Here is a 144179-nt window from a genome sequence, read left to right on the forward strand (position 1 = left end):
ATGAATCAAGGCAAATTGGAAGTGGTCAAACAGGAGATAGTGAGAGTGAACATCGATATTTTAGGAATCAGTGAACTAAAATGGACTGGCATGGGTGAATTTAACTCAGATGAACATTTTATCTACTACTGTGGTCAGAAATCCCTTAGAAGAAATGGAATAGCCATCATAGTCAACAAAAGAGTCTGAAATGCAGTACTTGGATACAATCTCAAAAATGACAGAATGATCTATGTTCGTTTCCAAGGCAAACCATTCAATACCACAGTAATCCAAGTTTATGCCCCAACCAGTAATGCTGAAGAAGCTGAAGTTGAATGGTTCTATGAAGACCTACAAGACCTTCTAGAACTTGCACCAAAAAAGATGTACTTTTCATTATAGGGGACTGGAATGCAAAAGTAGGAAGTCAAGAAATACCTGGAGTATCAGGCACGTTTGACCTTGGAGTAGAAAATGAAGCAGGTCAAAAGCTAACAGAATTTTGCCAAGAGAATGCACTGGTCATAACAAACACCCTCTTCCAACAAGACAAGAGAAGACTCTACACATGGATATCACCAGATGGTCAACACCGAAATCAGATTGATTATATTCTTTGCAACCAAAGATGGAGAAGCTCTATACAGTCAGCAAAAACAAGACTGGGAGCTGACTGTGGCACAGGCCATGAACTCCTTACTGCCAAATTCAGACTTAAATTGAAGAGAGTAGGGCAAACCACTAGACCATTCAGGTATGACCTAAATCAAATACCTTACAATTATAAAGTAGAAGTGACAAATAGATTCCAGGGATTAGATCTGATAGACAGAGTGCCTGAAGAACTATGAACAGAGGTTCGTTACATTGTACAGGAGGCAGGGATCAAGACCATCCCCAAGAAAAAGAAATGCAAAAAGGCAAAATGGTTGTCTGGGGAGGCCTTACAAATAGCTGTGAATAGAAGAGAAGCAAAAGGCAAAGGAGAAAAGGAAAGATATACCCATTTGAATGCAGAGTTCCATAGAATAGCAGGGAGAGATAAGAAAGCCTTCCTCAGCAATCAATGCAAAGAAATAGAGGAAAACAATATAATGGGAAAGTCTAGAGATCTCTTCAAGAAAATTAGATATACCAAGGGAAGATTTCACGCAACGATGGGCACAATAAAGGACAGAAATGGTATGAACCTAACAGAAGCAGAAGATATTAAGAAAAGGCGGCAAGAATGCACAGAAAAACTATACAAAAAAGATCTTCAAGACCCAGATAATCACAATGGTATAATCACTCACCTAGACCCAGACATCCTGAAATGCAAAGTCAAGTGGGCCTTAGGAAGCATCACTATGAACAAAGCTAGTGGAGGTGATGGAATTCCAGTTGAGCTATTTCAAATCCTAAAAGATGATGCTGTGAAAGTGCTACATTTAATATGCCAGCAAATTTGGACAACTCAGCAGTGGCCACAGGACTGGAAAAGGTCAGTTTTCCTTCCAATCCCAAAGAAAGGCAATGCCAAAGAATGCTCAAACTACTGCACAATTGCACTCTTCTCACACGCTAGTAAAGTAATGCTCAAAATTCTCCAAGCCAGACTTCAACAGTACATGAACTGTGAACTTCCAGATGTCCAAGTTGGATTTAGAAAAGGCAGAGGAACCAGAGATCAAATTGCCAACATCTGCTGGATCATCGAAAATGCAAGAGAGTTCCAGAAAAACATCTACTTCTACTTTATTGACTAGGCCAAAGCCTTTGACTATGTGGACCACAACAAACTGAAAAATACTGAAAGCGATGAGAATGTCAGACCACCTGACCTGCTGCCTTCTGAGAAATCTGTATGCGGGTCAGGAAGCAACAGTTAGAACTGGACATGGAACAACTGACTTGTTCCGAATAAGGAAAGTAGTACATCAAGGCTGTATATTGTCACCCTGCTTATTTAACTTATATGCAGAGTACATCATGAGAAACTCTGGGCTGGAGGAAGCACAAGCTGGAATCAAGATTGCTGGGAGAAATATCAATAACCTCAGATACACAGATGACACCACTCTTATGGGAGAAAGCAAACAAGAACTAAAGAGCCTCTTGATGGAAGTGAAAGAGGAGAGTGAAAAAGTTGGCTTAAAACTCAATATTCAGAAAACGAAGATCATGGCATCTGGTCCCATCACTTCATGGCAAATAGATGGGGAAACAATGGAAACAGTGACAGACTTTATTTTTTGGGGTTTCAAAATCACTGCAGATGATGACTGCGGCCATGAAATTAAAAGACGCTTGCTCCTTAGAAGAAAAGTTATGACCAACCTAGACAGCATATTAAAAAGCAGAGATATTACTTTGCCAACAAAAGTTCGTCTAGTTAAAGCTATGGTTCTTCCAGTAGTCATGTATGGAAGTGAGAGTTGGAATATAAAGAAAGCTGAGCACCGAAGAATTGATGCTTTTGAACTGTGATGTTGAAGAAGACTCTTGAGAGTCCCTTGGACTGCAAGGAGATCCAACCAGTCCATCTTAAAGGAAATCAGTCCTGAATATTCATTGGAAGGACTGATGCTGAAGCTGATTCTCCAATAATTTGGCCACCTGATGTGGAGAACTGACTCATTGGATAAGAGCCTGATGCTGGGAAAAATTGAAGGCGGGAGGATAAGGGGACGACAGAGGATGAGATGGCTGGATGGCATCACGGACTCAATGCACATGAGTTTGAGTAAACTACGGGAGTTGGCGATGGACAGGGAGGAGTGGCATGCTGCAGTCCATGGGGTTGCAAAGAGTTGGACATGACTGTGCAACTGAACTGAACTGAACTGAACTGAAAGCAAGATCCCCATTATGATTTTCAAAATTGGTCACTTGGTACAAGGATAAAAATATGCAGAAGTAAGTAGTGATGGGATCAAAATCTAAGAAGTACTGATATTTTTGAATGATTCATACATACCATATGAGATGGCTTACTCAATTTAAATGAAGTTTAAATTAATGTTGATTTTTGATGTTTTGGTATTTCAGATTATTCCTGTGATTTTCATTATGGCTTTCCACTTGAAGTTACGTGCAGTTGAGAGAGACTCTACATGGCCATCACCTTCCTTGTGCCTTCTCTCTTTTCTTTTCATTTCTTTAGAAATGACCTTTTCTTCAGGCTTTCCTCAAAACCTTCCAGATAAGTTATTTCAGGTACCACTGACATCTCACTTTATAACTTCCATTTCACTTCCTTATTCCGTTCACCTGCTTTAAGCATCATCATTGCTAATTAGGACAGATAAGCAAAATTGAACGGTGATTCAGTTCAGATACTTCCCAAAGGTAAGAAAGACAAATCTATGAGCCCCTGCCCTATACTTGGAGGTCTAAGCTGAGCTGGGGGCAGAGGAACAGGAGCCTCTTTTCATAAATCCTGAGAGGAAGAAGTCCTGCCTGTGTCCTGTTTTGCTTCTCATCATGGCAGCTGGCTGACCTGGTTTTAGTTTTGTTTGCTTATTTATTTACTTTGCAGCATTTATTCCCTGCCAAGTAAATGCTGGCTGACACAAGTTCTCCAAGGTCATAATTGTTCTTCCAGCCATCACTACTCCATTCTATCAAGTATTGTAGAATCCATCCCCTACACTGGCCTGCCTTTCCCCTCATAGAAACAATGTTATAAATCTTTGGGTCTCCAGGAACATAAACTAGACCAGTTTGTATACAGGAAGCTGATCAGCAAATGTTTGTTGAAAAAGTTTTGAATGATTTTCCAGCCAGTGATCTTTAAGGCAAAGTATATCCTCAGGCTTTGTGTTTACCATTTTTTGCTGTTAATTTTAATTTGGTTTTACTGATTAAAATTTTTTTTTTTTTTTTTAGAAAAGTGAGACACTCTAGGCCCTACAAGGATTTACAGAATCTGGTGGATAATCCCTCCAAAAAACTAGAATTTAGAGCCACATTTGTCTCTTTACTTGCCCTTTGTGTTCTGTCTCCTTTTTCCTGTTCCTGCCTATAGGTCAATAAACTAGCTGTTCTTCCTGCCCCATTCCCTCTGCATATCTTTCTCGCATCACTTCCTTGTCTTCTGCTCAGATTTATTAAAAACCATCTAGTTAGAATGTCTTTTTCCTGTTGCAACACAGTTCACCATCTTTCCTTCTCCTTTCTCCCTTTTAAGGATTCATACATCAAAGGTAATCACATCTGGCCTACAAGATCCCTGTTCCACTTTGCGTTGCTCCAGTTCAGGAAGTTCCCAAGTTACAACATAATGAGTTGCCAAAATCCCTTTGCTAATAAGTTGGTTGGAACTTGGAACAAATTTCCCAGCAAAAAGAAGGCTCTAAGTGGTGTTTACAGTTCCCAGTCCAGCCTACAAGTTACTCACTCAACATACTACAGATTTATTGAGTCAAGCATTTGGTAAGTGCTGGTGGTTGAGAATTTTTGTGTTTACCACATTGCCCTTCAGCACTGTTATTTGAGTTGAGCTGTTCCCTCCCCTGGCCTCATACTCATATATATCGTCTGCAAGAGTTTTGCTTGTTCCGGTAAACATGATCTTTAGCACTAACTACAAGTTGTATCTCTCTATATACAATTCATCTGTAAGACAGCACAGTCGTTTTCTGCACACCCAGAAGAAGCAACAATATTTTGGGCACATGTTGATGAACGTATAACCCAATCTCTATGAAAGTTTGAAGCACACTAGGCTGTCATGGCCTACAGGATGAGATCCATTGCATAAAGAATAAAACATTATTATTTTCAGAGGAAGCAGAATTTCTTTAATGGTAAGAGGGAAGTTATCATTCAGATTGTTTCCTGGGATATGGTTCCTAGTTAGCATACAAAAGGGCCCGATATCAGCATCGAATGATGAGTGAAAGAATGGATGAATGAATGGCAAAGGGTTACAGGAAGACATCTCCGCTTCTGTCTGGGTTTCCCAAGGTTTTGAAGTATGAGGAGGAAGGACCTCACTTCACCGTATTTCCCTCCTGTGTGGTCACTGGGAAAACGCGACTCTGCACGTCTGTGCCCTTTTTGCTTTGCAGACTTTAGAGAGAACAAAGTCTTCATGACAAACATTGTTTTACTTTGCACCTTCCTTCTTTACCAAAGGTGGGTCAATGGAGGCTTTATATTTCAGCTTTGAGAAACAGTATCCAAGACTCTTGACCCCAAGAGGCCCAGAATTCTCTTACAAGAAATTTAAATATTTTTTGTTCCCTGTTGCAATAAACAGGTGCCTAGGAAAAGGCCCCGAATCAAATGTCTGTAAACACCCTTAGCTTCTGGGACTGCCTGCTCCCTTAAAGGGCTTTGGGATTCGAGTTTTAGAGCAAGCGGCCAGCTGCCTCCCACGTGGTCTGTACTTTCCTGAAGCCACTTCAAAGGAATCTCTCCCCGCAGAATGAGGAGAGGTACAGGGGGACAGTGCTTTAATACAGGGCTCCAAGCTATGGCTCTGTAGGGCCTGTGGGTGCTAGGGGTCCTTCAATGAGTGCCATCTCCTGGAGGCCGGTCGCACTCCTGAGGACCAGTCCCAGGCAGAAGGGCATCTGCAGAAGAGCCCCGAGCGCCGATCCGTGCCTCGCCGGTGGGGGGCGCTCTCCCGTGGGAACAGTCGGGCCGGGCGGAGCGGGAGAGGCGGAGCTGGGCGGGACGCGGACCCTCCGCCCCCTGGGCGCCGCCCCTCGCTCTGCCAAACTTTGGGTTCCCAGCGGGTCTAAGCGGCCACTGGAGAGGAGGCGCGCCGCCGCCCGCCCGCCCGCCCGCCGCGTCCTCCGCCGCTGCTAGCGCTCGGCCCCCGGTCGCCCGTCGCGCTCGGCCCCGAGGGCATGCGGCAGCAGCAGCGGTCCCGGTTCCCGGGCTCGGCGGCGCGGGCGAGCGTGAGCGGTGAGTGGGGCGCGGAGCTCGGGGAGGGTTCCCGGAGCTGCAGCCGGCCGGGCCGCGTGGGGAGGTCGGGGCGCATCTCTGCCGGGCCCAGCCCGCGGCTTTTTTGGGTTGCCTGACGTCTAGCCCGGACCCCAAACCTATTCCATGTACCTTGGACAGACCTCTTTGGGCGACGTGGAGCACATCTTGCCCTTTCCGCCTTCCTTTTTTCCCTGCTAGGAGTAAAAAGCCGTCGGGATGCAGAATCCGCGCTGCGTCCTTGCCTGCTGTGAGCTGGTGGGCTGGGCTCAGAGGAGCGGAGAGCCGGGCGCAGGTTCCGCTGGCTTTGCACAGGTGCTTCTTTTCCAAACTCGATCTTGCAGCCGTCGATGGTGAACTTAGGTTCTCCCGTAGAGCCCACAGATAGAACCTTTTCCAGCCATCAACTCCTCCCGGGAGTGGCGGTGTGTTAGTTAGGGAACAGTTCGAACCATGCGAGGTATCCAAAGATTTGGGAAATGGTTATTATGAATTCACTAGTAACTCTGTCAGGGGCAGTGCTTTGAGAGTAAGTGAAGGTCCTGACGGTCCCCCTCACCACCTGCAGACAAAAGTGCTTTGTTCTGTAGCAGTGTTACTTTATTGCTTTCCTTCAACAAGTTACAACTACCTAAAATTGCTTAGAAATTTCTCAAGCAAATACTTTGAGGAGTGACTGTGCTATTGGAAACAGTTTAGTTTTATTAAGGGAATCATTAAAACTGCCCCCAAAATATGTGGGTCATTTTTAAACGGCATTTTCCATGAAATGTTACTTGTTACTGTCACTGCGGTGCGTTTCACCCCCCCTACTTCTTTGCTGCCCTGGGTATTACCTGGCTTTGGGATATTATTTTAGAAGTTAAGAGCTTCTTTCAGCTTCTCACGGCTCCTACTTTTGTAAGTCAGAGAATAAAGTAAATGCCAGTCACAGGTGATCCCTCTTCACCAGTCGGTTATTATTTCATGCACTGCACAGCATGTCATCAATGCATGACCTTTTGTATTGCTAAGGAGAGTTACTGGGTTTTCCAGTGAGCTACTTAATCAGGGGTTGCTAACCTTGCTTCCGATGAGGAATTTCATCCAATTTTGTGTGTTCTGATCCAGTGAATAGAATTTTCCTTTTTTTGAACAGAAGTGATAGTTAGAAACACACCACTTCTGCTCTACTAACACCATGCTTGTCCAAACAAAGTGGGCTGTTCTAAAATACACCGCAAGCAACCCCTGCCAGTGAGGTTTCTATACTTGAGATAAGCTTCTGGAGGTGTCTCTTGTACCATGCGACTGTATATATCATATAGTGATATCCAGTCATCTGGACATAACATATTCATTGTTATGTCAATATAAGTACCAAGTGCGTGCGTGTGTGGTATGCGTGCTTAGGCATATCCGACTCTTTGCAGCTCCATTGACTGTTGCCTGCCAGGTTCCTCTGTCCGTCCATGGGATTCTCCAGGCAAGAATACTGGAGTGGGTTGCCATTCCCTTTACCAGGGGTTCCTCCCAACCCAGGGATCGAGCCCATGTCTCTTATGTCTCCTGCATTGGCAGATAGGTTCTTTACCACCAGCGCTACCTGGGAAGTCCATATAAGTACCAAGTACCTAGAAAAACAGATTATTTGAACACATTTTTCAAGTTTTATATTTTTGTCTTTAGAATTCAAAACTTTGTAGCTTTAACTCTAAGTAACACATTTCTTTTCTGAATCTTACAGATGCATGAATAGTAGTTACCAGTCTCTTTATATTATTAGGTCAGGTCTAGTTAAATATCTAGGTTTCCCTGGTGGCTCAGTGGTAGAGTCTGTCTGCCAACACAGGAGACTTGGGTTTGATCCCTGCCTCAGGAAGAATCCCTGGAGAAGGAAATGGCAACCCACTGGGAAATCCTATGGACAGAGGAGCCTGGTGGGCTACAGTCCATGGGGTCACAAAGAGTTGAATAGGACTTAGTGACTAAAGAACAATTTACATATCTGGATGATTTACAAGGTGTTTAATTGAGCAGATCTACGTATGTTTTCTACAAATGAAGACTAAAATGAAAACATTTCAAAATGGGATAATTTTCCATTTATGTTCATCAGAACCTATTTGAAAATCTACATGCTAATCCTCTCTCATTTTTCCAAAACATATAGACACAGAGGAACCCCTGCACACATAGCACCATAGCCACTTAGCGGTCAAGGCACACACCCTCAAAGTGGTGCACCCATGCCCGAGGCTGGCTGCCTCTCCGCCAGGTTTTTCATCTTGGAGCAAAAATCCACCATAATCTAAGCCTAGCGTCTGATTTCTTTGGGCTGTGGCTGGGGGAATCATTGTAACTCGAATGGGAATTGCTATAACTCAAATTACCCATTAGCCATTCTCTGTGGAGTATACATTAATTCAAGATGCTTTCTGGACTGTGATTATACCCAACAGAGTGGTTAAGTCTGATTGCAAGGTTCTAAATGGCAGAGCCCAGGCCCAGGGCATTATTACTGTGGTGTAAAGAGAAGAGCTGGGCTTTGCAGTCAGACCAGCCTTTGTTCCAGGCCAGGCTTTGCGACTATGAATACTTTGCTTCACCTCTCTAATTTCCTTGTCTGTAAAAATGAAGATTATATCCACCTCCCAAGATGAAAAGAGAAAGCACTTAGTGGGGTCTTGATGTATAGAAGTACTCCTTAAATGTTGGCTGCCCCCTTTCCCTCCTGCTGCTAAGTCGCTTCAGTCGTGTCCAACTCTGCGCGACACCATAGACGGCAGCCCACCAGGCTCTGCCATCGCTGGGATTTTCCAGGCAAGAACACTAAAGTATTGACATTTCTATAAACATGCTGCTAATGTACATTGTACTGGTTAGAGTGCAAAGAGAGATTCCCAAGTCCTGAGTGACTTAGAGATGTTCTTCTCACTTCTCTTACTCATTTTCCTGCTTCCTCGCCATGGCCCTTTTATTCTTCTGTCCATTGTTTCTCCTGAAGATACTGAGCTGCCCCCTCTCTGACCTTTGTCCCTCATCCGGGATTCTTTGTGTATGTGGAGGAATCCCCTGGAACTTAGTCCTGCCGTGGCTGGGAAAGGTGGAGGTGAGGGGCGCAGAGCTGAGTGAAAGCCCCAAGAGCTTGTGCCCTTACAGTGCTGGGTTAGAGAGGCAGTTTGGTGTACAGGGGTCTGAGTTCTAACCCCAGCCACACTTGAGTGAACTCTTGTGACCTTGAATAAATTGTGTATCATCTTTGAATCAGTTTTCTCATTTGCACAATGGGGATAATGATTCTTTTTCTAGCTACCTGCATTGGTTGTGTTGGGTCCCATTAAATCAGGTATGCAGAAGAGCTTTGTGCCCGGCCAGGGTCACATAACGGAGAAGGCAATGGCAACCCACTCCAGTACTCTTGCCTGGAAAATCCCGTGGACGGAGGAGCCTGGAAGGCTGCAGTCCCTGGGGTCGCTGAGGGTCGGACACGACTGAGTGACTTCACTTTAACGCATTGGAGAAGGAAATGGCAACCCACTCCAGTGTTCTTGCCTGGAGAATCCCAGGGACGGGGGAGCCTGGTGCGCTGCCGTCTACGGGGTTGCACAGGATCTGACACGACTGAAGTGACTTAGCAATAGCAGGGTCACATAACTATTGGAATTAAAGAGGCAGGGCCTCCAGATATGGGGCAGACAGGCTGTAGGGGTGGGAGGATCTCCACATGGGTGTTGGACATGCTGAGTGAACTTGCTGCCTCCTCAAGGAAGAAATCCTGCCAAAGGCTGCAAGATTGCTCCATGGGAAATATGAGAGGAAGAGAAATTTCAGGACCAAGATTACCTAACATTGTGTGATCGAAGGTGCAGGGCAAAGGTCCAAAGAAGTTTTCATTCCATCTTAGAATTACCTGTGCTGTCTGCTCATCTCAGTTCTTAGTAGACAGAAACATAGAGTTAACTAACCAGCCAGTGAGTCAGAGCAGAGTGGTACTGGCGATCATCAGACATTAAATTGGGGTGCCCTATCCTGTCCCTGGGCTTCCCAGGTAGCACCGGTGGTGAAGGACCAGCCGGCCAATGAAGGAGACAGAAGAGATGTGGGTTGATCCCTGGGTCAGGAAGATTGTCTGGAGGAGGGCATGGCAACCCACTCCAGTGTTCTCGCCTGGAGAATCCCATGGACACAGGAACCTGGTGGGCTACAGTCCATGGGGTCGCAGAGAGTTGGACACTACTGAAGCAACCTAGCAGGATGCACAAGCCATCCTCCCTGGCCTATGCCTACTTGGTAACTTGAGTCTCCAAGGCTTACTCTGCAAAGCACTAAACCACTCAAGGCATTCCCCGTCCTACCCCAAACAATTAAGCTTATCATTTAATTCAGTCTGAAAGGTGTGTGTTGCTCTCTGTCTGGCTTGCCTGGTGAGCCAGGAGAACAGAGCCCAGTGAAAGGAAAGTCTCACTTCCTGGCTTGTACCCCCTCTTCCCTCTCCAGGCTGATGTCTTCATCCTTATTGCTCTTCATCTCCTGGCCTGGCCTCTGTGGCCCCAACCCCTAGCCTCTTGTCCCATCAGCCTACTGCCTTGAACTCCTCGCTTGCCTGTTCCCCTCCCTGCTCCCGTGGACCTTGCCTCCCATCCTCAGATGTGAATTATTCATACAGCCAGGTCTGGGCCAGACTGAGAGTCACTCTGAAAAACAGCCTGCCGCACCCCTTCCTAACGATGTTAGTCAGCCCCTGAAATTACTCATCAGCTCTCCTGTGTCTTTATTGCTCCCTGGATGTTTGGCTGGAGGACCTACTAGCCCTGGTTGATTCAGCCTTGTGCAGCCTGATATGGCATCATCAGGGTGGCTTGGCAGGTGGCAGGGATGGGTTGAAGGGCATTTTATCTCCTCCATAAGTGCCACTAGTTTGCCCAAAGGCTCTCCAAACAAATATGCAATCTGAATAAAAGCAGTGTGCTTGCTTTGTAAATGCACCTTTAAGGCCATTCCCCTGGTCTCCCCTTTTAGTCTTGCTGCCTCCAGACCCCTCTTTTTCAGAAAGGCTTGAGCTGTCCCCAGATGGACTCAGAGCATGTAAATCAAAGGTGGGCAGTAGAGTCCATCACAGACGTTCACTTCCCAAAGGGAGCTAGAATCCAATGTTAAGGCTCAGAGCCCTTGAAAGTAACTAGTTGTTGAAGATCAAAGCAAGGCACTGGGTATAGAACATCCCTGAATAATTCGCCTCCTGCCCTGGTTGATTTCTAATAGGTCAATCCTTTGAATAGGAACCCTCTCCCTGAACTAAACTGTCATATGGATCTGGCAAGGAGAAAATAAGTATAATCTTTTTCTATATCCCCATGGCATTAGGCGGAGAAGGCAATGGCACCCCACTCCAGTATTCTTCCCTGGAAAATCCCAGGGACAGAGGACCCTGGTGGGCTGCCGTCTGTGGGGTCACACAGAGTCGGATACGACTGAAGCAACTTGGCAGCAGCAGCAGCATGGCATTAGGATTAGTCAGGGTTCTCCAAAGAATGGAACCAATGGGATAGCTATTTATAAGAGGGTGTTTGTTTCAAGAATTGACGTAGGGTCATGGAGGCTGAGAAGTCACACAGTCTTGCCATCTGCAAACTAAAGAACCAGCAAAGCAGGTAGTGTAATTCAGTCTGAGTCTGAAGGCCTGGGAATAGAAGCGCTGATGTCTGAGGACAGGAGGAGATGTTATCCCAGCTCAGACAACAGGGAATATTGGCTCTTCTGCCTCCTTTTTGCTCTATTCAGTCTCTCAGCAGACTGGATGATACTCAGCCACTTTGCTTGAGGATCATCTTCTTTACTCAGTCTACAGATCCAAATGCTAATCTCTTCTAGAACCACCCTCATGGCACACTTACTTACCAGCTACGTGGGCATCCCTTAACCCAGTCAAGTTGCACATAACAATAATCCTTGCATCACCAAACCAGGAAGTTGCCATTGTTACAACAGTACCATCCAATCCACAAAGCCCACGCATATTTCATCAAGAGTCCCCCAGATGTCTCTTTTTTTCCTGCCTGATTTGGGATTCATGTTAAATTTGTCATATTGTTTTCTAGAATAGTTACTCAGACTTTCCCTTTCCTAAAGCCCTTGCAGTTATACAGGTCTTGCATACAGTAGATGACTCTCAGACTGGGTCTGGCCAGCATTTCTTCCCAACCAGACTTGAGCATATGTTCTTGGCAGGATGCTCTGCTCTTCTCAGCACATCACATTAGAAGATACACAATATCAGCCTATCCACCACTGGAATTTTGGCCCTAATCACCTGATTATGTTGGTGTCTGCCACATCTCCCCACCTTCAATTCACCATTTTTCCCTTTGAAATATATTGGTGTTTGTGGAGAGGCATTCTGAGATTATTCTAATAGCCTGTTCCTCATTAAACCTCTACCTAAAGCCTTATTGGGATTCCCTGATAGCTCAGTTGGTAAGAATCCGCCTGCAATGCAGGAGACCCCGGTTTGATCCCTGGATCGGGAAGATCCACTGGAGAAGGGATAGGCTACCCACTCCAGTATTCTTGGGCTTCCCTTGTGGCTCAGCTTGTAAAGAATCTACCTGCAATGCGGGAGACCTGGGTTCAATCCCTGGATTTGGAAGATCCCCTGGAGAAGGGAAAGACTACCCACTCCAGTATTCTGGCTTGGAGAATTCCATGGACTGTAAAGTCCATGGGGTTGACGAACAGTCAGACATGACTTTTTATTCTTCCCTGCTGACTTCTGCCAGAATCAGCTACCTCTCTGAAGGTTGCCAAATGGTGATTCTTTAGTTCCATTACTCCTTTCACATTTGTTAGTTGGCATTCAATTATAAGGAAGAACTTTCTTTCTCCTTCATGCATTTATTCATTATATTAGGACGTATTTGTGGATTCTTTTTGAATACAATATGTTGAGATCTCATACTATCATTAGTTATTTTGATGCTCAAATTGTTCTCAGTTTGACCAGTTGAGAGTCCCTCTGAACTTGCTCCTTTGTCCTTTTGGCATCTTTATCATTCACTGAGCATTTTAAAGTTTTCTGTCATCACGAGCTATCTCAGGCTTATCTTGTACTTTCCCTGACCTGGTTAGTCATCCCTTTTGGTAGAGAATGGTATTTAGAAAACAAGATATGGAAGGTTGGTGTGCCATTGTTACTGGGGTATTGTTGCTTTAGATCTCTCAGAGGACAAACTAGGAAATATATGTATATATATATATACATTTATATATTGTCTACATAAGGCCATATATTATAAAATCATGAGTTCATACTAAGACCTCCAATTCCAATCCAACACCCAAGGATCTTTCTAGTCTTACCTGTTTATATATTTCTACATATCATCTCTGGCAGTTAGAAACTTGACTCCCATTGCCTTCAGTATTTTTACTTATTTGTTCAAAGTAGCTCATCTCTCAGCCACAAAGGCCATCCTGCTTCCCCTGTGTCCACCTCTCTTCCCACTGCTGCCTGTCTTTGACTGCCAGGCCTGTTAGCTCAGGCATGTGTGCAGCTTTATTATCAGCCTCCAATCCCTCCAGCTCCCTATGGTTCCCCAACTATAGCCCATTCTTCCTTGCAACTCCCCAGACTCCCTTTCATCATAACTGCATTCTCAGCCACCTGCTGGCCCCTCAGTTCTGGGGAGGGAAGAAAAGAGAAGGTAGAGAAAGAGAGAAGATAGGAATGATAGAAAGCAAAAAGAGAAATAGTATATACATTTTAAAAAGTTTCCATGGGTTGATATTAGGTCAACACTAGCCTTTCTTAGTTAAGTTCTAATCTAACTTCGGTAGTCAGATAATTGATGTCTGTGGCCTAGTTCAGCTGGTAAACTCTGTTGAGATGATGGGGAAGGTAAAATTCGTTAGGAGAAACTATTTCTTAAATTATATGATTCAACATGTTAGAAGTAAACTGAGTTGCTTGCTCTTCTGAGTTTTCTCTGAAGGAGGCAAACTAATTAATTGTTGCTATTTTCTATCTGTACTTAGAGTTTTAGCCATTTTCATTTGATAATAGATTTTCCCCATAAACTCTTGTCAAAAATTCCAAGTAGAGATACATTTACAAATTTTATTGACATTTACCACAATCATATTATATTACTTCTAGAATCACTAAATGCTTGCAAAAGGCATTAATGTCATTACAAAAACCAAATCTGCATATTTTATTTCTCATGGGGTTAGAGGATTAACTACTGAAAAAAAAGAGGCTGCAGTGGTCAGAGTGGTGAAAAGAGCCCTGGGCTCAAAGGATGAGAGCTGGTCAGAGTGAATCAGTGTCTCCTGGTTTTACTTTTCTCCTCTGTGAGAAGGAGAAAGCTATCCTGCCCATCTCACCATGGGCTCAATGGGAAGAGACATGAACTCACCTCGAAAACTGCTCATTGGTCTTTTAATGAATATATTTGGATGGGTTACTCCAAGATCCAAAGTGGTAGAGGAAGTGTAGTGAAATTATTAGAAGATTAAACATGGGGTTTAATTTCATCGGGTGAAGATTAAACACCCAGCTGGCTAAACTCCATTTATACTTTTTCTCTGGGGCTGCATGTTTCCAACTGGTAGTGAGAAACACCAGTTAGTGACCCTGGACAGGGTGGTAGAGGGGAGACGTCTTGAGGTTGTAACGCCAGTGACCCACCCAGCCTGAGGGAGGGATTTCCTCCTTTGATCTTCCCTCCCTGGTCTCTCTTGGGATCCCCGCCCCCACCTGTCGGGAACAGACTTGCCCTGTTGCTTTACTGGACTTGTCTGACGCCTCTGGACCTGGAAGTGGGCTGAGAACTTTACACTGGCTGTTCGTTCACTTTGTCCCAATAACCCAATAACCTGACAAGTTAGTCTTGTCTCAGTTTCATAACAGAGAAAATTGAGGCTCAAAGAGGATAAGTAACTGTCCTCGTGTGTGCATGCTCAGTTGTGTCCAACTCTCTGTGACCCCGTGGAATGCAGCCCGCCAGGCTCCTCTGTCCATGGGATTTCCCAGGCAAGAATACTGGGGTGGGTTGCCATTCCTTCTGCAGGGGATCTTCCTGACCCAGGGATGGAAACCCAGGTCTAGTGCCACCTGGGAAGCCCAACTGTCCTCAGGCCCCACTGACAATAACAATACAGCCTCTATGTCAGAGACTACTCTGAATGCCTCATTAAATCTCACAGTAGTCTTAGGAAGAGGGTACTGTTGTTACCTCCATTTTATAGATGACACAATTAGGTACAGAGAGGTTAAACCTGGTAAGCAAGGCTTTAGGTTTACCTGTTGGCTCAGTGGTAAAGAATCTGCCCACCAGTGCAGGAGACATAGGTTGGATCCCTGGGTCAGAAAGATCCCCTGGAAGAAATGGCAACCCACACCAGTATTCCTGCCTGGAAAATCCCATGGACAGAGGAGCCTGTCAGGCTACAGTCCATGGGGTCACAAAGGGTCTGATACAGCTGAGTGACTAAACAACAGCAACAAAAGCAAGGCTTTACACTCAGGCCAGTTATCACCAGAGGCCATATTCTTTTTGGTCTTTTGATATCCAGTTTCCCCAACACCATTTGTTGAAGACACTGTCTTTTCTCCATTGCATATTCTTGACACCCTTGCCAAAGATCAGTTGATCATATACACATGAATTTATTCCTGGGCTGTCTATTCTGTTCCATTTGTCTATGTGTGTCAGTCACTCAGTCGTGTCCGACTTTGTGACCCCATGGGCTGTAGCATACCAGGGTCCTCTGTGCATGGAGTTCTCCAGGCAAGAATACTGCAGCAGATAGCCATTGCTTTCTCTAGGGGATCTTCCTGACCCAGGGATCAAACCCAGGTCTCCCACATTGCAGGCAAATTTTTTACCATCTGAGCCACCAGTGAAGCCTCCATTTGTCTATTCAGTTCAGTTCAGTCGCTTAGTCGTGTCCGATTCTTTGCAACACCACGAATTGCAGCATGCCAGGCCTCCCTGTCCATCACCAACTCCCAGAGTTCACTCAAACTCATGTCCATCGAGTCAGTGATGCCATCCAGCCATCTCATCCTCTGTCGTCCCCTTCTCCTCCTGCCCCCAATCCCTCCCAGCATCAGAGTCTTTTCCAATGCATCAACTCTTTTCATGAGGTGGCCAAAGTACTGGAGTTTCAGCTTTAGCATCATTCCTTCCAAAGAACACCCAGGGCTGATCTCTTTTAGAATGGACTGGTTGGATCTCATTGCAGTCTGAGGGACTCTCAAGAGTCTTCTCCAACACCACAGTTCAAAAGCATCAATTCTTCGGCACTCAGCTTTCTTCACAGTCCAACTCTCACATCCATACATAACCACTGGAAAAACCATAGCCTTGACTAGATGGACCTTTGTTGGCAAAGTAATATGTCTGTCTTTATGTCATACTTTTTCTGATCACTGTAACTTTATATTGGTTTGAAGTATGTTTTGAAACCAGGAAATATAAGGCCTCCAGATTTGTTCTTTCTCAAGATTGTATTGGCTATTTGGAATCCTTTGTGTTTTCACATGAATTGTAAGATTTTTTTTTCTATTTCTGTAAAAAAAATAAAGTGCCACTGAGATTGTGATAGCAATTGCTCTGAATTTGTTGTGTAGGCATCTTAACAATCAATTCATTTAAGTTCAGTTCAGTTGCTCAGTTGTGTCCAATTCTTTCTGATCCTGTGGACCTTAGCACACCACACCTCCCTGTCCATCACCAACTCCTGGAGTTTACTCAAACTCATGTCCACTGAATCGGTGATGCCATCCAACCATCTCATCCTCTGTCGTCCCCTTCTCCTCCTGCCTTCAATCTTTCCCAGCATCAGTCTTTTCCAATGAGTCGGCTCTTCACATCAGGTGGCCAAAGTATTGGAGCTTCAGCTTCAGCATCAGTCCTTCCAATGAATATTCAGGACTGATCTCCTTTAGGATGGACTGGTTGGATCTCCTTGCAGTTCAAGGGACTCTCAAGAGTCTTCTCCAACACCACAGTTCAAAAGCATCAATTCTTCGGAGGTCAGGTTTCTTTATATTCCAACTCTCACATCCATACATGACTGCTGGAAAAACCATAGTTTTGACTAGACGGACTTTTGTTGGCAAAGTAATGTCTCTGTTTTTTAATATGCGTCTAGGTTGGTCATAGCTTTTCTTCCAAGGAGCAAGCGTCTTTTAATTTCATGGCTGTAGTCACCATCTACAGTGATTTTGGAGCCCAAGAAAATAAAATCTCTCACTGTTTCCATCTTTTTCCCATCTATTTGCCATGAAATGATGGGACCAGATGCCATGATCTTAGTTTTCTGAATGTTGAGTTTTAAGCCAGCTTTTTCACTCTCCTCTTTCACTTTCATCAAGAGACTCTTTAGTTCTTCACTTTGTGCCATAATATCTTAACAATATTAGGTTCTAATCCATGAGCACAGCATGTCTTTCCATTTACTTATGTCTTCTTCAATTTCTTCCACCATTGTTTTATGGTTTTGAATATACAAATATTTTGCTTCCTTGGTTATATTAATTCTTAAGTATTGTATTCATTATAGTGCTATTGTGAATCAGTTTGTTTTCTTAATTTCCTTTTCAGTTTGTTTATTGTTGGTGTTTAGAAATGCAACTGATTTTTGTATGTTGATTTTGTGTCCTACAACTTTACTGAATTCGTCCATTAGTTCTAACAGTTTTTTTTTTTTAACGTATGTGGGATCTTTAGGGTTTTCTACATATGAGATCATGTCATCTGCAGACATATAAGTTTACGCCTTCCTTTCTGATGTGAATACCTTTTATGTCATCATCTTGTCTGATTCTCGCAAGAACTGAGATACTGTATTGAACAGAAGGGGCCAGAGTGGGTATCCTTGCCTTGTCCCTCCTGATCTTACAGGAAGAACTTTCAGTTTTTCACTGTTGAGTATGATGTTCATTGCCGGGGCCTTGCTCTTTAACCACTCTGCTCACCTGCTTTACTAGTAGTACTTGAACCCAGAACCCAAAACCCGTGTTCTTCCACCACACCACGTCGCCTCTCCTCTGCTTCCTCACGCCCTTCTACCTGCCCCTTCCTGCTTCCCTGCTTTGTTTCAAGCAGCAGAAGAGGGAAGCGGCAGTGCCCGAGGCCTCATCACGGCAGTGCTGGGCCCATACTTTCAGGCAGGGGACGGGGCTTTCCTGGATGTAGGTAGTGTCGTGCGGGTATAGGATGCCTTTGGTACTGGTCCTTGTTAAATTGAAGTGTTAGAGCGTGAACAGCGATTCCAGAATGCCAGCTGCATATTGCACTGAATTTGGGGGAAATTTTGAGTTAACTGACTTTCTTGAGAAGTATTATCTACCATTTATTGAGTACACCCTATGTGCTAAGCATCTTGCTAGGCGCTTTATAAACAGTGCTTTCATTATCCTTTCAACTATCTATAATGTTGTTGTAGTTATTGTGCTGTAGTTACCTTTAGAGAGGAAGGAAAAGGCTCTGGCCAGATCAGTGATGTGCCAGGTTAGAGGTGTTGCTGACAGTGAAGAGCCTACATCTGACCCAGGGCCAGCTGTCGCCAAAGCTCCTGCTGCTTTCTCCCTGCTCCCCAGCCCCCCCTGTGTCACAGCCTGCCATACTGTCCTTGAAAGGATTTAGATGACCAGAACTCCACAGGTCTGGCCTTCCCTTCTCTAAACCTTGTTTTAAATACTCATGATAAAATGTCCATTTCATTGCTTATTCTGACCGACAAACATTCATTATACAATGGAGGGATAGAAGCAAGCAGACCACAACAAAATAAAACTCCCACCCTTCTGAAAAGTGGAAGACACCTAGCAGCCACAGGTGTGTAAAAATGATGAACCACTGCTGGGAAGGAATTATTAAGATTTCCCTGCCTCAATCCCTGCTACTGCTCTCTGAGAGAGTCTTCCTAGTGGCCTTGACTTTGACTCTGTTGCCTGGGAAGTTCTTCCTTATCCATTACCCTCTATGGCCATATCTGAAATGGATGTTGGAAAGTATGAGCTCCATGCCTCGCTATAGCTTCCATGGCAGTGTGGTTCCTTAAAAAGTTTACAGTCTTCTGATCTGTTTGCTTCTGGTCAATTCCATACACCAGTTACCATATCCAAGTTCTATTCTGGACCAAGTTCTTTAGCATTCCTTATTTCCCAGTGTCTGTCTGGGTCCATCTCTCTCTTCCTCTCCTTAGTTGTTTCTACTCTGACTTCCTCTAAAACATGGACTTGGGCAGGAGGGTGCACGCTTACTCTGATCTTTCCTATCAGCCTGACTTCTTTGTTCCAATGCCATGTTTTACTGAGAGGCCTTTGAGAAAGGCTGTGAGCAACGATATTATTTTCTAGTCTTTGCAGTTGTAGAAGCAGTTAACTTTTCTGATCCTCCAAGGCCTCCAGCTTCTAGGTACTGCCCATTTTTCTCCACTTTTGCTTACAAATGATCCTTGCCTGAGCTCATCTCTTTCTGGGAATGCCTTTCTAAAAGCTAGGGCTTCCCAGGTGACTCAGGGGTGAATAATCTGCCTGCCAATGCAGGAGACACAGGAGATGCTGGTTCGATCCCTGGGTCAGGAAGATCCCCTGGAGAAGGGCATGTCAATCCACTCCAGTATTCTTGCCAGGATAATCCCATGGACAGAGGATGCTGATGGTCTGCAGTCCATAGGGTCATAAAGAGTCAGACGCGACTGAGTGAGCATGCACACACACACACACACACACACACACACACACACTAAAAACTGTGAGGAGCAGCCATTGCTTGCTCACAGTATGTTTCCTTCCAACACTTGCACCTAGAGCTGCAGGCTTCTTTGGCAGAGAAGCCCCCAAATACAGTGATTTGAAGATGACAGAAGTTTGTTTTTTGTTTTTTTTTTTCTCTCTCTTGTTAATAATCCTGAGGTTTGGATTTGAAGGGCTCTTTTTATTTTGTTTCTCCACCATCTACCAGGGTAACGTTTCACAAACTCCCTTTGTTTAAAGATAGATTTCTTTACATCCAGTATGCTGAAGACCAGTATTTTGGTTTGGACTCCACAGATCATGCATTTGTATTTCATAACAATGTCAAATTGTGACAGACATTTCTAGGTGTTTATTCATAATTTCTGTAGTTTTATCTGTTTATTAATGGAAAGTTGTCCCCGGATGACTTTGAGTTGTGCTTCTAGGGCTCTGCCTTGGTCTGAATGTTGAGTGCTGGATCACAGGCCTCTCTGAGCTCTAGTATGCAGGAAGGTGAAAGAGCATGAAGTTGTCGGGCTGCTCCAGGGCTAACCCGGGAGCTGTGCTCTTCATTAACGCTCACAGTCCATTAGCAAGGAGTTAGCCACACAACCACCCTGGCTGTAAGCAGGCTGGGAAATGGAGTGTATTACTCTGTAAGAAAAGGAAGACATGATCTAACAGTCTGTGCCATAGACCATAAAGCCAAGAATGACGAAAGAAATAATTATGAGAGAAGTCACAGGGCAGCAGATAGTCATGGGCAAGTGAGTTGGAAGAACTGTCCTGAGCTCAGTGTCCTGTCACTCAGAACAGGACCTCTTGGATGTGGAGTCTGGGGTTCTGCTGGTCCTTTTATGCAGCCTGAGGGCCACAGGCTGGTAGTGTGGTGAGGTTAACAAGGGGGAAGTTCGCTCAAGAAGGGGCCAAGAACCATTCTCAGGAGGAAATCCAGAAATGAGATACACAGATTTGGCGTTAGAATCCACAAGGCTGTGTTCAAAGTGCTGGGGCAGAGGTGGATCTGATTGCCTGAGATGCTGCAGTAATCAGGATCGGTGGAGCACCGGGAAAGGAGTTATACTAGTCTGTCCTGAATCCAAGCAAAGCCCTGGAAGAGGGAAAACAAAAGATCCTGGCCAATGTGAGCTGGGAGAAGTCTCTCCAATCCCAAACCTCTCTGCCAGCTTGCAAATGCTATGCTACAAACAACCAGTAAAACCCAAGACCACCCTTGCTTTAGCCCCTGCGTTAAAACCTGGTGCTTAAGCCTCAAACTTTGTTCCTATTCCAGCAGCTGAACTGAAGGAAGTTTCATCCCATCCTGCACAGATGCTACCCTCGTGGTGACTTTCTTGTTTATCTTGGAGGCAGTTTGGGAGCTTAGCATGAGAGAGAGAGGACATGAGCAGTGTCAGGGCTTGAGCTAGTTCTAGAGTCACCATATAGAGGAAATAACTTAAGCAATCATAGCTCTGGTGCAAGAAAGTTTAAAGGGAAAAGAAGAGAGACCTGAGGGCCGAGTCTAGGAATATGTACACTCCAAGGCTGATGGAAGAAAGCATGACAGAAATATTGAGGACAGTGGAATAAGAACCAGGAAAGAGTAGAGTCAGAGAGGCTTGGGAGGGGAGTTTCAAAAAGAGAGTAACTCTCTGTCCATATCCACAGTGAAACCAAAGAAAGAGAGAGACTGGAAATAAAGGATTTGTAATTGAATTATTCAGGAAAATTGAGCATATTTTTATTATGTGCTGATTACAGGCAAGTTTCTGTGTCTGTGCTTCAGAGAACAGGGAGACAGAAGGATACCAGCTCTGCCCAACAGGTTTGGAAGTGAGGTGAAGACAAATAAATATTTAATATGGTGTGTTGAATGCCATAGGAGAGGTACCAAGTATTTCATAGTCGAATTTCTTGAAAGAATAGCCTATACTTTCTTTCTACTTCTGTATCACCCAGGCATCATTCAATAAAGTGTGATCAAGTTCTTGCCTCCTCTACTCCCAACCAGCAAACTAAAACTAACCAACACATGAACTAGACACGTGTTGTCCATGCCCATGGGCATGCCCATGATGCCCATGTCCATTGGGCATCAGGTGCACAAATTTAAGTAAGAAACTGGTGGCCTTTCAGAAGCTTGCAGTCTGGTGGTCAAGGCTGACACTGAGACAGAGGCTGCTTCTACAGTGCAGTAACAGGGGAGTTCCCTCCAGTGGCTAAAAGAATCCGAATTTAGTAAAGAGTCACCTTAGGAGAATGAATGTATATATGTCTGAAAGTTCCAGGGGTATACATGTGTATAGGTTCCAGAGTTAAGGACTGCCTCTGGCCTCCCCCAAGTGTGTTTGTATTCATTTTGGAGGAGTAAAGGTGATGAATGCTGGAATAAGACGAGACTGTTGATGGAATGGAGATGAGCTGATTCCCTCCCTCTCCCTCAGTGGCTTAAGCCCCCATGCTCTTTGTCTACTTAGGGACTAAGTCTGGTTCATGTCCGCAGGGCCTAAAAATCATCTGCCATCATAGCATCACCACCATTATAGTATCTCCACCATTTTAGCATCTTCACCAGCCTGCAGAGCTTCTGGGAGAACAGCACTCGTCCAGCAGCCCCCGTGGCTGGCCCTGCCACTGGAAATGCCACTGTGGAGGGTGGATCAGTGGTGCCACCAAAAGGCAGCCCTTGTGGCAATGTCTGCCTGGCCTCAAATCAGGTGGCAGTGCCCCTTGGTTCAGGTTGTCTTTATGCTGCCCCTCTCCACCCCGCCCTCTTCACAGGACCTTAAGGAAAAGTCTGCTGCTTCTTTCTCTCCACTTCTAGTTTCAGACCTGGCTAACCTGAGGCCCAAATGAACACTTCAACCCATGTCATTTATTTCCATGGTATATAAGACCAGGAACTCAGAGCTGGGACTGATGCTGGAGTACACTGCAGGACATCCATGAGGTAGACTCCAGCATGCAGGGATCTGTTGTGCAGTCATCTTTCTTGTATAGAACCCCTGAGGCAGGTGCATGTGTGCTCAGTCGTGTCTGACTGTTCCCAACCCCATGGACTGTAGTCTGCCAGGCTCTTCTGTCCATGGGATTTCCCACGCAAGAATACTAGAGTGGGTTGCCATTTCCTACTGCAAGGGATCTTCCTGACTCTGGGATTGAACCCGTGTCTCCTGCACCTCCTGCATTGGCAGGCAGATTCTTTACCACTGAACCACTAGCAAAGCCTGCATATAACCCCTAACTATGGGCAAATCACTCATTGAACGAATCACTTAGTGTGTGTAAGGAAATTTGCTAGGGTTCTGGCATGACTAAGGGGACATAGGGAACATCTAAAGAATTGTAATACTGGCCCATGCCTTTGAGAATACTGTTTATTCCTCTTTCCTTCTCTGAGAGTTGCTACATTTATAGCTGGAAATATTATGTGTGCTTGATCATACTAAAAGATTTAAGAAAATCTATAGCATATTAACACCTTTAAAATAACACTGTTGTATTATAATGTACTTGAAGATGATATCTGTTTCACTACGTGAGAGTTAATTTGGTATCTGGAGGAGGGGGTTGATCACCTGGTAACTGGGGGAGGGCAGAGTTCATGAAAATCAAGAGATGGTGCAATGACCCAGAGCTGGAAACAGCAAGGAGCTGTTAACACCCCTCAAGCTGAAAGCCAAGGAGAGGGGGAAGGGGAGGCTGCCAGTAACAAGAGGCTGCCTGCCAGGTACTAACCCGGCCAACTCAGAGCAATATGCCAGGGAGTGAGCAGGGGAAGTCAGTGTTTCAGCTCTGCCCCACCTCCTCCTCTTCATCTTTCACTGTACCTCTCAGGGTAGGAGCTGCAGGGCAAGGAAGCCAGGTGATGTGTTCCCAGCAGGGAAAAGAGCAAGTGGAGAGGGTCGGAGAGGGAGCTGGATGGGCGGATGGTTGAAATCAGACACAGCTTTCTCTTGTCTTTTACATGCACTTCTGTGACCTGATTACCTTCATACAGGTGTGCTGTTTTACTTCTTGACGCGCATAGGATGGTAGAGGGGGATGGAATGGGGATGGCTGTGAGACTCCTGCTTTAGTGACCAAACAGTGGTGCTCTCCTTTAGAGTCTCTGAAGCTTTCATTAAAACAACAATTTCCCTCTATAGTCACATGATTTGAAAGTGTGATTTTCCTTTCTGTATCAAATTTCAGGATTCAAACAGGCACTAACCTGGGCAGGCATGCTTTCTAGAAGCAAGGAGCGGTCACTGCAGGTCACTATTCACCTGTTACTGGGAACAGGAGGGGACTATTTGGAACACACCATGTCAGTGAACTCCGGGAGTTGGTGATGGACAGGGAGGCCTGGCGTGCTGCGATTCCTGGGGTCGCAAAGAGTTGGACACGACAGAGCGACTGATCTGATCTGATCTGATCTGATATAGAGCTGGAGATTCTTGAACATCCTTCTCAGTACCAGAGGCAGATTTAGTCACGAAATGGATTGAGCCAGGGAATGAATGCAGTATGTGGTTACGTTAAGACAAGCAGTTTGGGCCAAAATTTTCTCTTGTGAATTTTATAAGGAAAAGAAATCTGATTTTCTTCTTCTGAGAAGTCATTGGCTGTAAGTAGGAACTTTGAAATTTCTCAAAATATATCTTCACAGAGTGACAAAGTTCTTTGTACAAAAAATATCTCTTTCAGGGATGAATGTCCACATTTTAAATTTGGGCATTCTCTCCTCGTTCAAACATGTGATTACATGATGATCTAAGGATCATTTGCTACATAATAGAACATATGGAGTTATATGTAAATATTATTCATTTTAAGCATTCTGATTAGCATCTTTACTTTTAAGACTGCCAAAATGTATGTCATCTGTCCAGCCTAATGAATTAGAGGAGATTAAAATTGTATACAATTGACAGAGTAAACACAGTTAAAGATTTATATTACATGTGGATAAGCTGAGTCAGAGAATTTGCTGATCACGTAAAATCCATGTCTCACCTCTTTTATTTGGTTTAGTTCGGTATGTTTTCAAGTTTGCTTCCTGTTTAACCAAGAGGTTTAAGACAGTCCTCAGTCAGTCATCAGTGACATCTGGGGAACAATACGTTTATTAAACAAGTTCTTGGGTAAAAGCTGTGTGTTTACAGCCTGCGCTTTCATAAATCCACCCACCTGATGGAGAGAGAAAGCAGTGATCGATCAGCTGACATGCAACAGGCGGTCCTCCCTACCTACAGGGCTTAGAAATGAGCCCTGACACAGTCATCTGTTTATTCTGCTGAGCTCTCGGTGCCGTTTCCCCTGTGTGTCACCACTCGAAGCTGAAGATGGCTCGAGGCACGGAAGTTTCTCATTTCCCAGGCGCACCCGGTTGTGCCTGCTCCTCCCGTGTGTCTGCTGCTTGGGGAACACCACTACCAGTAGCGTCTCTCGGTGTACAGCGGGACCTGGGTGCTATGCGGAGAACAGGGGTCAAGATCAGAACAACTTTATGTGCCTGAGTTTACCATTTGCTCTTAAACAGAGTAATGAAACTTTTTAACAGAATTGAGTTTAACTTGCTTAAGAGAAATGGTCTAGTGTATTCAGAGAGGGTAGCAGATTTGTAGTAGCCGTGCGCTTGGCAGGTAGCCCTAATATAAATGTATGAGCTTTACCTGAGAATATCGAGGATCCCAGTCTTCTGTCATGGACGGTATCTGTTTAAGTTGAATCTCCAATAGATGGCTGCTCCTATGTGTTATTTTGCTACAGCAAAGAGTAAAATTACTGCTTATGAAACCTACAGGCTTTATTTATTTTGAAATTGCTGCAGTATAGCAGAGATGACATCCTCTCCCCTCTCTTTTTAAAATCTATTTTAAATATTATTTGCTTATAGGACAATTTCATATTTACAGAAAAATTGACCAGAAGGTTTAGAGTTCCCATGTTATACCCCTACTCCTATTACTAACATCTCCCATTGATATGGTGCATTTGTTACACTTAATGAACTGATATGGAAACATTATTAACTAAATATTTATTTAGTTATTCTCAGATATTAATAATATATAATTATAATAATTGCATATAATTATTATATAATCACATATAATTATGTACTTAATATATTTAAATTTATAAATTATTATTTATAAATATATAAATATACTGTTTATATTATAATTGTATATATTCTATAATAATAAATATAATAATATTCATTCAAATAGTCTCACTTTTTACATAATATTCCTTTTCTGTTCAAGGATCTGAGATACACATTATATTTAGATGTCATGTCTCCTTAGGTTCCTCTTAGCTGGAACAGTTTCTCAGATTTTCTTTGTTTTTGATGACTTTGATGATTTTTGAGAATGTCCTCCTGTTGGGATTTATCTGAGGTTTTTCTCAGATCAGGCTGGTATTATGGGTTTTGTGGGGGTTCCTTGGTAGCTCAGCTGGTAAACAATCTGCCTGCAAGGCAGGAGTCCCTGGTTCAATTCCTGGGTCGGGAAGATCCCCCGGAGAAGGGGTAGGCTACCCACTCCAGTATTCTTGGGCTTGGGCTTCCCTGGTGGCTTAGATGGTAAAGAATCTGCCTGCAATGCGGGAGACCTGGGTTCAATCCCTGGGTTGGAAAAATCCCTTGGAGAAAGGCATGGCAACCCATTCCAGTATTCTGGCCTGGAGAATCCCCATAGACAGAGGAGCCTGGCAGGCTACAGTCCATGGGGTCATAGAGTGGACATGACTGAGTAAGCAGCAGCAGCATGGTTTTGAGAAAGAAGATTACCGAGTAAAGTATCATTCTTAATGTATCTGATCAAGGTTACAGGCTAGCAGTGTGACTGGTCACTGTTGATGCTGACCTTGATTACCTGGCCGAAGTCATGTTTGTCAAGTTTCTGCACTGAAAAGCGGCCCAAACCCTGTCATGCTCTCTTTGGGAAGAAGCTACCATGCACAGTCCACATGTAAGGACTGGGAGAGATGTTCCCCTCCCGGGCAACATCTACATAATTTATTTGGATTTCTTCTGCATGGGAGAGTCATCTCTTCTTTTTCGTTTATTATATTTTTCAGTCTTTTATTTCCATCAGTATGACTAATAGATTTTTTTGGAATACTTTGGGTGATAGTCCAATCCTACTTTACTTTGTTGCTCAATTGGCCTAGCTTTGGCCATTGAGTCCCCCTTTTCTTTGGAAGTTGTGTTCAAAGAGGAGTCATAATTTCTGATGTCCATACAGACCGGGGAGGGGTCTCTACCATGGGACTACCCTTCAGACCACCCTGATTTGCCTGCTCTTGTGAAGTTTCTGTTCCAAGGTGGCAAACACCACTCCTCACACCTCTCATCTAGCAGGGCTGGGAGCCAAGTCTACAGAGGAAAGTGAAAGAGTTCTGAGACCCTAATTAGAGAGTATGCAGCAGCAGAAGCAGCAGCGGAAAGTAATAATGCTCAGTTTGGGTAAACAGGCAAGGTGCATGTGGGCACATGTGTGCTTCATTTAATTCTGCGTTGGACTAGTATCTACTGAGTGCCTACTATGTGCTGGGCATTGTCCCACGTGCTGGGGACATGCCACAATAGCACAAAGGCCCCAGCTTCCTAAGCACATGGGGAGACAGACCATAAGCCCAAGTAGACAGTGTCAGGTGGTGAGAAATGCTGTAAAGAATAATAAAGCAAGGGACAGGGTGACAGTGCAGTTGGCAAGGGGTCGGGTGGGGGTTTGGAGACGTGCTCTTTTACAAAGTGGCAGGGAAGGGACTCTCTGATGAGGTGATGTTTGGACAGGAATGAGGTGGCAGAGTGAGCCCTGGGAATATCTAGGGGAAGAGGCTTCTGAGCAGAGGAGCAGCAGTTTAAGGGCCTTGAAATTCATGGCTGAAATGAACCTCGGGGATCACATGTGGAGTTAAAATATCCCATGCTATCCCAATTTTGCCATTAACATGAATTAATAAGAAGAATTTAGTGCATAAATGTGGTTGATTGGCAGGAGTGGTCTCTTTTCTGGTTGTTAGTGTACCAACTAACCTGATCTCCAGCTCCCATCTGGCTGGGGTTTCCAGAGAGGAGAGGAGAGTTCTACACTTGTGGACCACAGGAAACGAAAATGTGCACAGCACCAACAGATCTTGTTTTGGAGGTACCCTGTTTCATCCCAAGGGGAAAAAGAAAGTGTTGTTGAAAGCCAACTAAAAGGCCAGCAGCAACTTGTCTCCCAAGATGTAGTTTGAAATAAGCAGCTTGAGTGGTTTTCACATGTTTTAATTTTCATAATTGTTTCCACATTATGGGCTGGCTGGACAGTGTTTTAGAGAATCAAGTTTGGGAGAGTCTAAATGAAAGCTTTGCTCCTGAGGTTTTCATTTGGATTCTACATATAGACTTTCTAAACCATCATTTTCTGAAGTCTTAAATTACTGAAGTTTAAAGTTGTGGTAATACCTCCAGAGTTTAACATCTTTTGTTTCTGGGTCAAAACTATTCAAACTTGGAAGGAATGATGCTAAAGCTGAAACTCCAGTACTTTGGCCACCTCATGCAAAGAGTTGACTCATTGGAAAAGACTCTGATGCTGGGAGGGATTGGGGGCAGGAGGAGAAGAGGACGACAGAGGATGAGATGGCTGGATGGCATCACTGACTCGATGGACGTGAGTCTGAGTGAACTCCGGGAGTTGGTGATGGACAGGGAGGCCTGGCGTGCTGCGATTCATGGGGTCACAGAGAGTCAGACATGACTGAGCAGCTAAACTGAACTGAACTGAAAGTTGTGGTAATACCTCCAGAGTTTAACATCTTTTGTTTCTGGGTCAAAACTATTCAAACCCTCTAAACCTTTAGTATAGAAAAAAAGAAGAAGAAGAAGAAAGGAAGAAAAAGAAAAAAAAGCCAAGCTTGAGATTTGGCAGAATTCAAGTTGAACAACATTAGTCTTAAAATTGTATTGTGTGGCCTGCTTACTATGAAATTTGAAAGCGTATTTTCAGAAAACATGCCTTTTCCTATATTTCTCAGGGCTTTAAAAACAAAATAAAAAACCTAAAGGGTATTTAGGCTGTCCCAATTTTTTTTTAATATGCGTATAACACAAGACAGTCTTTGAACGTGATTTGATGGGATCATTCTATTTTGGTAATTCTGTGGTTATTGTAAGTATGACTATAGTTCTCGGTCTGTCTGGTATTTCATTGTCTGTGGAGAGAAAATGTAGTGTTGTAGAGAAGCTTGTGAGCCTGGGAGCACAGCTGCCTCAAGAGAAGCCGAGGTCTTCCACTTACTAGCTGTGTGACCTTAGGCGAGGATACTTCAGTTTCCTCACCCGCACAATAGATCATATAATAGTATCTGCATGACTGTGGGTAGGATTAAATAAGAAGACCTACATAAAATGCTTAGTCCAGCATCAGGCACAGAGTAATCATTCAAATATTAGCAATTAAAAATAGTAAAGTCAAGATACTAAGTAACTAACCCAAGAACACGAAGTTAATCAGTGAAATTCTCCAATTGGCATAGTTAGTGGGTGATGTGTAAGTCATCAAAGGCATTTAACTGAACCTCTTCCTTTTAGTGGGGAAGAGATAATGTTAAATGGAGATTCATTTGCCCCCTCCACACATGCTGATGCTATAGATGTGAGCATAAAAGGCGAGGTCCCTGGTCTCATGGAGCAGAGAGGTCTAGCAGAGGGGGATGGATAATAAAGACAAAACACACACAAAAATATGTCATAACTGGTAGAGAAAGCAAGGCTCTCTGATAGCGGGAACTGAGGGTTACTTTGGATTTGTTTAGTATCTCTGAGGAGGGGATGTTTAGAATTTATAATAGAATCATATTTTGAAGTTTGAGAGAGGTCAAGAAATGGTAAGTCGATCATTTGTTATAAGCTCACTAAGTTTTTGGTAATTTCCAGCTACGAGAATATGGTGATCTGTTGTTAATATGTACTGGGGACTGTCAACAAGCTGGACAGCTTATGGCAGAGAAAAAAAAAATCAGAAGTACTAGTTCACAAACTTCCATTATTCATTTTTGGGACTCTGGGGTGATTGTGTTGGGAATGTTTTATAAGAGAGTTAGAGAACCTCTTGATTTGGCCTCTTGATGGGACCTCTTGATTTGGCCAGTTGTCAGCATTATAAGGTTTTGTTGTTTCATGAAATTTTAAGTAGAAAACCATTTTATTTTCATTATCACTGGAAAACTCTAAAGTGTGCTGTGCTGATAAGAGTAATAATAATGAACGTAAGTGAATCCTTGAGGTTTTTCCTTTGAGGATTAATTTTGATTTTTCAGTGTCATAGTTTTCAAAGAAAGGTATACTAAGTAGAATGTGTTCTCCTAAAACAGAATTTGCAAACCAGCATTTAAGAGTCTATTTATTTATTACAAAAAATGTAGACTGTAGAAAAAACTGGAAAGAATTAAAAAATAAAACCCCACAATTCTACCATTCTTTGTTCTTTGTTAACTATTTACACTTTGAGTTTTTTCCCTCTTCTTTTTTTTGTCTTTTAAAAGTAGTCCAGACACACACACACACACACACACATATTTGTGTGTGTTTATATGTTTATATTGTTTTAATTAAAGTATATGTATGTATACATATTTATGTAAGTACACATATATTTATATATATATACACACACATATGTGTGTGTGTTTATATGTGTGTGTGTATATATATATAAATATATGTGTACTTATATATATATGTATACATACATATACTTTATTTTAATTAAAACAATGGCATATGCTTTTCTTCATATTAATACAGCTTCACAGTAAACATGATTTTCAATGGGTACATAATATTCCATCTTGTGGAATCTTTTTCACTAATTCCCTATATTAATTTTTTAATATTCTCATTGTCTACTTCTCCCGAAAGTAGAATTAGAGCCTGGGAGGTAGGAAACTGTGGTGGGAGTTCTGGTTAATCATGGTTTTCCTGTGGTTTTCAACTTTGTAAGACAAAACTACTTCGCATTCCCTGGACAAATTTTGCTAAAATGTGTCAAAGAATGTGCCATTTTGGTTTTGATGAGGGAAAGTTGAATTTGAAGATTTTTAAAGTTTTTAATAATCATTGTAGTTTTAGGGCATGATGTAATTACAAATTCAACCAAGTTTATGACCACAATAAATGTTAAAAACCTCTTTTAAATGAAATTAGGAAAATTTAGCTTTCTGCTAGTATGTTAATTCCTACATCTTTCTGACATTAATCTTGATAAACTGATGAGTTAAAGATAAGATAATTTTAGGACTTCCCAAGAGGTTCAGTGGTACAGAATCCACTTGCCAATGCAAGAGACTCAGTTTTGATCCCTGAGTTGGGAAGATCCCCTGGAGAAGGAAATGGCAACCCGCTCCAGTATTCTTGCCTGGGAAATCCGATGGACAAGAGGAACCTGGTGGGCTACAATCCATGGGGTCACAAAAAAGTCAGACATGACTTAGCAAGTAAACAGCAATAAATATAATTTTTAAATCAGAACTGTATTTCTCTTAGCTATCTAGAACATATAGCAAAATAAAATACATGAAATATTTTTCATTAGTAGAAGGACACATAGCAATTGCCTACTAAAAAGACACATAATCATTAAAATTTCTCATGTGGTTTTTGGATTTTTTGTCCTGAATTTCAGTATATTTTCAGTACTGTTGAAAGCTACATTTTCTCTTTGGATATTAAAATTGAATTTTACTAGATTAGTGTCTTCCATTCAACTCTCATCTGCTGCTGGTGGGATTAGAAATATCTGTCTTGAGGGCAGTTCGACAACATATACAAGAAACCTTTAAATAAGTTTATATTTGCTACTTCATCAACTAAAATCTATGGATTAATCCTAAGGAAATAATTGGCCAAGTGTGTAAAGATTAATGCATAAGAATGTAGTCTTTCTTGTCAAAGTAAAATATTAGAAACAACTTAAATATCCAACAGTTAGGGATTAGTTAAGTAAATTATGGTATAGTCATACTGGAATATTGTGAAAATTATCATATAGATGCGTAGTTTAAATTTGGGGAAATTATCATGATATAATGTAGATATATTGACCTGTTTTATGAAGTTGTCTGATATTGGCAGTTAGTGGTTGTTCAATATCTTCCAAAGAGAATAGTTTTTGTTTTGTCATTAGTAAAAGGCACTTAGACCCATTTGTATCTTGAGATCATTCCCATTTGTTTATCTGAAGCATATAACATGATATTTTACCTTTCATTATTTATGGCAGAGACACATATATCTAATTCAGTAAAAATATCATTATATCATTATACATTAAAATAAAGACTGTCTACAATAAATGTCTATTTTGTACTACTTTAGACTGATATTTGATCCCCTTATCCTGATTCTGGATGTGATATTGAGCTTTACAAGAGCCTTTAGAATTTATAAGAGCCTTAAAAGCTGGGGATTTCCATTAAGTTTTCACCTTTAGAGCCACTTCATTCCCACCAGTGGACTGCTCAGTGCATGTGTCTACCAGGTATCCAGTTTTCCAGAAGAAATATTGCAGCCTTGTTTCTTGAGAGAGAGCCCTGGTCATTCTCTCCAGAAGGTAGATTTCCTGGTCTTCGACTCCATTCTCCGTTGATTGGACCCTTCACAGCAATGGCCGGATCACTCTGAGGCAAAACACCTGGTCTTCCCAACAAGCACAGATGCGTGGGCATTGTTTGAGCCCCTGCCCAGCCCCTCCTTGGTCAGAACCCCTCACTTTCGGACTGCAAGAGACCTCATCCTGAGATTAGTACCTAACTTGTCTGCCTGGTACCCCAGTGTGGGGTCTACTTTCAGACGTGTGTCTGGACAACTCGTCCTTACTTGGCAAGTGCATTATCATACCCTCGGACTCCAGATTCTAGTCTTACCCATGAAGGACTGGTCTTCTGCTACTGGCCGTTACACAGAGCCCAGGGAAGGAAACTGACTTGAAGTGATTCAGGTGGATAATCAAATATGCAAATTCACATTGGTGCAGTTTGGCTTAGGAGAGTATGAAAGAAGTGAACAAGAAGGTAAAAAAGGAGGGCTGAGGACAAAGTTGCCAGCCCTGTACCACGTGCTTAACCATGTCATCGTAGCTTGAAACTAAAACGTGGCAAAGGTGGATCAGAAGTCTTGGGAAAGGTGTGTGGTCATGTGAAGAGTAACTCAACACCTGATATATTGGCAAGAATGTGCCTGGCATTACCAACTTGCCCTTGATTAATAAACAGAACCTATAAATAAGAAATGAGCTGAAAACCACCGAGAAGTGTTAACATGCTATGCTGTAATTGTTACCAGTATAGAGTGGATTATTGCAAGGTTCAGAATATTTGACTTAGTTTTGCCTCCTGATCATTCATTCTTTCAGCCAGCTAGCCAACCATTCAGTAAATATTGGTCTTGAGACAGCCAGGGCAGATGGGTCCTGGGCTTATCATGATGAACAAAATGGATACAGACCCTCCCTCACTGAGCTTGCACCTAACCTGAGAAACAGACAACAGTGACTGATGTGAGATAAAGGTTGTAATAGGAGGTCGAGGGCCAGGGTCCTGGAGCAAGGGACATTTATACTGGGATCTGAAGGATTAACAGGAGTTGACTAGAATAAGGGGCTTAGCAATGGCAACTGGTGGTTTAGTGATTGATTTTTGCAAAGAGTGACATTTGTTTCTTCTTTAAATTTCTTTCTAGGATGTTCAGTTCTTCTCCACAATGAATGAGTGTTACTATGATAAGCGGATGGACTTTTTTTATAATAGGAGCAACACTGACACTGCTGATGAGTGGACAGGAACGAAGCTTTTAATTGTTTTGTGTTTTGGAACGTTTTTCTGCCTGTTTATCTTTTTTTCTAATTCTCTAGTCATCGCAGCAGTGATCAAAAACAGAAAGTTTCACTTCCCCTTCTACTACCTGCTGGCTAACCTAGCTGCTGCAGACTTCTTTGCTGGAATTGCCTATGTGTACCTGATGTTTAACACTGGCCCGGTTTCAAAAACTCTGACTGTCAACCGGTGGTTTCTCCGCCAGGGACTTCTGGACGCTAGCTTAACAGCCTCCCTGACCAATTTGTTGGTTATTGCCGTGGAAAGGCACATGTCGATCATGAGGATGCGGGTCCACAGCAACCTGACCAAAAAGAGGGTGACGCTGCTCATCTTGTTCATCTGGGCCATCGCCATCTTTATGGGGGCTGTCCCCACGCTGGGCTGGAATTGCCTCTGTGACATCTCTGCCTGCTCTTCCCTGGCCCCCATTTATAGCAGGAGTTACCTCATTTTCTGGACTGTGTCCAACCTCATGGCCTTCTTCATTATGGTCGTGGTGTACCTGCGGATCTACATGTATGTAAAGAGGAAAACCAACGTCTTGTCTCCACATACGAGTGGGTCCATCAGCCGCCGGAGGACACCCATGAAGCTAATGAAGACGGTGATGACTGTCTTAGGTAAGAGGAACCAAGTCAGACATTATTCCCCTTCATTCGGCAAATATTTATTGAGTACCTGCTGTAAAACAAGGCACTTACTAGGTAGTAGGAATGCAGGAGTTAACATAAACAGACACAAACCCCCACCTGCCTGGAGCTTATACTCTAATAGGGGAAGGCAACGTAAGTACTCTGATGGGACAAACAAAATAATTTTATAGTAAATTTTATTATAAATTTGGTAAAATAAGATGTTGAGTCTAATGGGAAAAAATAGAGCAGCGAAGATAAGGAGTGCGCTAAACAGGTACAGTTCGCGATTTAAAAAAAATGTTGTGAGGTACAGCTTCACCTAGAAGATGACCTTGTAGCCAAGATAGGAAAGTGGTGAGGGAGTGAATCGTGTGGGTATGGGGGGATGGGTGTTCCAGGCAAAAGATGGAATGAGATTTGGAGGCTGAACAGCAAGGAGGCCAGTATGGCTGGAGTGGAGTGAGTGAGGGGGGCAATGAGGTCAGAGAGCTAAGGGGGTGGGGGTGGGGAGACTCAGATTCAATGGGGCCGTGCAGTTACTGTAAAGGCTTTGGCTTTTCTGAATGAGAGAAGAAGCCATTGGAAGGTTTTGAATGAGGGAGTGACATGATCTCACATTTTAGTGGCATCTCTCTGACTGCTGCTTGGAGGAAATACTGTAGTGGGGCAAAAGCAGAGGCTTAAGAGGGCGTTTCAGTGCCCAAGAGAGATGGTCCAGAGAGCAGGACCAGAGAACAGTCTAGACATGGCTGGTTTCTGAATTTTTTTAGATGATAACCTCGATAGGATTTGCTGATGGGTAAGGTACAAAGGAAGATGGGAGGGCTAGGGGAAGGTGAAGATGGGGAAGACAGAAGAGGAGATTTGGGGAGAAGGTGGGGAGTTTGGCTTTGGTCTAGCTAAGTTTAGGGGTTTTTTTTAGACATCTCATGGAGTTATTGAATGAAGCTTTCAGGATTTAGGGGTGGACTGGAGATCTGGGGGGAAAAGTGGTATTTTAAACCAAAAAACTGGATGAGCCCACTGTGAAAGGGAGTGTGGATGGAAGAAAGAAGAGGACCAAGGAATGAGACCCAGGACATTCCAATGTAGGGAAGGTGGAAAGGCAGGAGCAACCGGCATAAAACCAAGAAAAGGGATAGCCAGAAAACCCAGGGGAATACAGTGGCCTGGAAACTGTGAAAAAGAAAGAGTGTATCAGCAATGTTCATACTCCTGAGAGGTAGAGTCAGACAAGGTCCTGGGTTTAGCAGAGTGGTAGTTGTTTGGTGACCTTGGAAAGGTCAAAACTCAGGAGTTTTGACCAGCTCTCAGGAGTTTTGCTTTCCACTGTGATTCTTGGACCAACAAGACTCATTTGGGTGAAGAATTTTACCTTTGTTTTGTATTCCCTCTGGCAGGTAGCCAATTGTGCACCAATTCCAGTCCTGTTCCAGGTGACAGGTAGACTTTGTGATGGGTGGACAAACAAAGACTTATGGTTTTGCAGGCCTTGACTTCTACATGAGAGAGGCCATTTCTCACCCTGTGTGGTGGCTGCAGCTGTGGGGACCATTGTTGAGAGAGATTCTGGAGTATAGTCCTTTTAATTCCCAATGTGAAGGAACTATAAAGTGAATTCCTGGGGAGCAATTCATAATGGAAGATGCAGGGGATATGTGGTCTTGAATGGGAACCATCAAGATATCTATAGGTCCTGAAACTGCTAGTGTGGTTTGGAGGTCATCAGACATGTAGTATGATTGTTAAAATAATTTCAAACTGAGGATTTATTTTAGATAACAAATATTTATATAGGGTTTAATATGTGTTAAGCACCGTCCTAAGGGTTTTATAGATATTAGCTTATTTAATCCCCTTGGCAACCCTGTGAGGTCAGCTACTGTTACCCCTATATCAGATGAGGAAACTGAGTGGAGAGTTTAAGTACTGTGGCCAAGGTCATTCGTTGTTAATGGTGGAACCAACACTGACCAGTTGGCCGTTGAAGTCCACATGTTTATTACCACATTCTGTAACTAGTTTTGCTTTATTTGGACTTTTTACTGGCTTCTTTGTTCTGTCTTCAAGTTTGAATACCTCATTCTCCTTGTAGTGCCTTGACAAGAATGTAGACAACAATAAGAAAAGGTGGGGTCATATTGATCCATGTTTCTACTCTTGAGCTAGAGCTATTGATGTTTTTGGTCTTTATTCTTAGTCTCAATAAACTCTACTTTTCCTACTTGCAAGCATAACCATTTGCTTTGTTGTTGTTGTTCAGCTGCTTAGTCATGTCTGACTTTTTGCAACCCCATGGAGTGCAGCACGCCAGGCTTCCCTGTCCTTTACCATCTCCTGGAGCTTGCTCAAACTCATGTCCATGGAGTCGGTGATACCATCCAAAAATATCATCATCTGTCATCCCCTTCTCTTGCCAACAATCTTTCCCAGCCTCGGGGTCTTTTTCCAATGAGTTGGCTCTTTGCATTAGGTGGCCAAAGTATTAGAGCTTCAGCTTCAGCATCAGTCCTTCCAATGAATACTCAGGGTTGATTTCCTTTAGGATTGACTGGTTTGATCTCCCTGCTATCCAAAGGACTCTCAAGAGTCTTCTCCAACACGACAGTTAGAAAGAGTTAATTCTTTGATGCTCAGCCTTCTTTATGGTCCAACACTCACATCCCTACATACAAGAAAAATCATTGCTTTGACTATACAAACCTTTGTCATTTTTAAATACACTATCTAAATTTATCATAGCCTTACTTCCAAGGAGTAAGCATCTTTTAATTTCATGGCTGCAGTCACTGTCTGCAGTGATTTTGGAGGCCAAGAAAATCAAGTCTGTCACAGTTTCCATTGTTTCCCCATCTGTTTGCCATGAAGTGATGAGACTGGATGCTATGGTCTTAGTTTTTTGAATGTTGAGTTTTAAGCCAGCTTTTTCGCTCTCCTCTTTCATCAAGAGGCTCTTTCCTCTTCACTTTCTGCCATGAGGGTGGTGTCATCTGCATATATGTGGTTATTGTTATTTCTCCTGGCCATCTTGATTCCAGCTTGTGCGTCATCCAGCGTGGCATTTCACATGATGTACTCTGCATATAAGTTAAATAAGCAGGGTGACAAGATACAGCCTTGATGTACTCCTTTCCCAGTTTGGAACCAGTCCATTTTTCCATGTCCATTTCTAACTGTTGCTTCTTCAACTGTGTACAGTTTTCTCAGAAGGCATGTAAGGTGGTCTGGTATTCCCATCTCTTTAAGAATTTTCCAGAGTTTGTTGTGATCCACACAGTCAAAGGCTTTAGCTTAGTCAATGAAGCAGAAGTAGATGTTTTTCTGGAATTCTCTTGCTTTTTCTGTGATCCAGTGGATGTTGGCAGTTTGATCTCTGATTCCCCTGCTTTTCTAAATTCAGCTTGTACATCTGAAAGTTTTCAGTTCATATACTGTTGAAGCTTAGCTTGGAGAATTTTGAGCATGACCTTGCTAACATGCAAAATGAGTGCAATTGGATGGTAGGTCAAACATTCTTTGGCATTGCCTTTCTTTGGGATTGGAATGAAAAATGACCTTTTCCAGTCCTGTGGCCACTGCTGAGTTTCCCAAATTTTCTGGCTTATTGAGTGCAGCATTTTTACAGCATCATCTTTTAGGATTTGAATTAGCTCAGCTGGAATTCCATCACCTCCACTAGCTTTGTTTGTAGTGATGCCTCCTGAGGCCCACTTGACTTCACACTCCAGGATGTCTGGCTCTAGGTGAGTGATCACACCTTCGTGATTATCTGGGTCATGAAGATCTCTTTCGTATAGTTCTTTTGTGTATTCTTGCCACCTCTTCTTAATATCTTCTGCTTCTGTTAGGTCCATACCATTCCTGTCCTTTATTGTGCCCATCTTTGCATGAAACATTCCCTTGATATCTCTAATTTTCTTGAAGAGATCTCTAGTCTTTCCCATTCTATTGTTTTCCTGTTTCTTGCATTGTTCACTGAGAAAGTCTTTCTCATCTGTCCCTGCTGTTCCTTGGAACTCTGCATTCAAGTGGGTTTATCTTTCCTTTTCTCCTTTGTTTTTCACTTCTTTTATCTCAGCTATTTGTAAGGTTTCCTCAGACAACCATTTTCCCTTTTTATGTCTTTTTGCGGGGGATGGTTTTGATCACTGCCTTCTGTACAATGTTTGAACCTCTGTCCTTAGTTCTTCAGGCACTCTGTCTATCAGATCTAATCCTTTGAGTCTATTTGTCACTTCCACTATATAATCAACAGATTTGATTTAGGTCACACCTGAATGGCCTAGTGGTTTTCCCTACTTTTGTCAATTTAAGTCTGGATTTTGCAATTAGGAGTTCAGGATCTGAGCCATAGTCAACTCCTGGTCATGTTTTTGCTAACTGTATACAGCTTCTCCATCTTTGGCTGCAAGGAATATGTCAATCTAATTTCGGTGTTGACCATCTCATGATGTCCATGTGTAGAGCTGTCCCTTGTGTTTTTAGAAGAGGGTGTTTACTATGACCAGCGTGTACTCTTGGCAAAACTCTGTTAGCCTTTGACCTGCTTGCTTCATTTTGTACTCCAAGGCCAGACTTCCCTGTTACTCCTGGTATCCCTTGACTTCCTACTTTTGCATTCCAGTCCCCTATGATGAAAAGGACATCTTTTTTTTTGGTGTTAGAAGGTCTTGTAGGTCTTCATAGAACCGTTTGACTTCAGCTTCTATGGCATTAGTGGTTGGGGCATAGATTTGGATTACTGTGATATTGAAGGTTTGCCTTAGCAACGAACCGAGATCATTCTGTCATTTTTGAGATTGCACCCATGTACAGCGTTTTGGAATCTTTTGTTGACTATGAGAGCTACTCCATTTTTTCTAAGGGATTCTTGCCCATTGTAGTAGATATAACGGTCATATGAATTAAATTCACCCATTCCCGTCCATTTTAGTTCACTGATTTCTAAAATGTTGATGTTTGACCAATTGCTGTCTCCTGTTTGACCACTTCCAATTTACCTTGATTCAGGTAAATTGACCTAACATTCCTGGTTCCTATGCAATATTGTTCTTTACAGCATTGAACTTTGCTTTCACCACCAGATACATCCACAATTGGGCTTTATTTCCACTTTGGATCAGCCTCTTTCATTCCTTCCGGAGCTATTTCTCTGCTCTTTCTTCAGTAGCATATTGGACATTTGCTTGGCCATGTACCTTCAGAAACTACTTGCCTGATTGAAGAGAAAACTTTTCCCAGCATGTTCTATATTTTACACAGCATGAAATGGAAAAGAACTCTGTCATCCTGTTCTGTCCTAGAATAAGATTCTTTGTGAGGTGGTCATCATGGTCACCAGCTTCAGTGTCATATGTAACTTTGTCTGGAACATATAACAAGTTTTTCTGGAAGGATTAAAATTAAGGTTGTATAGTTTGGGCAGGTGTGGTGTTGGATAAGGGCCAAACCAGAAGAAACAGTGAAATTGCCAGGCAGGATAGGAGAAGTCATGGCATCAAGAGGAAACAGCATTGAGGAATTGGTTAATGTCAGGAAAATAGCTTGGTGTGGAGGACCTGGGGAAGTTCCTCAGTGGTGAGACAGAGGCATCTGGTGGAAGACAGGAAGTGTGGGGACAGAGGAAATGAAACTGAAGAGCTCGGTGGTATGAGGTTTTTAGACTTACAGCTCCAGCTCCTGACTTCTTTGGATAACAGATTTAGGTTTTTAGCCCCACTTCTATGATTTTCTACAGAGATGATGTGAAGCTCACCTTTTCCTGGTTAAATTTCCTTATCAGAGGTTCAATAGGTAATCTTTAAATTGTTTTAAAGTTCTGAAATTCAGTAGTCTACCATGACAATAAATAACTAAAGCCTACACAAAGTTCAGATTCACTGAGTATCAAAGCACAAAGTCTCCTTCCATAAGAGCATCTTCTATGGTGTTCCTTAGGAAGGGAGCCACTCAGTTGCTCTGTCTGATGCATGTAAGAATTCAGTTGCCTAATACGGGTGTCTGTCATATGATAGTATATATATTAGAAAAATCAAAGGACTGGCACCTACCACCATTATAGTCACGGGTTCTGAGTATGTTCAAATTAACAGCTTAATACTTATTTCTTTAATGATTACTTGATTTAAATAAATTCATGATAAAATACTAAATCCTCATGTTTACCCCTTGATGTGTATTTTGTAGAAAATTTTAATTTAAAATTAAAGTTTCTTATAAATATAAATTCTTTTAAGTATTAGAAAATTAATAAATACATATCAACTGTCTGTTAAATAGCATCTAAGAGGCCAAAGGCTGTACAAACTCAGTGAGCTTAATCTCATTTCAAAGAAGGAAGAAGGGATAACAGGCCCATAGAATTTGGGGAAGGCTTCTTAGGGATCTGGAATGGTGGGTGGGATTTGTATTGGCAGGAGGGAAGGAATTCTAAGCCGGAGAAACAGTATAATCAGAAGTGTGATGGTAGAAACATCTCAAGCTTGTGCAGTAGCACAAGGAATGCCCTGTGAAACACAGATGGATGTTGAGGTACAAGGGGAAGTGACTATGAAGAAGAAGGTTTAGTTGGCTGTTCTCTTTGGAAGGAAAAGGGTAGATCCAGATGACCTTTATGTTTCTTTCCGGGTTTAGGATTTTGGTTGAACACAAAAAACATACAGAACTGGATGGGGAGCACTCTTTAGGCTTGAGGAGATAGATGATGGTAGCGACGATGGCAATATGAATTTTAAGTCTGTGCGTGACTGGAAAGGCATCTAGGCAGTGTGTTCCTATTTCAGCTACCCTGAGGCGGAATGCTGCTCACATCTGGGTTATGATGTGTGGTGATCCCTTTACATGAAAGAAGTTGCTTGTTGAATGTTCTCATTGAAAAGACACTGGAGACATACGATCCTACTTTCCACAGGGCACGAAGGCCCCGCCTAAGAGAGACTCCTGTATTTTGAAATCTTACTGGTCAGCCAGCCTATGGCAACCAAACACACAAAATACCCTGTGTGGAAACCTCTAACTTATTGTCATCAGCAGCACCCTATGTGAACTGTGCACCCAGGGATGTCATGTTTCCTAGGAAATGGCCTGGACTTTCTTTTATTTTGCAATATCTGGAAATGCAAAAGAAAAGAAAGATTCAAGGGATTTGTGAATCATTCTTTTGAAATTTTTCGTAAGTCTTCCTTGTCTCTTAGGATGGTGTTTTCAAGTTGCAAGTGCGACCTACTAGCAAGTAATGAAATCAGTTGGGAAATTGTAACTGACACTTTTTTTTAATGACATTCAGTAGAATAGAAGAGGAAGTATCAGAGTGAGTTACATATAGTAGATATAAGTGTATTGTTTAATAGTGTGTATGTGTGTGTGAGAAAGGGAGAGACTGGTTTATGTTATATTTTTTTTTTACTATGGGTTATGAAGAAGAGTGGGCTTCCCAGGTGATGCTAGTATTAAAGAACCCACCTGCCAATGCAGGAGATACTAGATAATGCAGAGATGTGGTTTCAATCCCAGGGTCAGAAAGATCCCCTGGAGAAGGGCATGGCAACCCACTCCAGTATTTGTGCCTGGAGAATCCCATGGGTAGAGGAGCCTGGTGGCCTATAGTCCATGGGGTCACAAAGAGTCAGACACGACTGGAGCAACTTAGCACACAGACATGCATGCGTGGAGAACATTTGAAAAGCCATGGGCTTAGGGTCAAGGTTATTTTTTGCCCAGTACAGACTGAGGTTTTAAAAATACAAGCAGCATTAAGTTAAAGGACTTTTCAGTTTGTGGTCATTGAAACAAAGAGCTGAAAGTTTTTATTTCTGCCTCCCACCTCTCCACTTACATCAATGCTGAATCCTCCTTACCTTCTCTCAGTGGGGAGGGAAGGGTGGCAAAGTGGTGGTAAGAGTAAAAACAGTACCTGGAGTTCTCATGCTAGGAAATGGGTGAAAAGTTAGTGCCATATCAACCTTGCTAGAGTACTACTACGGAGAAGGCGATGGCACCCCACTCCAGTACTTTTGCCTAGAAAATCCCATGGACAGAGGAGCCTGGTAGGCTGTAGTCCATGGGGTCGCTAGAGTCGGACACGACTGAGTGACTCTACTTTCACTTTTCACTTTCATGCATTGGAGAAGGAAATGGCAACCCACTCCAGTGTTCTTGCCTGGAGAATCCCAGGGACGGGAAGCCTGGTGGGCTGCCGTCTATGAGGTTGCACAGAGTCGGACACGACTAAAGCGACGCAGCAGCAGCAGAGTACTACTAGTAATCATATACAACATTTCTGCGACACAGTGTCTTTTTCAGTGTTTTAATTGTTCTTGTTTGGACTTGTGGAAATTCTATAGGGTAAGTGGGGAAGATTCTATTGTCCTTTTTTCCTGCCACTCCCCTAATTGCTCCCTTTTACTCAGTTATAAGTCATTATTGAGTTCCTCAGTTGGCATCACTGAGCCTTTGCTCAGACTGGAACACCTTTCTTCTTGTTCTTCCTGGGAAACTCCTATTCAGTTTGTAAGGCTCAACCCAAGGGCCTCTATTCTCTGAATCTTGCCCTGCCTAGATACCCTGGCTCCTATCTCCTTTGGGCCACTCTCTGACTTAACTACAGCTCAATCAGCACACTTCATTTGTTTGCATGCCTTTAGTTTGAACTAAGGTGTCCACTTTCGGAAGTTGGGACCTGTACCTTGTTGGTCTGCCTTTGCATATCTAACATGTAGCATGCTGTCTGGAATACATGTACTGAGGTTACAATAGAAGGAATAAGTGAGGAAACTGAGGTTTAGAGAAGTGGCTTTTCAAACACTAGAACTAAAAATAGAACCCAGTTTTCTTCACATGCAGCCAGACCTTCGGCAGGCTCTGGCTGTGACTTGCCTGTGAGGTAAGCGATGATGGGGAGTGGGTGGGTGGGTGTCCCCTGTCATACTGTGGGAGACTGAGGTCTCAGAAGGGCCAGTGACAGTGGCCTCTTGGGAAGAGGAAAACAAATGAATGTTTTCTGAGTGCTTACTATGAGGTCTGCATCTTACACGCTTTTAGGGTTTTATTTCACTTAACCCTCATGACAACTGTCTGCCAATCTGCTTTATAGATGAGGAAACTCAGATGGACTTAAGCATCTTGCCCAAAGGCCCATACTAGTAAAAATAATAGTAGTTAATACTCACCGTGTGCTATACATGGTTCTGAGACATGTTTTACTTCATTTAATCTTCATGACAACCCTGTGAGGGAGGTTCTGTTATTATAACCAGGAAGCTAAGGCCCTGAGAGGTTCAATGTCTTGCCTGAGATTAGTATTAATAACAGAGCTGACATTCAAATCTGAGCAGATTGGCTCCAAGACCCAGTTTTTCAAGGTTAGTTAGCAGCCTCTGGTAAGTGGTAGGGCTAGAGTAGCATTGATACACGTAATGAGGTTCATGGGCTTCCCTGGTGGCTCAGATGGTAAGGAATCTGCATGCAATGCAGGAGACACAGGTTCAATCCCTGGGTTGGAAAGATCCCCTGGAGAAGACAATAGCAGCCCACTCCAGTATTCTCGCCTGGAAAATCCCACGGAGAGGAGCCTGGCAGGCTACAGTCCATGGGATCACGAAGAGTCGGACACAACTGAGAAACTAACACTACTAAGCTTTATACTTTGTATCTCCCTTCACTTGTAGTTCAGTTTATCTCAATAAAGGCCCTTGATAGCTGACGTTTACCTTGCTCTTTGTCTTAAAGATTCTACAGCATGGTGACAGTGATGACAGCATCTCCCAGGGAGTGAGTGACAGCACCACATCTTCAGACTTTATGTTCTTTAAAGTCAATGGCAAGTGTAGGGGCTTTGAAATAGGGAGGGAACCAGATTTAAAATACGACTTTGCTGCTTCCAAAGTGCTTGACCTTGAGCAATTCACCTGACCTCTCTGTGACTTAGTTTCCCCATCTGTAAAACAGAGATAATATCAGTACCCTGGCATGCCAAGGTTTTGAGGATGCAGTGAGACAATGCGCGTAAAGTGCCGATAGTAGTGCTTGACGCGTGGAAAGTACTAAACAACTTACATAGTTAAGTACTAAGAAGAGTAAGTTGCTCTGAAGAGCTCTGCCCTGCATTCAAGCCTCTTATCCCCAGTAATGTTGCAGGTACTGTGGAGATGGAGACTGGAGGCCCACTGTTGGCACCATGATGGTGGCAGATTTTGTAACATGGGCAAGCAGCCAGAAAGAAGCTAAGTGGGTGTGCTTTGCAGAGGCTGCCTGACAGCAGGCACATGGCAGCAGTTCAGTTCCTGGAGACCCAGGCCACCCTGGAAACATGGCCACCATGGCCATGAAAGGCTCTGCACTTACATCGCTAGTCCCTATAAACCACCCTCTGCCGCCCCGTCAGCCCTAGTAAAATCCTGTCAATGGTTCCTATCTTTAACAAATGATCTTTGCATTAATAATTCATTTTGCTTTTGCATCATTTATGAATCAAACATGCCAAGTGAGACCCTGACTATCAAGTGTTAGCTTAATAGGAATCCTGTAATATAGTACCAACATCTTATGTATGCATCTATAAGATATTTCTCATAAGAAACTGTCCTCATCTTCTAATGAATTTTACCAGGATTCCTAGTTAGCCACGTACTGTTACCACCTTTACTAGGATTGGGAGATTTGCTCTTTGAAAAGAATTGGTAACACACACAGACATATATACACACACACATGCACAGAAATCAGGACTCAAGAGAAACTAGCTATGGGTCCCCAGGAAATGTGAAATGTTTCTTTCTAGCTTTTGTGACCTTGTAGTGGCTTCTGCATCATAAAAGCCTGCTTTCAGTGTTTGCTGCCTTGCATGCCTTCGTAATCAAATTATCTGTTTAAAAAAAAAGTTAAAGCTTTGCCTTAAGAAATGCTGAGTGAAATGATCAGATTTTTGGCACTCAAGACTTCTCTTGTTGCTGTGCAGTTGTTTCAGAATGACTAATGCTTTTCAGAGTCAAGCCATCCAGGCACCAGTACTCAGTACATTTTGTCCAGGGGTGTTGGTACTTTTGTCTTAGAAACAGCTAATTAAAGGAGCACCTTTGTGGCAGACGCTTCTCCCGTAGGCTTTTCACTGCAGCAGGGGCCTTCAGGACAGGGGCCTGGCTTCCAGGCCAGCTGTAAATGAATGAGGGTAAAAATGCAGTCACTTCCCAAATGCTGCCCCCAGCAACACAGTGTCACAGACCCTTCCATTCTGAGGGGAAATGTGTAGATTGAGAAAACCTCAGCATCTGGATTTAGCTCTAAATTTTTTAAAACGTGTCATTGTTTGTCACCGTATCCCACCTTTTCAAATTGTCTGCACTTCTTAATACTTTTTCTTATCCCACATTTTTAGGAGTCTGTCTCTCCCCGTCTGCCTCTGCTATATATGTCCTTTGTTTTATCATCTCTGGCTCTTAGTTCTTTTTTTTCTTCCTGCTTTCTGTTTTAGATACCTTCCTTTGCAAGTCAGTTCAAAAGTCATCTTTCCAAATCTTTGTCCTTATTTCCAATGTAATCACTTCTCTGCCTTCTTCCCACTTCTGTTTCCTCCATGTGCCCCTTGAGTTCTGTTCATCTAAATTCACTCAGCTTCTTTCATTTTCCGATCACACGCCCTCCTTCAGAACTGTTTTTTCTGGTTTTTCATCTTTTCAGAAACCTGAAACCTTTCTCTTCAGCTGGAACAATGACTGAATATTTCCTGAGTATAAGGTACAAGAACACGTCTCAAATTCTGCCTCTTTGCTTTCCCCCCCAACTTTATTAAGGAATAAGATAGAATTGTATGTGTGTAAAGTACACAGCAGGAGAATTTGATAGACATTTACCTTGTGGAATTGATGACCAAGATCAAGATAATGAACACATTCATCACTTCATATAGTTAACTCTGTTCCCTTTTTTTGAGGTGAGAACAAAAAGATACATGCTCAGAAACTTTCAAGTAAGCAGTTATCAACTCCAGTCATCATACTGTATATTAGATCCTCAGAACTTAGACTTCCTCCAACTGAAACTGTGTGCCCTTTGATCTACACCTCCCATTCCTCCTCCCCTCCCTCTGGCAATCACCATTCTGTTTTCTCTGTGAAGTCAGCCTTTTTTTTTTTTTTGAGTTCACATATACATGATATGTGCAGCATATGTTTTTCTCTGTCTGGCATATTTCATTTAGCAGAGAAGTCTCATTACTCATCTGCATCCCGCTCTCCTGCCGGCACCTAGCCTTCTGGAAGGTTGGTTCCAGAACTCAGTGATGCCCTCTCTCAGGTCCTTGGCATCTGCCAGAGGAGAATGTGCTTATTTCTGTCATACCAGCTGAGTAGCTTAACACCTGGAAGAGCATGGTATATGTTGATCCATGGTAGAATTTACATCAAATCTGTGTTAACCATGTTTGTACTTTTAAAATTTCCACTGGCTCCAAGTGGGGAAAGGAGGGGAGTGGGATAAATTGGGAGATTGGGATTGACACGCACTATTTTTGTTATGTATTCAGATATTGCCTTTTATTTTTGGGGGGGTATAGTTGTTTTCCATATATATACTAATGATACTATATATAAAATAAATAACTAATAAGAAGCTAGTGTATAGCACAGGGAACTCGGTGTTCTGTGGTGACCTAAATGGGAAGGAAATCCAAAAAGAGGGGATATATGTAAACCTATAGTTAATTCACTTTGCTGTGCAGTAGAAACTAGCACAACATTGTAAAGCAACTAGACTCCAACAAAAATTAATTAAAAAAATAAAATTTCCACGGGGGACTGCACTCAGTGTGTAGCTAAAGCACATATTTTATGGGAGGGAATTGGGAATAAAGGGTGTTTGCTGGACTCACAGCCGCTCATAGACCTAGGGGTCAGCATGGAAGCTGGGATAAAGGGAAACCAGGCAATACTGGCCGGGAGGGGACTCCACATGGGCAGCCCTCCCCCTACTCTGATTGTCCCTCTAGTCCTTCTCTCTCCACCAGGTTGATATCATAGCTCTGCAGAGTGTGAGAAAGAAAGATCCCATTACCTAGAAAAATCAGTATTGGTTGAGAGATTTATTCAGGTTCATTTTGTAAATCATCACTAGTGTGGGGGGCCAGAGCTTTGGGTTTCCTAGCCCCTGCCCATGGACAGAGGAGCCTGGTGGGCTGCAGTCCATGGGGTTGCAAAGAGTTGGACACGACTGAGAGACTTCACTTTCACTTTTCACTTTCATGCATTGGAGGAGGAAATGGCAACCCACTCCAGTGTTCTTGCCTGGAGAATCCCAGGGACGGGGGAGCCTGGTGGGCTGCCATCTATGGGGTCGCACAGAGTCGGACAGGACTGAAGTGACTTAGCAGCAGCAGCAGCAGCAGCAGCTGCTTCCTGCAGGTCTTGCTTCTTGCCTTGGTGAAATACACCTGTCCTTGGGTGCCTGCGGGGCAGTGATGAACAATAAGAGCTGTTTATTTCCATCGAGTCAGAGAGTTTACATAAACAGTAAAACAGATAAAACAGTGGGCCTGTTTTATCCTTTGTGTTTTCTTAACAAGAAGAAATTTCTGCTTTTTATACTTCCCCATCATAAATGTCTACTGAGTACCTTCTTGATTTTAGACTGTATATTAGCTGTAAGACATGGCTTCTGTTCTGAAGGCTACAAATCTGTGCGGCTCTAATGTTTTATGGTTGTCAGGGCATGGCCATGATTTAAGACAATGGTTGGGTGGTGTGTAAGATTGTGTGAGTGACTTATAGGGAATCCTACTTATAGGCTTATTTGAGGAAATAAGCTTATTAAAAAAAGATAACTAAAGGAACAAAGAAATATACACAAGAGCAAGTAAAGGGTCCAGGCAAAAAGTACCGTGGGTTTGGATGATCTGTGGAGTCCTCCTTGAAGAGAGAGGAGAGATTAGGGGGTCTGTGTGATGTATGGAGAGGAGAGGGCAAGGCCTTACTGATAGGGGAGAGGAGGGGTGGGAGGCAGGCATATAGACATCTAGAGAGACATGCCGAGGTCAAGAGGGGGAGGACAGGACAGGGAGGTGGGTCTCTGGAATAAGGGCTTTGCATGGTGATGACAGTTTGGTTTGAGAAGTGACTGGACCAGAGACTGAAAGGCCTTGAATCCCAAGATTGCATGGACTTTATTGTTAAATGTCTACAGAGACCGAGAACACCTTGGTGTGTGAATTGGGCCTGGGGTGGGAATCAGGCCCTAGGGAGGGGTGGCACCTGTGGCTAACCTGACAATTCAGTTCAGCTTTTGTTAAAAGCCTCCGTGCAGGCCAAGGCAAATAGGTCTGGGGCCAGTCTTCAGCCCATAGCTAAGCTGCCTTACCTGGCAATGGAGAGCTCCTGTAGGATCTTGGGGTATTGATGGCTTGAGAAGAAGATGGGAACTGCAAGATGGGCTGGAGAGGGAGAGATCCCTTAGGAGACTGCTGGTATTGGCCCAGGACTCTGTGGGCAGTAGATAGCTCAGATACCAGAGAGAGACAGAGCTGGCTTGTCCTAGCATTAGTTTGCCAACAAAGGTCCGTCTAGTCAAGGCTATGGTTTTTCCGTAGTCGTGTATGGATGTGAGAGTTGGACTGTGAAGAAAGCTGAGCACAGAAGAATTGATGCTTTTGAACTGTGGTGTTGGAGAAGACTCTTGAGAGTCCCTTGGACTGCAAGGAGATCCAACCAGTCCATCTTAAAGGAGATCAGTCCTGGGTGTTCATTGGAAGGACTGATGTTGAAGCTGAAACTCCAGTACTTTGGCCACCTGATGCAAAGAGCTGACTCATTCGAAAAGACCCTGATGCTGGGAAAGATTGAGGGCAGGAGGAGAAGGGGATGACAGAGGATGAGATGGTTGGATGGTATCACCGACTCAATGGACATGAGTTTGGGTGAACTCCGGGAGTTGGTGATGGACAGGGAGGCCTGGCGTGCTGTGGTTCATGGGGTCGCAAAGAGTCGGACACAATTGAGTGACTGAACTGAACTGAATGGCTGCTGCAGGAAAGCACATCTGTCACCAGCAGTCCCAGTCTACATGGGGAGGCAAGAGCACCCAGGGAGGCCCAGGAGACTGCAGGGGAGAAGAAGAGAAGCAGGCCAGTGGAGCACGAGCTGGTGGAAATCTGGCAGGGGAGGAGCTGGAATAAGCAGGTGGCCAAGGTCGGAGAGACCTGGAGGCTGGAAGCAGGGATCTATCATGGGGACTAGGATTTGGGGGTAGGGGCTGGTAAGAACAAGATTGGACCTACTCAAAGTTTTCCCACTTTCCTTTAGGCTTTTGGGCTTTTCCCTTTTCCCCTCCCAGCTGACCTCTCCTTCCTTCTAACCAAGAAGACATACGTTACCTGCCATGAGTTCCCCTAATTTCCTTCCCTTCACCAGCTTAGCCAACTGGAAAGGCCCCCATCTGTTACCTTCTAGCTTTTCTGTGACAGTGATTTCTCATCTCCCCAGGGGCCTCATCCTTATTTTCGCTCTCAGGTGCTCTATTTTTGGCCATTAAAAAATATAACCCTTGATCTTAACCTCCCTTTTGTAACTACTGCTTTATCTCCTACCATTTATTATATTCTTTTCTTAATACCTCAGACCATGCTACGCTTGCCATTCCACTGAGACTGCACTGATGAAGCCACCATCACCATTTTGTTGCTTAACACTGCATCTGTCTGGATTCCTTTTTCCCAGTCTTCTCTGCCCCAGGCCTTCCTCCATACCACCAGCTGAGGCATCTTCCTAAAAAGCACAGTTAACTCTGTCCAATCTTTTCTCCTTCCTCCGACGTGCTAGGTCAAACTCAGATTCCTTTGCTGGAATTGCAAGGCTCTTTTCACCTCTCTGTTTCCAGTCTTCTTTCCCATCTCCTGCCCCCATCCCAGTCCATGCTTCTGTGCGTCAGGCCTCTCCCTGTCACCTTGCGGGAATGCAGGGATGGTTTAATGCTCCTTGTGGTAATTCTTAAAAGGGCAAACTCCTGTCCATCTTTCAAGATCTTTCCCTGTGGTATTTTCTGACTCTCAGGCAGAGTTTAATTATCCAGTGCTTCTATAGCACAGTTTATATACATAAAAATATTTAGCCCATTTTATTGTAATTCATTTGCAAAATTTCTACGTCTCTTACTAGATTGTGAACTTGTTAAGGACAGGAATAACAAAGAATATCTTCATTCTGCACAGATGTTTATAAAATGAACTAACAAACATATTTCCTGGATGGGTCACTGGGAGGCAGCTGCCCTAGCCTCTCTCCTTGTCCTTGTCATAACCACAGGGATGGTCCTGCTGCCACTCAGGATCCTTCTTACTAACTCTAGGCTATCTTAATCCGATTGCTTTCTGGAATGCAGGTCCCCTATGTCCTGCTTTTCACCAGTGGCCTTCTTTTTTTGAGCTGGGAAAGTTTTGAAAAGGGTAGAAAGTAAAGCTGGGATGGGAACTGACTTGTGTGAGGAGTGACCCTCATCTCCTTCAAAGGAGATTTCTTTGGGAGGCATGGGACTAAAGGTTGAGGGAGCTCTAGAGAATACCTGGAGTTTTATTATGTTGCTTGGGAAGCAGTTATATCAGGGCTGCTGACAGGACCAGCTGTATAATTTGTGGACCTCTTAAAAGAATGCAGGAAAGGGGGAGGATTGAGAGTTTGGGGTTAACAGATGCAGACTATTATATACAGACTGGATAAGCAGCAAGGTCCTACTATATAGCCTGTGTCTGTGTGTGTGTGCGTGTGTGCGCACATGCATGCTCAGCTCAGTCATGTCTGACTCTTTGCAAACCCATGAACTGTAGCCCACTAGGCTCCTCTGTCCATGGAATTTTCCAGGCAAGAATACTGGAGCAGGTTGCTGTTTCCTACTCCAGGGAATCTTTCTGACCCAGGGATCAAACCCATGTCTTTTGTGTCTCCTGCATTGGTAAGCTGATTCTTTACCACTGTGCCACCTGGGAAGCCCCACTGTATAGCATAGGGAACTATATTCCATATCCTGTGATAAGCCATGATGGAAAAGAGCATAAAGAAGAATATATATATATATATATATCTTAATCACTTTGCTATACAGTAGATTTAATACAACACTATACACTGTGAATCGACTATACTTCAATAAAAATTTTTTTTAATTACAAAATTACAGGGAAAAAAAGTACCACTAAAGGTAGTAAGATATAAAGCTCTTTCCTTTCTTCTGCACATCTCCTCTGCTCACACTCATACTCATTGTCCTGTCAAACTTCACTTATAAAAAGTTAAGTTCAAAGATACACTTAGGATTTCAAGCAGAGCTGTAAACCAACCACAGGGCTCTTGTGTGAGCGACTTGTGACTGCACAGTCTTCATGCCCACAAGGTTGGCCCTGGCTGCTCAGTTTGACCCCTTGGCCTTAAGTCACCCAGAACCCCGCTGCTGTGATGCAGGGCACTTTGAACGACTTAAGTCTCACTGAATTTGTGCCATCAGTTTTATGAGGACCAGCCATGTGCATTGTCTCCTCGACTATGAGAGTTGTTTTCTTAGAGGCTTCCTTGTCTTGGCCAGGGCCTGTGCCTGTCTCTAGGGCAAGTCTCCTTATCACCAGTTTTGAGTACTGGTGGGAGGTGGAGTGGGGCTATGTGGCTGAGACAGACCTGGGGCTCCAGCTCAGAGCTCATGCTGGGGTTTCAGAACTGGATTCACCGATGAGTCAGGGAACAGCCTGTTCCTGCTCTGTATCTGCTCTGAGCTGCCTCTCTGGGTTCAGGACAAGGCTTATGAGATAAAGGTTGTATCCAGAACAGTCCCCCTCATAACTGGATCACCATGAGAACACTGCAGATGGGCCTTGTACAAAAGGTCAGGATTTTGCACGTGACTTGAACAATCCCTCCCTTGGGAGGTCTGTGTTTTCTTCCTGAGGACATGTTCCAAGCTTCTCAATCCTGGGGCTCCTCATCGCTAGGTCTGTCATTCTGTGGACAGCTCTGGGCTCCAGAGAAGTTGTAGTGAGTTTGTTCCTGAGGGTCTGGATGCTGGAAAGCACGTAGCCAACTTCCTAGGACCTGCGTGGCCCCTTTGATATCTTATCGTTACTCTAGGGACACATGGCAAGCCTTTTGTTTTGAAGGCTTACAAACACACATTTCTTTTCTCATAGTTTACAGGCTGGAAGGCCAAGATCAAGCAGGGCTGGATTCCTCTGAGCCCTGTCTCATCGTCCTGTAGATGGATGTCTTCTTGCTGTATCTTCACATGGCCTTTTTTCTATCTACCACGTGGCAGACTTTTGAATGTCATCTTGGAGTGGAGTTCAGTGCTCTCACCGGGTCTGGGGAGTCTAAGGATATTGAGGTCTCACAGCAGGCCTGAGTGGTGCTGGGTACTCCATTGGATCTCTCTGCAGCTTAGAAGCTAAAATGGTGTCTCTTTGGTAGCACAGGACCCTCAGAAGGACATAGAGGTGGTCCTACAAGAGGGGAATGTTAATTTCTGGAGTGATAACTGGACTATCTTCATTTGTTCTGACTTGGAGGGGAAATATTGTTCCCCTGCTTTAAGGCAACTCACAGTTCAGGGCCTGGAGGATCTTTAGGTGTCTCGATTCTTCCTTGGGACCTCTGTATAATAAGGGGCCGTATAGACCCTTCTGACGCAGGGAGTCTCTCCGACTGTGGTCCCCAGGGGCAAGGCCAAGAACCAGCCCCTGGATTCTGGATTTCTGCCATTCGGGAGAGACATTGGCCAGCCTGGGGGCCCTTCAGGGAAGTCTGGACATTTTTAAGTTGAGGGCTTTCCATGGATTCCCTCAAACTCAAGGATGAGATAACACAGGCAACTTCACTCCTGGGTGGGAGAGTCAGGCCTAGGTCTGCCGCACATGGAAAACCGATGCTTGGGTTCAGCTTGGGGGCCCTCAGCGATTGTAGACTGGGGGAGCCGTGGCCTTCGAATCTGGCCAAGAAGAATGGGGATCTCTAAACTGTGGAGTTCCCTGGCATCTGGCTCTGCAGCTTCTCTGTACCCCCCAGGGCTGGGCTCTGGGAATGTGGAATCAGGGCAGCCTTAAGAGGTGTCAGGGCCTCAGGAGAGAGTGCCATCTTGAGTCATTAAGAGACTGGCTTAACTTGGCACTGGAAGGCAGATTCTGGTAGCTCAGACAGTAAAGAATCTGCCTGCAATGCTGTAGACCCGGATTAGATCCCTGGGTTGGGAAGATCCCCTGCAGAAGGGAATGGCAACCCACTCCAGTGTTCTTGCTTGGAGAATTCCATGGACAGAGGAGCTTGACAGGCTATAGGCTATGGGGTTGCAAAGAGTCAGACGTGACTGAGCGACTAACTTAAACTAGGCACTGGTCTTCCAGAGAACACAGCCGAGCCAGGGTTCATTAGCTGGAGGCAGCGTTGGACAATGGAAAAGAAAGTGGAATAGGGTCCAAGGGCTCTATAGGAGATGCCATATTCTCTTAAGGTCCCTTGGAGGCATACTGGAGGACACTAATGCCTGTCCCACATTTGTCAGTCAGGGGCGTTGGATGAGACAACCCTTCCTATGCTGAACAAGAAAGATTAGATGCAAAGCTCAGTGCACCCTTGGGAGATGAAGTTCTCTAGCAGCTGTGGGCTCCTCTGGAGTTTCCTAGGGAGCTCTCTGGATATTCCCTTGACATGGGAAATGGATGCCTGGAGATCTGGTAGGACAAATGGCCCCCTGGAGTCTGGTGGCCACCTACGTGGAGCTTTTCCCACACATCTTGACCAGGATCAGGTCACAGAGTGATGGCAGGACCCCCTGTAGGGTTAAGGAAGTAGTACAGATAGGGGCTGGCCACATTCAGGTGGAGAATGCTGTTCCCTTCAAGCTGCCACTGTCCAGTCTCTGCTGCAGGTGAAGGCGGGGTCGGCTGAGAGGAGGGGGCCGGGTTGTGGGACCGCTGTGGAGGGAAGGAGCTGGCTCCAGGCAGGCTCACAAATGCCTGTGCCTGCTGTCAGAGGTGGTGCTGAGGGAGTGCCACAGACAGATCAATGTAAGTGGCGGGTCTTTATTGACAGTAGGGGCCTGAGATTAGTGCCCAGGAGCCTCCAAGGAAGAGTTGGGATCCAGGCGGAAAAGCTGGGACAACAGATGCCACTTCTTGCAACAGCCAGGTGCAGGCAGCCCCCTTGGGAGTGGCAGTTGGAAGTGAGGGTCAGGGAAAGCTGGCTGTGGGTACTGGGAACTGGTCATCAACCTGGGCCAGGCGGGGATCAAAATGGGTGGATGAATTGTCTGCAGGGCTGGAAGGTCCCTGAGAGACTGACAGTCTCTGAGAGTCCTTGAGGCAGGTCTCTGAGAGTCCAGGAGAGGCTCAGCCTCAGTGAACCTTGAGTATCAGGTTGCTATGGAGACCTTATTAGTGGGGCCGGAATATAAAGCAGACACCAGGGTTAAAGCGGAACTGAGGCTTCAGGCTCCTCAGATTCCTCCCCATCAGAGATGGGCTCTAAGTGGCTCCAAGTGCTTGGTTTGGAGGGTTGAGAAAGGAGGGCCCAGACAGTTCATTATAGAATGTGGTTTCAGGGTGGTGTGGTGATGCTTTGCATCAAGGTCACACGGGTGTTTTGCACATACTCAGAGCTCTCCTTCCCCTCCTACACACACATACCAGTTTCTACTTCAGTGGTCTGCTGGCACAGCCCTGATGTGCATATTTTGAAAAAACTACTGAGGTGTTCTGAATGCCCTCATTCCACGCATACACACTGCAGAAGCAAGAGTTCCTGTGATGGCACTGAGAAAAGAAAAGAAAAGATAGAATTAAAAGACATTAAAATGATAGATGCCTCAGAATGTGGAAACATATCAGACATGAGGGGAGCAACCAAAGGATGACTCCAGATTCCAAATTTTAAATTTGGGTGACTGACAGAACAAAGAAAATGGTGGTTTAGAAATGGAAAAGTTCAGTGAAATAGAGAGAATCAAACCCAAATCTCTGATATTCCTAAGAAACATAAAATATCATTTCTTTTAAGGCCTTTGGAAAACACCTGCTTCCCCAACTCCAATCTCTAGGAGAATAACCTATAGGCTAGATCCTTACAACTTCCAGGTAGCACATCGAAGCTGTATCATTTACTCTGATAGACCTACCTATTTATATACATTTCTTCTCTTCTGCCTCTCTGTTATAGAGACTTAACACATTTTTCATCAATGTCTTATTCTTTTCGTTATAGGAATAAACTATTTTGGTAGGTTGAAATTAGCCATTGTGAATTTGTATCAGATCTCATTTGCTCTGACACAAATAATCCCTTGGTGGGTGATGAAAACAATTTACGGATGTGGTTTGAAGGAGAAAACAATATTACTCAAACTATTGACACCAGGGGACTTCTCGCTGACCTCTCTAGATGCCCTGCAGACTGTGCTTGCAGTATTACTGCACTCTTGAGGAAACATGGAGTGGAAGCTTGCCCCAAAATATTTTAGAGAATGCTTCATGTGGGAAAGTCGTAAAGGCAGAGAAGGGGAGAAGGGACTTCTAAAATTAACCTGATGACAAGGTTGACTCATTTTGAGAAACGTCTCTAACACCAGTCTGTCTGAATTGTGCACAGGAGCCCGTTGCTATAGCATCTTGAAGATAAAAATTACATAGGGTTCTGCAATATTGTGTTTTGAGATTCTCTAATAGGACTGGAACTTTCAAGGAAATGCAAATTAGGCCTAGCATTTCTAGCCTTAATTCTGAGTGTTGGGTGAAGCCCTTTGAGGCAGAGACTGGTTTGTCTTTATATTGTACTGTAAACTACACACAGGAATTGAATTATCCAAGCAAGGACATCTTTAAGAAGACGACCTTTTCGTGCCTTGAAGTATAGATGAAGGAAGAGAGAATAATGATTATTATTTAAAATTAATGTCTACTGTTTCAGTTATATAAATGGGATATCTTTAAAATGCCTGTTTTAACATAAAGGAAAATTTATCTGGGAAGTTATTTTTAGTCTTTTATGATCAATAACGGGCTTCCCAGGTGGTGCTAGTGGTAAAGAACCCACCTGCTAATGCAGGAAACATAAGAGACATGGGTTTGATCCCTGGGCCAGGAAGATCCCCTGGAGGAGGGAATGGGAACCCACTCCAGTATTCTTGCCTGGAGAATCCCATGGACAGAGGAGCCTGGTAGACTACAGTCCATAGTGTCGCAAAGAGTTGGACCCTACTTAAGCGACTTAGCATGCATGATGATCAATAAACATGCTATCTCGAATTTGGTTTTTAGATCCGTAGTACTGGGAAATTGATAGAACTTTGTAATATTGATTAAAAACTTGCTTGAAGCTGAAAGAATTGAAACATACCCACCTTATCTGGGAATGTGCCCTCTTATTTGAGTCATGTCAAGAGTGAGAGGGGCTTCCCTGGTGGCTCAGACGGTAAAGCATCTGCCTGCAATGCATGAGACCCGGGTTCAATTCCTGGGTCAGGAAGATGCCCTGGAGAAGGAAATGGCAATCCACTCCAGCACTCTTGCCTGGAAAATCCTGTGGACGGAGGAGCCTGATAGGCTACAGTCCATGGGGTCGCAAAGAGTCGGACTTGGCTGAGCGACTTCACTTTCACAAGAGTGAGAACTTCCAGGGTTATGGCTACTTGAAACAAGTAGGACATGTCATGCCCTCGTTTGTACACCCGCTTGTGTATAATGGTAGCTGTGCCCCAATGAACAAAACTTCCTTCATAAGCTTCCCAGCAGCTAAAACGTCCACCCCTTCATAGATCTTAGCCTTATGGTGGCAAAAGGTCTTGCATAACTGAATGATGCTATTAATATGAGCCATGCTGTGCAGGGCCACCCATGGTAGACAGGTCATAGTGGAGAGTTCAAACCAGTCAATCATAAAGGGAGTCAACCTTGAATATTCTTTGGAAGGACTGATGCTGAAGCTGAAGCTCCAGTACTTTGGCCACCTAATGTGAAGAGCTGACTCATTGGAAAAGACCCTGATGCTGGGAAAGACTGAGGGCAGAAGAGAAGGGGGCAACAGAGGATGAGATGGTTGGATGGCATCATCGACTCAATGGACATGAATTTGAGCAAACTCTTGGAGATGGTGAAGGACAAAGAAGCCTGGTGTGCTGCAGTGTGTGGGGTCACAAAGAGTCAGACATACTTAACAACTAAGCAACAACAACAGAGTATCCCTTTCTGCACTTTGGTGGAATTAGTGCCCCCTCTTTTTTCTAAGTCTCATTTTTCCTCCTGGTAAATGCATGTTTGTCTTATCAAAACATACATTTTCTCTTCTTAAGTAAAATCCTGAAAATTTATTCTGAAGAAGTTTTCCTAAATTGTTCTGGTTTTAAGTGCATTTATTTGAGCATAATTAAAAAGATTAATTGGCCTTTGTAAAGATGGACCAACACACTTTGCAGGAAAAGAAATGTACAAGTTTGTTTTTTTTTTGTGCTGCAGTCATTTTATTTTATAGTTCCTTAGGTGCTTATTACTGCTCCTGACTATACCCAATCCCTTACATCTTAGAGGATTTCATAGTTTCCTGAGTCTATTCACCTCCCTTTTCTCTGGGTAATGTATGGGATGAAATGGGAGTTTAACGTCAAAGCATTTGATTCTAGTTGTACTATCCGAGGGAGAAATTTAATTTCTGTCTGCCCGAATTTCCTCACCTGTAAAAATCATAACACACATCCTTTCTAGAGTCTATTCTTAGGAATAAATGAAATATAATGCTAACAAGAAACTTAAACAATATACATAATGGCTTCTTGGAATGTAAAGTGTTTTTAAAACTCATCCCATGAATTTGATTTAGCTACCCAATAACCCTGAGCAGTAGACAGGACAAGAATTCCTAGCTTCATTTTATGAGTCAGGAATAAATAAAACCTAGAGTCGATAGAATTTGTTAATCTGAATGTCACAACGAGAGCTCAAAATGTAGATAGTTTTATAAATATTAAAGTTCTCTGGCTCCAGAATTTAAATGATGTTAAAACCTTTATTGTTTTTTATTATTATGAACATGGCATTTGCTTGTTGCTGAAATGTACACATGACAGAAATGTATTATTTAGAAAGTGGAAGTTCCCCTCAGCCCTCTCTTTGGAGCCAGCACCACTGTTAACAGTTTCACGTGTCATCTTGGAGACATTTTCCCTGCAAATAAAATATGTGCTACACACACATAGTGATAATTTTTGAACAGAGAGGTAGTCTTAATACGCATAATAGTTCTTTAGCTTGCTTTGTTCCTTGCCATAATATCTTGGATTTTTTTGTCATATCAGTATCCACATATGTATCTAATTTTCTTCAGTGACCGTATATGATTATATTGTATTCCACACTGAGTGATTGATATTTTATGGATTACTTGGGCTTCCTAGGTGGCTCAATGGTAACATATCCACCTGCCAGTACAGGAGACGCAGGAGACGTGGGTTCGAAACCTGGCTTGGGAAGATCCCCTGGAGGAGGAAATGGCAATCCCCTCCAGTATTCTTGCTTGGAGAATCCCATGGACAGAGGAGCCTGGAGGGCTACAGTCCATAGGGTTACACAGAGTTGGACACAGCTGAGCATGTGTGCACCTATGGGTTACTTCTGGTTTTTCACCGTTATCAATAATGCTGCAGTGATCATCCTTGTATATACATCTCCGGGGATTTGTGGGACTATTTTGTCCACTATATTACTTGAGAGTTAGTAGATCAAGAAAATGCCTGTTTAAAATTTTGTTGGGTATTTCTAAACTGTCCTCCAGCTGATTTTATCAAACCCCTCTCCTACAAGCAGTGCAGTATTCTTTCTCCTCATGCTTTCCATCAATACCAGGTTTATACAATTCATAATCCTTTAAATGAAGTGCTTCTGCTTTAGCACAAGACATGCAAAAGGGTGAGAGCTATCCATCTTCCGATTCCTGTCGGCAAACCAAGGGCAAAAAGCATAGAGGAGTAAATCAGAGCTGACAGGGAGTTAGAAATGAGAGATCTGGCTTCTGTTCCTATTCATTCATTCTTTCTTAGCATTCACTGAGGGCCCATATGGGCCAGGCCCATCTTAGGCCCCAGGAATAGAGTGGTACAAAGACAAAGTCCCTGCCTTCGTAAGCTTACATTCTAGTGTGCATGAACCTTAAATAAATTATAATATCATCTCGAGTAGTGTGATGTTCTTTGATGGAAACATAAAGCAGAGGAAGAGATAGAGAGTGTGGCAGGGTAGAAATGGGAGGAGAGGGGGTGGTCCTGGAATTTTCTCTGCAGACTTGATGCCTGAGTAGAACCCCAGATGCAGTGAGGGCAGAGCCCACTGCTGTTCAGAGAGGGTCCCCCCCAGAGCTGGCAAGAGCAAGAGCAAAAGCCCGAGAAAGGAGCAGTTTGGCGGGTTCCAAAAGTAGCCCCAAGGCGTCACTGACTTTTGATGTGTCTGAAGAGGATAATGGGGCTACTTCCTTTCTTTATAGAAGGCCATGTGCAGGTGAGTGAACTTGGAAATAAATTAAGTGATGCTCTTAGGGTAAACTAGGACTTTTAACCACTAAAATCCCTCAGCTAGTCCCAGCCAGGGTCCAGCAGACATGGCGTTCTCACATTGTCTCTGTCACTAGCAATACAGCTCGCTGCGTAGAAACACGAAAGTGTAAAACCACACCAACCACCCCTCAGGTTAGACCAGCATACTCATGACTGACGTGTCCTTCCCCCTTCTTCTTTGCTTCATAAGAAGGCAGTTCTTTATTGAAGTGTTTTAAAAACCACCAGAGAGAAGTCACAATTGAAAACCAAGTTTGTTTGGAAGGTGGTCACAGAAAGCAGCTTCCACTCTCCAGGTCTGGGAAGTTACTCCTGTGTCCAAAGATGGATCACCTGTCCCCTCATCTCTGACTTGGGGACTCAGGCAGAGGCTGAGGGCAGCAGCCAGGAGATTGAAGGGTAGCTGAGTGGAGCTTGAAAGAGGATGCCCTGAAAGCAAAAAGGCAGCTTTAAATGTGAGGATGAAGGTAGGAGTTAGAATTTTCTGTGGGCCAGAGCCTCCATAGGCATTGAACTTCTGGCTCATCCCTGACAAACACCCCAGGCTTGAGTTCCTTTTAATGATGTGAAGAGTGAGACAGGAGTTTACTTTCTCTTCAGCACTCAGTCCCCTCCTTGTAGAGCTCATCTTGTAAGGAAAGGATGAAGTTGCCTGGCTTTAAGGATTATAGAGGCCAAAGCACTGCGCACTGGGTGGTTTATGCTGCTTACCCACCAGCTCCTTCATGTCTCAACGTGTGGTGAGTCTTTTTTTCCTTCTCCAAGAGTCTTAGGTAAGAAGGCTCAAACAAGAAAAACCTCCCTGTGAACCAAACAGTACCCCTGGAAGACTTTGATATTCATGCCAAGTATGATATTGAACTTGAAATTCAAACATAGGACTGTTATTATCTTCTGCTTCTGAAAGGAGCTCTTGAGTCTACCCCTTTACCTACATAAGGAAGAAATGTGCCTACTTAGAAGTGCTTCAACAGATGATTTTTTTTTTTAGGTGACAAGTTTATAAGAGTGCAATGAATAAACAGATGGATGCACACTTAAAGTCTGCACACTTTGCACTTTATCAAAATGAAAACTAGTCTATTTAAGTGCACCTCTTTAATATGCCTCTTCAAATCTCTGACTTATGAAGCTAAGGGAAATGGAAGGAAAATAATTTCTAAAAGCTTATTTACATCATTAAAGCCACTTGTGTGGCAATACATTATGTTCTATGCCAGCCCTTCCCCCCAAACTCTTTGGGAACTTTTTGGCTTTTGACCAATGAATGACTCAACTTTTTTTTGTCTGAGACTCTAAAATTATAGCAGATGATTGATCTGATTGCAGTGGTTATGACACATCTGGAAGAAACTATATATTTTAGTTTCTGAAATATGTGGAAATCTATGCTTACATGTAGAGTTCCATTCATTTATTAACTATACTCTTTAATTGCAAAAACAGGGACCAACTATGTCTGTCAGCTTAAGTGAAAAAGTTGAAGAACCAAGAGTGTATAGATCACCAGACCTAAGGAGTGGCCTGGAAGCAGGGTGTGGAAAGTCCTGTGTTCTCCAGGAAATTCTACTCCCTTTTCATCTGAGTTTCCCCTATGTGCTTATTTTCTTCTTATCTCCCTCTGCAAACTGCTTTTTATTAGCCTGCCAGGCTTCTCTGTACATGGAATTTTCCAGGCATGAATACTGGAGTGGGTAGCCATTTCCTTCTCCAGGGGATCTTCCCAACCCTGGGATTGAACTGGGGTCTCTCACGTTGCAGGCAGATTCTTTACCATCTGAGCCACCAGGGAAGCCCTTTTATTTTCCAGCTACTTCTATCTAGATTGTGCAAAATGTGTAGCCAGTAGCTCCTGTGTGTGTGTATCAAGGTCTCCCTCTCCCATTTACGTATTCTCTGGGATGAGTCTTACCTGGTCCAGCCTGAAATCAGAACACACCTTAGAACATTCACATCTGGCCAGAAGCTGGGGTCTAAGGATGGGATTTTGATTGGTCCAGTTTGGGTCAGGTGTTTCAGAGGAACCAGTTTTGGTCAGGGGTAATATCAGGTGTGCCAGGAGCCTTACCTGTGTAACCAGGTGGATGGAGTGTCTGTATGTGTGAGGGAGACAGACAGAGAGTGAGAGAGAGACAGAAGGATAAGGGATGTGATACTTAATTTCTACAAAGCTAAGACATAGAGAGATTAATTGAGGCGTATGCAATCGCCAGAGAAGAGGGAATCTTTGACTTGCAGGTGTCCATTTTAACCTCCAAACATGATACCCTACACACTGCATAATTTACAAGTACAGTGGTGGGTATTGACAAATGACAGAGGAGCCCCTGAGAATTTCCTAGGATCTCATAAGGGGCTTCATCCACTTATCTTTCCCACTAAAGAACAAACTCCACTTCAGAGAAATCTAAAAACTCTCCAGATTTTTAGTTGGGGTTTTGTTGTTTCAAAAAATTTTATTAAATTCATGAATAAAACAAACATTATTTGTCATAAGGGACCATTAGTTGTCCTTCCAAACTTCTCAAGCAAATAAAGAATTTCATGATTATGCTACATTTTAAGGAGGATTTAATCTCCAGCACAGAAATGGGAAATGGAGTTTCAGGAATTCATTTTTGACCTGGGATCCAGAAAGAATAGACAGCCACAGCACCTCAATGAATACTGTTTTATTTTCTTTGCCAAGCTTTGCCAAAGAATGGATCATTGTTGAAAACTGAAGGATAATGTTTATAGTAAAAGTTCTGGTTGCTGTTTCTTCACAGGGAAATTCCTGTGAGCATTTAAAGGGGTCACAGATGAGAGGACCGAGGCTTTGGACTGCTTGGCAGAGGGTCTACTCTGAATGAAACTTTCCTGTATTTCTATGTCTCTTTTGGTGAAAACCAGCCATTGTTTTCAGCAAATAGGGTCTCCATTCCAGTATTCTCTAAACAGAGAGTGTTCCTAACAAGGGATGCAATACTCAGTGACTCCACAGAATCCTGGCAGAATGTCTTTTCGTTCGGTTATATCCTTTCTAAATTATTGTTTTAATAAGGCATCTGCTGTGTTTTTTAGAGCACACAGCTAAATCCCTGTCCAGGTCTGAGGATGCAAGTTTTTTCACTGTCAATGAATAAGTTGTTCAGGGAATTTTTGCCATAAATTTTTCCCCATCAAATGGAACTTCTTTGGTCCTAACCCTTCTCACAAATCTGAGCTTGTCCTGTTAGTCAGTCTTAGGAAACATTTCTTGATAGCTCTCTTACTTAATTTGGTCCTTATATAGGGCTTCTCAGGTGATGCAGTGGTAAAGAATCTGCCTGCCAGTGCAGGAGATGCAAAAGACATGGGTTCGTTCCCTGGGTCCGGAAGATCCCACTGGCAACCCACTCCAGTATTCTTGCCTGCAGAATCCACCTGGAAAAGCTGAATGACAGAGGATCCTGATGGGCTACAGTCCTCGGGTTGCAAAGGGTTGAACATGACTAAACACAGCACAGGAGCATGCGGGAGTTTATTCTTTATGTGAGTAAGTGGTGTGCTCTGAAACTTCCAGGCCTTTTCCTCTTTAGAGTTGGTTAGAGCTGACTCATTCATCTGCTGTTTTTGTTAGTTTGTTGTTTTCGTTGTTCTTTAAAAAAATCTGCTGACAGGATAGTTTGTAAGGAATCCATCCTTAAGCTGTTTCTTTGATGCTTTGTAACAAGTATTTGGGCAATGGTGTTTAATTCTAGGACCAGCAGATGTTTGAGGATTGTCACTTTGTCTTAGTTTCTCTTGCTTGTAAAATTGAACTAATGATATTCATTTCATTTTACAAGTGCTTTTAATTTCTTTGTTAACAGGAATGCTAATAATAGCAAACACTTGTATAGTCCTTATTTGTGCCAGGAATTCATCTAAGCATGCACAAATATCAACTTATTTAGCTTTTACATGAAATATATATTATCATTATCCCCATTCTAGGCAGAGAGGTAAATTGCTCATGGTTACACAGTCATGGGAAGACCTGAGATCTGAATGCAGAAAGCTCCTAGAATGTGCTGTGTACCATCTGTTCTGTGCAAGTTGCTTCAGTCGTGCCTGACTCTTTGACCCCATGGACTGTAGCCCGCCAGGCTCCTCTGTCCATGGGATTCCCCAGGCAAGAATACTGGAGGGGATTGCCATGCCCTCCCCCAGGGGATCTTCCCCACCCAGGGATCAAACCCTCGTCTCTTACATCTCCTGCATTGGCAGGCAGGTTCTTTACCACTAGCACCAGCTGGGAAGCCCAAGAATGTGCTACTAATCTTTATACCATTTGCCACCCTTTCTACCACATTGCCAAGCATTGCTGTCACTGCCGTCAGTTACTAATTTACAGACATTTATTGAGCTTCATCTCAGAGACCACCAAAAATCAGACATGCATTTTCCCTTCGGGACTGCACTCTGTGCAGAAGATTGGGAAAATAGATAACTGTAAGTTTTATGATAAACACAGGAGCCTCTGGGAGGACTTTAGAAGTGGCACATAATCCAGCTTTGTGAGATCATGTGAGCTCATCTATAAAAGAGAACATGATAATCCCTACCTCAGAGAGCTGATGAGGGGATTCAGTGACTGGATGCATAAAAATGCTCTGAACAGAACCACTCACATTAAGTGAAAGCTATTCTTTTTATTAAACCGAACACTGGAAGCTGTGGAGTGGTGTGAAGAACTGGCATGTGGTTCTTTAAAGTGTGTTGGAGACAGAGGGAGCTTCAGGGACAAAAACCTGGAAATGAAAGATGGCATGGGCTGTTCGGGGCGCTGCAAATAACACAGAGGGTAGGAACAAGGGGTGCAGGGACAAGGAGACTGGTGGATCAGTCAGGGTGAGCTCACGAAGGACCTGCTGGGCAGGCTCTAGACTTTGGGCTCATCCTGAAGACTTCTAAGCTAAGAGGTAGTTTTGTCAGTCTTGACACATATAGAGACTGCTGACCACACTTTGCAGAATATAGGGGCACAAAGACCATTTGGAAAGTTATTAAATTAACCTAGGCTAGCAATGATCTACCACACAATTTCACTCATCTCACATGCTAGCAAGAGAGTTCCAGAAAAACATCTGCTTTATTTACTATGCCAAAGCCTTTGACTGTGTGGATCACAACAACTGTGGAAAATTCTTAAAGAGATGAGAATAACAGACCACCTTACCTGCCTCCTGAGAAATCCATGTGAAGGTCAAGAAGCAACAGTTAGAACTGGACATGAAACAATGGACTAGTTCCAAATTGGGAAAGGAGTAAGTCAAGACTGTATCTTGTCACCCTGCTTATTTAACTTCTATGCAGAGTACATCATGCAAAATGCCAGGCTGGATGAAGCACAAGCTGAAATCAAGATTTCTAGGAGAAATATCAATAACCTCAGATACACAGATGTCACCACTAATATGGCAGAAAGTTAAGAGGAACTGAAGAGCCCCTTGATGAAAGTGAAAGTGTAGAGTGAAAAAGCTGGCTTAAAGCTCAACATTCAGAAAACTAAGGTCATGGCATCTGGTCCCATCACTTCATGGGAAATAGATGGGGAAACAGTGGAAACATTGAGAGACTTTATTTTGAGGGCTCCAAAATCACTGCAGGTGGTGATTGCAGCCATGAAATTAAAAGATGCTTGCTCCTTGCAAGAAAAGCTATGACCAACCTAGACAGTATATTAAAAAGCAGAGACATTACTTTGTCAACAAAGGTCTGTCTAGTCAAAGCTATGGTTTTTGCAGTAGTCGTGTATGGATGTGAGAGTTGGACTATAAAGAAAGCTGAGCACCAAAGAATTGATGCTTTTGAACTGTGGTGTTGGAGAAGACTCTTGAGAGTCCCTTGGACTACAAGGAGATCCACCCAGTCCATCCTAAAGGAAATCAGTCCTGAATATTCATTTGAAGGACTGATGCTGAAGCTCCAATACGTTGCACACCTGATATGAAAAGGTGACTCATTGGAAAAGACCCTGATGCTGGGAAAGATAGAAGGCAGGAGGAGAAAGTGAAGACAGAGGATGAGATGGTCGGATGGCATCACTGACTCAGTGGACATGAGTTTGAACAAGCTCTGGGAGTTGGTGATGGACAGGGAAGCCTGGTGTGCTGCAGTCCATGGAGTTGCAAAAAGTTGGACATGACTGAGCGACTGAACTGAACTGAACTGAGGGATGATGGTAATTCAATCTCTGGGAAACATAGGGTAGTTGGAAAGAAGCAAATGGATTAAAGAGATACTAAAGAGATACTTGAAAGTCCTTGGCAATTGTTTGCATGTGAAGGTGGGAGAAGGGACAAGTCAAGGGTGATATCCAAATTTTTGGCCTGGACAGCTGAATGGACAGTGATCCCATTTCCTTGAACTCATAGCATATAACCCATATATAAGAGCATAGGTTCTAGCAGCATTGCGGAACATGAGAGATGGTGGCGTACACAGTGAAAGAGGGTGACCTATGAAAGAATCCACCATGGAGCCGGCGCAGTCAGTACTGGGTGGCACAGACTTCTCAACATTAGTGCAGAGAGGCTAGTAATCAGACTATATTAGCACAGGGTTGTAGGGAAAAATGGTCCTTATCCTCAGATTTCCTTTGTTCTGAGAATACCTGCTGGCCCCTTAGCCTCCAGGGCGCTCCCTGGCAGGAGGGGAGTGCACCTTGTTTCTCAAGAAGTTGGCCTGATGCTCTTTATGCCCCAAGACATGATATACCTGTGTTTTATAGAGCTCTGCTATTCCAGGGAGTTTTAAAATCACATCCTGTTATATCAGGAGGGACTTCAGATGCCATCTAGTTTGGCTGTTCACGGAGGATATTTCACAAGTAGATGTGATAATACTGAATTATGTATATTGTAAGGACACCATTTCTGACTCACATCATTTTTGCTTCCAGCTCCAAGTAAGATTGTTTTCACCCTAGTTTTTGTGCCAATAAGAACATAACTCTCCCCAGCCTCACTACCCTCCTATTTCTGTATCTTGTTACTTCCGTAAGATTTTGGCATTTTTTTTTCAGTGGCAACAAACTGATAAGAATATTATTTGTGTGTTTTTTACATATACATGTGTTATTTTACATGTATATGTGTGTGTGTATATGTGTTTTTGCATATAAATGTGTATATATATGATATGTGTGTGTTTTAGAAATATGTGTGTATAATATATGTTTTACATATATGTGTGTATATATATTATGTTGGGCTGTGTGTGTTTTACATATATATGTGTATATATATTATATATTAATATGTTCCTGTGTGTATGTGTTAGTCGCTCAGTCGTGTCCGACTCTTTGCGATCCCATGGACTGTAGTAGCCTGCCTAGCTCCTCTATCCATGGGAATTCTCCAGGCAAGAATAGTGGAGTGGGTTGCCATTTCCTTCTCCAAGGGATCTTCCCAACCTAGGGATTGAACCCGGGTCTCCTGCATTACAGGCAGATTCTTTACCATCTGAGCCACCAGGGAAGCCATGTATTAATATATGTGTCATATTTCCATGTTTTATCATGAGGAACTCCTGCCTAAGTTTGACATTTCATGTACCCTCTGTAGATTCCATTAGAGTTGTTTTTTTTCTAGAATAGGAAAGGACCCCACATTCTCTGAACTGGCCCCTAACTGGCTCATAACCTGAGGGGAGGCATATCTGCTGCCTAGAATCAAGCTGGGGGAAGTTTCTGTCTTTTTTAAAATGAAGTGCTTTGTTCATATCAAGGGAGTTTTATAATAAATAATTGATAAAGTAAATGTTTTTCTTTCAGTGATATAACTTTTTTTAAGAATGTAGGGCTTTTAATTTGCTTAAAAGATGAGCCTTAATTGTATTATTTGCTGATAAGATTTACTAACCCCTTTGTGTCTCAGTTCCCACACCTGTGAAATGAGGCAGTTAGCACAGAAATGATTGTTTATTTTGATACTTGTGGTTTTAAGATTTTGTTCTAATTTTCCAAATAAAGTCCCAAATGAGCATTTATGGTTGATTGTAAATGAAGTAGTCTTATTCTTTCCTGGGACACAATGTATATGTGGAAAAAAATAAGTTTTGGACTTTAGACATTTAAATTTCATTGTCTGATCACCTTTAGAAGATCTCTGAGTATTTTATAAATATGAACATTTTTATATGAAGTCAGAAGATACATCATGAATTTATATTGCACAACTATTTTAATATTTGATAAAGAAACATATGCTCAGCAAAATTGTAGAATGAATTTTTAAGTTAAAAAATAAGAAATGGTGCTCATAAGACCCACATATATTAAATAACAAATTAATTCAGTTTATAATTTGTGATAAGGTTCCTAGAAGAGTAGCTAAGAGAATGCTATAACAGTATGTATATGTGGATGTCAGGAAGACCTTTGATAATTGGACATTGTATTCTCATCATCAAGAGGAACTGTGGGCAGGATTATAGAATAGTCAGAAGATTCACCAGTAACTGAACGTTTCAGGCTTGATGTCAACCTAGCAAGAATCTCAGGACTTCCAGAGGACTCTGTGCTTGGTCTGTATTTCCCCAGCAAAGTAGTAATGACTTAGAGAAGATGGGAAAAAACATTACTTGCAGATGTCAAAATATGCAGGTAGCAAAAAGAGAGAAGAATTGCTAATATGTTAGGTAGCAGGTTCCAGACTCAAACAGCTATCAACAGAATAGGTCTGCCAAAGCGAACAAGAACAGCACTTTATAAGAACAGATGTAGTCATTAGGTTTCAACGAAACACACACACGTTGCAGTTATACAACCAAAGAGATTAGGAACATCTTAAAACAACACATGTGGGGGGTAGGGGGAAAAGAAGAAGAAAGGGTTTTTATGGACCAGAAGTGCAGTTGTGTCGAGGACATCATGTTGTGTAATTGTCCCAAAGTGGAGTGTAGTCATAGACATGTTTATTGAATGTGAAGGATCTAGACTTAGGAAATTGTCCTGTATTCTGTGGACACAAGGACTTTCACAGTGGCACTATAAAGCCAGATCTGGAGCTCACATTTTGAGACGAATATTGTCAGTGTAGTGAGCACCTACTGGAGGGTGACTGGGGTTTGGAAGGATCCAGAACAGATGAAGGAATTGGAATTGTCACCAAAGAAGATAAGAAATGAGGACACAATGAAAAGGAATTACATTTTAGAAGTTTGAAAGTTAAGATAGGATCAAGGGGTAGAAATTACAGAAGGAATATTTTAACTCATTATCAGATGAATTTCCTAAAAATGAGAGCCTTTCTCCAGGGGAGCCAGCTGCCGAGTGATGTGAGGGAACTTCCTCCTGCTGGAGGTGCTGGGTAACTGAGAGATGATTCTTCATGTATGGTGCTATCCAGGGATTCTTACACAGTGTGGGAGGATGGATGGACAAACTGTAGGAAGGCTTGTGAGTCTCAGAGTCTATGACTCTATAAAAAATGTTTTATTGGATTTATTGATAATATTTTTGTGCAAGTATGTATGGGAAGATGACTTGATCTTATTTGAGCTGGGTGCAAGCATTAAATACTTTAGTTGGGTTGGGTGTATATCATCCACATAAAGCAAAAACAATCTTGCCAAAGGCCCCATGCAATGCATCAGCTCTGGCTAGGCTAACTAGAATTGCCAAGAGGATTCATAATAAAATCTTTCTATGGTAAAAACTAGGGACTGTGAAATTGAGGTTCCAGGCTATAGGGACATCATTCTTGTTCATCTTTATTTTCATTTGCTATTGGTTCCTACTTGGTGATCTAAGAGTCAAATTCTACTCAGATAGTATAGAAAGATCTGCATGATATGCTTGTACTTGAACAAATGTCTACATGTATCTTAGAAAGTGAAATGAAAATGTTAGTTGCTCAGTCGTGTCTGACTCTGTGGACTGTAGCCTGCCAGGCTCCTGTCCATGGAATTCTCCAGGCAAGAATGCTGGAGTGGGTTGCCATTTCCTCCCTTAGGGGATTTTAATTCACTCATTTGATCACTCGCTCATTAATAAATATTAAGTGCCTGCTTTATGTCAGGCACTCTGCTAAGAACTGGGAATGCCAAAGTAAGTTGGCTGAATGTAGTTCTCATCCCTTGAGGTATGTACGGTCTAGTAGAGAAAACAGGCACGAAGATGAAAAATATCTGCAGCATCACCAGTGCTATAATAGAGATGTGCTAAATGGATAGGGCTCTGCAGGCTACTTCTGCCCCTCAGGTCTTCTCACTTAGTTATTCCTATGTTCTAAAAGGCTGTTAAAAAACATAATGAAAAAATTAAAGACTAAGTGTCTTGATAAAAATCATTATCCCAGTGGGATGACTTAGGAAACAACAACTAATTTTTGCATCTTAAGTAATTGGTTTCTTAGTATGTTCCCACCTCTTCCCACTCTGGAGTCTGATTCTGAGCATCTTTAAACCTGGAGAGCAGGGTCAGCAGCAAGAATGGCTAACACATTATGTCTAACTCAGTGCTGAGCACTAATCTAGATACTTTATGTATGATCAGTTATGTAGCCCTTACAGCAACCCCAGGAGGTGGGCATCCTTGTTATCTCCATGTTACAGATCAGGTATAACTGACGTATAGGTAGGTTAAACAGGTTAAATAAAAATAGCCTAAGGGTACCCCAAAGCAAGTGTAAGTTAGGGGTTTGAACCCAGTAGTTTGGCCCTAGTAGACAAGCTATTATAATTCTCTGCCATGTTGTTCCTCTGACCAATGCTGTTGTATTAATAGGTTTTTCAAATATCAAATCACAAAAGCCTTTTCCTCGAGAAAGAATAAGAGATGCTGATCAGGATGATGACTTTGTGCTCCATGTTGTACTGAAGAAACTTAAGTCCATTCTCCCAATTGGGCCTCACCAACCCCACAAGGGGAATTTTATTGTCTATTTTGTAGATGAGAAAACAAGGTTTAGCAAGTTTAAGAAAATTACTCAAGTTTACCTAACTAGTAAATCCTTCAGTATATGAATATCGTTAAGTAAAAAGATCAAATTAGTCATTGTACCCAGTAATAAACACACATTTGCTTCAGGAAAATATTGGGTTGGCCAAAAAAGTTCATTTGGGGTTTTCCATATCTTCTAGAAGAACCCAAACAAACTTTGGCCAACCCAATAAAAAGGTATATGTTGAAAGAGGAAGTGTTTAATATTTTCCAGTGGGTGGGGGCTAAAGGATAAGAAGATAAGCTTTCTGCTATTTGAGTATCACGATGTCTTTAGTTCCACAATTTGAGTGAGACAGTATCTCAGACTTTATTTATTTGCCCTTTATTGAACTTAGGGTGTTTGATGTACCCAATATCCTGTACCAGGGTAAATAGATAGTCTCTAGAACAAAGACAGACTCCTTAAACTTTGAATGACCTTTCTCAGCATCCATATCTATGTGATTTGGATGTTTTTTCTTCCCTGATTAACAATTTACAAATTATTTATTGTTGTTTACATATTTGACTTACTAATCTTATTTGATTACTAGAATAGTAAAGCTAATGTTTTGAACAGAGGGTTCTTTCAAACTATGATGTAATGTGACTTAAATGTGTTTGATTAACCCAAATATAGCTTCCCTGGTGGCTCAGACAGTAAAGAATCCACCTGCAAGGCAGGAGAACTGGTTGGGAAGATCCCCTGGAGGAGGGCATGGCAACCCACTCCAGTATTCTTGCCTGGAGAATCCCTATGGACAGAAGAGTATGACAGGCTACAGGCCATGGGGTTGCAAAGAGTTGGACACGACTGAGCAATTAAGCACACAACCCAAATGTGGAAACACATGGACTATAAGATAAGCCACAGACTCCTCTGTTCTAGATTATAATAAATCATCTCAAATGAGAAGAGGAGTCCTTGGCCTCCCAGGTACCTATGATAACATGGTTTATAACATGGGAGAAGAATGCACTGGGAGCTCTACCATTTTGCTGCTATTATTGCACCAAGGGACAGTGCCTCATCTCAAAGCTGTTTGGTACATTTACATGTCACGTGTGTGCTCAGTGGGTTAGGAGCATGTCAGCTTTCCTTTCCTGCTTTCTTGAAAATTGAGTAACTACTAAACATCCAGCCCCCACCCCCCATTAGGTGTCAGGAATCCAAGGTGAATATGGCAGCACCTCTGCCCTTCAGGTGCTCTCAATCCAGCTGGCCAGATGAAGGGATAGTCCACTAACAGTGTCTGATTCAATGATCCATATGTGGAGAGCCTATGGGAACATGGGATGGGGATCACTTGACCCAGCCTGGGAGGAGTGTCTGGGGAGAGCTGCACACAGGAGGAAAAAAAGGAACCAGCTTCGAAAGAGTAAGAAGAACCCAAGGCCATGAAGTTAGCAACAGAAGAATGTGGGTGAAGCATGGCGCCAAAACTGGTTTCCCTCCTTCCCTCCTCCCTCTGGCCTACCCTCTGGATTGTGTGTGTGTGTTTGTAATTAACTAGAATGCCATCGTGTTTATTTGGATTGAGGAAATAAAATTACCAAGACGTCTGGATACTTAATACCTGGCAAATCCAGTTACCATCAGAGGTTGCTTTTTGCACAGAATCAGAACAAAAGCGATATCCCAGCCATGAAAAAGGCTGACATTGACCAAGAACTTTCTCCCTTGAAATTGTATATGGCCACTCTAGACATCCCTGGCTCTGATGACATTCTTTCTCCTGAGATGTTATTGCCTTCAGTCAGATTTCAGGAGAGGTGTTGCAGGTCTGGGGACTATAATATCTCTTTAGGACTTAACTAAAAGAACAACCTTTTTCCTCTTGTTTCCAGGTTCTTACAGAATGTTTTACTGGCATCTCCTTGCACTACTTGTAGTGTCCATTGTTTCTTTCACACTTATCTGTTACATGTATTCTATTTATGTCCTCCAACCTTACTTTGCTTTCTTCTCCTTTCATCCTCATCATATACTTAACTACATACTCCCTCATATTCCTTCTGTCAGGCTTTGGAAGTTTGTTCAATGCAAACTAAACGTATTTCCAAATTATGTTTTTTTTTCCCTCTTTTTCTGATTACATAGTATGTTCACTAGGGTATTAACCAGATTGTGCTTTACCCGTAACTTTCTTTTTCTTAAATATGAACCTGACTGAAAATGGCTTTTATTAAGTTCCTGTAAGCCTATACAGTTCACCATTATCAAACTACATATCACAGGAGTCTACAGAGTATATTCAAATTGAAGATTTTTCCTTTCCTGTGGGAAGATCCCTAAGTGGGATGTAAGCAGATTTGGTCTTCAAACTTTAAGACCTGGGTTTGTCTAGCACTTTGTACATTTACCCTGAGCATGAGACTCCCTTGGGACATTGGTTAAACATTCAGATTCTGTCCAATTGGGATGATTTGCAATTAGTAAATGAGTTAACCAACCAGTCAACAAATAAACAAGATAATTGCAGAGAGTGACACAAGGAAATCCAACAGAATAATATTTGAGGAAATGACTGGGCTGGGTGCTGTTTTATATGGCACAAAGGAAGAGCTCACCAAAGGGTATGCTGGAGCTGAACTCAGAGAAGGAGCCAGTGAAATCAGGAACTGGGAAAGAGCTTGTATGTCTCACTTTATTTACCTGTGCCCTGGGTGGTTAGCACTATTGTTGGCATCTCTTGTGGCTCAGTGAATTTTTGTTAGATAATGCATGCAGTCCTGAGATAGCAGTGCTTATACCCAGATTCTGAACAATGGAATCAAATAAATGCTGTTTAAGTCTGCAGGGGTCTCTAAGTCAGGTTTAGAGCATTTAGAACTTTGAATGTTTAACAAATGTCCCAAGGGAGTCTCATGCTCAGGGTAAATGTGCAAAGTGCTGGACAAACCCAGGTCTTAAAGTTTGATGACCAAATCTGCTTACATCCCACTTAGGGATCTCCCCACAGAAAAGGAAAAATCTTCAATTTGAATATACTGTGTAGTCTCCTGTGATATGTAGTTTGATAACGGTGAACTGTATAGGCTTACAGGAACTTAATGTGGGGTTATTATCACAAGTAGGATACAAGCAGAATTCCTGAAGAAATAGAGAAAATGAAGAAAAGTGGATAAAGGAGAGCATCTGGGATGAATAGGACATGGTTGGGAGAGGGGGAGAGAGAGGATGGCAGTAGAGCAGCTAAGGAGTTGAGGGGGAAAAAAAAAAAACTAGAAAAGAAGGTCATCTTTGCACCCCTGGCATCACTGTACTGCTGTCCACCAGGGAAGCCCCTAAAGAAAATTAGAAAAGAAGGCCATCTTTGCACCTCTGGCATCACTATACTGCTAGTTAATAGGTTGATCAGTAATTATTGCCATCTTCTTGGGATTTGAGCAGTGTGCTCTGACTAGCATAGCATTGCTTTCTATTTTGTAAAGTAAACTAAAAAAAAAAATCTTTGGAAAACAAAGATGGTGTCACATTATGGTGGTGGTTTAGTCACTAAAGCAAATTATGGTAAATACTAATTCCAGCTAGCTTAGGACAAGTTAGATGTGATCAGAAGTAGTAGGTAGAAAATATTTTGACAGAATCTGAATGGCACTCAAATTCATATAGCTGCCAAGTTAAAACTATAGATGTTTGTCACTTGGATTTATTTTTACCCACTTGGTCACAGAAAGCATAACACATGCAAAATGAGTTATTGGGGAAGCTAGCAACTTAAGAACTATCAGGGTGTATTTACAGCTGACTCTCTCCACATCGGTGTGTGGAGAAGGAAGCTGTAGGTGAAACCCAGAATTATCCAGTGTAAGAGCCAGAAGGAAACTTCCAGGTCATTCTAGTCCCCCTTTAATATACAGAGGAAGAACCTCGGGGGAGAGACATAGAATGACCTTTTTCAAAGCCTACTCTAGTCCAGGGCCTGGATTTGAATCAAGATCCCTTCTTCATTTAACAAGCTTCTGTTAAGTACCCATTGAGTGTACCATGCATGGCAAAGCACTGGGTATCACAAGCTGAAGAAGATATAAACAGGATCTCCCCTGAGGATGTCATTCTAGCAGGGCAGCCAAAATAGGACAGAGTGTAATAAAGTGTGTGTGTGTGTGTGTATGCACGCAGGTGTGAGTGTACAATAGCAACTGAAGCTCTCTACCAGATGTGTTTCTAAACTGAGAAAGCACAGCAGGGGAAGTATCTGACCCCATCTGGGCAGTCAGAATGAACATTTTTGGAGTGTTTTCTGTGTTAGACACTCTCCGCCCATTATCTCATTAAATCTCACAAAAACCCTGTCCAGTCAGTATCTTTCATGCTCATTCCATAGCTAAGAAGTGCAGAGAGGCTCAGGAAAATGAACTGATGTCCCTGTGGGCATAAACCAGGATTTCAGCTCTGGGACTGCCTGATCTTAAGCCCTTTTTACTGTAATAGGGATAAGTAGACTCATCTCAAGGGCAAATTCCAGCTGATTGCTAGAGGCTGAGCACTGTGCTGTGAAGGAGTCCAGGAAGTGTCTAGGTTCAGAAGCACATGGTGTGATAGGTTAATGATGGCGGCCATTGGGCTTCCCAGATGGCGCTAGTGGTAAAGAGCCTACCTGCCAGTGCAGAAGACATAAGAAATGTGAGTTTGACCCCTGGGTTGTGAAGATCCCCTGGAGGAGGCCATGGAAACCCACTCCAGAATTCTTTCCTAGAGGATTCCATGGACAGAGGAGCTTGGCGGGCTACAGTCCATAGGGTCGCAAAGAGTCTGGACATGATTGAAGTGACTTAGCGCTCATGGGTGTAGAATGGAATGGGTAGCCCTGAGTCAGGACTTTGTACTTCCTGAGCTATACCATGCTCTCACTGTTCCAGGCCCAACTCTGAGTCACATCTTCCAGCTCCTAACACATCCTGTTCCCTTCCTCTGAGCTCAGGATAGTATTTTGTGCCACTGAGATGTCTAGAATCTTGTCTCCTAATCAGGTCAGCTCCCCTGTGCGGTGTCCCATGCTGTGTGTGTGTGTGTGTGTGTGTGTGTGTGTGTGTGTGTGTATGCACTCAGTCATGGCCAACTCTTTGTGACCCCATGGACTGTAGCCCACCAGGCTCCTCTGTCCATGTAAGAATACTGGAGTGGGTTGCCATTTCCTCCTCCAGGGAATCTTCTCAAACCAGGGATCAAACTCGTGTCTCTCATATCTCCTGCATTAGCAGTAACTCTTTTCAAAATTTTCAGCCCCATCAAAGATATCCCTTTTGCAATGCCCCACAACCTTGCTGTGTGCTAATGGCAGCTTATGTGTTATATAAATTATTACATGCCTACAGTTTTGTATGTTTGTATGTATAGTTATAATGGCTGCTGCTGCTGCTGCTGCTAAGTCGCTTCAGTCGTGTCCAACTCTGTGCGACCCCATAGATGGCAGCCCACCAGGCTCCCCCGTCCCTGGGATTCTCCAGGCCAGAACACTGGAGTGGGTTGCCATTTCCTTCTCCAATGCATGAAAGTGAAAAGTGAAAGTGAAGTCGCTCAGTCGTGTCCGACTCTTAGTGACCCCATGGACTGCAGCCTTCCAGGCTCCTCCGTCCATGGGGTTTTCCAGGCAAGAGGACTGGAGTGGGGTGCCACTGCCTTCTCCGAGGTATAATAATGGCAGGCCTTCCTAATTCAAAGGCGTGACTCCAGCAGAAAGAAGTTCAGATCCTGGGGCAGGCTAGCTGGGATGTGTCAGGGTTTAAGATTACACCAGGCAAACAGCTGCTGTCAGTACACACAGCTGACCTCACACCTTTTCTTAGATGCTGGAGAGCCCTTGGTATAGTAGTTACAGAGGTGCTGAGGTATGCAGGCCCCTCCATATGATGCTTAAAGAGGAATCTGTTACAGAGGTGCTGAGGTATGCAGGCCCCTCCATATGATGCTTAAAGAGGAATCTGTTACAGAGGTGCTGAGGTATGCAGGCCCCTCCATATGATGCCAAAGAGGAATCTGGAGGTGGAGATGGTGTTCTCTTACTGCTGCAGTTTATAATTTCCAGCTGTCTCTCTGAGTTAGACACTAGAATTAGGTTTAGGCTGTGGTTCTAGCTGGTATGCCTCTGCTTTAAATTTTATCTCCTAACCTCTTGGCACCAAAGAATTTCAATTTTCCAAAGCTGGCCACAAATTTGAAACAAGTGTCTAAAACCAGTTGTTAGAGTCAAAAGGCCCAGCAGTAGTAACAGTCGTGTTAAATGAATCATTTGTGGAATGCTTAACTGCTCATCATCTGTTTGAAGTGTCTCAGTGCTTTCTTGTTTTCTGCAGTAAAAATAAGTCAGGTTTACTAAAGGTATATATTTTCATTCCTTTCACATATGTGACAATCTATTTTCTGAATTATTGGAGTTCTAAAACACTGTGGGTAAACGAGTAGAAATTTGAATGCAAACCACATCTGGAGGTGTTACTTTTAAATTATTAATAAATTCCTTAGTGTCATAAGAGCATTTTCACTTGAATATTCCATTAACATGTAACTTATGCATTGTGATACTTCTAACCAAGAACATCTATTGATTTAAAATTTTTTACTTTTAAAATTCTTTTCAAATAAGAAGAGAGCTTCCTGTGGATGAGGCTCCCAACCTGATTTTTATGTAGAGTTGTAATTTTCTATTTTAGTAAATCAGACAGTCCTGTGGCTTAGTAGGTTAGCATTATTGCTAGTACCCTGCTGTTTTTTTCCTGGACTAAAAACAAAGAATAACAGAGTGAACATATCTAAAATATATCCTCTTATTTGATGAAATGAGTAGCCCATGTGCCAAAGTGAAACTGTTCTGTGTGAGTGATTTATTGTTATGGATGTTTTATTTGTGTGCCACTCACATGTGAAGGTTTCTTTTTAATTGTATGTGTCAATTTTTAAACAGATGAAAATAAGGCTAACTAGACAGAATAGAAAACTATGAGTACTAAAGAACAGGATTATAAAAAAAACTTGAGGGAAGTCTGGATCCTCTACATATCTTGTCTGTCACCCAGACCCCAAGAACTATCTTAAATACATTCCAGTGAGGGGCTTTCTCCCAGATGGACTGGTATTCTTCTTTCCTATGATATAATGGGAAGAGAAGAGATATAATGTGTATCTCTTCTTTCCCGTAATGCAGTGATGAGGTATTAACCGGAGTATTGTTTGAGATATTTTGAAACCTTCCAAATAAGGTAGGTGGTGGTTGTAGATTATTTCAAGATAATACTGACTAGAGAATTGGAAAGACCTTTGATTTCACTTGCCACCAATATTTTCAGTTGTAATTTTATTTTCAAAAGTGTTAAACATTCCTTAATTTGATGTTTCTGATTACCTTAAATTGCAGTCATTAGATATCATTTCAGCTAGTATCTGATTCACTATACTTTAGAAAGTTACATGAAACTCATGATACTAGTTTCTTAGTATAGCACTGAAACTAGTTGAATTACTGGAGGAAGGCTCATTTGTAGTCTAATTGGACTATTAGTGAGTCTCTTATTAAACAGATACTGAAAGAAAAGAAAACATCATTAAAATAAAAAAATTATTGCAGGAGCTTCCCTGGTGATCCAGTGGTTAGGAATCTTCCTTCCAGTGCAGGGGACATAGGTTTGATCCCTGGTCAGGGAACTAAGGTCTCACATGCCAGCAAGGTAAGCCTGCAAGCTGATGAAGACTCAGCACAGCTATAAAAAAGATAAACAAATGCTTCTCATCGACATAACTGACCTGTCATGTGGCACTAGAAGGAAGTTATATTCGTTATCCAAATGTAATCACCTGGAAGCCGTTCACTCTTAGTAGCTGGCGCATGGCATGCAGTTGCCTAGTAAGTATTTATTAATGAAAGAACAGCTTCGATTCCACCTACTGCTGATGACTCCCAAGGCAACATTAAAATTGGGAGCGCTCATTATTCTGACCCATGTTTCTGGCTGCTTTCTCCTCTTGTATACCTGGAGAAGCCACAGATAGTCCAAGTTCCCAGTGCCTAAAACTGAACCACCATCTCTTCCTTCTAAACCTGTCCTTACTCTCTCTCCCACTTGGTTATCAGAATCACATGCTGCCCAAGCACCGTGGAATCTTTCCTTTCCCTCCCTTCCTGCTGCTGCTGCTGCTTCTAAGTCGCTTCGGTTGTGTCCGACTCTGTGCGACCCCACAGACGGCAGCCCACCAGGCTCCCCTGTCCCTGGGATTCTCCAGGCCAGAACACTGGAGTGGGTTGCCATTTCCTTCTCCAATGCATGAAAGGGAAAAGTGAAAGTGAAGTCGCTCAGTCATGTCCGACTCTTAGCGACCCCATGGACTGCAGCCCACCAGGCTCCTCCATCCATGGGATTTTCCAGGCAAGAGTACTGGAGTGGGGTGCCATTGCCTTCTCCACCTCCCTTCCTAGATCTAGTTATTTATACATCATATCTTACAGGTTTTTCTTCTTACCACTTCCTAACCTGGTTACATCTCTCCATCTCCATCACCAATGTGTTTTCAAATCCTTAAACTTTTCACCTGAATTTCAACTGGTCTTCAGGGGTGTCTCCCTGCCAGATCAGTGGTTCTTATACTTTACAGTACTAAAGCATTTCCCAGGGAGCTGTTTAAAACTGGAAATGCCCAGATCATACCTTCATCAGGTTCTCATTTGGTAGGTATGGGTGGGACCCAGAAATCTGAATTTCAAGCCAGCATCCCAGGTGATTCTGATGTGTACCACCGTTCCATCCTGAGCACTCAGATACAGCTTTGCTCTAAAATATAAGACTTATCCATGCTACTGATTAAAAATATTCAAAGAACTACCATTCTACAGCAGTGGTTTTCAAACTGTGATCATTGAGGTTCCCAGGGGTTCCTCAAGGGTTCCTCAATGTGTGTATGTGTAAGGCATGGTGGTGGGGGGCACATTGTATGGTGAAGGGTAAATTCTCTACGAAGATCCTTATTCAACTACCCCCATCCCATCTCTCTCTTTAGTCACAGCAGCTCTCATTTTGAAGTTTAACAAGAGATTTCCTTTGGGAAGTAACCCTCTACATTTTTAAAAAATAATGAAGTAGATTTCAATTTAAAAAAAAATCAGGATCTCACAGTGAGAAATAATGTACATTCTCTATCATGACCCAAAACATTAAAATATTTTTCTGTGTAACTGAAACAAGTTTGATGAAACATACCCTTACTATATTTGATATGTCCTGATGTTTTTCTGTTCTATTTTATTTTTTAGAAAATTGCTGGTTTCAGCCTATTAAATGATTTCACAAGCCACTGATGAGTTGCAACTGAGCCAGAAAAACCTCAGCTCTAACCTTTCTCAATAGATTTTCTTTATGAACCGTGGAACATAGAAATATTTTCTTAATCCTCCCATGATGGTCTATGACTCATACCATTCTAGGTGCTTGGAAGAGAGGTTAATTCAGTGTTAATACACTGCATACCTGAGGGCATTCATACTTAATTCTCCTGATGAACTCCTCATTGAGAAATACTTATGGGATGTGATTTACACAATAAATCCAAACTCTTGAGAACTTCCCACGGGGCCTTTCCAGGTCTTACCCAAGTTCATCTCTCAGACTTCATCTTACTTCCCTAGTCACCTTCCTGGGTTAAAGCCATCCAAACCTGTTTGGAATTCCCCAAGTGTATCACACTATTCCTCACCCTGGCACAGTCATTCTTGACCTTCAGCACTCTGTTCAACTGAGTGTCATTTCACCCGACACCTTCCTTGACAGGAGTCAGAACCATCCATCCTGGTTCCCTGCCTGTCAGTGCCTGAAGGGCACTGCATCAGAAATGCTAGCGCTTATTCATTACCTGGCCTTGTGGTTGTTAATAAACTTCAGTTACATTCAATGGCCATGTCTTCTCTGCTACTTGAGTGTGGGGCTCTATACTTCATTCTGAGGATACAGACAGGTATGAGGCATAGCCTGCATGCTTGGGAAGTTTATAATGGACCTGAACAATGGGACCTGTGTATTGAAAACTACTTCAGTATAGTACAATGCTCAAGAATTTGCATGGAGGAATCAGGCTGGTGTTCAAATTCTGACTCTTCTATTCATTGGCTTCTGACTAAACCATTGAGCCATTCTGAAGTTCAGATTCATCAAGTATGAGACTGAAAATAAGAGTAGCAACCTCACAGGGCCATGAGATTTACACAATGGGTATACGTAAAGCTTTAAGCACACTGCCTAGCCCAGAGGTCTTGGGAGATGCACGAGTGGAACTAAGCAGGTGATATGCCCAGTGCCACATGGATGTTGTAGGTGGGAAGTGTCACAGGAATTGAGAGAAGAGAATGGTCACTGTGGGTTGGACAAATGGGAGAGGTCCAGTGGAGGAGGCAGAATAGGAGCTAAGCTTGGAATGAAGAGTAGACCTTAGATTAGGAGCCAGGAAGGCATTCTTGGCAGGGTGAACCAGAGAGCGAGCTAAGGCCAGCGGAAGATGGGGTATGCCTTGCCTGTAGACTAGTTTTCATGATTGTGTTTATACATTTCTTTTATGTATAAGATCGGTTCAAACATTTTTCCAAATAGAAGCTGAATGTATTGATCTAAAGGTGATTTTTTTTTTGTTTTAAAGAATTCTACCTCCTTTCCATGTCTTTTGGCCAAATCTATATAGAGTCTACAATTTTGCTGACAAGGTCAGCTTGATGAAACCTTATTGGTCACCATACAGAAGTGATTTGTGAAACTGGTCATGCATTGTAACCACCCAGGAAACTTCTACAGATTTCCTCACCTGACCACAGAGAGTCTAGCCATTGGGTCTGATATAGGACCAGAGGATATGCATTAGTAAAAAGCTCCCTTGGGAATTTGATGGGCAACCAGCTTTGGGAATTGCTATCTTGGAGAATTTGTCTTAATCAGTTTTTAGCCATACTGTCTGATAATGATGTCTGGGAAACCAACAAGTCGAATTTCTTTGGATTGCATGGGGAGTTGAAACTCATAGTTTGTAGATAGCAGTTTTCTACTTGGAAAACAGTTCAGAAGCCACTTAACCCTCTCTCTCTCTCATTTGGGGAAAATCCCTTCCCTTTGTACATCTCAGGATGATCTGGGCAAAGAAAATACTCAGGCCAAGGGAGGCTCTCTGTCTGTTGGACAACAAATTCCTCTCAAAAATAGCTTTATTTCCTTTAAAAAAAAAATTATGTTCAAATTCTGCTTTTTGATACTTTTCCATTTGGTTCAGGGTGACCTTCAAGCTAAGTTGTGCTTCTTTTTAATGTAATGACCCTTCAGGTATTTGGGGACAGTTAATATAATCTTGTTTTCCTTTGCCTTTTCTTCTCCAAGAAAAATGTACCTGATTGCTTCCATTTCCCAGATAGATACCTTTAAATCTGCTTCTATTTGTTAATGCCTAATTTAGGGGGGAAAAAATTCCAGTCTTGACATATGTCTCTTGGTAAGCCTTGCTTATTCCTAGCTGTTTGTTCTGAGCATTGAGTTTAAATACTCAAAAAACACTCATCTTAGTTTTTTCTTCTAGAATTTATTGGAAATTCATAAGGGGCTGACTGATATATATTTGCTACGATGCACCAATCTGGCCCTCTTTTAAGAACTGGGACAGTTGCCCATTTGTATGCTTCTGACATCTCCCACATTCTTCAAGAATTCTCCAAGAAGACAGATTCCCAAGGCCAGAACCATTCCTGGCATTTTCTTCTCCTTTTAAATATTTTTGAGGGACCTCATATCTGCTGCTGCTGACACACAGTAAAAAACCCCTAACAAATGAACTGTTAAGATAAGCTGCGCCTCCACTCTGTGGTGTGTTTAGAAGGAGAGCCTGGCCGCTGGGTGGAGGAGTCATGGAGCTGCGGTTTCCCAGGGTCCCTGCTTGGAGTGTAATCGTCACCTCAAATGGCACCACTGAAGCACCATCTCTGGATCAGTAGCCCAGTGTGTTTGGGCTGTTCTGTCAGAGCCTTGCCTTTTGTTGTTCTTGGAAACAGTGTAATAAAAAGGTCAGCAGATTTTTTTTTTTTTTTTTGGCTCTTCATACCCCAATGGCCAGCCTATATTTTTGCTGAAATTCTTTCTCCTTTCCTCCCTCCCCTCTCCTTCTTTCTTTCCTTCTTCATCTTTCTTGCTTCCTTCCTTCTTTCCTTCCTTCCTTTGCCACAAAATCTTTCTGTTAGCAAACCAAAGAATGACGTAGTTGTGATATATGCAGCTTTAGGGAGAAGGCAATGGCACCCCACTCCAGTACTCTTGCCTGGAAAATCCCACCAGAGGAGCCTGGTGTGCTGCAGTCCATGGGGTCACTAGGAGTCGGACACGACTGAGAGACTTCACTTTCACTTTTCACTTTCATGCATTGGAGAAGGAAATGGCAACCCACTCCAGTGTTCTTGCCTGGAGAATTCCAGGGATGGGGGAGCCTGTGGGCTGCCGTCTATGGGGTCGCACAGAGTCGGACACGACTGACGTGACTTAGCAGCAGAGTTAGATATGACATTCTATGAACAGGACTTTAAAAGTCAAAAGTACTCTCTCCTCTTCCCCATTACTTATTTTAGAAATAAGATCCTTTGTACTCACTTCTGAGCCTAGCACATGAACAGGAGCACAGGCTCTGGGGCCAGGCTGCCTGAGTTCAAATCCTGGCCCTTCCACTTATCAGCTGCATGGCTTTGAGCAGATTACCAATTTATCCATGGTTCATTTTTCTCAGATTTAAAATGAGGGTACTCAGACAGTACCTAGACAGTATCGACTCAGACGGTAAAGAATCCGCCTGCAACGAGGGAGACCTGGATTAGATTCCTGGCTTGGGAAGATGCCCTGGAGGAGGACATGCCAACTCATTCTCCTATTCTTGCCTGGAGAACCCCCATGGACAGAGGACCCTGGTGGGCTACAGTCCATGGGGTCACAAAGACACGACTGAGTGATTAAGCACAGCACACAGCACTGTGTGTGTGTGTGTGTGTGTGTAGTAGTACCTATTTCCAAGGGTTGCTATGAGGATTAAATGGTTAATTCATATAAAATGGTTACAACAGTGCCTAGTATATAATCATTGCCCAAAGAAAAGTGTTTCAGTGTTGATTGAATGAAATATTTTATGAAGTTCAATGCAAAAGAAAAATGTGTATGAATTACCACATTATGACAAACATATCTGAAGATTTATTTAGAGTGTTAAGGTCCCCTGATTAATCCAAACTAGAGTTTTATGCTGAGGAAAAAAGCTTCAATGAATTTTAAAAATTCCATTTTAAAAACAATCTTTAGAAAAACATATTGGCAATTTACTTTTATCCCTTTTTTGATGTTTGTATATGAAATAGATCATTCAAACAAAATTATATATGTGTACGGTTTAAAGAATAATACTTAAAAGAATTTAAAAAATTAAAACACCTGTGTACTTGCTACCCAATGTAATAGATCATTATCAATGTCTTTAGAACCTCCTTTGTACACTATCCTGGTGGGCCCCTCTCTCCTGTAGAAGTAACCATATCATAAATCTCATGTTAATCATCTTGGCTTTCTTCATGGGTTTTACCACATATGGTTGTAATGTTAGACATCGAATTATTTCAATTGGCTTTTTTAACTATGCAGTTAACATTGATTTTAATTGTTAGGATATCATTGACCCTTGAACAAAAGATGTTTGAATTGAGCAGGTTCATTTATGTGAAGATTTTTTTCAGGAAATACATTCTACAGTACTACATGATCTGATCTGAGGTTGTGTCTACAGATGTGGAATCATAGCTGCAAGGGCCAAATGTAGCTATATATGGATTTTCGACTGTGCAGGGGTCAGCACCCCTAACCCCCGTGTTGTTCAAGGGTCAACAAATTTGGATTCATTTCCAGTACCTTATTTTTCTCTTTATCCCTACTTTTCTATGTTTGCCACCTTTCTTTTGTGTTGAGACCCTTTTTTCCTTTGCTTGCATCCTTCCCCTTCCATTAGTTTGGAAGTTATATACACTATTAAAGTTTGACAAGGAGCTTCTCTGGTGGCTAAGTGGTAAAGAATCTGCCTATCAATGCAGGAGACACAAGTTCAATCACTGATCCAGGAAGATCCTACATGCTGTGGACCAACTAAACCCATGTGCCACAACTTCTAAGTCTGTGCTCTAGAGCCCAGGAGCCAAAACTGCAGAAGCCCTTTTGTCCTAGAGCCTGTGCTGCACAAGAGAAGCTGCCACGATGAGAAACCCACACACCCCAACTAAAGAGTAGCCCCTATTCACTGCAACTAGAGTGAAGCCCTCACAGCAACAAACATCTAGCACAGTCAAAAATAAAAAATAAGTAAATATTAAAAAAAACTTTGATATGTATATTTAACTAAGTATGAAGTTTACCAATATTTCCTCCTACCCATTCACACAAAACCCTTGGAAACTCCCTCTGGAATTTCTCTGGAATTCTGCAGTTTTACACAGAAAGGACACGTCAAATCAAAGTTGGTAGCTACAGCTTTTGATGCCTGCTTTCTTTAGTTCTTCCCTGTTGACAACACAGTAATCCTGTCTCAGAAACAGCAGAGAGAGCAGAAGTGTTATTGTTCTAGGAAATACAGACCATTGGAGCTAGACGGGGCCTTTTTCAAACTTTCTGACTAATCCCAACAGTCAGAAATATCTTACTTTATGCCCAATGCATGCATAAATGTAGTATATAAAAGTGAAACAAAAATTGCATGAAACAGTATTTCCCTTGGTCTGTGTAATATACTCTGAGCTGTTTCATTCCATTGCATTTTGTTCTTTCATTAAAAAAAAAAAAAAAAACTTTTCCAAACACATTAATTTGATTGCATACCCACTAAGGTGCCCCAACTCACAGATTGAAAAACCCACAACTTTCCACAGATCCTCAATTTACAGTTTAGAAAGATGAAGCCCAGACTCATAACACCGATCTCCCAGAGTTGTACAGTAAGTGAAGAATTTGGACCCAAATCTCTGATCTTTTAACTCCAAGGTCACTTCTTTCTTCATATATGTCAGCCAACCCCCAAATAATAGAGGATGGAGAGGAAAGGGAGCCACTGGAGAGGTGTAGTTATGAAATGGGAAGTGAAACCCCCTGAGAACTCCGGCACATCTTTTGTCAGATGTCTCTTACAAAGCATCTCATGATAACCACTGCTGAGTGAACCCAGTGCAGTGTTAGACTCCACTTTTCATTACCTCTGACCTTCCCAATTACTTCCTAAGTCAAGATCATTATCTTTATTAAATGAGGGGATGAAGAAGGCTCAGAGAGGTGATGTGCCTTATTAGTAGCTCATAAGGTGAGGAGCTGGGCCTAGCTGTCTGACCCCAAAACTCATGGAGTTTCACGGCCTCAGACTTCCTCTTTATAATTCTTGACTCGACTTGCTTATCATTATATCTCTCAGAACAAAGATAAAGCACTAAGAAGAATACTGTCCAGGTCTGAATCTAACCAAGAGGAGTAACTAGTTAGTGATACAGTTCACAGACTTGCTTGTCCATTCTCTCTCCCCCATTAGCTCCCAGAGCGCATGGGCCTCACCTCATTTACCTTCTAGCACAGTTCTTGGCACATTGAAAGCTCACAGTGACTATTTGTTGAATGCATAAGTAAGGGCATTAAGAAATGATAAGGACTTTTGGAAAAAGAAATCACACCCCAAGATGGAGGTAGGTCCCATAGTGGCCAAGTGCACAGCCTGTGAAGGAAGATTGCCTAGGTTCAAAATTCAGTGTCACCTACAAGCTGTTTTCTCATAAGCAAGTTACTGAATTTCACTTGTACCTCAGTTTCCTGAGGATGATCATGATGTCTGCTTTCATAGTGTGGTTCTATGAGTTAATAAAGGGAAGCATTCATGTATTAGCTGTCATTGTTATCTGATGTTATGCTGACTAAGTAGGGAAATAATGAACCTGTGTCTCATATCTCAGGAAGAATAAATCAGAAAGTTCTGAAGTAAGCTAAATTGGTCAGATGGATAGAGACTCAGAAGAGGCCCTCCTTCACGTGCAGTTGGTGCTAAAATTGTGCTAAATAAATGTGTTAATAAAAGCACATCTCTATCTCATCATGAAAGAGAAAAACTTATTTCTGACACAAATATCTATCTCAACTTAGACCAGTTGATTAAGCAGATGGCCTGTGAATGTTAAAAAGGACTTTGTGCCTACTCAGCTTAAACATGGTTTTGTTAATATAGTTTTTGAGCAAGTGACTTGATTAAAAGACTAGGAGACACCTATGTATGCAGTGTGTCTTATTAAGGACAGCACTTGGAAAGTCTGAGTTGGAGAACAGCAGAGTGCAGGGTTCCCCACATACACTGTGTGTGTGAGGCTTCCCCCACATAGACTCTGGAATTGGGCCTCAATTTTCTCACCTGAAGAATGTGGATAATGACAGCACAGCCTTCTAGTGTGATTCGGAGAACACATGGAAATAAGGTCTGTGTTGTGCTCAATATGTAAGAGATAAGTGTAAGCCTCTAACTAAGGTACCTGGGTAAGCAGATGGGAAGGTGAAGTGGCATGTGGTTTATAGTCTGCTTCTAACAAGCCCAGGTCTCAAATGCTTAGAGGAAGTCTGGAAGTTTGCTTTGCAGTTGTCAAAACAAATCTTCAAAGTCCCTTGATGCCACTGATGGAAGACTGGGCGAGAAGAAACCTAAATAATTAACCTGACGTCTGAGTGCCTGTTGCTTCCTCTCTCTCTCCCTCCAGGGGCCTTCGTCGTGTGCTGGACGCCCGGCCTGGTGGTTCTGCTGCTCGACGGCCTGAACTGCACGCGGTGCAACGTGCAGCACGTGAAAAGGTGGTTCCTGCTGCTGGCGCTGTGCAACTCCGTCATGAACCCCATCATCTACTCCTACAAGGATGAGGACATGTACAGCACCATGAAGAGGATGCTCTGCTGCTTCTCGCAAGAGAACCCGGAGAGGCGGCCCTCCCGCCTCCCCTCCATGGTCCTCAGCCGGAGCGACACGGGGGGCAGCCAGTATACGGAGGATAACAACCGAGGCCCCGTCTGCAACAAGAGCAGCTCGTAGGCTGCGATGCCCCTCCGCCCACCCCGACCTCCGAGGGGAGAAGAGGTGTTCGGAACGGTTACCTGTCTCCAACAAAGCCCGCGTACAGTGTTATTTGAGCTCTGAATGAATCATTGGGAAGTTTGTTTTTAAAATTGTTTTACGTCAAGTAAAGCACGGGCAGAAGAGAGAGGACACGTGCATTTACAGAGAACGCACAGAAAGAGGGACGGCAGCACAATGCGTTCCCACCCGAGGCCCGCTGACCCTCTCGGAGTACCGCCCACCAGGCCGTGCTTTCTGGTCTCTGCCGCCATCTTGTAGGCATTGTCTCTTGTTTTCAAAGGATGTTGTTAAAGGGCTTAGGACAAAATAAATAAAAACGTTACTTGAGCCACTATCCGTAGCTGCTTGGAAAGCATATGTAGTTCTTTCTGCATGCATTTTAAATTTTAAAAAGTGCTTCAGCAGTGATGTTTTTCTCCTCAAACAAACCGTGGCCAGTAGCTAGGTGTTCAATAGGAATCTCAAAGTAACACATCAGTCAGGGCTCCAGATTAATTAACTTGATCTTTGACTGAAAGGACAGTCTGAGGAAAAAGATTTACTTTAATAACAAAAAAGGTAAACATTAAATGCTCTATTTGCAGTGAAAAAAGAGCCCTTTATGTAGTCCTCTCAGTGTGCACGCTTTTGTATACACACCTACATATTGACATACTTCAAATTTGTATTGAGAGACACCACAGATAGTGATGGTGAAATAAATTCACTGGCCACCTAGACTTTTCAGTCTAGGACTAATAGTTGTAGAAATGGCCTCTTAGCTCTAATAGCAAGGGGTGATTCATTTGAAAACAGATCAGCAGGGTGAAAAGTATACTAGCATGTGAGCTGAGTTCCTTGCAAGTCGCTCAGTCGTGTCTGACTCTGTGACCCCATGAACCGCAGCACACCAGGGCTCCCTGTCCATTACCAACTCCCAGAGTTCACCCAAACTCATGTCCATTGAGTCAGTGATGCCATCTAACCGTCTAATCTTCTGTCGTCCCCTTCTCCTCCTGCCCTCAATCTTTCCCAGCATCAGGATCTTTTCAAATGAGTCAGCTCTTCACATCAGGTGGCCAAAGTATTGGAGTTTCAGCTTTAGCATCAGTCCTTCCAATGAATATTCAGGACTGATTTCCTTTAGGATGGACTGGTTGGATCTCCTTGCAGTCCAAGGGACTCTGAAGAGTCTTCTCCAACACCACAGTTCAAAAGCAGCAATTCTTCGGCGCTCAGTAGTTGAGTCTTTCTATTAAGTTCCCTCCATACCCTGGTAACTTGTCAGATTTAATAAATAGAGTAATTTTCACATCTCATATTTTACCTACAATTATTGACATATTTCCAGTACTTGCTTTACTTATGGACTGCATTTTGATCTGGGTTCTATTTAAAATTTTTCTCCTTCCAAGACCTAAGTAACATGAAAGGCATGTCAGTAAGAAAAGCTTTAAGCACGTAGGTACTGGCCAGAGTTTTCTATGTAAAGCATGTAGATTATATTCTGATTTTAACATAAGAATAACTTCAAAGCAGATATTATAGTATTTATGTAGTTTGCAAAAGAAGTTTACATTTTTTTTGCTATTGTGATATAACATTTCTGTGCAAAAACTACTTGTAATAAAAGGATTTGAGAAGTCATGCTTTTAGATATAATGACCTAAAATAGAGAGTAGTATGATTTGAAGGTATAGATTTCACAAACTGTGTAGTAAGTGGATCTATCTGAAGCTTATACCAAAGCTACCTATAAAATAAAATAAAAAAGAGAGAATCTGTTTTCTTTTGTTGGAGGTGTATTATTACTTTGTGTATTTTCTAAGTAAAAATATAGTTTGTGGTAACTATAGCTCTCATTTCTATTACAGAAGAAAAATCAGATTTGCTTTGAAGTACATATTCTCAGTGTTTTATGTAAGCATTTTGAATCTACAGCTGGGCAAGGGGTGGAGAATTGAAATTGAAAACCAGTCCCTGAATAGCTACTAAGGGACCTTTAAAGGTTTTATTTTGAGGAAAGCACCATTTTTAGTACCCTTCAGCAGAGTGTCATGTTCAGAATGGTGTCTGGAGGGGATCCAAGTGTGGAAACTCAGGGTGGAAATAGATAGCTTTTGTTTTTATGCACACACATATCTCAGCACTGGTCCAAGAGCAGAGGAGTCATGTATATTTGAAGATGACAAGTGCCAGCCATCTCGGCTCACCAGGAACACAGCAAAGCCATCTCTTTTTTGGAAAAATATAAAGAAAGAATGCTCCTATTCAAATTCTAGGACCCCCAAGTTTATCTGTAAGTCATTGAGATGATAGTTCTAAAAATCCGACCTAACTTTTTCAGACAGGCCCTTGACTCAAAGCAGGGGCTACACCCAAGCCAAACAAGATTCATTTTCTCCTTAGATTCGTAGCACTGCCCGAGATGTTCTGCTAAATATGTATTGATGAGAGAATTTAGTTCTTCATGAAGACTGTCTCTTGGAAAGAAAGAAGTTTTTTGGAAATAAATTGAAATTTCTTGGTGAACAATTTTTTAAGTGAATGGTAGACTTGTGTAAGCCTCTAACAAAACTCTAACTTCCTTCACAGGCAGCACTTTGATGCTTTTTATAAATATTTGCAATCAAAGTTTGGAAACCTCAATGCCCCTGCTTCGCTGGCACCCTGAGCCCATGTTTGGATGGCCCAGGATCAGGGACTGGGGGAGCTCAGCAGCAGCAGCAGCAAGCAGGATGGGGGGAGGGTACAGGAGAAGTGTGGGGCGTACAGCTCTGTTCATCTGCTGGGGCTGCCCGGGTAGATGACAAGGCATGCAGTGCCCTGTGTTCCTAGACTAATTGCAGGAGATTAAGAGCATTTTGTTTTTATTAGCTCATTGATCCTCTAATCATTCTGTGAGTGGGAGCGGAGGCAATCAGAATGCTTGGCCCTCTTTTAACTGATTGGACTAGGCATAAGGCAGGTAAGCCCTGTGATGACACTCATGAAATTGACTTAGAGACAGACTCAAGCCCTGTTAGAACCTGGAGTGAAAATAACCGGAGTGTTATTCTACACAATGGTGCATCTCACTGCACACTAACAAGAATTTAAAACACACACATACCTGACTCATGGGATGCTTACCAGAGAATTCTATGCCCTTGGTGGGTCGCTAAATGTGAGATTAAATTGGAAACTCCTAGGGCTCCTTTTAACATTGCACACTGTCTTTCAGGCATAGGGGTTGGGGTTAGAATCATTTAAAGGCATGAAGGAGCTTGAGGAAAAGCTGCATTTTGTGAGAAATGTTCCCCTGAACACACCACATAATTTAAGATACTCATCATGTAAGACTAGTTTTCACAGAGAAATAGCATTAGGATTGTAGGGATTTTTATTTGGCCTTAATGCCTTACTTATTTTCACATCATTCTCTCCAGTGTCTTAGAGTGTGCTCTCTCCTAAATTAACAGATGGTCAAGTGTTTAAGGATTCAGAGTATTTTGTCACATGTAATTTCTGAGCTAAAGGTTTATGGTGCAAACACTAGTGCAATGGTCACCACAATCACATGGGGAGATTCCGGTACACGTGAATAAGAGGGCGGGTCACGTTATGCTATATAGATAATGCAGCACCTCTGCATGTCAATCCACGAACATGGTTTGCAATTTACTGGATTTTGGAATTTACTGTTCTTGCCAGCTTTTTAGAGAGCTGCTATTTTATACAGCAAACTTTATAGAATTTTTTCTAGATTACAAACTTCAAGTTTACAGAAATTCAAATGTCCATAAACGTCATCTGTATTGTGTTTATTACTGAAATTAACACCTACGCATTCTATATTAGTCACAAGGCTATATTGAAGAAGAACAAGGGTAGTGCCTGCCACAAGTCCATGTTACATCTTTGTGCATATTCAAAAATGCTCTCCCTTCCTCAAGACACTTCACTTGGATCTATTGGAAATCATCTGATATATTAATTTTGTTAGAAGTTTACCACTACTTGTCAGACAACTATACTAACACATAAACATATCCACAGTATGATTGGCACACATAACGGGGTTGTTCACTTCACCACTCACACAAATGTTATGATAACCATCTTAAAGAAATCACTAGGCTGAAATTCAGAATACCGAGCTTCTGAGTTCTGTTCTGTCCTAAACTATCTATGAAATTCCAAATGATCGCTGATCTAAATAACAGACTTAAATGACCTGTGAGAACATTTCCAGCTCCAAAATTCTGTCATCCTATACATCACCTCCCAGATGTGAATCATAAAAAGAATCCCAAGCCTTGGATTCTTTGGATTTTATTCCTTGCATTAGGAATTTCAACTAAAAGGAGCTGATTCATTGCAATGGTTCTGAAGATTTAGTGTATGTAAAGATCACCTAGGGAGACCAATTGAAATCTAGGAGGCAGGTGTGAAATGTGTAACTGTAAACCAATCATCAACACAGGGAAGAAGGAATTTCTGGAATAAAATGGAACCGCTAATCAAAATAGAGAAACTAAAAGATTTGATGATCTGCTTATGGGTGCTAAAGCGAACTTAAATTCAAAATGTGTGAATTGTTGTTTACTCCATCCAGGCAAATGGAAACCCACACACTTATTTTTACATTGCATTTAACCAACATCTTTGAACATTTCCTAGGTGCTAGGGAACAAACAAGCAAAAAATCCCTGCCCTTAAAAGAATGGACAAAATCATACACACAAGTAATTGGACAGAAATACAGAGAAAGGAAGCTGAAAATACTAAGGATGGACTATGGCAAGTTAGCTGTCCACCTGGTATCATCACTTGGAGCATTGTTTGATATTGGTGTATTTTTTAGATCCAGCTTCTGTAATAAAATTATTGATATAGAATTCTCCAAAAGGAGGGGAAGAAAAATCACAAAAGGGGGTACTTCGGAGATTAAAATCACTTTACATAGAATTAATGGGTTGGGGGTCTGGTACTGATCATCTAAACTAGACTTGTCTTTAAGAGGACACTTGACTACATGTTTATATAAATTAAGAGATGGGAGATTTCAGTCAGTCTTCCTACTGAAAAACAGAAACCACCCTGGACACTTGAAGCAGGAAGGCATTTAAAATACGTAATTAGATGCTGATAAGAGAGTTGGAAAAGCTAGAGGAGCAGAGGTGAAAGAAACCCATTGTTAGCTTGCAGGTTTGTGGCTAACCTTGGAGGAATTCTCGCCACACAGCTCAGGAAATTGTGGAAGCCACCCAGCGAGGCAGGTGATTTGTGGGGGGATACACACGCAAAACTGCGGTGGAGGGGCCACCGCAAAGTCTCATAGCTATTGCTGGGAAGAATGTGGCCTCTGCCTGCCTTCTGCCTGCCTTCTCGCTTGTATGTGGCACTTGCAGAATCTAAACTGGGAAATTTGCTGGCTTCGTATTCTGGGAAATATAATTCCCAGGCTTCCAAATTTTCAGATTCAGGGGCAAGCAGAGAAAGGATCAGCAAGCCAGTGGACTGCTGACAGACAATGCAGCAGGTGGAAAAAGAAAAAAGGAAGGTGGCAGGGTCTTCTTGGCTTCTGAGACTCTGCCTTTCTGAGATATGGGTCCCATTAGTTTTTCTTGACTGTGGATAGAAGACAATATAACTAGTTCTAGAGTGAGTGAAGTGTGAAAGTCGCTCAGTCGTGTCCAGCTCTTTGTCGACCCCATGGACTATACAGTCCATGGAATTCTCTAGGCCGGAATACTGGAGTGGATAGCCTTTCCCTTCTCCAGGGGATCTTCCCAACCCAGGGATTGAACCCAGGTCTCCCGCATTGCAGGTAGATTCTTTTACCAGCTGAGCCACAAGGGAAGTCCAGTTCTAGAGTAAGAGTTGAAAATTCTGTAAAAACTAGTGTTTGTATGTGCAACTTTTGAGTTCCACCTTACAGTATATGGATCTTCTGAAGACTGAATGGGTAAATAAGACCAAAAAAAAAAGTAAGAACATAGTTTACTTATTGGCTATTTGTTATCCAAATCTGTGATATCAAACTTGAGATTTGAACATGAGAAATACAATGTATGGTTACAGTTGATATATAGCCATGGCAAATTTAGTACTACTTAATCATCCCTGGTGGCTCAGTGGTAAAGAATCTGCTTGTCATTGCAAGAGACATAGGAGATGGGGATTTGATCCCTGGGTTGAGAAGATCCCCTGGGGAAGGAAATGGCAACCCACTCCAGTATTCTTGTCCAGAGAATCCCATGGATAGAGGAGCCTGGTGAGCTATAGTCTATGGGGTTGCAAAGAGTCGGACACGACTGATAGACTAAACAACAACAACCTTTCTTTCAGATTTTGAGATGGTGAGAAGAGAATCTTGAAACAATGAGTGAGCCAAGGTAAAATGAGGTGTTAAATATAGGTGTGCAAAAAAGTCAGAACTGAGTGTTCCACAGTCTTAAAAGAGGCAATGGACCAATTCTTTTGTAGAGCTGAATGGAATAGATCTAAGTTTCAGAGTTTGTGGCTTGTTTGGGGGGCAGGGGGAAGTAGCACTAAAGTTTCTCCTTTTGATAGAAATAAGGGTCTGATTTAGGCATTATTTCGAGGAAGTTGTAATGTAGGGATTGTCTTGATGTTACAAATGAGGAAACTGAACACCACAAGATTGAAGGAGTACTTAAGTGACTAAATCAGGGGTAAACTCAGCTAAGTTTTTCAGAGGTTCTTCTCTATTAAGAAAAAGCTTCCTACAACTATACATGTAACTTCACATTTCAAAGAGCCAACGTTTACTAATAATACATAGGTTAGCTATTTTAGGGATTGAGAATGTTTATACTCTGACCAATTCAGCTTCTAAGAATGTATGCTAGAGAAACGATTCTAAATTAAGAAAAGGTTTATTACACAAAGGTGATCAAAACAACATGATTCATAACACTGGAAACTTCTACACCATGTAAATATTCAAGCATGTGATAAAGGTAAAGCATTGTAGTCAAGCCTGTGAACTCAAATCAATTTCCCTGCATTTACAATCAGCCATTTCACTTACTAGCTCTGTGACTTTGGGCAATTCCTCTGTGCATCAGCTTTTAATCTACAAAATGGGATCTCAAGTCTATCTCCCTCATAGAGTTGTAGATCAAATTATAAGTCAAGCACTTGGAACAATGCTGGGCACTGTGAAAGTGTATTTATTGTTAGAATGCTATTTGGTGATTTTAAGTTATGGGTAGAAGCAGGAATAATCTAATAAGGAAAAGCATGTGATGATGTAGGATTTGCCAGTGGATTGGATGTGGCAGCAAGAGAGGTGTGTTAAGACAACTTCAAGTGTTTTGATCCAAACCACTACAAAAGTTGAATTTCTTTTAATGATGGAGAGGTGGCAGTAACAACAGATTTGGGGATGGGTAGGAATCAAGAATTCAGTTTTAGCGTGGTACTTATGTTGTAGAGATACATGTAAGTGGAGATGTTGAAAAGTCAGCTGTGGAAACAAACCTCCCACTCGGGGAGAGGTCCAGGCTGGAGATACTAATCTTGGAATCACCAGTATATGAATGGTATTTATAGCCACAAGGCTGGGCTAAGTCCCAGAGACAGTAAGTATAGATGGATCAACAGATTCAAGAATTAACCCCTGGGCATTTGCAATGTTGGAGGTCAGAAAAATGAGGAATTAGTTGAGGAAACTGAGGAGGAGCAACTAGTGGCATAGGGAGAAAACCAAGAGTCAACGAGACCTGGGAGTCATCAACTGTGTCCAATACTGGAACTTGAGGCTCAAGAATTGACTGTTGATTTGGCCATGGAGGTGTTTGTGATCTTGACAAAGCTGAGTGAGTTAAAGTCACTCAGTCATGTCCAGCTCTTTGCAAATCCACAGACTATACAGTCTATGGAATTCTCCAGGCCACAAAACTGGAGTGGGTAGCCTTTCCTTTCTCCAGGGAATCTTCCCAACCCAGGGATAGAATCCAGGTCTCCCGCATTGCAGGTGGATTCTTAACCAGCTAAGCCACAAGGGAAGCCCAAGAATACTGGAGTGGGTAGCCTATCCCTTCTCCAGCAGATCTTCCTGACCTAGGAATTGAACTGGAGTGTCCTGCATTGCAGGTGGATTCTTTACCCACTGAACTATTGGTGGTGAAAGCATAACTGAATGATTGTAGGGGGTTCAAGAGGGATTGTGAGGAGAGGGGAGGAGACAAGTGAGGACTAGATTTTGTTTGTTTTATTTGGGATGTGCCAAGTGGCATGTGGGATCTTAGTTCCTGGATCAGGGATAGAACCCTGCCCCCTGCAATGGAAGTGCAGAATCTTAACCACTGAATTGCTAGGGAAGTCCCAGAGCTAGCTATTTTTAAATTATTGTTTTTGTTTTCCTAAAAAGGCATCAAAGAAATGGGGCAGTAGTTGAAGAGATATGCGAGGTCTGGGGGCAGGGGTAGGGATTTTTTTTTTTTTAAGATGGGAATCATTGCAGCTTATTAGTTGCTGGTGGGAATGCTCCAGTAAAGGGGGAATACGTGATGATTCAGGAGAGTCATGGTGATAACTGCTGAAAGGAATGGGCTCTGAGATACAAGAGGAAGATTTGACCTTTGACAGCAGTGGGGACATTCCATTCCTATTTGGGGGGCGGGGGGAGGAAAGGTATGCAGGCATGGACCTGGAAGTAAATCTGATGGGTGTGTGTATGTACTTTTTTCCCCATCTTATCAGTTAGTGAGGGCTTCAGATCCTTAGCAAAGAATAATGATGAGGCAAGAAGTGTTGGAGGCTTCCCAGGTGGTTCAGTGGTAAAGAATCATCCTGTCAATGTGGGAGACACAGGTTCAATCCCTGGGTCAGAAAGATTCCCCTGGAGAAGGAAATGGGAACCCATTCCAATATTCTTGCCTGGGAAATCCCACGGACAGAGGAACCTGGCAGGCTACAGTCCATGGGGTCGCAAAAGAGTCAGACAGGACTTACTGAGTATACAGCAAAGACGAGTTGGAGGTTTGAGTAGCAAAGGTGAGGTGAGAAACCACTGTTCAAGGAGTAGGCCATCGAACGCATTTAGTAGTGCTTCCAATAAAGGTCCACCCAGTGAGACTTAAGACCAGAAAGTTCATGTGTTTCCCTTGAGTTTGACTAGTTGACTGGCTGCAGTCATGGTGAAAACAGAGTTGAAATGTCTGTCAAGTAATGTCTGGGCTCCATCCCAACCAATTAGATCAGAATCTCTGGAACTTGGCCCCAGGGGTACATCCAAAGTGATTGCCATGTGTAGCCAGAGTTCAGAACCATGGATTAAAGCAAAAAGGTGAGGGTGGGGAGCGGGGGTCAGTCACAGAAAAGCCTAAGATCTTGGACATCCTGCTGTGAAAAAAATTCAGTATCTGTTTGATAACCTAATTGTGGGCTGAAATTTTAACTGAGAAAAGAAGGCAAAATAGGAGAAACTAACATTGATTGAGTACCCATTATGGGTTAGGAGTTGTGTTGTGCACTATATCCATATCCACCCCCCCCCCATAAGATAAGAATTAGATAGAACCTTGGAGATAAGAATTTTAATCTCTACTTCATAGCATTGAGATTTAGACAAGTGATGTGAGTTGCCAGTACTAATATGTAGTCAAGCCAGGATTTAGATCCAGAACCAGTTGACTCTAAATTTTTGCATAAGATTTTGTGGTAAATGTGAGACTTGAGCTGTGTGTCAAGGGTGGAGTGAGGTTTTGATTTTGAAGAGGCAAGAAGGCTTCCCAGCTGGAGGGATGCTGTAAGAAAAAAAAGGAATGGCAGCAAGAAAGAACATGATGAACACAAGGAAAATTCAGGGAGAAGGGTACCTCCTGTGGCTCGGTAGGTTGAAGTAAATGAAGGAACGAATGATTCAACCAACCAACTAACAAACAGAGCGAGTGTCTTCTCTCAGTGGCCAGACAGCTGGGCAGCCTGCCAGGGGATTTAGGGCTACAGGAAGTTGCACTGCAGAACTGCTAAGCAAACGTTTTCCGTATTGTTTGTACAATTCATTATTTTTAAGAAATGTTAGCTGTTGGGGTCCATTGAGATAAAAGATGGCCTCTAAGTATAATCTCATTATCATCTGTCACCCTGGCTTGGGAGTTTTATGTGTCTGCAGAATCTTAGAATCTATATTTCTCCAGCTTTAATCTCAGGGTCAATATCCCAACACAGCACTGCTCATAATAAATAGCTAGTAGAAAATGATAAAGTAGGCTACTGTGTTTTATTTTATTTGGCTTTCAAGCCAATCCATTTTATAGCTGTCTGCTTGAGTGCTGGGAAAAAAAAAAAAAAAATTCTGGAGACAGCAAAGAATCATATGAAAAACTAGAACTTGCTGACAAAAAAATCTTTTTATCTCCCCCGCTGCCCCCACAGAAAGAGGCCCTAGATAGACTGTTGATTATGCATCTAATAAGGTGGCTGCTCATGGAAATGGTCCCTTTGATTGGTTTGCAGAATAACTCTGTTTTATGCCCCTTTGGCCCATAATACAGCTTCTCAGAGGCACCCGTGTGGTATGCTCAGTCATGACATTGCTTTGCTTGCCTTCGCACAGTTTGTTTGTTTTTTACTTTGAGGCTATGGAAAATCATAATTCCTGAAGTGATAGCAAATAAAAAAAAAAAGAAAGAGAAATGAAAAATAAAATAGCCTGTCCTCAATAGCAGTGGTGATTACAAAGCTGAATTTCTCCTCTCTTTGTCTAGTTATTATTTTTGGAAATATATGTGGTTCAAATAAGGTTGAAAGTGTTTTACCTGCCCTATGATGGAAAACCTACACTTCTGAGGTTTTACATTATAGAAAAAAAAAAGTATAAATGGTCCAAAAAAAAGTATGCAATAAATTCAGCATAAAAGACAATGATTAAGTATACTTGTTATGCTTATCAGACTTTCAGTTTCTGACCAAGAACGTGTTTTTATTTCAAGTCATTCATTAATGCATCATGCACTCACTATTCATTCATTTTCTGAGCACACTTTCAGAGTACCTATCATAAAGCACTGTGAAATAAATACCAAGGAAAATGAGATTGACTCTAAGCTCATAAAGAGCTTACATTAGTGACTAAGCCTCTTCGAGTAGATATTCATGGAGCAAGAAAGGGGCTAAAATCAGTGGTTGCCCACACTGTCCAAGATGCACAACCTTTGCAAAATTTACAGACTATGGCATAAAATTCGCTGTTGTTATGGAACCAACTGGAATTTTCCTAGGAACCAATGACTGCAAGAGTATTTGCATGTTAATGTGCACATTTTACGTGGGTTATATGAATGAGTTTTATAAGCCTACTTAAAAAATTATTATTGCTATCCCAAGGTGTATTTCTTGATTTTTATTTCCTTTATTACTTTTTAACACTTAAAATCCATTTGAGTTCCACTACCGAAGTCTATGCAGAAAGTCAAAAGATGTTGAGCTAGAGAGGAAGAGTTAGGAGAAACTGAGAGGGCTACAACAGATATAAACAAGCTGGACTGTTAAGGGGCTCACTGACTTCGTGTGAAAGACATTTCCAGTTAAAAACAGACTCTAGTGCCATTGAGGATCGGCCCCTTGCTTCCAGGACACACATTTCTCAGTTGCCCCTTCTCAGTCTCTTTTGCTGGGTCATTCTTCTCCCTGGCATCTCAGTGCTGCTGGACTCTGCTATCAGTCAAGTTCTCTTTTCTGTTCACCTCCACTATCTTGGTCATTTCATTTAGTCACGTGGCTCTAAGTGTATATATGCTGACAGCTCTGACATTTTTATCTATAGCCAAGACCACTCTCTTTCTCTTTCAAACTTTAAACTTATAGAAAATCCCCCCTTGAGGAAGAGCTAAATTAGAACTTTAGTATTAACATACAAACACTACTATATATAACATAGATAAACAACTAAAACCTATTGTATAGCAGAGGGAACTATACTTAATATCTTGTTCAGTTCAGTCGCTCAGTCATGTCCGATTCTTTGCAACCCCATAGATTGCAACACACCAGGCTTCCCTGTCCATCACCAATTCCCGGAGCTTACTCAAACTCATGTCCATTGCATCAGTGATGCCATCCAACCATCTCATCCTCTGTCATCCCCTTCTCCTCCAGCCTTCAATCTTTCCCAGCATCCGGTCTTTTCTAATGAGTCGTTTCTTTGCATGAGGTGGCCAAAGTATTGGAGTTTCAGTTTCAGCATTACTGATGCTGAATATTCAGGACTGATTTCCTTTAGGATGGACTGGTTGCATCTCCTTGCAATCCAAGGGACTCTCAAGAGTCTTCTTCAACACCACAGTGCAAAAGCATCAATTCTTCAGCTCTCAACTTTCTTTATGGTCCAACTCTCACATCCATACATGACCACTGGAAAAACCATAGCTTTGACTAGATGGACCTTTATTGGCAAAGTAATGTCTCTGCTCTTTAATATGCTGTATAGGTTGGTCATAGCTTTTCTTCCAAGGAGCAAGCATCTTTTAATTTCATGGCTGCAGTCACCGTCTGCAGTGATTTTAGAGCCCAAGAAAATAAAGTCTTTCACTGTTTCCATGGTTTCCCCATCTATTTGCCATGAAGTAATGGGACCAGATGCCTTAATCTTAGTTTTCTGAATATTGAGTTTTAAGCCAACTTTTTCACTCTCCTCTTTCACTTTCATCAAGAAGTTCTTTACTTCTTCTTTGCTTTCTGCCATAAGGGTGGTGTCATCCAGCCCAGCATTTCTCATGATGTACTCTGCATGTAAGTTAAATGAGCAGGGTGACAATATACAGCCTTGACGTACACCTTTCCCGATTTGGAACCAGTCTGTTGTTCCATGTCCAGTTCTAACTGTTGCTTCCTGACCTGTATACAGATTTCTCAGGAAGCAGGTCAGGTGGTTTGGCATTCCCATCTCTTCCAGAATTTTCCACACTTTGTTGTGATTCACATAGTCAAAGGCTTTGACATAGTCAATAAAGCAGAAGTAAATGTTTTTTTGGAATTCTCTTGCTTTTTTGATGATCCAGTGGATGTTGGCAATTTGATCTCTGGTTCCTCTCCTTTTCTAAGTCCAACTTGAACATCTGGAATTTCACAGTTCACATACTGTTGAAGCCTGGCTTGGAGAATTTTGAATATTATTTTTCCACTGTGTGAGATGAGTGTAATCGTGCAGTAGTTCAATTTGAACTACTGCACAATTTGAAATAGTTCAACTGGAATTCCATCACCTCCACTAGCTTTGTTCATAGTGATGCTTCCTAAGGCCCAACTGACTTCACATTCTAGGTGAGTGATCACACCATCGTGGTTATCTGGGTCATGGAAATCTTTTTTGTATAGTTCTGTGTATTCTTGCCACCTCTTCTTAGTATCTTCTGCTTCTGTTAGGTCCATACCATTTCTGTCCTTTATTGTGCTCATCTTTTCATGAAATGTTCCCTTGGTATCTCTGATTTACTTGAAGAGATCTTTAGTCTTTCCCATTCTGTTGTTTTCCTCTATTTCTTTGCATTGATTGCTGAGGAAAACTTTCTTATCTCTCCATGCTATTCTTTGGAACTCTGAATTCAAATGGGTATGTCTTTCCTTTTCTCCTTTGCTTTTTGCTTCTCTTCTATTCACAGCTATTTGTAAGGCCTCCTCAGACAACCATTTTGTCTTTTGGCATTTCTTTTTCTTGGGGATGGTCTTGATCATTGCCTCCTGTACAACGTCACGAACCTCCATCCAGAGTTCTTCAGGCACTCTGTCTATCAGATCTAACCCTTTGAATCTATTTGTCACTTCCACTGTATAATTATAAGAGAATTGATTTAGGTCATACCTGTATGATCTAGTGGTTTTCCGTACTTTCTTTTATTTAAGTCTGAATTTGGCAATAGGGAGTTCATGATCTGAGCCACAGTCAGCTCCCAGTCTTGTTTTTGCTGACTGTATATAGTTTCTCCATCTTTGACTGAAAGAATATAATCAATCTGATTTCAGTATTGACCATCTGGTGATGTCCATGTGTAAAGTCTTCTCTTGTATTGTTGGAAGAGGGTGTTTGCTATGGCCAGTATGTTCTCTTGGCAAAGCTCTATCAGCCTTGCTTCATTTCATACTCCAAGGCCAAATTTGCCTGTTACTCCAGGTATCTCTTGACTTCCTACTTTTGAATTCCAGTCCCCTATAATGAAGAAGACATCTTTTTGGGGTGTTAGTTCTAGAAGGTCTTGTAGGTCTTCATAGAACCATTCAAATTCAGCTTCTTCAGCATTATTGGTCAGGGCATAGACTTAGATTACTGTGATATTGAATGGCCCAACCCACAGAACTGTGTCTGAGTATCTCCTGTGGAGGTCCAGGTCAGTAGTGGCCTGCCTCAGGGGCAGGAACTCTGGGTGGAGCAGACCTGGGTATGGCATAAGGCCTCTTGGAGGAGGTTGCCATTAGCCCTGCCATAGAACTGCCAGAACTTACACAGGACTGGGGAAACAGACTCTTGGAGGGCACAAACCAAATCTTGTGTACACCAGGACCCAGAGAAAGGGGCAGTGACCCCACAAGAGACTGACCCATGAGTGTCCAGGAGTCTCCAGCGGAGGTGTGAATTGGCATTGGCCTGATGCAGGGTTGGGGGCACTGACAACAGCAGTGCACGCATGGCACCTTTTGAAGGAGGTCGCCATTATCTTCATTACCTCCACCATAGTTTGGCCTCAGTTCAAGCAACAGGGAGGGAACACAGCCCCACCCATCAACAGAACAATATTTTGTAATAACCCATAATAGAAAAGAATCTGAAAACAAATATATATATATATATGTGTGTGTACAACTGAATCACTTTGCTGTACACTTGAAACTAGTACAACATTTTAAATCAACTATGCTTCAATTTTTTAAATTGGGAGGAGAAAAAGAAAATTCCTCTTTGAATGTGTAGTTATTCATGCATGCATGTTCAGTCATGTCGAACTCTTTGTGACCCTATAGGCTGTAGTCCACCAGGTTCCTCTGTCCATGGTATTTTCCAGGCTAGAGTACTGGAGTAGGTTGCTATTTCCTCCTCCAGGGAATCTTCTTGACCCAAGGATTGAACCTACATCTCCTGTATTGGCAGGGAGATTCTTTACCACTGAGCCACCAGGGAAGCCCATCTTGTCATATTCACTACCCCCCTGAAACCTGACCTCCTCACAGTCCTCCCCATCTCCACTCATGGTAACATAATTCTTCAGGTTGCTCAGGCCAACGATCTTAATGCTTTCCTTTACTTTTCCCCAAAGATCCCACAACCAGTATGTCAACAAATTGCCTTAGCTTTTTTTTATCATGAAAGCAGAATCTGCCCACTTTTTCACCAGCTTCAGTGCTACCTCCTGGTCTGAGCTACCTTTGTCTCTTGCCTAGATTCCTGTATACCCTCTGACTGGTCTCCCTGCTTTTACCCTTCTCTTCCAACCATCTACTATCCACACTGTATCCAAAGTGATCCTTTTCAAATTCAAGTTAAATCATGTCATCCCTCTGCTCTTAATCTTGCAGTGATCTCCCATCTTATTAAAGGGATGCTAATGACCTTCTGCTTTATTGACTATGCCAAAGCCTTTGACTGTGTGGATCACAATAAACTGTGGAAAATTCTGAAAGAGATGGGAATACCAGACCACCTGACCTGCCTCTTGAGAAACCTGTATGCACATCAGGAAGCAACAGCTAGAACTGGACATGGAACAACAAACTGGATCCAAATAGGAAAAGGAGTACGTCAAGGCTGTATATTGTGACCCTGCTTATTTAACTTCTATGCAGAGTACATCATGAGAAATGCTGGGCTGGAAGAAGCACAAGCTGAAATCAAGATTGCCAGGAGAAATATCAATAACCTCAGATATGCAGATGACACCACCCTTATGGCAGAAAGTGAAGAGGAACTAAAAAACCTCTTGATGAAAGTGAAAGAGGAGAGTGAAAAAATTGGCTTAAAGCTCAACATTCAGAAAACGAAGATCATGGCATCCGGTCCCATCACTTCATGGGAAATAGATGGGGAAACAGTGGAAACAGTGTCAGACTTTATTTTGGGGGGCTCCAAATTCACTGCAGACGGTGACTGCAGCCATGAAATTAAAAGATGCTTACTCCTTGGAAGGAAAGTTATGACCAACCTAGATAGCATATTCAAAAGCAGAGACATTACTTTGCCAACAAAGGTCCGTCTAGTCAAGGCTATGGTTTTTCCTGTGGTCATGTATGGATGTGAGAGTTGGACTGTGAAGAAGGCTGAGCGCCGAAGAATTGATGCTTTTGAACTGTGGTGTTGGAGAAGACTCTTGAGAGTCCCTTGGACTGCAAGGAGATCCAACCAATTCATTCTAAAGGAGATCAGTCCTGGGTGTTCATTGGAAGGAATGATGCTAAAGCTGAAACTCCAGTACTTTGGCCACCTCATATGAAGAGTTGACTCATTGGAAAAGACTCTGATGCTGGGAGGGATTGGGGGCAGGAGGAGAAGGGAACGACAGATGATGAAATGGTTGGATGGCATCACCGACTAGTTGGACATGAGTTTGAGTGAACTCCAGGAGTTGGTGATGGACAGGGAGGCCTGGCAGGCTGCAATTCATGGGGTCACAAAGAGCTGGACATGACTGAGTGACTGAACTGAACTGAATGACCTTCAAGATCTAGCTTTGTCACCTCTCTACCTCTTTCCCTTCTACTCTCCTTCTTGCTCATACCACTCCAGTTCCATCACCTCTTGCTTGTCCTTGAACATGTCAGGAATGCTCCCACCTCAGGGCCTTTGCACTGTTGGTTCCTGAACTTCCTGAAATGCTGTAACCCATCTATCTGCATACCCCTCACCTCCTTCAAGTCCTTACTCAAATATCTCCTTCATTATGGGGTCTGCCTTCTTGGCACTGCCTTTCCCCCTTCCCCTGCTCCATTTATTGGGTCATACTTTTCCTTTCAATAAGTCTCCTTCCAGTAGAACTTAAGCTCCATAAGGCAGAGATCGGTGCTTGTTTTGTTTGTGATCCATCCCAAACACATAGAACAGTGGCTGGCAAATAGTAGATGCTCAATAAATATTTGAATATAAATCAGAATGAATGAATGCATTTAATGGAGAAGAAAACCTCCTTTTAAGGACTATAGTCCTCTATCTACCAAATTTGTGTTCAATAGTCCCTTAAGGAACACAGGAACACTCTTCTGAACAGCTGCTAGATGTATAAATTCTAACATTCTAAACACTAACACTTTTTAAAAAATGCTTTTTGCACTGTGAGAAGTACTGTACAGGCACTTCTCTTTTAATCCTCACTACCCAATGAAGTAACTTGAAATGATGTTGCTTCCACTTTATAGACAGGGGTCCACCATCTCAGAAAGACTAGGTGATTTTCTCAAGTCATACAGCTTATACGTATAGAATAGTTTCTTAACCACTCTACAAATCCATATCCTTTAAGTAAGAACCTACAATCAGTACTGGTTCTTTGAGAGTCATTGCTCAATGATTTGTTCAAAGTCCTAAGAGTCCTACCCAATTGTTTGAAACTGGCAGTGGAAAGATCTTAGGAATGTGACCAACTAGTCAGGCAAAACCATAACAAGAATGACAGACTTCAGTTGGGTTCCACTGAATCTCTAGCCTTGAGAGTTAGTGAGCCTAACAGATTGAAAAGACATGGATCCAGGATTCTGAAGTTCAGATGTCTTTAGAGATAAGCAGAAAAAATATTTTTATATGTTGTGTTAATAAACACAAAACTTAATCAAGTGAAGTATGCAGTCCAGGTAGGAGGAGGGTTGGTGCCAAATTCCATGAGGAGTTAAAGACAGTCAATAAAATAGGATATAAATTCAAGGCTGGTGAAACAAGCTCACCTGGAGGGCATTGGTAGCTAGGCTATAAATAGCACTAGTATGTCCCAGCAGTGTTGCCATCAGAAAGGCACCCAGTTACCACCTCTGAGCATTACTGTGATTCATTGGCATGACAGCCACTTTGTGGGGATGGTGGATCGAATGGTGGCCCCCAGAAAGACATGTCCATGTCCAAATCCCTGGAACCTTATATGAGAAAAGGCTCTTTGCAGACATAATAAGATTAAGGATCTTGAAATGAGATCATCCTGGCTGGATTACCAGAGTGGGCCCTAAATCCAAGGCAAGAGTCCTTATAAGAGACAGAAGTGGAGGAGTTCCTTGGTGGTCCACTGGTTAAAAATCCACCTGCCAGTGAAGGGATAGGGAAGACCCCTGGTCTGGGAAGATCCCACATGCCATGGAACAACTACACCCATGTGCCGTAGAGAGCCCATTTTTTTGCCACAAGAGAAGTCACCACAAGAGAAGCCCACACACCACAAACAGCAGTCCCCTCACTGCAAATAGAGAAAGCCTGAGTGCAGCAAAGAAGACCCAGTGTGGCCAAAAATAAATATATAGATATAACTAGTAAGTTTAAAAGAAACACAGAAGAGGAGACACACAGAGAAGGTGATGTGAAGATGGAGGCACACATTGGAGGGATGTGGCCACAAGCCAAGGAAGCCAGGGAAGCCTGGAGTCACCAAAGGTACAGAAGATCTGGAAATATGCTCCTCTCCAGCCTCCAGAGAGAGCAGGGTCCCGCTGCCATCTTGATGTCAGACTTTGAGCTTCCAGACCTGGGAGAGAATAAAACGTCTGTTGTTTTAAGCCACTCAGCTGTGACAAGTCTGTAACAGCAGCACTAAGATTGTGATACAGAGCTTAAACATCACTCCATCCCAGTCTGGCTTAGATTTATGTATGTATGTGTTTAAGGAAATCAACCTGCTGTATAATAATATTTTGTGTGAAGGAGAAGCATATATTTGGTATTTCATGTGCCTGTGATGTTTAACATGATTTGGCCTAATATTAAAATTAACAGATTTTCAACTCCAATTTATAATATGTGAATAATTGCTTTCAGTTTTTGTTATAATTTTACTAAATTTATATACAACATTGAAACATTTAAAAGAAGTTAAGGTTGACCCTATTTATAAGTTTGAATTATGAGCGGTGGCTCAGATTTCTTTCTTTCTCAGAAAAGAAAAATTCTTTCTTTCTCAGTAAAGAATTTGCTTGCAATGCAGTAGACCTGGGTTCAATCCTTGGGTTGGGAAGATCCCCTGGAAGAGTGCATGACAACCTATTCCAATATTCTTGCTGGAGAATCCCTATTGACAGAGAGCCTGACAGGCTACAGTCCATGTGGTTGCAAAGAGTCAGACACAACTCAGTGACTAAACATGCTCTTGTCATTTGAGTACTCAGGAAAATTGTGTTAGTTCAACGAAAGCATGGAAATAATAATTAAAGAAAGAAATAGAATACATTGATTTATAAATGCAATTTAAAATTCTTGAAGGTGTTAATTTAGCTAAGCTTAGAAATAGGATCATATATTATCCAAAGGCCTTTGACACAGTTTTAAAAAATATGACAGGATATATATATTATTACAGTGAACAATAACATTTGATGCAGAACTTAAAAGCTTCAGAAAAAAATAGATTTTTAATCTGTAACTTTAAATAAATTGAACGTTAATTTTTAAAAGCAACGTTAACCTCTGAGTGATTTTTACTGCCTCAGAACCACTCGAGGGCACCAGAAGGCTTGCATTTAATAGAAGCAACATGAAAGAAACTTTCTAACTATGCCATCCTTCAGGAGCAGGGCCCTGGGAGGTGGTCAGCAGAAGTGAATCAGTGTCTGGACTGATCCCCAGATCTGAAAGTGATCTGGGAGGAACGTCAGGTCCAAAGGCCTCTAGTGACTGAACAGATAAAGTGAGCTCCATTGAAGCTCAGCTCCGCTCATCCCTGCCTCTTCTCCCCATGACAGCATTGTGAGGATGGCATTCAGTCTAGTGTGTGATTTTCTGTTAAAAGGAACAAACTCTGTCCCTCAAACTCATGTCCATTGTGTCAGTGATGATTGGATGGCATCACTGACTCAATGAACGTGAGTTTGAGCAAACTCCAGGAGATAGTGAAGGGCAGGGAAGCCTGGTACATGGCTGTCAGTGGGGTCGCCAAGAGTTGGAAGTGACTTAGCGACCAAACAACAACAACATAACTCTGTCCCTACAGAGAAAGCCACAGAACGACCCTTTCTGGCTTTAGTCCTGTAATTCCCATCACTGCTGCCCTTATCGTTGGTTTCTTGTGTGTGGCTGCTGGTCCCAAAATTTCCAATTTTTTTGGCCCATTGGTCGGATCCCAGTGAGAGAGCCCTGGGCAGATGCTGCCATGACCTGGGATATAGAATGTTAGTCTTAACTTTACCATTGTCATTTCTTTGAAGAACCACAGCAAAAGACTTAAAGATGTATCATGGCAACTATTTAAAAAAAACAAACTCTAAGGAAACAGAAATGATTTTATGTGAAGAAAAACCTGAAAAGAGAGTTGATAATGGTCTTAAAATGTGTAACCATTGTAAGACTGTTGTTAGTTCTGTCTGCATCTCTATTTATTTTAAAGCTCTCAGCGTGCTCCAGGGCTGGGAATGGAGCAGTGGGAGAAGCGAGGTGAGTGGGGAGCTTGAGGCTGGATTGGCAGAGATGTGGCCCCAAAGTTACATGCCTTCCCACCTAGGACTGCCCAGAGCTCAGCGCTCTTTCTCCACTCTGGGCCCAATTTGCCAGGTCTGGAAAAATAGGCAATATCCCACTTGCTACTTCCCACTACAGTACCTCGTTAAGAAAGCATTAGCCACTCAGTTGTGTCTGACTCTTTGCAACTGTAGCCCGCCAGGCCCCTCTGTCCATGGAATTCTCAGGGTAAGCATACTGGAGTGGGTTGCCATTTCCCACTCCATGAGAGAAAAAGAACACTGGTTTTTACTGGATTGAATCAATGGAGTGTTTATGTGTTTATCTCCATGGAGATTATTTGGTAGGAAACCAAAGCACAGTATACCAAGATTTTTATTTTATCTACTTAGAAATTGTTCCTGAAGTCTCTTTAATGTAGTTGAGTGTCCAGAAATCTCTTTAAGGAAGTTGAGTGTCCAGCTGCAGCTGAGAGACAAGGAAGAGGAGCCAGGTGCCTTCTCTAAGCAGTCTTCCCCAGGCTACCCTACATGAGCCCCCTGCTCTGCCATCTTCCATTTTTTTTGACGAATATTTGTTTGGCACTTGCTATATGGGGCATCTAGTAGTCTCTGACTTCAAGGAGCCTGCAGTATAGTGAAGAGAGAGAAAAGGAAACAGATACTCACAACGCAGTGTTAGAAACAGTATGATGTAGAAAGACTTGTGGTTTCAAGTGATGGGAACTGTGAGGGAGAGATAGAGTAGGAGTGTGGGATTAGCAAATGCAAACTGTTATAAGTAGAATAGGGCTTCCCTGGTGGCTTAGTGCTAAAGAATCTGCCTGCCAATGCAGGAGACAGGGATTCAATCCCTGATCCAGGAAGATCTCCTGGAGAAGGAAATGGCAACCCACTCCAGTATTCTTGCCTAGAGAAATCCATGGACGGAGGAGCCTGGCAGGCTGCAGTCTATGGGGTTGCAAAGAGTCAGACACGACTCAGCAACTGAACAACAGCAACAACAATATGTAGAATAGGTAACAAGGTCCTACTGCATAGCAGGGGGAACTATATTCAATATCCTGTGACAAACCATGTTGGAAAAGATATTAAAAAATTATGTTTATACATGTGCAGCTGAATCACTTTGCTGTACAGCAGAAATCAACATGACTTTGTAAATCCACTTTATTTTGATAAAAATATAAATTAAAGTTGAAAAAAGTAGGAAACACTTTGATGGAAGTGGCAGGGCTGCTGTGTACGATTATGTAAGTTGTGTGCTACACAAATCCGGGTAGGGGGCAAGGTGGCTTTCATATCGCACAGCCACATGTAGCAACCTGGGTCTCTCTGGAGGTGAATAGGAGGAACAGTTAGTCTGGGCACGTGAAGAAGAGTAAAGATGCTAAATTCCAAAGTGGTTCCTGTGCTTCCAACACACTGTGTTCACAATCTTCTGTCACCCCTTCCCCCGGGTCTGTGACTTCATTTTAACCAACATGGCAAAGGTGATAGGATGTTGCTTCTGTACTATGTTACATAAACTGTAACATCTCTCTTGCTAGAAGACCCTCTCCTTGACTGGTTTTGAGGAAGCAGGCTGCTGTGTTATGAGCTTCCCTATGGAGAGGGCAACACGGTCAGGAGCTGAGGCAGCTGGCAGCCAGCAAGAAACGGAGGCCCTCAGGCCCACAAGATCTGCTTTTCACTGTGCCTAACTTAGGAAGTGCTCATTAAGTACTTCTTCTACATTTCCAGGGCTTAATACAGTGCCTTGGAGAAGGCAATGGCACCCCACTCCAGTATTCTTGCCTGGAAAATCCCATGGATGGAGGAGCCTGGTAGGCTGCAGTCCATGGGGTCGCTAAGAGTCGGACATGATTGAGCGACTTCACTTTGACTTTTCACTTTCTTGCATTGGAGGAGGAAATGGCAACCCACTCCAGTATTCTTGCCTGGAGAATCCCAGGGATGGGGAAGCCTGGTGGGCTGCTGTCTATGGGGTCGCACAGAGTCGGACACGACTGAAGCGACTTAGCAGCAGCAGCAGCAATACAGTGCCTGACACATGCATTATAAATGTTTATTGAATAAATGGTCAAGTGCAAGAATTGATGGAGAAGTCCAGTGTATACCAACCTTATGGCAAAAGGAAAAGTGTCAAAATTTGGTCATCATCCCTCAAGGTCTGACAGAGGAAACTAAATCAACAATTGTGCCAAGATGACTAAGCAAACCCAGGCAGAAGCAGGCCCAGTTACAGTGGCATCTATTAGAAGCTGTCTCCTTGGTTCTGCCCACTCTGGACACCTGGTTCTTGACTGAAATAGACGTGTGGGTTTCACCCAGAGGTTCTTTTTAATGCAGGCTTTATGAACCCACATTTTGTATTAGAACAATAGACAGTTTACATACACAATGCAGTATGTAAGAGAATCAGCAGATTGTGATGTGACTTTTTAATCCCTCCTTTCTAAGGATCTGGTAAGATCCTTCAATCCTCCCTTTGCTGCTTCTTTCATTTGTTCTGTGTTTATGCATTCCACGCACAAAGGTTTACTGAGAACTCTGTGCTAGTTGATGGGTTAAACGCTGGGAATACACAGAGCTTCTCGTGGTCCTGGGGCTCATTAGAGGCACATCAGGTTGGAATCTCTTCTCTATGTCCTGGCAGTCCCCAAACTACCTCCTTGCTGTTTGTGCTATGCTGGAAGGTTCTACTCCTGTTTTAAGGTTCTCAGTATTTTTTGTAGTCTTTACCCATTGCTTATGCACTTGCTTCAAGAAAAGGCTCTAACAGTTGTTATTTAGTTGTGGGGTGGGCTGCAGTAAACACCAACAGAAGCACAGAGAGAGCATCAAGGAGAAAGTCTAGGCACAAGCAGTTTAATGCATCCCAAGGGGATCTGGCAGGACCAGCATCGGACACTGCAGCCCAGCCTACACTTATTGCTGATTTCTTAGCAAAATGTTGAGTCCATCAGGTAGAATTATAAATAATTAGACTTGCTTTAAAGTTCATTTGCTTGTTTTTAAAAAATTAAAAGAATAAAATGAGCAGTTATTAACCTACAACCCAACTTAAGAAAAAGAATGTTATAAATATCATGGAAGCTCCTTGTTAGTAGGGTTGCCAGATTTAGCTGAAAACAAACAACAGAAATGAAAAAGGACACACAATTAATTTTAAATTTCAGATAAACAACAAATAATTTTTAGTATAAGTATACCCCCATGCAGTATCTGGGATATACTTAAACTAAAAACATTATTCATTGTTTAATTTCAAAGTTATGATCAACCTAGACAGCATATCAAAAAGCAGAGATGTTACTTTGCCAACAAAGCAACCCTCTAGTCAAAGCTATGTTTTTTTCAGTAGTCATGTATGGATGTGAGAGTTGGACTATAAAGAAAGCTGAGCACCGAAGAATTGATGTTTTTGAACTGTGGTGTTGGAGAAGGCTCTTCAGAGTCCCTTGGACTGCAAGGAGATCCAACCAGTCCATCCTAAAGGAGATCAGTCCTGGGTGTTCATTGGAAAGATTGATGTGGAAGCTGAAACTCCAATACTTTGGCCACCTGATGTGAAGAGCTGACTCATTTGAAAAGACCCTGATGTTGGGGAAGATTGAAGGCAGGAGGAGAAGGGGACGACAGATGATGAGACGGTTGGATGGCATCACCAACTCGATGGACATGAGCTGGAGTAAACTCCAGTAGTTGTGATGGACAGGGAGGCCTGGCATACTGCAGTCCATGGGGTTGCAAAGAGTCGGACACGACTGAGTGACTGAACTGAACTGAACTGAGAATAGTTTGCTTTTGCTACTTTGGTTATAAGTAAGACTGACCTATAAAGTTTCCTTTCTAGTCATATTTTATTTGATTTTAGGATCAATGTTATGCTATTCCCACAGGACAAATTGGAAGAATTTAAGATTGATACAAGAGGATGCTCAATTAAGTTTCAATTGAAGCACTAAGATTCAAAAGATATGAACTTCCAAAGTAGGATGATAGGCCAAGATAGCCTTTTCAAAGGAAGTAATCAGGAATTAGCTCATTGACACCAGCTCCTCATCCTCTTGAACATATAAATGGCTTGAGAGAATGAAGTTTGATGAAGATTTTGTTCAATAAGATTTTTCAATTTTTTCCTTTGGAAAGTGTTCCTGGTGTGAATTGAGCCGGTTGAGAAGGGATTCAATAGTTCCCCCTTGGAGAACTCCCTGTGAATCCTCTGCAGCTAAGCAGGTCCAGTGGCCCCATGTCTGGCTCCTATCTGGAACACAGAGGGCAAGACGAGGGCTGGCTAGGGTAAAAGAAAGGTACCGCTGGGCTTGAATAAGCTTGTATGCCCCAGGTTTGCCTGGGCAAAGAATGTGTGAGTGTCTCCTTGGCTTATACACAGAGCTGGCACAGGGCCCTCCTAGACTGTTTCAAATAGAGTCAGGTCAGCTGGAAGGTGAATAGGTTCCATTACAGGGGAAGCTGGAGGTGGGTGCTGCTCTCTTTTTCTTTTTTTGGTATTAAAAGAGGATTAATACGCGACTTATAGAATGCAATGCATTCATTCATATCTAAGGAAATTAGCAGCAAGGAGGTAAGAAAATGGATTCTTCACAGGAAAGCATTCCATCAGAGAACCAGCTTCAAATACCCAGCAGGCCCCGAGGGAGCCAAATACTCTAATAACAGTATTGATTCAGTAAGGACTTGCACTTCCCGTTCCTTCCCCTCTTCCAAACCTGGACAGGATCAGAAACAATGCTGAGTTTCAGCTCTTTCGGGTCCCTTGTCTAAGCTTTGAAGCTTTAAGACTTTTAACTTCATCCTTTTATTCCTCCAGCCCTGGAGATGGTAACTACTTCTTAAAATTGTTATGTTTTTGACACCTTAGAATCCTCTTCTTGTCTCTTCAGTTACCTGGTTAGTAATTTTACATTTAGTTGATAATTCTTTATATTGAATTCTTTCTCAAATAACTGGTGTGTCTTCTGTCTTATTCATTGGACCCTGATTGGTCGGGGAGGGAGAAGGTAGATGAGAGGAAGTGAAGAATCTGATTCCATCTCCTGTCCCCAAAATAGGTGGTCAGCCTGCCACAGCCTCTCAATGGGGAAAAAGAAGGTGGAATGAAGTTTTAACTTTTGAATTGAAAGTGTAGTTTATTATATTGTACTGGACATTTTAAGTTACTAACTTGGGTTAGAGTTTATGTCTAAAAGTAAACATAAGCATTTTTTTTATTCAATAATAATCATAAAAGTCTGGGCCAATGGCAGGGGGAGAAGACTTAAAAGGACCGTGCTCAGTCACAACCAACTGTGTGACCCTGTGGACCCCACCAGGCTCTTCTGTCCTTGGGATTCTCCAGGCAAGAGTACTGATGAGTTGCCATGTCCTCCTCCAGGGGATCTTCCCAACCCAGACATCAAACCCACATCTCCTGCATTGGCAGGCAAATTCTTTACCACTGAATCATCTCACATGCTAGTAAAATAATGCTCAAAATTCTCCAAGCCAGGCTTCAGCAGTATGTGAACCGTGAACTTCCTGATGTTCAAGCTGGTTTTAGAAAAGGCAGAGGAACCAGAGATCAAATTGCCAACATCCGCTGGATCATAGAAAAAGCAAGAGAGTTCCAGAAAAACATCTATTTCTGCTTTATTGACTATGCCAAAGCCTTTTACTGTGTGGATCACAATAAACTGTGGAAAATTCTGAAAGAGATGGGAATACCAGACCACCTGACCTGCCTCTTGAGAAATCTGTATGCAGGTCAGGAAGCAACAGTTAGAACTGGACATGGAACAACAGACTGGTTCCAAATAGGAAAAGGAGTACGTCAAGGCTGTATATTGTCACCCTGCTTATTTAACTTATATGCAGAGTACATCATGAGAAACGCTGGACTGGAAGAAACACAAGCTGGAATCAAGATTGCTGGGAGAAATATCAATAACCTCAGATATACAGATGACACCACCCTTATGGCAGAAAGTGAAGAGGAACTCAAAACCCTCTTGATGAAAGTGAAAGTGGAGAGTGACAAAGTTGGCTTAAAGCTCAACATTCAGAAAATGAAGATCATGGCATCCGGTCCCACCACTTCATGGGAAATAGATGGGGAAACAGTGGAAACAGTGTCAAACTTTATTTTTCTGGGCTCCAAAATCACTACAGATGGTGACTGCAGCCATGAAATTAAAAGACGCTTACTCCTTGGAAGGAAAGTTATAACCAACCTAGATAGCATATTCAAAAGCAGAGACATTACTTTGCCAACAAAGTTCCATCTAGTCAAGGCTATGGTTTTTCCAGTGGTCATGTATGGATGTGAGAGTTGGACTGTGAAGAAGGCTGAGCGCCGAAGAATTGATGCTTTTGAACTGTGATGTTGGAGAAGACTCTTGAGAGTCCCTTGGACTGCAAGGAGATCCAACCAGTCCATTCTGAAGGCGATCAACCCTGGGATTTCTTTGGAAGGAATGATGCTAAAGCTGAAACTCCAGTACTTTGGCCACCTCATGTGAAGAGTTGACTCATTGGAAAAGACTCTGATGCTGGGAAGGATTGGGGGCAGGAGGAGAAGGGGACGACAGAGGATGAGATGGCTGGATGGCATCACTGACTCGATGGATGTAAGTCTGAGTGAACTCCGGGAGTTGGTGATGGACAGAGAGGCCTGGCGTGCTGCGATTCATGGGGTTGCAAAGAGTCGGACACGACTGAGCGACTGGTCTGATCTGATCTGATCTGATCTGAACCAACTGGAAAGCCCAAAGGGACCATATGAGGCAACAAAGTGATCACTTTCTCAGTTACATCCCGTGCATCCTGCTTATTTAACCTACTGATCATAATCTGAGGTTATAATTAAAATGTCTCCTAGAACTCACAAATGAAATTCTGGGAGAAAAAAAAGAAATTCTGGAAGACTAGGATTTCTTTTGTGGGAAGATATTTTACTACTGATTTTGCTTTCTAGTTCTTATTAAGTCAACATTGATAAGTTATATCTTTACTAGATTTTTTTTTCCATTTAAAATGCACATTTTCAAGCTTCCCAGCTTAAGGTTTTTTCTATTTTATGTTTCTATTATTCTTTTGATCTTTGTATATTCTCCTTTTTCATTCCTAATATTATTTGCACCTTCTCTCTTTCTATGTATATATATTTAAATTTCCTTTGTCAGTCTTTCCAGGGTTTAGTCTCTTCAAAGAGCCAGTCTTTGGCTTTGTGGATCATCTTTATTGTATCTGTTATCTGTTTATTTCGATTAAGGTTGTTTCCTTTTTGTTACTTTCTTTGGAAATATTCTGTTGTCTCCTTTCTCCCTTCATATGGTTGATGCTTAGCTTAATGATTCTAAGCCTTTCTTTTTTTGTTTTAACCTAATAAACTTTTAAAGCTACCTGCTTTCCTTTGTGTTGGGGAACTCGTTATTCTCCTCCATCACAGTTGCTTCTCTGTGACCTGAGTGAACTCACTGCATACTGTAAATGTTGAGAACAGTGTCACGTGATTCTTTCTCTTTATGTTTTACAATTTCTTATTGACTCCCAAGTTATTATATAATGTGTTTTTGCTGTTTAAAAACTCTTTCTCAAAGCATAATGCAGAAGATGTAAATATATATTCATATTACACAGAAAAGTGCACATATAATAACTTGAAAAAGTTTTAGGAACTGTACACACCTATGTACTCACAGATTTAGGATTTAAACAGAGGTAATGAACACTTCTTTACTGAGGTGGAAATTCACATAACATAATGTCAGCCATGTTGAAGTGTATGATTTGGTACATTGAGAGTGTTGTGCAAACACTAGTCGGTCTAGTTCCAGCGCATATTCTCATTACTTCAAAGAAAACCCCATCCCCATTAAGCAGCCACTCCCCAGTCCTCTCTCCTCCCAGGCCATGCAACTGCAATCTGCTTTCTCCCTTTAGATTTTTAAGTAATGTGCTTTTAAATGTCTAAATGTATGGAGGTTTTAAGTTGTAATTTTTTTTCTGATTTCTAACTTAATGATGGTATAATCTTATAAAACTAATTCTTTGTAATTTGTTGAGATTTACTTCGAGGCTTAATTCATCATTGGTTTTTGTAAATGTAGTATGTGATTTTGGAAAGAGTATATACATTCCAGTGGTTGAGTGCCATGCTCTGAAGTCCTTTATGTCAAACTTGTTAATCATGTTGTTCAAAATCTTTATAACTTGACTGAATATTTTTGGTTGTTTGATCTCTCAATTACTAAGAAAAAAGCGTTAAATCTCCCACTCTGATCACGGATTTGTCAATTACTCCTTGAAGAACTGTCAGTTTTGGCTTAAGTGATAGACTTTTTCAGCTAACACAGAGAGGCACTAATCAAAGCAGAAACTTCAAATGTGCTACATTTGCAAAAAAGATTATCAGCTGTCTCAGTCTTTTCTGCCATATTAACCCCATTTAGCCAAAGTCTTTCCAGAACAAGATGGCCCTTTCTCTGTCTTTCACCTCTTCTCTTTTCCTTCCTCCCATTCCTGAATGCATGTAATTAAAATCAAAAGAATGATCTTAGAAGATGTGGAATAAAAATACTCTAGACCAAGTATCTCAAGATTAGATATGCAGCTGTCCCATAAGAGAGTTCTTTATTTCATTTCAGCAATACAGCTGAAAATATCTTTAAAATATTGCTTCCCTAACTGCCATGCAACCTTGTAGTTTTTCATTTTCTGCAAGGACTGAGGGTGGCCCAAGCACTGTTGGTACCTCATGGCCATGTGGCCTCCAGCATTGTGCTGCCTCTTCTCAGGCAGCGAAGGATGAACTGTGTCCACTAAGAGGAAAGCCTCCATCATCCATCCCTCAGCTGAGTTCACTCTGTGTTTGTCTGCTGTTTTAGCCAGAACAGCATAGAGAAGCATGGGTACTGAATGGTTGGGCTGGGTCCAGCATCTTTATTCTTCATTACCTTCTACATCTAATACCATTGCTAATTGCTAATTGAAATAATTACTGTCTTTACCTGGTAGTAAGGTTCTATTTTGCTTCTATGACAGTCTGACGGACGTGCTTTGGAAAAGCAACAAACTTCTACTAAGCTTAGATTCATTTCCCTTAGCAGATGATTTCAGGAACTTCACATCATTTTCCATCTGGCAAGTCAAGGAGAGCCAAGTTCTGAGACAAATGAATCTTGTTCCCTGGAGTGGAACAACATCCTGGAAAGTGAAATGACTTCACTTTCCCTGCACATGTGTATGCAGAGAGAGGTGCCTGGGTCTGCTCAGATCTGCTTGTGGTTCTCATACTAATTGGGTGTTTGAAATGGGTTCCCTGTCTGGCAGCTGCTTCAGCCACCAGGATGGCCCTGGGGTTGCTGAGTCATTTCTCTCCCTAAGACTGAATGGCCTATTATTTGAAAGGGATGATGGAGCCAACCCAGTTTGCCCCAACTTGCTTTAGGTGAGCTAGGAGGGAGCGGCCTCTCCCGTGCTGCTGTTGAACTCTGAAGTCATTTGCATCTTAGCACAAGAAACAGCCTGAGGAGATGGTTCCCTGGAGCCTAGAGGACAGACTGTGTATGCTAAGTTGCTTCAGTCATGTCCAACTTTTTGAGACCCCATGGACTGTAGCCCACCAGTTTCCTCTGTCCATAGAATTTCCCAGGCAAGAATACTGGAGTGGGTTGCCATGCCCTCCTCCAGGGGATCTCCCCAGCCCAGAAATTGAATTCATGTCTCTTATATCATCTGCATTGGCAGAAAAATTCTTTATGACCTGGGAAGCTAGAGGGCAGAGAAGGTCATCAATTCTGCTGGGTTGGAGACTCAGGGATGAGACAAGTTATGCAAACCAGGCGGCTGGCACGGTTTATATTAATAGTATTTGGGGTTCTTTACTCCACCTCGGGACCCTCATTTTACTCATTTTTCTGAGCTGAGAAGTAATGGCAAAGTAAAGGGTTGTGGAGCAGATAATGACTTGCCAAGTTTTGTGATGATGAACACTCTAGTATTCATTGATAGAGCCCTGTATGCATCTAGGCCTTCTACATCTGTTTCTTGAGCGTCTATTATACACACCAAATGGTACTAAGTTCTGTGAGGGATATAAAAACACAAGTCCAATAAGATCTCTGCCCTCAAACTCCTTATAGTCTGATCAGGGACCCAAGACCTGAATACTAAACATTAAAAACAATACAGAAGTTAAATTAGGCCAAAGTAATCAAACATTTTTTAAAAATGCCAAACTTATTTCTCACAGTAGATAAATTTCAACCTCTGGAGGCAAATGACTTTGAATCTTTAGCAGAAATACCTGTGTGAATAAAAATGAATAGAGGCAGCATTCTTGAGGTTTTACTATAGTAAAGCATTTGCAAGCCCTTTACCCATTATTTTATTTAATCTTCAGAAACATCACTAAAATGTAATAAAAATCTTAAAGAGTGAGGCATGATTCAGGTTTAAAACTAGTACTGCAATAAATACCACTCCTTTGAATTTCAGCCATGGCCTGATTTGTGTCAAAGTCTGGAATTAAGTTCTTTATGCTGTAGCATGTTGCATCGGAGAAGTTGATCCAGGTCCAAGCTATAATATTGTGATGTAGACCCAAAAATGTACAAATAGCCCCATGACACTGAATCACAGGGGTTAGGAGCAGGAGACAGGAACAAACCTTGATTAATAGGATGGCTTTATGAAGGAGAAAGTATTTCAATAGAAGTCAAAAGGTCTATTTACAGTTTAGGAACTAAGGTAGAGACTGAAAGTTTCGACCTATAAACTTAATATCTCATGATTAGATGTCCAGCTATCAAATTGTTTAACAAAGGAGCAGCTTGGTTCTCTTAGGGCTGGGGAACATCTCCTACAGTGTGTGCATGCATGTTCAGTCGCTTCAGTCATGTCTGACTCTTTGTGACCCTATGGACTGTAGCCCACCAGGCTCCTCTGTCCATGGAATTCTCCAGGCAAGAATACTGGAGTGGGTTGCCATTCCCTTCTCCAGGGAATCTTCCCCACTTGGGATCGAACCCATGTCTCCGGTGTCTCCTGCATTGCAGGCAGATTCTTTACTGTTGAGCCACCAGGGAAGCTCTTTCCTTTCATTCAGTTCAGTTCAGTTCAGTCGCTCAGTCGTGTCCAACTCTTTGTGACCCCATGAATCGCAGCACGCCAGGCCTCCCTGTCCATCACCAACTCACAGAGTTCACTCCAACTCATGTCCATCGAGTCACTGATGCCATCCAGCCATCTCATCCTCTGTCGTCCCCTTCTCCTCCTGCCCCCAATCCCTCCCAGAATCAGAGTCTTTTCCAATGAGTCAACTCTTTGCATGAGGTAGCCAAAGTATTGGAGTTTCAGCTTTAGCATCAGTCCTTCCAATGAACACCCAGGACTGATCTCCTTTAGAATGAATTGGTTGGATCTCCTTGCAGTCCAAGGGACTCTCAAGAGTCTTCTCCAACACCACAGTTCAAAAGCATCAGTTCTTCAGTGCTCAGCTTTCTTCACAGTCCAACTCTCACATCCATACATGACCACTGGAAAAACCATAGCCTTGACTAGACGGACCTTTGTTGCAAAGTAATGTCTCTGCCTTTGAATATGCTATCTAGGTTGGTCATAACTTATAAAACTATGATCTTTAAAGCTTTCCTCTTCAGTGTTCTCAGGGTACTTCCCCTGGAGTAGTGGAATACTGAGCGAGTAAAATGTTATACCGACCATGTCAGCCCCTTTTGCTTCAAACTCTTGTAGGATAATGTCTTACAGATAAAGGCCTGGCATTCAATGTCCTGCTCAGGTTCAGGGTTTCCTCCCCTCTTTAGCACCATCTCACAGGACAGCCTGGAGTCCACACTCTGACAGCATCTTTCAGCTTGCACCCATCAGACTCTTGGTAGGCATGCTGGGCACCTACTGGGTGGTACATACTGTGTGCTCCTTGAAAGTAAATGCCATCATGTTCCCTGCCTGGTTCTGGAATGCCCACCCATTCCCCAGTGCTGGGGCCCTGCCATGTATCCTTGACAACTGAACCTAGGTCACATCCCTCTGAGGAGCCTACGCTGGGTGACGTACTTTTCTCTGTTCCCCCATTTATTGGAGTTGTGTTTCCAGGTGTGACTTAATCCCTCAGAGAAGAGGCTCCTTCATTTTATATTCCCCAGCACTTGCCATCAAGCTTACCACACAATAGCTGCTCAATAGATGCTTGTTGAACTGAACTTAACAAGGAAAGGCTAGAGACACACGTGCAGAACATACATGAAGGCCATCGAGCGAGGCAGGGCTAGGGTGAAATGGGACAGTGCACATGTTAGGTGACTCAATGGTTCTTTTCCCTTGGGAGGAGAAATGTGCTCAGATTCCTTGGTGTTCCTTTTCTTTGCAGGGGATCCTCTGCTCTCTGTGGGCTGATCACTGTCTCCCCTGGAGGCATATCCTACTCTAGAGGGAGGGTGTAGACCTTGGCCCAGCCCTCTGCCCTCTACATTAAGGGAGGGTAAAAATGAGAGTAGGTGTTGAACTGACCTAAGAGGATCAAAGATAAAGATGTGGAAACTGGACGGATGAAAGTTTGAGCCATAGCCCAAGACCCTGTGACTGGTTATGTGATGACTTACAGTGATTGTGGTCAGAAAGCCCAGTGAGGAACCCTGGAATGACAGACCCCAGATCCTGTGGCCACTCTCTGCCAGTGGCTAACAATAACACAGCAAGAATAGTAAACACAGAGGGATTGCGAGCAGCGAGGCATTGCGCTAAGCCCTTTCTGTGGTCATGTAACAGGACTGACCGAGGAAGAAGGGGTCCGGGTCTATGAAAGGGTCCTCTGAAACATACTGACTTCACAGAGAAGAAGAAATTGGTGTGGTTTTGAGCACCTCCTCAGAGGAGGTCAAGATCAGAGTCAGGAAGAATGCCAGTAATCCCGAGGTTGGCCTTGAAGATTTATAGAAACCACCAGCCTGTGCCCCCAACCTGGCCCAGCAGACAAGCCTCTGGTAGGGGGGCCTGGTTCCTCTTGCACATCCCGGTGAGCTCAGGGCCACCCCTTTACACTGGCAGGTGGCACTGGTGGTAAAGAACCCACCTGCCAAAGCAGGAGATGTAAGAACCATGGGTTCCATCCCTGGGTTGGGAAGATCCCCTGAAGGAAGGTGTGGCAACTCACTCCAGTATTCTTGCCTGAAGAATCCCATGGACAGAGGAGCCTGGCGGGCTATAGTTCATGGGGTTGCAAAGAGTCGGACATGACTAAGCGACTTAGCACATGTGCACGCCCAGTCCTGGACCCCCGGAACCTGCCTATCTGGATCAGGCTCCCTGCTGGGAGGAATATAAATGTGAATGGAGCATGGCATCTTCAAACATCATACGGAGCAGAGGGACAGCAGGCTCCAAACGATAATATTTGAAAAGCCACAGGGAGCCTCCCCTGCTGTCGAGTTAGAATTGCTCGTCTTTCATGTGATTAAAGAAGCCCTTGTGGGTTTTTTCTTTTCCTTTGAGACATACCAGGGTGTCTCTCCTCCTACTACAGCACTGAATGGTTTTTAAGGCTCCTAAGTGCACTGCATTTACATTTGCTACTCATTCTCTAAATGAAAGCCAGGCTCAAACACATTAATGAGCATCCTGATTACTGCAGCCCTTGAGAAATTAATTAACGACAATGCAGCATGTACTTAACATTCCTCCTGCTCCAGGAGATGAGACGGAGAGCCAAGGAGTGGAGCTTTTATCCACATCCAGCCCCAGCCAAGAGCCACCTCCACACACCTCCTTCACCCAAGGAGCCACTTTTCCTAGGCACATTTTGCTTTTCCTAGAGAATACTATTCCCTGGATATTTAAGTGACAGTGTCTTTCTCATGGACTGGAGTTTTTCCCCAGGTGAGGTGTTTTTAACTGGAAGATACTTTGGTTTGTCTTCTTTCCCTTCTTGTTTATTTATTTATTTATTTTTTTGTCTGTTATTAGAAAGCAGTATCAAGCACCAGTACTTACCTGGTCCTACCCTTACACAATAACCCACACGTAATAGAGCTTGTCAGGGTCTCTGTGTACATGAGTATACATTTACTTATTCAATCTCACAAGAAATCTGGGGGGTGTGTGTGTTTAGTTGCTCAGTCGTGTCCGACTCTTTGCGAGCCCATGGACTGTAGCCCGCCAGGCTCCTCTGTCCATGGGATTCCCCAGGCAAGAATACTGGAGTGGGTTGCCATTCCTTTCTCCAGAGGATCTTCCTGACCCAGGGATCGAACCCAGGTTTCCTGCATTGCATGTAGGTTCTTTACTGTATATACTACAGGGAAGTTCCTGAACTCTGGGGTAGGTGCTATTATCATTGTTTTACAGAGAGTGAAACAAAGGAACAGAGATGTCAATTAAGTCACTTAAAATCACACAGCTAGAAAGTGGCAGAACCACAGTCTGAACTCAAGAAACTGGCTCAGAATCCATGCCTGAACGATGAATCACATCTACAGCTACCTACACATTGTATTTTTGGTCAAGTTTTAAAATTCCAAAATGTATTTATTGAGATGGTTTCTTATTTATCTTGATTCAGGGTGCTTTCCGTGCTGCTTCTGCCTAAAGGAACATCCTTCAGTGACCTTGCTCTGCCTCTAAAAGCCAGTAGAAGAGCCAACACACAGCGCTACTGTCTGAGCATGGATAAACACCAAGGTGATTTTATAGCATCCAGGCATTTCTCATCCGGGAGATAGGAGTCGGGCTTTGCACCTGGAATTTGGTCATTTTTTTTTTTTCCTTCTTCAGGGGAGAGTTGAAGGAGATTCTTCACAAGAAGCATATTCTCACACTGAAGAGGGTACAAAGAGGTTGACGTTTTTTAGATGAGGCTTAGGGAAGACTATTGACTTCCCTGCTCAGGATCATGCAGGTAGTTTTTTGTTGTTGCTGTTTTGTGTGTGTTTTGATTTTTTTGTTTGTTTTTTGTCTGTTTTTTGTCTGACTCTGCAAAACTACAAACTAACTGATTCCAAATTGCTGTTCTTTTCACCACACCTCGCTGTGTCTGCGTGATTCTGCTGATAATGCATTCACTGACTATTCCTTATGCTGATTTCTGATCTTGGAGTTAATGTAAGAATGAATCAGCCTGACAAATGTGAATCCCCAATGCCAGGTTCTTAAAAGAACCTCTCACCTTTTTGGCACCCCCAGGAAGCCCTGAAATAAAGTTGAGGACCAGAGTAGCATTCATGGGCATCTTGGGAGCAACCACATTTACCTCATAAAAACCGTGAAGACACAAAGGCTTAGCAAGGCACCCCCAGAAGTAGCTTTGGCTGAACAGTGTTTCCAGGTAAGAGAAAGAAAGGAATCATAAAAGAAAGTGATTTGCCTGAAGAGCAAAGCATCTTTCAGGTAACACACAGTCTCAGAAACACTCTTTCCTCCACACGAAGCCCTGTGGGCTTGGGAGTGGCCTCTGCTCTAGCAACACAGAACACTGCAGCTGAGAGGCTGGGAACATGAATTCAGCCTAGACACAGGGGCTGAGTCTCGGCGCGGCCGTGTCCTATGAGGTCTTAGAGGAACCAGGCTGTCTTTCAGCCTCTGCTTCATCATCTCTAAGATGGGAGAGTAATGGTACCAGTGACACAGGACTGTTGAGACAATTAAATAAGATGGCATATGTAAGGAGCAGACTTCCCAGGTGGCTCAGTGGTAAAGAATCTGCCTGCCAACTCAGGAGACTGAAGTTCAATTCCTGGGTCTGGAAGATCGCCTGGAGAAGGAAAAATGGCAACCCACTCCAGTATTCTTGCCTGGACAATTCCACACACAGAGCAGCCTGGAGGACTATAGTCCATGGGGTTGCACAGAGTCGGACACGACTTAGTGACTAAACCACCGCCATGTAAGGAGAACACAAGATGTAACAGACACAATAAGCACTCAGTAGTAGTAGCTGTTCTTAGTGTCCAGAGTGCTCTTTGCCAGATTCTCCCTCCTTCTAAGGGAGAATCCCTTCTTCTAAGGGAGAGTCTAAACACCCACGTATCCCTCTGAAATCCTCCCCACTCAGGACTCTGCTCCAAGCTCAGCTCATCAACAGACCTTCCCAGACCGTCCCACCCAGGGAGGCTCATGTCCTCCCAGCTTGCTTTATACTTTCCCTGGTGTGGATCATGATCAGATGCTAGGTTGTACAGTCATATGTTTTATTTGCTGATTGTCTGTTGCCTTCCCCAAGAATGTTAGCGCCATGAGGACAGCAGCCGTGTCGGGTTCACTCTTGGACTTTTGGTGGCTAGACCAGTGTCTGCCATATGGGGGGTGCGGCAGGGGGAGGTACCAAGTCAGTGCTCCCTAAAGACACGTGCGTACAAGGCATCTCTTCTGAGTAGATTCCGTTCCATACAGTGACACGGCCTAAAAGTGGATGTCGGGCACAGGAGCGCTTGTGTACCTGGGACAAGTCTTGGGTTTCAGGGTGACGACAGAATGCCCAAAAGGTGCTGAGCTGTGCTCTGGGGAGCCCTACAGTCCCCAAACACACAGGGGATCTGAGCCCTTGCCCAGCTGGAAATTATAGCCTGAAGGGACTCCCGGAAGCTCCCCCGCCTCCCCCTCCCCACAGCCCACCTCCTCTCTCCCCCCAAGGTATCATTACTTCCTCCAGGACCAAAAGCATGTCTTAAAAGTAACCCCTGGCAATGGGTGGTCTACTGCTTTTAAACTCAGGAATGATTTTTTAATGGCAGCACACAGCATGGATCTTGATTTTCAATAAGTAAAAGCAAAAGTTGAGTTTTGCTCTCGACTCTGCCTGGCTGCTACTGATTTTGCAGCAACCTGTGTTGGTCACACCCTGGCCTCTGGGAGGGCTGCCTGGTCCTGCTGTTTCTCTGGGGTGAGGCCAGAGGGAGCATTTAGCATCCTGGCCCTACCTCACCCAGCCTCCAGGGTTCACACACCCCATCAAGACCAGATAGAGGGTGAACTGAATACAATAATGCGCCTTGGAGACTTTCTGGAGGCTGACTTAGAGGTGCGTCTAATGCCATGGGTTTTTTACACAGAACAGAGTGCTTGTAAACTCCAAGCGCTTTCAGAGGTTGTAATAAGCGGATGTGTGCCTTCCCCAAGCCTGCATGGAGCAGAGAAATCAAGCAAGAGGAGAAAGTTAATTAAATAAGGTAACTAATAGCAAAAAGAAGAGTATGCTCCATGAACTCTAGCGTGACCTAGCAATTCTTGCTAGAATTTAGTTAATTTAGATAATTCATGTTCAAATTTAGTTTTGCGCTGGGTAGTGAGCTTGGCAAGGTAAGGAAGAAGCCACATTTGGGCCTTGGCTGTGAACTGTTGCCCGCGCCGTAGGCAGCATTTCCATGGTAATACACCTGTGACACAGCAGCACTGTGGCAGTAACTCTACTGCATGAGGCCCATGGGCTATGCAGTCATGAAATGCTATTGTTAGGTAGGTAGAATAGGGAAAAGGAGTCCAAAATGGCGGTGGCTAAAACACAAGGAAGGTCCGAGGACCAGAGTGAAGACTTCAGGCAGGACAAACAGAACAAACAGCACTCCTGGCTAAGCCCAATTTGCATAGCGCAGGCCCAGGTGGAGGAAAAAACATATAAAAGGAGGAGCCAAAGTGCTTTCTCTCGGACTCCCGCGTGCGTGCACGCTCTCTCTTTCTCTCTCTCTCTCTCACTCTCCTGCTATCTTCTAAATAAAATAGATCTGTAACACTGATTTGCCTAAGAGCTGTAGCACGGTTTGTCCAAGACCCGAGAGCTGTGATGCGCCGAGGGCTTTAATGTCCGTCGCTCCAAATCCTTGTTGTGATGCGACAAAGAACCGAGGAACATACACTCGCGTGACACTATGATATCCTGAACGGACCTGGGAGCAGGGAGAACCCGAACCGTCCTGATGCTGTGGTCTAGAAGTGTGCTGGGAGTGTGTTTTTCCTTAGTCATGTCGCATAAAATCACAAGTCTATGGCTTTCTGGACAAACCTAACTGGATTTCCTGAGCAGTGTTCAGGTTCTCTGGCCAGGGATGGGTTGTTTCTTCTCTTTTTTTAGATTTTATTTATTTAGTTAGCTTTGGTTGTAATGGGTCTCTGTTGCTGCCTGAGGACTTTCTCTAGTTGCGTCTAGTGGGGGCCACTTTTCACTGCAGCGTGTGAGCTTCTCGTTGCAGTGGCTTCTCTAGTTACATTGTACGGGCTCTAGGCCCATACAGTAGTGTAGTGGCAACACACTGCTCAGTTGCTGTGCTTCATGGGCCCTGGAGGACAGGCTCAGTAGTTGCTCTGTAGCACGTGGACTCTTCCTGGACTAGGGATCGAACCTGAGTCTCTTGCATCGGCAGGTGGATTCTTTTCTATTGTGCCATCAGGGAAGTCCCGGGTTGTTTCTTTTATTTATTTTCTCCCTGGGTTGGAGTGTTTCTTAGATACACACAGCTCTTATTGAAGAGGACATCTATTTGGGATTCCCTAGGCAAGGTTGTGCCAGAGAAGGAGTGGCCTCCTTCCAGGCAAGGATGCTCTCTCATGGACATCATCGTTCCCATTGTGGTAAATTAGAATGCTGATTTCTGATGTCCTAACCACCTCCTGGGAGGCTGGAGGACTCGACCCACACCCTAGACGCTGGTCCCCACCAGACAGAGCAGGCAGATAGCCTGTGACCATCTGGACTGAAGCCTGGCAAACAAATCTAAGAGTCTATAAAAAAAGCTCCATGTTGTGAATTTCATGCCCAAAACAACTCCAGGTGGTGGGGAGCTTTCCCACCCTTTCCTCTCCCCTCCTGCATCTACTTTGTGCCCCCACAAAACCCAATACTTCATTCTAACACGGCACCTGTAACATTTTGTACTGGTTCCCTCCCCATATTTGAAAGCGCAGTCAGGACCCATGGGGGAGCCTGAGCTTGGCGCAATGCCTGAAACATAGCAGATAATAAATGTTTGCTCACTTATTTGTCTGAGGACCTTTCTGCCTGGCAGGGAGTGCATCTATGCACGGGAGCAGAGGAAATACATTCAAATGCAGAGGAAAGCATGATGAATCTGAGCACGAAATGGGGCCAGGGGTGTAAAGAAACCCAACGAGACAGTTTGGGTCAGGAATGCTTACCCAAATGTCCTGGTCTGATCCCAAGGGCAAGGATTGCCCCAGTAGGGGGATTCAGACTGTTCCTGCCTCCCCTGCAGGGTCAGCCCTGGAATCCCGGGAGACAGAAACTTAGCCCCAGGTCTCAGCTGATTGACAAGGTCACTTTTGATAGTGAGTGAATGTCTCTGAGGACCCAAATCATATTCACCCTCTGGTGATATCATGTTGTGAAAATCAACAATACATCTTTGTGATGCAGATGTCTGGCATCCTGGGGTTTGTGTGATTGAGGCATGTGAGCTGATGGTGTCAAAGAAAGGGCGAACCCACTTGGTTGGATTGGAGTCGGGTGGGAGCTGGTTGGGCCCTGTGTCTGAACTGAGAGAAGAGGATGGGAAAGCTTGTCCTGAGAAGCCGACTGGAAGGCTCACTGCTCGGAGAATATGGGCCTCTTCCAGACCTATAAGGGGATCCAGAGTCCCTTCTCTGCAACTCTGAGATGACGTTTGGGCCTTCCTCCCTGTGGAGCTGCCCGCCTGTGAAGAGGGTGTGTTTTGAGGGAATCCCATGCACACGGAGAGCCAGGCCCAGGCATCCCTGGAGAGGCCTGGTGGCACACAGAGCCTGAGGAATCCCTTCCTAGCAGCTTGTCAGCTGTACCCACTTTTCCTGGGACTCCAGCAATGCGGATGCTTTTTTAAAGAGTGGGTTCATCGCATTGCAAACAGAATGGCCCTCAAGCTCCAGGGCCCTAGATGTGCCCCAGAATCCCCCATGCCCAGGGTCCAGATTGCCTTATCCACCCAGACAGCACCCTCCCTCACCGCAAGGCCAGAGGTTCCCTGCACGGGCTCAGGGCCACTGCTCTGTCTCCTAGATGAAGGCGCGAAAGATGAATGGATCGCCGCAGGTCACTTGCTGTGTGGGAACACAAAGCCCAGGCCTCTGCTCAGGGCAGGAGCTCCGGGTGCTCCGGGAGAAAGCCATGGGGGCCCCAGGTGTGCACTCAAGGGAGGCTGATGGGCCGGGTGCTGGCTACCAGCCAGTGAGCACAGGACGTTCCTTCACAGGACAGCGAGTCCATCTGGGTGGGCAGCCTCTCCACAGCCAGCCTCTCTGTGATGGTGCTTCTGCCATTTGGAGGCCGCAAGCCATCACTGTTCACTCAGGCGCTCCTCTGCAAGGCAAGGAGGTCGGTGCCTTTGTCCCCTCGCCCTCCCCTCCTCTCTGTCCTCCCCTCCCCATCACCCACCCCCTCCCCCCGACCTGCAGCCCCTACACGCTCCCCGTGCTGCCACTTGTCATTGTACAGGGCACGCCTTTGAGAAGTCTCTTTCCAGACGGGCAGGGAGGAGAAGGGCATGTTTTAACCCAGACGTGAGCCTTTGGGGCATTTATTTATTTATTTATTTTGGGGCGGGGGAGGGGGGCATTTATTAAAGTCATCCGGTCAAACGTCTATCGAGTGTTAAGGCTTTCTGTCCCTCGGAAAGGAAGAAACACATCTGTGGGGTGGACACAAAACTGCTCAGAGAAGACTAGGCAGGCAGCCTGCTGCTGCAGCACCATCAATTTCTTCATCATCATCATCCAAAAACATCTGATTGCCTGTGACATCCAAGTAGGAGAGAGAATTGGGTGGGGGGTGGTGGGACTTGAAGGGAGGAGTCTTGAAGGGAGGGGGCCTGGATTCCAATCTCTCTTCTGGCTCTGTGCCTCTGAGCATGGCCTGTGTTAGTCATTCAGTCGTGTCCAACACTGCGACCCAGTGGAATGGGGCCTGCTAGGCTCCTCTGTCCATGGAATTCTCCAGGCAATACTGGAGTGGGTTGCCATTTCCTTCTCCAGGGGATCTTCCTGACCCAGGGATCAAACCCAGGTCTCCTGCCTTGCAGGCAGTTTCTTTACTGTCTGAGCCACTGGGGAATTCCTGTTGTAGACAAAGCCCTTGACCTCCAAAGTTCCCCAGCCTACACCCATGGCAGACATGGCTAATCAGTCTCTTTCCCCCACAGCCTTAGAACATGGACTCTTTAACTCAGAGCTCCCGACAGCCAATGCCCACTAAAGTGAAGGGCATTCAGGATGAAACCTTTTTGCCAACATTGCCCTGACAATTTATAACCTGGAATTGGAATTTTGTACCAAGAACAGGCCAGGAAACACACACACGCAAAAAAAAAAACCAACCAACTAACCAACCAAACAACAACAACAAAACAGAAAGAGGGAGAAAGAAAAGAAAAAGCTTAAAAATCAATCAATAAATTCACCTGAACAATCTGGATGGTCCAAATGAATGATACTTAGTTATTAGGCAAAGATATCTGCACTGACTCCTTTTATTTGAACAGATCCAGAGTCAGAGAGGTTCTGGAAAATGTCCCAAAGCAGACATGCTCTTTCCTTGTATATATGGCATTCTGGAAGGGCAGGAACTTTAATGCAGCCTCTTCACAGGTGAGGGAATAAAAGCCTCAGGGACTGTGACACCTCTGCCCTGAGCTTGGCAGAGGCCATATCAGGAAAGAACCCAGGATTTCTGGTTCCCATCCCAGTTCCCTCTCCACCCACTGTCTTGCTTGGCACGAGAAAACTCCGGAACAGCAACAAAAGAACACAGCTAGTTAAGGCACGGACAATGAATAGTTTTCAATAGTGTTTGTGGTAAAAATTAACAAATCAGTGGTCCCTCACTGATACCATAGAAAACAAAGTCCCAAACACTGGAGGTTAATTGAACAGGAGTCAAAATGCCTTCACTCCACCTCTCCCTCTTTGAATATGTGGGGAGAGTCACCTACCTGTTTCTTTACCTCGGTTTGTTGCCTGTACAATGGACATCAGTACTGCTGTCTATTTGTACTTGACTCGCCAGGATATAGAAACAGAAAGCAAACCATGTGGAACTTCTGGCTCCAGGAAAACAGCAGTCACCATGAGGGGGTGACGAGCCATCAGATAGTGTCTGTCATTCCAGGATTAGTGGCAGCATTGACAAATGTGTGGGATAAACGCACTGCAGCCCAGGGATGACCCGGATACTTCAAAGCAGGACCAGACAGGCTTCAGAATATAAACAAAATAACATAGTCTTTATTTAGAAAGAAAGAAATAGTTTTTATTTAGATGGGAATGTCAGGAAAAAAGGGACTTTCCAGGTGGCTCAGCGGTAAAAATTTCACCTACCAATGCAGGAGATGTGGGTTCAATCCCTGGCTTGGGAAGATTCCCTAGAGTAGGATATGGCAACTCACTCCAGTTTTCATGCCTGGGAAATCCTATGGACTGAGGAGCTTGGCAGGCTACAGTCCATGGGGTCACAAAAAGTCAGACAAAACTGAGTACACACGTGGGAAAAAAATAAACCCAGAGGGATCTCCCAAAGATGAAGGATTGGTCCTTCCCTCCTCTTTCTGAGTCAGATGTCTGGCCGGAGGTCCTGACTGCAGTGTAAGGCCCAGGATGGAAGCACTGCATGTATGCTTAATAAGTGTTAACTGTGGAGCAGCTGAAAGAATTAGGGACCAGTGTGTAACAGAGCAGCACACAGGGAGTAACCAGACACATCTCCCCATTGCATGTGCCAGGGCACCTCAGTGTTCCTGACATCAGGAGCCTGGCTCTGGAACCACATGCCCTCCACACCAAGGCCTTTGCCATAGGAAGTGGCTGTGTGTTCACAAAAAATATCTTTCTAGGACACTAATTAAACATGTGTTTCTCCCAGGTCTGGTAGTTTGCTGTACTTCTGCAAAGGAATTGATGAACTGGCTTTGTTCTCTTACTTCAATGGAAACCCTTGAGCAGAAGGCATTTTTGAGGGGTAGGGGGGGAGGGAAATGCTCCAAATTGGCCACTAGGTGGGGCCAGAGCTCTACCAATGAGACCACAGTTGGCTTATGGCCCTTTTAGGGAAATTCTTGAGATGAATTTGAAGCATCCTAGAATTTCAAACCAACATTGGACCTTAAAGATCATCTAGTTCAACCTTATCATTCTGAGGCCAGGTTTGTGGAGCTCAGAAAGACGAAAGATCTTTCCTCATATAAACAACTAGATAGTGCAAAACTGGATTTAGAAACCAGGTCTCCTCCCTCTGGGTTAGGCTCATTCAGTCAAGCCACCATATTTGCCTTCTCTTCTTACTGTGTATTTTGGATTTTTGGCCACGACTAAAGCTGAAATGGCTTTGGATTGAGCACAGGAGTTGAGAATTAAACATAGGAAGGGACAAGAAGGGACTGGAGTTGCTAGGTCTCCCCCGGCAGTGTGGACTGGCCTTTCACCTGACCCAAGTGCTTGGGTTACAAGGTACAGAGAATTCAACTTTGGTCCTGCCCAACCAAGCTCAGTCTCTGCAGCTGCTGTTCTGCTGCCCCGGGCTGTAATTAATCAGATCCTGAGGCTCAGAGGCAGTTGGGACCTAGCCTGAAGACAGCAATACTAGGTCCACTCTGCTCCCTACTTGCCAAACCCAAGATACTCTCCTAAGACTTAGGTTTTGTCTTACTAGGGTAATATGGCAAAGGGAGGGTGAACTCTGCCGTTAAAATTCCATCCAAAGACCATGGGGACTCAGAAAGTGAACCTGTCATGTTTTTGTTTTCTTGTGTTCTTTATTCCTTTGCATATGTTCCAGAAAGGAATGAAAGAACAGCTGAATAGTAGGAATATTTCACAGAGACATGGAAATATTTGATGGTAATGATGATTCATTCAACAGAATCTATCCAAAAATATTTATTAGATGCCAAGTCTGTTTTTACATATGTCTACTTTATTTGACACTCCATCAACCAGAAATCACATTTCTACACATAGATATACTAGTACATCTTCACTTTTTCTGCCAAGTATCAAGTCATATTTATAACAAAAAAGGCATTTACACTACTGGAGAGCTTCAGCGTGCAGGCTGTGTTCTGGTTTGAACTTTTCAGCTTTTTGTCAACCTGTGTAACACTGGGCACTCGTGTAACCTCACCAGTCCCTATACTTCTCATCTCTAAAACTGGAGTCAAGCTTTGATTCGAAATGATTTACAATGATAGGTAGTGCCACCCAGTATCCAGATCTTGTTTTCTAAATACTGTTCTCCATCAGAGAAACAAGGGCTCCTTTGGAAAAGTGGCTGACTATAGGCCTGAGAGGGAAGTTCAGTTCAGTTCAGTCACTCAGTTGTGTCCAACTCTTTGCAACCCATGGACTGTAGCACGCCAAGCCTCCCAATCTGTGGCTAACTCCCGGAGTTTACTCAAAATCTTGTCAATAGAGTCAGTGATGCCATCCAACCATCTCAACCTCTCTCATCCCCTTCTTCTCGGGCCTTCAATCTTTCGCAGCATCAGGATCTTTTCCAGTGAGTCAGTTCTTCCCATCAGGTGGCCATAATATTGGACTTTCAGCTTCAACATCAGTGCTTCAAATGAATATTCAGAACTGATTTCCTTTAGGATGAACTAGTTGGATCTCCTTGCAGTCCAAGCGACTCTCAAGAGTCTTCTCCAACACCAACAGTGCAAAACTTTTGAACCAACAGTTTAAAAGCATCAATTATTCGGTGCTCAGCTTTTTTATAGTCCAACTCTCACATCCATTCATGACTACTGCAAAAACCGTAGCTTTGACTAGATGAACCTTTGTTGGCAAAGTAATGTCTCTGATTTTCAATATGCTATCTAGGTTGGTCATAACTTTTCTTCCAAGGAGCAAGTGTCTTTTAATTTCATGGCTGCAATCAGCATCTGTAGTGATTTTGGAGCCCAGAAAAATAAAATCTTTCACTGTTTCATTGTTTCCTCATCTATTTCCATGAAATGATGGGACTGGATATCATGGTCTTAGTTTTCTGAATGTTGAGTTTTAAGCCAACTTTTTCACTCTCCTCTTTCACTCTCATCAAGAGGCTCTTTAGTTCTTCTTTGCTTTCTGCCATAAGGGTGGTGTCATCTGCATATCTGAGTTATTGATATTTCTCTAGACAGTCTTGATTCCAGCTTGTGTTTCTTCCAGCCCAGCGTTTCTCATGATGTACTCTGCATGGAAGTTAAATAAGCAGGGTGACAATATACAGCCTTGACGTACTCCTTTCCCTATTTGGAACCAGTCTGTTGTTCCATGTCCAGTTCTAACTATTGCTTCCTGAACTGCATATAGGTTTCTCAAGAGGCAGGTCAGGTGGTCTGGTATTCCCATCTCTTTCAGAACTTTCCACAGTTTATTGTGATCCACAGAGTCAAAAACTTTGGCATAGTCAGTAAAGCAGAAGCAGATGTTTTTCTAGAACTCCCTTACCTTTTTGATAATCCAACAGATGTTGGCAATTTGATCTCTTGTTCCTCTGCCTTTTCTAAATCCAGCTTGAACATCTGGGAGTTTGTGGTTCATGCACTGTTGAAGTCTGGCTTGAAGAATTCTGAGCATTACTTTAATAGCATGTGAGAAGAGTGCAATTGTGTGGTAGTTTAAGCATTCTTTGGCATTGCCTTTCTTTGGGATTGGAATGAAAACTGACCTTTTCCAGTCCTGTGGCCACTGCTGAGTTTTCTAAATTTGCTGGCATATTGAGTGCAGTACTTTCACAGCATCATCTTTCAGGATTTGAAATAGCTCAACTGGAATTCCATCACCTCCACTAGCTTTGTTCGTAGTGATGCTTCCTAAGGCCCACTTGACTTCTCATTCCAGGATGTCTGGCTTTAGGTGAGTGATCACACCATCGTGGTTATCTGCATCATGAAGATCCTTTTTGTATAATTCTGTGTATTCTTGCCACCTCTTCTTAATATCTTCTGCTTCTGTTAGGTCCATACCACTTCTGTCCTTTATTGAGCCTATCTTTGCATGAAACATTCCCTTGATATCTATAATTTTCTTGAAGAGATCTCTAGTCTTTCCCATTCTATTATTTTTCTCTATTTCTTTGCATGGATCACTGAGGAAGGTTTTCTTATTTCTCCTTGCTATTCTTTGGAACTCTGCATTCAAATGGGTGTATCTTTCTTTTTCTCCTTTGCCTTTCACATCTTTTCTTTTCTCAGCTATTTGTAAGGCCTCCTTAGACAACCATTTTGCTTTTTTGCATTTCTTATTCTTGATCACTGCCTCCTGTACAATGTCACAAACTTCTGTTCATTGTTCTTCAGGCACTGTGTCTATCAGATCTAATCCCTTGAATCTATTTGTCATTTCCACTGTATAATCATAAGGGGTTTGACTTAGGTCATACCTGAATAGTCTAGTGGTTTTCCCTACTTTCTTCAATTTCAGTCTGAATTTGGCAAAAAGGAGTTCATGATCTGAGCCACAGTCAGCACCCAGCCTTGTTTTTGCTGACTCTATAGAGCTTCTCCATCTTTGGCTGCAAAGAATATAATCAATATGATTTCGGCGTTGACCATCTGGTGATGTCCGTGTGTAGAGTAGTCTCTTGTGTTGTTGCAAGAGGGTGTTTGCTATGACCAGTGTGTTCTCTTGGCAAAACTCTGTTAGCCTTTGCCCTGCTTCATTTCATACTCCAAGGTCAAATGTGCCTGTTACTCCAGGTATTTCTTGACTTCCTACTTTCACATTCCAGTTTCCTATAATGAAAAGGACATCTTTTTTGAGTGTTAGTTCTAGAAGGTCTTGTAGGTCTTCCTAGAACCATTCAACTTCAGCTTCTTCAGCATTACAGTTCAGGGCATAGACTTAGATTACTATAATATTGAATGGTTTGCCTTGGAAACGAACAGAGATCATTCTGTCATTTTTGAGATTTCATCCCAGTACTGCGTTTTGGACTCTTGTTGACTATGATGGCTACACCATTTCTTCTAAGGGATTCTTGCCCACAGTAGTAGATAGAATGGTCATCTGAGTTAAATTCCCCCATTCCAGTCCACTTTAGTTCCCTGATTCCTAAAATGTCGACATTCTCTCTTGCCATCTCCTGTTTGACCACTTCCAATTTGCCTTGATTCATGGACCTAACATTCCAGGTTCCTATGCAATATTGCTCTTTACAGCATCAGACTTTACTTCCATCACCAGTTACATCCACAGCTGGGTGTTGTTTTTGCTTTGGGTCCATTTCTTCATTCTTTCTGGAGTTATTTCTACACAGATTTCCGGTAGCTATATTGGACACGTACCGATCTGGGGAGTTCATCTTTCAGTTTCCTATCTTGTTGCCTTTAAACACAGGATAAATTTGAAACATTTTGGTATTTCCAAAAGGTAAGAAATTATCCCCAAAAAGAAAACAGCTCATTGAAAAACCACATGAGCTAATCTGAAAGAGCTCCCAATGGCCAGAGCTAAAGCAACTTGAGCAGCAAAAAACTCAAAACAGTATTATAGTTCATAGAATAAAATATTCCTGAGTCAATATTGATATAAATAAATTGTCAAATGAATAAATAAAAATGGGAAAGGGACAACTCTTCTCTACAGGAAAATTAAAATTAATAAATGAGGGCATGAGGCACATATAACAATCACCTTCAGAACAGCTTGAGTAGGATTCATAGATGGATGCTAAAATTATTGCACAGAAGTTTGACGGGAAACATGTTATTTGAATGGGTTGCAAGTATCTCCCCCAAGACGCTCGTTAATTACAATGGGGCCATAGTAACTTGAGGGTGGGAAAACCCAGCAAACACCTCCTTAACCAAATGTTCATGGTCAACATCACCAATTATAACACTCTGGCATCACGGATTCCTGGGTGTGATAGACTGAGATGGGCACATCACTTCTATGCACTCTTGATAAAATCTTTGATCTAATCATAAGAAAACATCAAACAAACCCACTTTGAGAGATATGCTATAAAAAATAACTGATGAGAGTGCTCCAAAAGCATCAAGGTGATGAAAGACTAGGAAAGCCAGAGGAGTTTTCAGAGATTAGAGGAGACTGAAGAGAAATGCCAAGCAGATGGAATGTGGAGTCCTGGATTGCAGCCTGGAACAGGAAAAGGGCATCAGTGTTCCTGAAAGAGGAGAAGGCGAGGGGCTTGAAGCCCTCATCATCTGGCAGGAGGGCACCAGGATCTGCTTCTGTTCCCCTCCCGCTGTACAAATATTGTCATTTTCGACGTGTGCCATGGTGGGATAGAAGCAGCACAGACACTGAAGACTAGACCAATGGCGAATCTTTCCATTAGCCCTCCTGCTTCCATCTTGCAGACTGGCAGACGGCCAAGGGCAGTATCTGAAATCAGTGACCCCGACCAGGCTGGGGTTGGTGTGTTCTGGATAGACCCTCACACTTGTGGGCTCCAGTTTGGGCCTGGTTTTATCTTCAAGAGACAGCCCAGAACTTACATCTAGTGTACTAAGAAGAGCTCTGGGATAAAACACGTCTGAGTTTAAAATCCCACTTACAGCTGTATGACTTAGAGTAACTTACTTAATCTCCCTGATCTTTGGTTTCTGCATCTGTCAGTGTGGATTAATAATGGTACTTAACATTAAGTGTTGGTTGGACGGATTAAATGAGACATAGTAAAGAGTTAGTCATAGGTTGTTTGCCTCTTTCTACACCTGTGGCTTTGGTGGTGTTGGAAAACTAATGGCAGGCTATTTGGAGGCATTAGGCTTCTGTCTAAAGTGAGAGGCAGCCTGGCTGAGTTAAGTTGTTCAGTCTGTTGTGGTGGAAAGGCATCATTAACAACACCACAAATGGCCCCTTCATACAGAGACTAGATGTGGGCATGCTCATGCATGCTCAGTCCCCCCATTTTGTCCAACTCTTTGGGACTCCATGGACTGTAGTCCACCAGACTCCTTGTCCATGGAGTATTTTAGGCAAGAATACTGGAGTGGGTTGCCATTTCCTACTCCACAGAGACTAGGTAATAAATATTAAAAGTTAAACACAGATTTAAAGAAAAATGAAAACCCAAATAGATCAGAGGTCAAAACTTAGATGGACTCTTAGGAGTGAAAGAGGGAAAAGCAGAGTAAGGATGGGGCAAACTGATTGTTTCTATTCAATATCCATCCTCCTAGACTTCCTTAGTAATGAACTTCAGTTGTGTGCATGGTGGCCACTTACCAGCCAAAATTTTGATATTATATTTTCCAGCTTCCCTTGCAGAGAGTTGTGTCCACTTGACAAATTTCTGGCCACTGAAATATAAATGGATGATGTTTGGTAGAACTTCCAGGAAGACTCCTTAAAGAGGAAAATGGTTGAGAAGTACTCTTGTTCAGTCCCTTTTGCTTCCTACTTGGAAGTCAGGTTTAATGACTGGAGTTATTGTGGCCATGCCTGAAGCATAAGGCAGCCTTGAGGTGGAAACCACAACTAAAAGTGTGAGATAAAACCCTAAGTTCTTGATGACATAAAGAATCACCAACCAGGCCTGGACCACCTACCTCCATGTGCTACTCTTTGCAACCCCTGGACTGTAGCCCACCAGGCTCCTCTGTCCATGGAATTTTCCAGGCAAGAATATTGGTGTGCGTTGCCAGTTCCTTCTCCAGGGGATCTTCCTGACCCAGGAATCGAACCCAAGTCTCCTGCATCTGGTGGCAGGTGGATTTTTTACCACTAAGCCACCTGGGGAGCCCTACTTATCTCCAAACTTCATGTTTATTATGCATTATTTCCAGCCTGTTAGTAGCAGCCAATAGAAATTCCTAGGTGATATAGGAATATATGAAATAAAATAAAATTTGATCATTGATGTTGATCATCACAGTGAGAAAGATAAATCCCTTTGGTGACCTTGACCTATTCTTAGCCCAGGTAGAAACACCCCTGGGTAGACTGTAAAATATCATTAGTTCATGTCTTAATCAGAAGTGCCAAATTCCTATGACAGTGTAATTTTGATTTTCGCTTTTTGGCATTGTGCAGAACAAGAGACTACTAGGCCTGATGCCGTGTAAGAAGGGACTCTGCATAGGCTCTGGGGTTAGTTCACTTGTCCAGCCATTTATCCCATCTGTTTATCAATCTATCAGCTCACCCATGCATTCATATTCATCTATCCAACCATGTACCCACCCATCTATATCCATCCATATCCATTTATCCATGCATACCATCCAACTACTACCTAACCATCAATCATCTACGTTTCCTTATCCAACCATCCACCACCCCCTCGATTCATATCCAACCATATCCATCCATTTAGCCATCCATATCCAGGCAGCCATCCACCCAAGAACATTTACTCAGGACACTCTGTGCCAGGCATGGAGCTTACTGATAAATGAGACACAGCTCTTGAACTTGAGGAGCTCCTGTCCCAGGAGTCCACATAAGGATATATACTCAACAAATGGAGTTGAGTCTATGAAACTTCACTCATTTCCCGGCATAAATATAAATTGGTGAGTTAGCAGTATTGGAAAGTAGCAAGTTAAACCCCATGTATTAGTCTAGATTACCATTTATAGAATGATTACTTTGTGCCTGGCACTTGACATGCACTGTGTCAGTTCATCTTTACCATGATTCCCTGAGATAGGAATTTGTATCGGCTGGGATGCTTCAAGTTGTAAGAATCCAAATACCCGGTGGATGGTGCTCTAGACTGAAGTCATTTAATCGTCTCACTAGACAGAAGGATGAGCAGTTCCAGGGACATTCAGCAGCTCAGTGATGTCCAGGCATGGGGTGAGCATCTTTGCATGCTCTTGGCCTCCCTTTCCGGAGAAGGCAATGGCACCCCACTCCAGTACTCTTGCCTGGAAAATCCCATGGACAGAGGAGCCTGGTAGGCTGTAGTCCATGGGGTCGCTAAGAGTCGGACACGACTGAGCGACTTCACTTTCACTTTTCATTTTCATGCGTTGGAGAAGGAAATGGCAACCCACTCCAGTGTTCTTGCCGGGAGAATCCCAGGGACTGGGAAGCCTGGTGGGCTGCCATCTATGGGGTCACACAGAGTCGGACATGACTGAAGCGACTTAGCAGCAGCAACAGCAGGCCTCCCTTTCATGGTGACATGATGATGGCAGTTGCAAACATCACATTCTCACAAGGCAGCATCCACAGCAGAAAGAGAGGAATGTAAAAGAAAGAAGAACACTCCCATGCCTTCTAAGATAGAGGAAACCATTTCTCCTAATTCTCCAGCAGCCCATGGCCAGGACGGGGTCACCTCTAGCAGCAAAGGAGAATTGGAAGGCATGTGTCTGTTGTTCTCCACTTCTAGTGTGAAGCAGGTGAGGAAGACAGGGTTGGGCATGTTCTATAGTTATATATTATACACACACAAACACACAAGGAAGGTGAGACAGTCATATAGACTAAAATGGCAGAATTCAGATTAAAATTCAGGAAGGTATGATCTTGGGCCCAGACTCAATCACTGGATAATTCCCTCATCAGCTGTACAAGACTGTGGCAAATTTAACAACTTTCCCATTCATTATATTTCTCTGCTCTTCCTATTAACCTTACATTGAGGTCCAATGTTGCCAATTCTTTCTATAAGGTGAAGAGGCACGTGCAGTGTCTCCCCAGCATCGTGAGGGAACTGAAGTTACCAGTGAAACAATAAAACTCCCAGGAAGGGAGCAATTTAACAGAGTGGTGATGGAGGCGTGTGGTTGGACTTAGCAAAATCCTAAATTCAGCACAGAAGCTGGAAAACTATCTTTCACACTGGGATGGCGGATGAGTACTTGCTGGCCCAGCAACATTTGCACCACAGAAGTAAAGTTCAAGGTGAACGGCAGGTCTCAGCCACCCAACAATCTTAACACATAACGTACTTTGAACATAGCACCATTTCGGTGATTTCTCTCCATGACTGTTAACACTGATTTCATTGGAAAATGCATTTTAATTTCTGCTGGGCTGTGCCAAGACTCAAATGACCCTTTGTGTCATGTGGTGATTCAAGGGCTTCTTCTAACAAGTGGATAAGGAGCAGTGGGTGGGGAAAATGACTTATTAAGCCTACGTTTGTCTAACTTCCCGAGTGGTCCAGTAGTTAAGAATCCATCTGCCAATGCAGATGGGCTCGGTCCCTGGTCTGGGAAGATTCCACATGCGGCAGAGCAACTACGCCTGTGTGCCACAGCTACTGAAGCCCTCGCTCTACAGCCTGTACTCTACAAGAAGAGAAGCCACAACAATGAAAAGCCCATGCAACGCAACTGGAGTGTAGCTCCCACTAGCAGGAAATAGAGAAAGCCTGCACATAGCAATGAAGACCTATCACAGCCCAAAATAAAATACATAAATATGTATTTTTTTAAGACTATGTTTGTCAAGTACAAGTGAGCTCCAAATCTGAAGCGCCAAAGAGTTACACCTGACCACATGGAGAAAGGCATGGCAACCCACTGCAGTATTTTTGCCTGGAGAATGCCATGAACAGAGGAGCCTGGTGAGGTACAGCCCCTGGGGTCGCAAACAGTCACACACGACTGAAGTGACTTCGCATGCACACACATGGGTATGCGCAGAGAGGGTTCAAGCTCCAGGCAAGCTGTCTACCCACAAGGCAGAAGTGCCAGGGGTCAAGATGACAGTGCGCCAGTTACTGGGTGCATTGAGTAGAGGAAAGACACCCTAGCTCCGTGATCCAACTGGTAAAGAACGCTAGCTGCACCCTCTCCCAGGCCCATTTGGCTCCTGAGCTGCAACTCCTGGGATAGTACTTCCGCCGCTCTGGCTGCTGAGGTCGGGAGATGCTGTAGGCAGAATGTGCTTGGTCCCTTCAGTCGTGTCCGCCTCTTTGTGACCCCCTGGACTGTAGCCTGCCAGGCTTCTCTGTCCATGGGATTCTCCAGGCAAGTATACTGGAGTGGGTGGCTGTTTTCTTCTCCAGGGGATCTTCCTGACCCAGGGATAAAACCCAGGTCTCCTGCATTGCAGGTGGATTCTTTACTGCTGTGTCATCTGGGAAGCCCTGTAGGCAAAATAGTGGCTCCCCAAAGAGGGCCAGTCCTAACCCCAAGAACCTGTGAATATGTTCCCTACGTGACAAACAGGACTCTGCAGATGTGATTAAGTTAAGGATCTCAAGCTGAGGGGATTATCCTGGATTATTCAAGTGGCCCCAATGTAATTGCCCAGATCCTTCCATGGCAAAAAAAAGGTGGGGGGGGGGGGGTGTGCGGTGCAGGGGGGAGCGGAGAAACTCAGGGAGTAATTTGAAAACACCAAACTGCTGACTCTGAAGATGGAGGAAAGAGCATGAGACAGAAAAATGTAAGCTTATGAAATTGTAGGCTTTCCTGGGAACTGGGGAAAACAGGGAAATGGGTTCTCCCTTGGAGCCTCCAGAAAAGATGCACCCTGCTGACACCTTCATTTTAGCCAAATACGACCCATTTTAGGCTTCCCCAGTGGCTCAGCAGTAAAGAATCTGCCTGCAATGGAGGAGCTGCAGGAGACATGGGTTCGATCCCTGGGTCCAGAATATTCCCCTGGAGGAGGGCATGGCAACCCATTCCAGTATTCTTGCCTGGAGAGTCCCGTGGACAGAGACTAGTGGGCTACGTCCATGGGGTCACAGAGAGCCAAACACAACTTAAGCGACTGAGCATGCAGAACACACTCACAACCCGCTTAGACTCCACACCTTCAGAACTGTAAGAGAATAAGCATGTGCTGTTTTATACCGCCTGGTTTGTGGTAGTTTGTTACAATAGGAATTGAAACAAGTACAGGGGCAGAAGTGGAAGCAGGCATCCACTTGAATATGTGCAGACAAGGATGCGATGGTCAAGGTGAGGCGGACATGGGCCAAGAAGGGAGAGGGGTCTGTGGGAGCACCCAGCTTCAGGCGCCCTGTGCTTCCCCCTCCACCACGGTCTACCTTGGAAAACTATCTGCACCAGCATAGACCCCTCCCCAAAGCAGGTGGGAGACTTCTCTTTGGAGCTGATTGCCTACCTTCTATCTGTGTGCTGGAAACACACCACGTGTCTTCTTTCAGGGCTAAAGGGCTGATGACTAAGCCCTTGATTTCAAGGGCTCTGGCCCATTTCCAGGGCCATACTGAAGGGCTCCACTGTATTTCTCCTCTAAAGTGTTTTCTTTGCTCTAATTTTAAATGATCTGGCTGATGGGACTGCTCTCTCTGGCTTCCCTGGGAGTCTTGGTTCATTACATCCATTAGCACTTCCCAGGGTGCTCCCAGCAGGAGCTTTTCAAAAGCATCCATTCAGACAGGCAGCCACCTCCCTTCCAGCAGAGCATCCTGGCTCCATTCTGGTTCCCTCCCCTATCCCCTGGCAGTGGCAACAACCCAGGTGGCCTCTCTGCAGCTGAGACATATTTTTCCCGTTTGGTGAGAGAAACCGTGTGCCCTTAGGTGTTACACGGATTGCATTCCTTTGCAGTAGATGGTCCTTGATTGGGAAGATCATCACTTTCAGAGTCTACAGAGAAAGTGAAAAAATACCTGAGTGAATAAAACTGCTTTCAGCCTTAACTCAGGAGATATTCTTGTTTTACCTGAGTTGACTGTGATCACAGGGCACTTCATGGACCATTGATTTGTGTTAGAAACCTCACAAGGGAGTGTCTGCACAAAGACTGGGACCCTGTCTTGAGTTTCAGATGTAAGTTGCCTCGCTGTGGGCACCCAAGTCAAATAAGGACTGGAAGAAGTATATTTGGTCTTTTGCAAGAGCATTTTTTTCACCAAACTGCTGGATGAAGACCAGATTGTGCTTCACTGTTAAGCATCCAGAACACGTTATTTACTGAATGCAGATGACACTATTATGCAGGATTGGCTATGCAGACAAGCAGCAGCGTTTGAGGCTCAGAGCACTGAAAACTAAGAGTCTACATAATAACAATGTCTCAATGCTATAAAATATCAGTGGAAGGCATTTTAATCCAGCTGCATTTTGTTTTACAGATCTTTTTCTCATTATTTAACCAGAGCTATGGATAATACACGCGATAGCCTCCAAGAATCTATGGGCTATATGCAGATATAGTCAACTGAAAGGGCTACAGACAGCTGAAAAACTGGCTCGTAATGACTGAGAACATATTATACTGACAAAAAAAAAAATCAACAGCCAGGATTATATTATATTAACAACAACACAAAGTATGTGCCTTTTGGAAGCTTCTAGTGAAATGCTGGGAAAATGGCAAGCTTGCTGCCACCCCTTCCTGTGACAGTGGCAGATTTCATTAATCAACCACCATACTTTTCCTGCTAGATCAGAATGCTGCATTAAAATCCTTCTCTGCATCATCAGAGGACAGGGCTTGGCATGCAAGATGAAAATCCAGTCTGCAAATTAGAGTCCCTATTAGCAATTTCATTCAAAACCCTTCAGTTTCTGAGGATTTTGCTCACAAGAATGCCTATGTTTCTAGAGCAATGTTGGCACTGGGAGAAAAGGGATACAATGGCGGTTTTGTTGCGCTAAATGGAATGAATTTGTAAAATGGGGAAATCTTCCCAGGAAAGATAATATTTGAGTAGGCTCCTAAGGAAAAGAGGGAGTAGAGGGTCATCAGAAAGGGGCAAGATCATGAAGAGCCACAAGGAAACGAGTCCACTCCTGGCACATCCCCAGGAAACAGAATGTCGGGGGTGAGGTCAGGAAGACAGTCATTCTGTGAAGGACCTTGAATGCCACACTAGGAGTTTTCTGCAGCAAATGGAGAGGTGATGACAGCTTGTGAAGAATGACCCAAGGCTCTCGGGAGGATCCCCTTTTCAGCAGCAGGCAGGAGGTTTGCACAGGCATGAGCCCAGAAAAAGGAGTCAATTGTCTTAAAGGGAAGGATGTTATCCCTTCCTCTCCCTTCTTCTCTGCCATGTCAAAGTCTTACAGT

The 144179-nt window shown here is 43.1% G+C and overlaps 1 protein-coding gene across 1 annotated transcript; it reads left to right on the top strand.

Moving 5' to 3' along the window:
* The first annotated feature begins 5714 nt into the window (after nt 1-5714).
* LPAR3 (lysophosphatidic acid receptor 3) lies at nt 5715-89486 on the top strand. The gene is made up of 3 exons (NM_001192741.3): nt 5715-5880; nt 33354-34110; nt 87352-89486. The coding sequence occupies exons 2-3, from the start codon at nt 33375-33377 to the stop codon at nt 87675-87677; spliced, it is 1062 nt and encodes a 353-aa protein (NP_001179670.2). The 5' UTR covers nt 5715-5880; nt 33354-33374; the 3' UTR covers nt 87678-89486.
* The last annotated feature ends 54693 nt before the right edge of the window (nt 89487-144179 follow it).

This window comes from Bos taurus, chromosome 3 (genome assembly GCF_002263795.3).
Source record: "Bos taurus isolate L1 Dominette 01449 registration number 42190680 breed Hereford chromosome 3, ARS-UCD2.0, whole genome shotgun sequence".
Classification (NCBI taxonomy): domain Eukaryota; kingdom Metazoa; phylum Chordata; class Mammalia; order Artiodactyla; family Bovidae; genus Bos; species Bos taurus.

Bases quoted from the DNA above. Each gene is read 5' to 3' on its own strand.
- LPAR3 (NM_001192741.3), top strand. From the start codon at position 33,375: ATGAATGAGTGTTACTATGATAAGCGGATGGACTTTTTTTATAATAGG. The intron at 34,111-87,351 runs GTAAGAGGAACC...CTCTCCCTCCAG, and splicing joins GACGGTGATGACTGTCTTAG to GGGCCTTCGTCGTGTGCTGG.